Source organism: Crinia signifera, chromosome 9, assembly GCF_055691185.1.
Source record: "Crinia signifera chromosome 9, ASM5569118v1, whole genome shotgun sequence".
NCBI classification, from domain to species: Eukaryota; Metazoa; Chordata; class Amphibia; order Anura; family Myobatrachidae; genus Crinia; species Crinia signifera.
Window position 1 is genome coordinate 42,020,424 of NC_139225.1, and position 144,179 is coordinate 42,164,602.

The window sequence follows — 144,179 nt, forward strand, 5'->3', positions numbered from 1 at the left end:
TATGCCATGCTTGCCTCTGACTCTGACACAGCCAGTGATGCAAGCGGGGAATTTGAAGGATTTGTCTTAAGCTCCTCTTCCTCCTCTGGTGATAAGGGACCCCCTCAAAGACGCCCCCGTAGAGCAGCTGAGACCCCCCCCCCAATAATTGATCTCGTATGGACCCCACCACCAGACAATTTTGAGCCCCAGGTTTCTGAGTTTTTGGCCATGCCAGGAATCCAATTTGATTCCACAGGTCTCAGAGAAATTGACTTTTTCAAATTATTTTTCTCTGATGATTTTATAAATTTAATGGTGGACCAAACTAATTTATATGCCCAGCAGTTTATTGCTCAAAACCCCACGTCATCATTTGCTAGGTGGACCCCTGTAGATGCAGTAGAGATGATGACGTTTTGGGGTCTGGTGTTTCATATGGGCATAGTAAAAAAGCCAGAAATTAGGCAATATTGGAGTACAGATGTTCTGTACAGCACCCCATTTTACCGTATGGCCATGACCCGGGCTCGATTTGAGACGATCCTTAAATTTTTGCATTACAACGATAATGCACAGTGCCCACCCAGAGATGATCCCACCTTTGACCGGCTATTCAAAGTCAGGCCGGTCATTGATCATTTCAGTGCCAAATTTGCAGAGATGTACATCCCTGAAAAATGTATTTGTATTGACGAGTCCCTTATACATTTTAAAGGAAGGGTTAAATTCCGCCAGTACCTTCCCAGTAAGAGGGCAAGGTATGGCATAAAAATGTATAAGCTGTGTGAAAGCACCTCAGGGTACACCCACATGTTTAGGGTATATGAAGGGAAGGATTCAAGAATTGAACCGCCAGAATGCCCCCCCTCCCTCGTAGGTGTTAGTGGAAAAATTGTCTGGGATTTAGTGCACCCCTTCCTGGATAAAGGTTATCACCTCTATGTGGATAACTTTTACACTAGCATCCCCCTGTTTAAGGCCCTTGGTACAGCAGCTTGCGGTACTGTGCGCAAGAACCAAAGAGGCCTCCCAAAAACGCACATTGCCCAAGTAATGAGAAGGGGTGAAAGCAGGGGAATATGCACCGAAAATATGTTGTTGGTCAAATATAAGGACAAGAGGGATGTCCTTATACTGACAACAATTCACGGAGACAGTACCACCTCCGTCCCTGTACGAGGTACCAGTACCCACACCTCAAAACCTAATTGTATCCTGGATTACAATAGGTACATGGGCGGAGTGGATCTTTCAGATCAGGTACTGAAGCCGTACAGTGCCCTGCGGAAAACAAAAATCTGGTACAAGAAGCTGGCCGTGTATATCATCCAGATGGCACTGTATAACGCTTACGTGCTATTCCGTTCTACCGGCCAGAGGGGGACATTTATGCACTTTCAAGAGGAAGTCATAAAGGGCCTAATATTTGGGAACCAGCAGGCAGAGGGCCCCAGTACTTCTAGTACTGGCCCCCGTATTGTACCAGGGCAGCATTTTCCTGATGAAATCCCCTCCACTGGAAAAAAGGGCAGGACACAAAAAAGGTGCAAAGTTTGCTATAAAAAGGGAATAAGAAAGCAAACTATTTTCCAGTGTGACACTTGCCCCGACAAACCCGGCCTATGTATAAAGGAGTGTTTTAAAATATACCACACATCTATGGATTATTAGGTTCATAATTTCACCGTGCTTCGGGGGTCTTGCTAATGCCACATAGCACCCACCATTCATTCCACCAGAATCTGAGCCGCAAAATCCAAAAATCACTCCTTCCCTTCTGAGTCCTGCCATGCACCCAACTGGTATTTTTCGGTCACACGTGAGGCATTGCCGTACTCGGGAGAAATTGGGGCACAGATTTTGGGGTGCTTTTTCTCCTTCATACCTTCTGAAAATGAAAAATTTTGAGCCAGAACTGCATTTTTGTGTAAAAAAATGTAATTTTTCATTTTCACTGCCCAGTTGTATCAAAATTGGTGAAACCCCTGGGGGTTTGAAATGTACACTATACCCCTAGATGAATTCCCTGAGGGGTGTAGTTTGCAAAATGGGGTCACTTGTGGGGGGGTTCCACTGTATTGGTGCTTTGGGGGTCTTGCTAATGCGACATAGCACCCACCAACATTCCACCAGAATTTGTGCTGCAAAATCCAAATATCACTCCTTCCCTTCTGAGTCCTGCCACTTTTTGGTCACACATGAGGCATTGCCGTACTCGGGAGAAATTGGGGCACAGATTTTGGGGTGCTTTTTCTCCTTCATACCTTCTGAAAATGAAAAATTTTGAGCCAGAACTGCATTTTTGAGTAAAAAAATGTAATTTTTCATTTTCACTGCCCAGTTGTATCAAAATTGGTGAAACCCCTGGGGGTTTGAAATGTACACTATACCCCTAGATGAATTCCCTGAGGGGTGTAGTTTGCAAAATGGGGTCACTTGTGGGGGGGTTCCACTGTATTGGTGCTTGGGGGGTCTTGCTAATGCGACATAGCACCCACCAACATTCCACCAGAATCTGAGCCGCAAAATCCAAAAATCACTCCTTCCCTTCTGAGTCCTGCCATGCACCCAAATGGTATTTTTTGGTCACATGTGAGGCATTGCCGTACTGGGGAGAAATTGGGGCACAGATTTTGGGGTGCTTTGTCTCCTTCATTCCTTGTGAAAATGAAAATTTTTGAGCCAGAACTGCATTTTTGTGTAAAAAATTGTAATTTTTCATTTTCACTGCCCAGTTGTATCAAAATTGGTGAAACCCCTGGGGGTTTGAAATGTACACTATACCCCTAGATGAATTCCCTGAGGGGTGTAGTTTGCAAAATGGGGTCACTTGTGGGGGGGTTCCACTGTATTGGTGCTTGGGGGGTCTTGCTAATGCGACATAGCACCCACCAACATTCCACCAGAATCTGAGCTGCAAAATCCAAAAATCACTCCTTCCCTTCTGAGTCCTGCCATGCACCCAAATGGTATTTTTTGGTCACATGTGAGGCATTGCCGTACTGGGGAGAAATTGGGGCACAGATTTTGGGGTGCTTTGTCTCCTTCATTCCTTGTGAAAATGAAAATTTTTGAGCCAGAACTGCATTTTTGTGTAAAAAAATGTCATTTTTCATTTTCACTGCCCAGTTGTATCAAAATTGGTGAAACCCCTGGGGGTTTGAAATGTACACTATACCCCTAGATGAATTCCCTGAGGGGTGTAGTTTGCAAAATGGGGTCACTTGTGGGGGGGTTCCACTGTATTGGTGCTTGGGGGGTCTTGCTAATGCGACATAGCACCCACCAACATTCCACCAGAATCTGAGCTGCAAAATCCAAAAATCACTCCTTCCCTTCTGAGTCCTGCCATGCACCCAAATGGTATTTTTTGGTCACATGTGAGGCATTGCCGTACTCGGGAGAAATTGGGGCACAGATTTTGGGGTGCTTTTTCTCCTTCATACCTTCTGAAAATGAAAAATTTTGAGCCAGAACTGCATTTTTGTGTAAAAAAATGTAATTTTTCATTTTCACTGCCCAGTTGTATCAAAATTGGTGAAACCCCTGGGGGTTTGAAATGTACACTATACCCCTAGATGAATTCCCTGAGGGGTGTAGTTTGCAAAATGGGGTCACTTGTGGGGGGGGTCCACTGTATTGGTGCTTGGGGGGTCTTGCTAATGCGACATAGCACCCACCAACATTCCACCAGAATCTGAGCTGCAAAATCCAAAAATCACTCCTTCCTTTCTGAGTCCTGCCATGCACCCAAATGGTATTTTTTGGTCACATGTGAGGCATTGCCGTACTCGGGAGAAATTGGGGCACAGATTTTGGGGTGCTTTTTCTCCTTCATACCTTCTGAAAATGAAAAATTTTGAGCCAGAACTGCATTTTTGTGTAAAAAATTTAATTTTTAATTTTCACAGCCCAGTTGTACCAAAATTGGTGAAACCCCTGGGGGTTTGAAATGTACACTATACCCCTAGATGAATTCCCTGAGGGGTGTAGTTTGCAAAATGGGGTCACTTGTGGGGGGGTTCCTAACTTTTAGCATCTTATGGTGCCTAGAAACCTACATGGTGCCTAAAAAGTAATCTCATAAAAAGGAGGCTCCAAAATCAAGTAGGTGCTCCTTCTATTATGAAGCCTGTGGTTTGGTCAACGTGCACACTAGGGCCACATATAGGATATTTATGAAAACAAAAGAATTGGGGGAATCAATTTTTAGTCACATTTCTCTAGTAAAATCTACTGTGTTTCTTAGAAAAATGTATTAAAATTGCAAATCTGCAAAATAAATGAAATTTTGAAATTTCACCTACACTTTGTTTTAATTCCTGTGAAACATCTAAAGGGTTAACAAACTTCCAAAATGCTGTTTTGAATACTGTGAGGGGTGCAATTTTTGAAATGGCATCATTTATGGGGGTGTCTCACATACAAGTCCCTCAAAGTCACATCAGAACTGAACTGGTCCCTAAAAAAATCAGTGTTTGAAATTTTCTTGAAAATTTGAGAATTTGCTATTCATATTGTAAGCCTCCTAGTGTCCAAAAAAATTAAAAGGAAGTTGAAATAATGATGGAAACATAAAGTAGACATATGGTCTATGTTAGTTATTAACTATTTTGAGTGGTATGATTATTTGTCTCACAAGCAGAAAATTTAACATTTTGCAAATTGCTAAATTTTCCATTTTTTTACGACATTTTGGTATTTTTCACAAAAAAACACAGACTGTATCGACCCAAATTTACCACTAATTTGAAGTACAATGTGTCACGAAAAAACAATCTCAAAATCACTGGGATAAGTAAAAGCAAAAAAAAGTTATCCCCACTTAAGTGATACATGTCAGATTTGAAAAAAAGGGCTCTGTCAGGAAGGCAAAAACTGGCTCTGTCAGGAAGGGGTTAATACTCAACTCAAGCTACAATTTCAGGTATCTAAAGACTGGGTGTTCTGGAATATATATCAAATAGAGGACAAATTGGTATTATCCAAAGCTACGTCTTCTGTTTAACAAGCATAGCAGCAGCAGGGACAGAAAACCATTCTTTCTCAATGGGTTGACAAGACCCCGATTCCTTTCTCGTTGATACACCCTAGAATCCAATACTTATTCCAAATGGACGGAGGCTGTAACAAACAAAGAAAAATGAGTTGGTAAATTTGCAGATGTGTGGCTGCCTTATATTAACACTCTGGCCCATTCCACCAAAGATGTGCTAAGGAACAGCTTCAAACCGACATCTTGGTATGACTTAGAAACCATAGCAAATGGCGTTCCCCCTTTTTGAGGATCTGTCATATACCTGCAAAGTTCTAATCCTGCTATAAATCTTAGATACAGGTTGAGTATCCCGTATCCGCAAATCCGTTATCCGAATTATTCCAAAACCTGTGGTTTTTTTTTTTAATAGTTAATTTTTTTTTGTCCCCCCTCTCCCATACCCTTTTTTATACTTACCTAGTCCCTGGCATCCACGGCAGGCCTTCAGCTTCATCTCCGGCGTCTCCAGCGGTCCCAGGAGTTCATTGTGTGAGTTCCCAGGCAGGCCGGTGACATCACTCCTGGGACCACTGGAGATGCCGGAGATGAAGCTGAAGGACTACCATGGACGCCAAGGGACCATCGAGGACCCACCAGGGAACAGGTAAGTATGTAAAAAATATATATATTCCAAAAACCGTAAAAATCCCTTATTCGAAATGCTCGTGGTCCCGAGCATTTCGGATAAGGGATACTCAACCTGTATTAATGCCTTATATGTATTGACCCACAGATGACAGTCCTGGATTGATGTTGATTGACTGCCCTGTTCACATATATCATGTCCTCCTTATGCGATACTGACAAAACTGTAATATGTTTATATTCTACTGTACGTTATGTGTTGCAACCAATAAAATAAAAAATAAAAAAATGCGGAGATAGCTCAGATCAACCAGCGATCAGCTATTGCGGGCAATCGGATTTTGGCCCTAATAACCTAATAAAGAAATGTCCTATTGTATTCAAGTTTAAGGCATTGACATGTTGAACTCTTCAAAGGATGGAAGCTAGCTACTTATTTGTTGATCGATAAAGGTGTCATTTTGCATGGACAAACCAACTACATGCAGAATATGGCAAATATTTTGTAAACCAAAATTGTCCTCTCCTGTCAATAACCCAGATTTAGGCATTGCTGGTGCTTTTATACTTATAGAAAACGTTTTTCTTTTTAATATATTTGCTCCACATAATGCAGGAAGCTGAATTATTACTATGCTCTCCAGATGACTTGTAGGGGTTTATTTACTAAGATTGGGGTTCTAATGAAGATGGGGTGTTGCTATGGGCAACCAATCAGATTGTATCTATTATATTCTAGAAGGTGCTAAATAAATAAGAAGTAGAAAAGCTTTTCTGTACTTTATTTTTCCTGTACTGTATTACATTTATTCTATCTGTTAAAAACCCTAACAGAGAAAGAGAACTATATAAATACAATGATTTTTATTATGATTGGTTGACTATAGCAACACCCAATCTTCATTTGAACTCCCATCTTAGTAAATAAACCCATTAGAACTAGGCATGTGCGGATTTACCAGGATCTCAAAATGGTATCTTATTGGCTATCAGCTGTCACATGTTTTGGATCCAAAACATGTGACAGACAGATAGCCAATAAGATACTGTTTTGAAATCCAGGTAAATCCAGAACTGCACATCCCTATTTAGAATTCACCCCACCTTCACCTCAAAAGTTAATGCGACAGAGAAGAAACTGTGCGCTCGGCGAAATAGGGGGCGTGGTTTTTTAAAAGGGGTGTGGCTTAATATAAGGGCGTGGTCTAGCAGGAAAACAATTACCTTACATCTCACCTTTGCAACCTGCATGTCCGCAGGAATTGTTATTGTACTCCCGCACTTTAGGCTACTACTTAAATCATTAAACACTATTTATCCGTGATGACAATTACACATTACGCCGCACACCGTGATGACAATTACACATTATGTCGCACACCATGATGACAATTACACATTATGTCGCACACCGTGATGACAATTACACATTATGTCGCACACCGTGATGACAATTACACATTATGTCGCACACCATGATGACAATTACACATTACGCCGCACACTGTGATGACAATTACACATTACGCCGCACACTGTGATGACCATTACACATTACGCCGCACACCGTGATGACAATTACACATTGTCGCACACCGTGATGACAATTACACATTACGCTGCACACCGTGATGACAATTACACATTACGCCGCACACTGTGATGCCAATGACACATTACGCCGCACACTGTGATGCCAATGACACATTACGCCGCACACTGTGATGCCAATGACACATTACACTGCACACTGTGATGACAATTACACATTACGCTGCACAATGTGATGAGCCCACCAATGTTCGATGCCCACCAATGTATATATTTTTATATGCCCACTGCCCAGCAATGTATATATTTGTATATGCCCACTGCCCAGCAATGTATATTTTTATATGCCCACTGATGTATATATTTTTATGCCCACCAATATTTATATGCCCACTGTCACCAATGTATATTTATTTAAACACCACTGCCCACCAATGTTTATTAATAATAGGCAGTAACATATATATTGCTGGCCTGCGCCATTAATTTATACGTTACCACCTATTGTTAATAAACATTGGCGGGAAGTGGTGTTTAAATATACATTGGTAGCAGTGGGCATATAAACATATATACATCAGTGGGCATATAAAAATATCCACATTGGTGGGCAGTGGATATATAAAAATATACACAATAGTGGGCATATAAAAATATATACATTGGTGGGCAGTAGGCATATTAAAATATGTACATTGGTGGGCAGTGGGCATATTAATATATATACATTGGTGGGCAGTGGATGTATAAATGTATACACATTGGTGGGCAGTGGGCATATTAAAATATATACATTGGTGGGCAGTGGGCATATTAAAATATATACATTGGTGGGCAGTGGATGTATAAATATATACATTGGTGGGCAGTGGGCACACTTCCCACCCCCCCCATTCCCTCCCCTTACCTTAAGCAGTCAGGGTGGCTGTCAGGCAGCTCCTCTCTCCATGGCATGCAGCAAGTCTTGCTGCGCTGGCGCTGCTCCTTGTTTATCGAGCGCGACATGACGTCATTATGTCACGCCGCACACATTTAGACTGCAGCAGAGTCCCGGTGGCCAGCTTGTTGCTGGAGCCAGGACTCCATTGCGCAGTCGCAATATCCCGCCGCGGCCGACGGACCCGTGATCGTGATGATCTCGGAGTCGGGCGGTGGGCGCAAGGGATAGGAAGGGGCGAGGTGGCGGCGGCAGCGCTGGAGAAGCTGCCGGGCGCCCCAGCTAATTATCAGAGGCGGACAAGCCGTGCGGCGCCCCGGGCTGCTGCACGGCTTGTCCGCCTCTAAAAACGGCCCTGATTTCATGACCTAAATTTAAAAGTCTATTATGCTAAATCATGCCCACAACTACAGTGTGTGTGAGTTTTGCTGTCGTACAGGACCTCGAGGGAGCATCAGTGTCGAAACTTATGAGTGGTTGGCCCAGGTGCAAAACTAAATTTTTGTGCCCTCCTCTTCAACTCCAACCAAAGTTCACAATATGCCACACAGCAGTGGGCAGCAGCAGTGGCCCCCTTAGTCCTCAGGGGCCCTGGTGCAATGCACCTTCTGCACCAATGGTAGTTCCGCCACTGGGGAGCATCATCTCTGTCCAATGACACCTGCATGTAATTTCCAGGGTACCTGGCACAGCAAGTAGCATCCAAGTGTCCTGTGGCCTATATAGTGGCATGGAGCATCCCTGTACTTCCTGGTTCTGTCAGCCCTGTCCCCTTAGTGTGATGTCATGCACTCAGGGTGGAGCTGGCACAGGAAGCGCTACCACCCTGTTACGTGTCTAAGCCTAAGTACATTAATATGTTCGGTACTTGTGGATTATCACGGCTCCCATCACATGCCATATATAGTGGCATGCGATTGGATGCGATTTTTGCCGTTTTTACAGTTTTTTTTACAAAATCGCATGCGTTTTTTAACAGAAAAGCATCCAAATGCATTGAAATTAGTATGAAACATGTTCAATGGCCCCCAAATGTCATTTTTGAGGCTGTACCACCCCCACTATCAACGCGAACCTGAAGCGTGGCGAGTGCAGTGAGCCCGCGAGGGGCGGCGGTACGCGTCCTACGACCTTTTCATACTCCCACTATCCACGTCGGCGTGGAGTTGAGAATAGAAAGTGTAGCGAGCGCAGCGAGTCACCGAGCCCGAAGCGTGGCGAGCGGACGCGGACACCTGTGAAGCCCACGAGGGGACGCGTATAGCTGTGAAGGTATCCGTGTCCCCTCGCGGGGCTCGCTGCACTCGCCACGCTTCGGGCTCAGTGGCTTGCTGTGCTCGCCACACTTTCTATTCTCAACTCCACGCCGACGTGGATAGTGGGGGTATGAAAAGGTCGTAGGACTTAAGCGTGGCGAGCCCCGCGATGGGACGCGGACACCTGTGAAGGTATCCGTGTCCCCTCGCGGGGCTCGCCACGCTGTGCTCGCCACACTTTCTATTCTCAACTCTACGCCGACGTGGATAGTGGGGGTATAAAAAGGTTGTAGTACGCATACCGCATCCGCTCGCCACGCTTCGGGTTCGCGTTGATAGTGGGGGTGGTACAGCCTCAAAAATGACATTTGGGGGCCATTGAACATGTTTCATACTAATTTCAATGCATTTGGATGCTTTTCTGTTAAAAATCGCATGCAATGCGATGCGATTTTTTCCCCGTGCGATGGCCATCGTGGGAGCCGTGATACTCCACAAGTACCATATGTTCTTATGAAAGCAAGAGCTTTTACTAGTGGGGACAGTATTGTAGGAAGACATTGATGAATTGGTCTGCAGGTCTCCAGGAAAATGGCCACTGCTATTGTGAATGTTCAAAACGATGGCCGCAATGTAACTTTCCTAGAAACATGCGCCTCGCCTACTGCTCAGAGTCATTGTACATGTGGGCAGGCACTACACCCACGGTAGAAAACCCCCTGTACAGAGAGGCAGTTTTGACTGAAATGCATAATGCAGTAATGCATTATAAAATTATTAAATAATACATGGAGGATGCTATGCAGATGCATAAATTTGGTCCAATTTATTGGGTGCCGTGGGTTTGGAACAAAACTGGTTGCGTAGTCAGAGACTTAGGGCCTGATTCTGACCTGATTACAGAAGCACATTTTTTTCTCAAATGGACAAAACTATGCTGCACTGCAAGTGGGGCAGATGACCTAGATTTGGGTGGGGTGTGTTCAAACTGAATCTAAATTGCAATGTAAAAATAATGTAGCCAGTATTTACCCTGCACAGAAACAAAATAACTCACTGAAATCTAACTCTCTCTACACACGTTACATCTGCCCTACCTGCAGTGCAGCATGGTTTTGTACATATAAGAAGATTTTGCATTTGCAATCAACTCTGAATAATGCCCGTAATCGTTCACATTTAAGGCATTATTCTTTCCTGCGCAAACCCCAGGAGTGAAATCCACACTCGCTGAGCCGTTTGCTCCAGGAGGGGCAGAATGGGGGCGTGCAGGAGGCGGCAGCGGCAGGGGAAAGCTCATCATTTTATGGTGAACATACGCAGCCTAGCAAACAGGTCAGAATCAGGCCATTAATGTAGAGAAGTACATAACAAATATTTTTCATTTCATGTAAATTAAGTGTTTAAAACCAATTCTGTCATCATATTTCTTAGCACAAATTCTCTGCGGGATAGAGCCTGATTCAGATGTATTTCCAGTCACAGATGTCCCCAGTAGTTCCAGTCACAGATGTCCCCAGTAGTGCCGGTTACATTATACAGGGCCGTCTTTTCGTATGGGCTTAATGGGCACTTGCCCAGGGGCCCCAGATGTCTAAGAGCCCTATACTGATAGCTGAGGATCCCCTTTTTCCAGGGATACCAGAATTTTGAAATTCCTGGGGAACTGGAGATATCCAACTTCAAAGCAGCAGTCCACCTCTGACCTGTTAATTGCAATTCCCAGTCATATTTCTTAGGTTCTCTCTGACTTAGTTTTTCTGAGAGTATATTCCAAAAGCCGGGACTCTCCCCTTTCTGTTGACACTAGCGGCTTGTCTCTATCATGTCCAGAACCAGAGATATCAGCCTTCCAGCAGCCAGACCCTGCTCTGGCTCCAAACGTCTGGTGTACAGTTTTATATTTTTGTCAATGGATTGCTCTGGCTCCTGATCTCTGATCCCCAAGTTTCCAGCACTTCCTGAAAGTTGGGACTCTAGGCTTTTATACTATTGAAGGCTAAGAAATCTATTTCCATGTAATGGCGATATCTGCAGTCAAACAAGCTGCCCTTCCACCGGAAAATTACGAATATTAAGCCCACTCCATTATCCAACCCTCCCCTGCGTATAAAACACCCCCTACCTCCCTGGAAGCCATTTACAAGGGACCCTTCATTCAGCTCAGTGCCCCCTTCCACACGTTAGTGTTCTCCCTCCCACGGCCATGGGGACCAGATTCGCATTAAGTTATGCCAACTTCTACATGGGGGAGGTTGAGGACCAACTAATTTGGGGGTCCTCCTTTGGTGCGAATCTGGTCCTCTATGGCCGTTCCATAGATGATTTATTTTTTATTTGGGATGGGGACATCACTTCCATCACGTCCTTCGTTTCTCACTTAAATTCCAATTCTTTTAATTTAAAGTTCACTCATGATTGTCACCCCCACACTATTAATTTTCTTGATCTAACTTTGGCCCTTATTCAGATCTGTGCGGCCGGAGCCGCACACGGTGCTCCGGCCGCACAAACCAATCCCCGCCCACGATACGGATCGCCACGGCCGTCCGTACACGGACGGCTGGCGATCCGCAAGAAAATGGTGGGGCGTACGCCTCCACCATGGTGGGAGCTGCCCCCTGCATTCGATGGTCGGCGACCATCGAAGGCAGGGCCGCACGCCCCACCAGGTCCCGCAAGCTGAGACCACACGGACAATCGTCCGTGTGATAGCTTGTATGGGGGCTGAGAGCTGACATCCGGCGACGTCAGCTTTCCGCCCCCATCACTGGCGTCATACCCTCATTAGCATGCATACGCCCCGCGTTTGCATGGGAACGCCCATGAAACGCGGGGCGTATGCATAGGGAAATGAGGGTATGAAGCCCCTCACGCCCCTATACGCCCCCTTTGCGGCGGACGAACTACGTCTGCGGCGAATTGGGCTGCACATGCGCAGATTGACCTCTGCGCATGTGCAGACTGAAAACATCGGCGGTACGGCCGCACGCGGGCCGTACCGCACGATTCAGAATAAGGGCCTTTGAGAAGTGTCGATGGTTCCATTCAAACTAGTAACTATCAAAAACCGGTGAATACAAACTCATATTTAAACTTAAAGAGTGCTCATTACCCTCCTTGTGTGAAAAATATCCCCAAGGGACAGATGTTGCGTCTCAGACGCAACTGTTCCAAACTGGAAACTTTTGATCATCAAGCTAATGATCTCATTACTGCATTTCAGAACTGTGGGTATCCTCCCAATTGGTTCAGGAAGCTTACAAATCCAGTAGAGAGAGAGATAGAAATACTCTTCTATGTGACAAACGTCCCATAGACCCTATCTCTACCAGAGAGAACCGTATCTCTTTTATTTCTACTTTCAATAGGGATTATCAAAACATACAAAGAATTTTAGGAAAAAATCATTCAATATTAAATCAGGATCCTCTGTTGAGAGAGATACTACCATCCCAGCCTTCTTTCATATTTAGAAAAAAAAACAAATCATTAAAAAATCTGCTAGCTCTAAGTTGTTTGAAATGTCCAAAAATACCATCCCAAACATCGGCTCCATCACTGGACTGGTTTCCAGCCAAACCATTGGGTTGTTACAAATGTGGCGGTAACCAATACATCACTTGTAACTTCATTACCAACAAACTAACATTGATAAATACGCCCACTGAGAAAATCAAGATCAAGGGGTACATTAATTGTAATACATCTTTTATTATCTACCTTCTTACCTGTACTTGTGACTTAAAATATGTGGGTAGGACCACACGGTCTTTGAGGACTAGGTTCCTCGAACACCGTCGTAATATCATTAAGGGTTCCCTACTCCATAGTGTTTCACGTCATTTTGCCGAACACCATGAGAGCAATCCCAAATACCTAAAACTCACAGGACTGGAGCATGTGCCACCCACGAAAAGGGGTGGGGACAGGTTCCGTACTCTGTGCAGACAAGAAATTTTTTGGACTTTCAAAATGGATTGTCTCTTCCCTAGGGGCCTCAATGAGGCGATGGAACTTAATATTGTCCTTTGACCTTTGCATTTGAGAATTTTTTCATAACATGTTCAATATTTAGCCAAGACCGCCCAGCTATAATATGATATGAGAGTCTCCCAATTACATAACAGGATTTGAAGGACTCATGTTCCCTCTATTCGGATAACTACACATATATTAATAATGTACATTCTTTGGTGTATGAATATATAGGAATAAATGTATCTAAATAAAATAATATTAAATAACACCAGCATTAATATATGGCTATTTATACACCTTCGAATAAGAATGTGGGATCTATTAAGTAATATATATATATATATATTGTTAATGGTGATTAAACTATGACCAGAGATACAATATGTGAAAAGCGCAGGTTACGTTATGTGTCCGCAACTGGCTTACCCTTTATACCTAACTACGTGCGAACAAAACGTAGCGCAGCGTAGCGTACCTATTAATTGTATGTTATACAGTTAAGAACCAATACCTTGATAAGAGATCTCTTCGCAGGACTTTGTCTCTAATTCTGCGAATATACTTTAAAAGACAGAGTCCGCAATATACCGTATCGCTATTATGCGAATAACCAGACACGACCACTGAATAGAAGTAAGGAGGTTAGAACTCCATAAAAAGGTTGTATTAAAGTCCCTAATGGACAAAAGGGGGTTACAGAAATAAGAAATAAACAGGTATAACAAGTGATACAATATACTAACAATGAATACTAACAAACTCTGCTAAGGGGAAAGAATACAATAATACAAGACACAATCAGCCAACAATACTACAAGGATAAATACCGTGAAAAATGCAACCGTTACCCGTCTCACTCTAGTATGCGAAGCGCAGTCCGGTCAGAGCTCACTATCGTTCAGGAATGAGCGATAGTCCGGTAGGAAGGTCCAGGGAAGGTAGTTGTGCCGAAGTGACCGAGACTGCTCCGGGTCGCCTATCTTATAGGGTCAGAAAGGGGAGGTCAAAGGCCATTCTCATTGGTCAGAGATCATATGTCCGGTCCACTGTGATTGGAGGTTAGACGCTGTACCTGGTCTGACCAGGTGCAGGGGAGTGAACTTTAAGAGTCCTTTGTTCGGTGGTTTCGGCGTCAGCAAGGATAAGAACCGGTTTTATCTAGTTTCCTTTGTTAACTACTTACAACAGAAACTGTCTCTGGAATATGGATTTAATCCATAACTATCGGACAGTGTACATTGCGAAATATTCGCAATGACCGGAATACTCCGCATAATGAGCTGAACGGAACGGTACTAAACACGATATAGACAGGTGTGTGCAGGGCTAACTAAGCTATGTGTGGCGTTCTAAACCTTTTAACTATATTTCATTTCGTGTAAGTGTGTTATTATGAATTTATATGTGATAGTATGTCTACCCTTCTGGTCCACATTGTCACACATACTCGGGTATGGAAACTTTATTTGCGCAACTCTGCGAACCAAAATGGCGGCCATACTATCACAAAATGGCGTGTGTGTACCTAGACTTCCACAGTCCACCCTTTAACAGTAAATATAAAACTGTTACATTACAAAACATTTCACACGACAATACAGAAATTCATAATCCAAACAGAGAAATTGGGATACATGAAATAAACATATAAGGGGAGTAAACCATCTGCTCTTGGCCGATCCAGGATCATGGATAAACGATGGGCCGCATTTATCGAACAATCTACTCAGGGTCACGAAGGATAATGTACAATTTTGGGATAAAAATAAAAACAGGGGCGGTTACAACATATACACGTTCACAAATATGGTTTCTTTAAAGGGAGGTGGTTTCGATTTTAGGGTCATATACCAAACCCTGGTCTTCCTCTGTATCTCTCGTTCTTACACTCATGATTTCGGTACGTTTTGCCTTTCCCCGGGTCACCACCTTTAAACATTTGAACAATAGCACAAAGACTATGATGGCACCACCGATACAGAGAAGGAGTTTTCCTATGCTAGCTATGATCCCCTGCGCCCATTCTCCTAGACCAGAGAACCAGTGCATTGGATTCAACCAGGAGGTCCATTCGCTAACTTTGTTACCTATTTCTGCCAGGCTGATATTATGTTCCCTTCTAAATTCCCATTTAAGCTGAAGAATCTCATCCATCCGGTGATCGATGATTTCTTCTGGGTCTTCAGTATTGTTGGTGATATATGTACAACATTTCACCCCAAACTGTGTAGAGAGGGTGACACAATATCCTCCTGTCATAGCTGTCAGATAGTTCAACACCATTCGATGTTGAACTAGCTCTCTTTTATACGCTTGTAACTCCTTCCCAGTGTATCTAAAGGTGTCATCATAAATCTCAGTGATGTTATCTACCAAGCTTGCTAATGCTTGTATATACTTAAAATTGATAACTCCTCTGGCGGTATGGGTGATATCTAATGCAATGAGGAATTGGATACCGAACGACTCGTGTATCATTTCAGAAGCTAGGGGTTCTTTTCTTATTGTTAAATCCCTTTTATGGATTTGGTCATAATGGGTATGAGTGTAAGGAGGAGAAATACCTCTGTGTACGTTCATCATCTCATCGTGTGTGAGGGTCATCACTTCCGGTAACACTCTGCCTAGATAACAAATGCCAACGTAGTTCATGGAGAGCCATTTGTACGCCCTTCTACCACAAATATAATAAACATCGTCAGGGAGAAAATAAGGGACAGAGTATTTCATTATCTTGTCACACATTATCCATAAGAACATCCCCGTCCCCTGCTCCCTGACTCGTTCCTCACATGTTTCTGGCTGTAGGGTCATATTACAGTAGCCGGCTGATACTCTGCCGGCCATCATTTTACTTTTCTTCACCGTGTAAACATATTTATAGTGTCTTCCACTGGTTCGGATTTTTAATAATAATTCTTTATCTATGGGCTCTCCATCTGGACGCTGGGAGTAAGTTATTGTCTGGTTTTGCCATGTCACTTCCCAAGTACCAATTGTTCTGGAACTTGAGAAGTTCATACATACCAGGGATTTATCCACTTGGTATGGGTGTAATCTAAGACTAGGGGACCTGGTATACAGGTATCTCTTATCCAATGGCCTCCCCTTATTTAATACGCTTATCTCTGAAATATTAAGCGGGTATGGGACTAGGCCTACACTACTCCTTTTATGTAATACTTGAGAACACACCCAGCATTCTGTTTGGTTTAAAACCTTACCCACTAATGAGTGGTAATCACTCAAAGGATGTTGGCCGGTAGTTGCCTTACTGGTCGACTGACATCGCTGGATGCATCCTTCTTCCATTTTAGGTTGACAATACCTACAGACACAGTACTCACCAGACAATAAATCATCACATAGCCCTTGAACTACGTTTTCCTCATACCTTTTACCTTCTCCTGTCATGGGCAAAGTGTCAAGCTGGTTTAGGGATTCTACCTCACCCATATCTGGGTCCATTATTACACTGTCAGGACTCCGCTCCGATCGCTCTAGAATGTGGCAGCCACCAAGTATTTTTGGATGAAAGAAAGAACACAGAAAGAAAACAAAGACATATATGCATAACTGTGAACCTTTTGCTTGGAGTCCTTCCATCATCTCTACCCAGGAGACTTTTATTTTGCTCTGCTCTTAGACCTTTGTTCGCTCAGGTTGCTCGACCTTGGCTGCTTCTCAGTGTTCCCGAAACAATGCTTCTAGCGACACTTCTTCTCTCTCGCTCTCTGCACACTGGGATTCTGGGTTACTGGCTTTCTTGCAGTGGGACGAATGTATCCAAGTCTCTCTCTCTGCGACTTTAATCGATGTAGTGCTGGTCAACAAAACTTGGTACGGTCCTTCCCAACGGTCTATCAAACAACCTGAGCGTAAGAAATTTCGGATCATAACAAAGTCTCCTGGTTTAAGATTATGACAATTCTCGGTAGGCATATCAGGGTTCAGAAAATTCAGCTGCTTTTGTTGCTCCCTTAGCTGTTTGTTTAGCTTTAGGATATACTGTACAGTTAGCTCATTATTACATTTTAGGTCATCCTGTGGGTCTATCATGATGTGTGGCTGCCGACCAAACAGTATCTCGAAGGGGGACAGGTTGAGCGGAGTCCTGGGAGTGGTCCTAATGCTATACAACACAATAGGCAGTGCCTCTGGCCATAACAACCCTGTTTCAGCCATAACTTTACCCAATTTGTTCTTAATAGTACCATTCATTCTCTCAACTTTGGCGCTCGCCTGGGGACGATATGGAGTATGAAGTTTACTATTAATCCCCAGGAGTTTACACATGATTTGGAAGACCTCTCCTGTGAAATGAGTGCCTCTGTCACTCTCAATGACCTTTGGGATACCATATCTACAGACAAACTCCTGACATATTTTCTTTGCTGTAAAGGTAGCGGTGTTGGAGGCAGCGGGGAAAGCCTCCACCCAGCTGGAAAACATGTCAACACAAACCAATACATATTTCAAATTTCTACAGGGTGGTAACTGTATGAAGTCGATTTGTATTACCTGGAAAGGGCCTTCTGTAGGAGGGATGTGGGATGGCTCTGTTGGGATGGCTTTTCCAACGTTCTTCCTCAAACAGGTGAGGCATGACATTGCCACTCTACCTGCTTGAGAAGCGAACCCTGGTGCACACCAGTAGGCCTTTACCAGCTTGCACATACCTTCCTTCCCAAGATGTGTCAGCCCATGGGCCGCCTCGGCTAGACTAGGAAGGTATGCTCTGGGGGCCACTGGTTTCCCGTGTCCATCTCTCCAAAGTCCGGTGGACTCTTGGCCACATCCCTTCGACTTCCATACTGCTCTTTCCTGTGGGGAACACAAATTCTGCATGTCTATCAGTTTGGATGTGGATACCATGTTCAGTGTACAAAGGTTGGTGGGATGGGTAAAAATATTTACAGGGCATGCGGCCCTTTTCGCTGCCTCATCAGCGCGGCTGTTACCAAGTGACACCGGGTCTTTCTCTGATGTGTGAGCTTTGCACTTGATAACAGCCACTCTGTCTGGAAGCTGGATAGCTCCCAGAAGTCTCCTAATGTACGTCGCATGCGCCACTGGTGTGCCAGCCGCCGTCATGAAATTTCGGAGGCGCCATAGGGCTCCAAAATCATGGACTACTCCGAAAGCATATCTGGAGTCGGTATATATGTTCACTGATTTCCCTTTAGCCAGTTCACATGCTCTGGTCAGTGCCACCAGTTCCGCTACTTGCGCTGAGTGAGGTGGTCCTAAGGGTTCAGCTTCCACAATACCTTCTCCATCTACTACCGCGTAGCCTGTGCAAAGCTCTCCCGTCTCCGTCTGTCTATGACAGCTACCATCTGTGAATAAGGTTATGTCTACCTCACTTAATGGGCTGTCGCTTATGTCAGGACGTGCTGTGAAGGTCTGATTCAGGTAGGTCATGCAATCATGTTTGTCCTCACTCTCACTAAACTCTGCTTTACCATATTCAGCAACATTTCCATCACCCTCCACCCTTTGTGCCTTGGAGGGCACATGAGGAAGAAATGTGGCTGGGTTTAATGTGTTGCATCTTTTGATGGTAATATTTACTGGGGCCATCAGCGCCAGTTCCCACTTAGTGAACCGTGCTGAGGACACATGACGTGTTTGGGCAGAATTTAGGAGAGCAGAGACAGCATGGGGAGCATGAACAGTTAAATCGTGTCCCAGCACTACGTCCTCACTCTTACTTACTAGTTGTGCTATTGCAGCCACACTTCGTAAGCAAGTTGGGAGTGAGCGTGCTACTGTGTCCAGCTGGCCACTGTAGTACGCTATTGGTCGGTTGGCATCACCATGTTTTTGTACAAGTACTCCTGCCGCACACCCACCTGATTCAGTTCCGTACAGTTCAAAGGGTTTCCCATAATCTGGCATTCCCAGTGCTGGGGCCTTTGTTAGGCTCACCTTTAGTTCCTCGAAAGCCAGCTCAGATTCCTCAGTATGAGAGACCCGCTCAGGCTTAGTTGAGGAAACCATCTCTTGCAGTGGTAATGCCAGAATAGAGAATCCTGGGATCCAATTGCGACAGTATCCACACATGCCTAAGAACGTACGGATCTGATGTTGGGTCTGTGGCAGTACCATGTTCTGAATCGCTTGGATTCTGTCGTCGGTGAGGTGTCTCAGCCCTTGGGTAAGGCAGTGACCCAGATACTTAACCCTGGTCTGGCATAATTGCAGCTTATCCTTTGATACTTTATGTCCTGTCTCTGAGAGATGCATCAGTAGCTGTCTAGTGTCATCCACTGATGACTCCAGTGACTCAGAACACAACAATAAGTCGTCGACATATTGTATCAGTATCGAACCGCTCATGGGTTGAAAGGACTGCAGACAATCATGCAAGGCCTGGGAGAAGATGCTGGGGCTGTCTATGAACCCTTGGGGGAGTCGTGTCCAGGTATACTGTACTCCTCTGTAAGTAAAGGCGAACAGATACTGGCTGTCAGGATGCAAAGGGACGGAGAAAAATGCTGAACACAAGTCAATGACTGTGAAATGGGTACAGTGAGGTGGGATTTGCATGAGGATGACAGCTGGGTTTGGCACTACGGGGAATTGGCTCTCAACTACCTTGTTTACCCCTCTCAAATCCTGCACTAGTCTGTAGCCCCTCCCCCCGCTCTTTTTCACAGGAAAAATGGGACTATTGGCCGTGCTGGAAGTTCTAACTAGGATTTCCTGCTGGAGCAATCGTTGGATCACTGGAAATATTCCCAGCTCAACTTCAGGTTTTAAAGGGTATTGCGGTATTTTTGGGGCTATCCTGCCTTCTTTTAAGCGGATTTCTACTGGAGCTACATTTGCCATCAGCCCAGCATCCTGTCCATCTTTAGTCCAAAGGGAACTCGGTATTTGTGCTGTAATTTCAGCTACCCTAGATGGATTTGATTCTACAACAGTGGAACACAACATTAGCCTCTGAGGACTATCCAGCATGTCTTGCACTTCTTGTGTAAGATTTCTAGGAGTGTCCAGAAATACCCCATCGGGGGTGCAATAGATGACACATCCCATTTTGCAAAGTAAATCTCTACCCAGGAGGTTAGTCGGGGCCGCTGCAGCCAACAGAAAAGAGTGTTTGGTATGCAGAGGCCCAATTGTAACCTCCGCTGGTTTCGTCAGTGGGTAATGTTGTATTTTTCCTGTTACCCCAATTGCTGCTACTGATTGGTTAGTGAAACCCAAGTGAAGAGGAGTGTTGAGAACAGATCTGGCCGCCCCTGTATCAACCAAAAAGGTTTGCCTTACTCCAGCTATATCAACCTTCACCTGAGGTTCCTCTCCGAGGTGTTGAGTTAGTCTAACTGGCTGTAGGATACAGGTATGACCTGTTTCCTATGGTCTGACCTGGGTTGCCCTTAGCACAGTGTCAGCCATCAGATGGGGAGGAGGCATGTTGCGTGACCTGTCTGTCTCCTCCCATTGTCTAGGGGCTGGGTATCTCCGTGTCTCACCTTTGTGAGATTCCCATTCTCGCTTATGTGTCTGATAACTCCTGGGGTTTCCTGACCTACAATGAGCTGAGTAATGACCTTCCCTATTGCAGTTGTAACAGATAATTGGCTTTCTACCTGTTTCCCTGGTGTTTCGTTGTTGGTATGCAGCTTTGTTTGGGGCATTAGTAAGGGCTTGGATGCTAACCATCATCAGTTTGTCAGTTTGCAGTTCCCTGTGCCTCTTAATGTTGCGGTCGTGGTCCACAGCAGATTCCCGTAGGGCATCCACTGTCATTCCACGCCAATTTGGGAAAGAGGTTTGGACTCTGGCTCTCAGGTTTTCCCTAAGCCCTTCCACCAGCACAGAGACAATCATCTCCCTCAGGTGGGGGTCGTCCTTAGGCTCGGAGACACCAGTGTACTTTGATACCTCCAGTAAGGCTTTTGTAAAATAATCAGCAGCAGTTTCGCCATCTTTCTGTTTGATGGTGAAAATCTTGCTATATTCTACTGCCGCAGGAAAATATACTCCCAACTGTAAGTTAATCAGGCGTATATTCTCCTGGTTGATCTCATCATTTATCTCCTTGTCCACTTTCAATCCACTATCCTGAATGAATTTCGGGATGTCAATGTGAGTGGGGAGACAGGCCCTCAACATGATTCTCCAATCCTTGTTGGTGGGCTCATCAGAGTTTCCCAGATCCCTTACAAATTTCCGGCATATTGCCAGATCTTTCCTAGGATCAGGGAAGTCTGTAATGATGGACCGCAGCTCTAACCGTGTCCATGGGTTTAGCATGGTCATCTTCCTGGTAGGTATCACACCCTCTCTGTCTGCCTTACCATAGGGAACCTCCAGTGTGCGTACAGGGTATGTTTGTACCACATTCGCATTACTGGGACCTGCTTGGGAGTCATTTGTGTCTGTGCTGTGTGGTGCATCATTACCTGAGTCCAATACTATGCTGTTGGCATCAGCCGTCTCCTCCTCCTGTGCTGGGGCCTCAACAGCGGGTTGAGCTTTTCCCTCAATCATATTAATTGCATGAGAGACGGCCAGTGCCAACAGCTGCTCGTTTTCCTCTCGGGTTTCCTTGTAAGGGGATAAAACAGGGTACAAGTTAGTAACAGGTACATGATTACTTAGGTCTTTCTTATGAGACATTAACCCCTTCGGCACATATGGGGGTGGGGGAGCTGATTCTAGTGTGGCAGCGGTTGCATTTGCATTTTTATTGTGGCTGATTGCATCAGGTATTGCCAGACCTCTGGTTCCCCATTGTTCCTGTCCTTCCTTCTGCCACAATTTAAGAATATTTATATGCTTCACTCTCTCCTTACGACTGGAGAGTAGGCATATTTCATCTTTTACTGCCGATAAGATTTCTGGATCGAAGCTACCAACACTGGGAAATTCTAACTTGCTGCCTTGTGTCATTTTTCTCCATTTATTTTGGTAAACAACTGCGAGTTCACCGTGCTTCCTGCACATAATAAAAGCAGCCGATCCTCTTGGCCGGCTTGCTTCCTCCCTATCTTGCACGTTATCACAGCGTGACCCGTTATTACCCATAGTTACAGGAATAAACGTTCACAGCTTAATAGATATCGGTGGGTTATTAATTATCTGAGAGCTCCCCAAACACTCACTTCTACAGCTTCCTAGAACATCCCACAGTCAAGCAGGTGCGAAGGATACGAGGTATGATACTCAATCACCAAGTCTTTCAACTAGCAGCGAACTTCTAGCCAACTTGCTTGATGCGGCACAATTTTTCCAGGGTATAACAAACTTGCTTTCCTATACCCCCAAAAATCGGATTTCTAAAGTAGCTAATCGGAAACAAGTGCGTTCCGATATATCTTCTTGTACCCTCCTAGCGGAATTAATTCCACTGAAGGGGCAGTTCCTATGGGCACGTCGTCACGTGAACCCGGGTCCTAACTGGACTGTCCTACACTGGACTACACTGCGCTGAGTCGTGCCGTCACACACCCGTTCGCCTCAGTTATTTTTCACACTGGGCGCTAGTTACACCTTGGTCTTATGCTAATTTGTGAAATATTTCTGTACAGAAAATTTTCCCAGGCTGGTAGCTTTTCACTAGATTCTTATGCAGGTATAAATCCCTTATAATAAACTATAGGAATCTATTAAAATAATGCTTGAGTTGCTTGCTTATGAGAAAATGAACAAAAAGAAAACCTTATTTTCTTTTCTTAATCACCGCTTCATTCGCAGTATATTACTATACTGTTTAAATAAAGCTAGTGGTTTAAATACTGTTCACTTCTTCCTATGTGTGCTGCGTGTGCAGTACCAATGAACAGCCACGTGTGTACGTGCGCTTGTTCATAGGCCGCCGATGAATCGGCTACCCACGTGTTCTATAGTGTATTTGCAAGGTTGCGCTCGGGTTTCGATATACGCAGTAATTGCGCCTAAATGTGGAATAAATCCCTTAACTCTGTCCGAGAGTTACGTATCAAGATGCGAAATAAATCCCGCACTTAATCCGTAAACCACGTACAAAGATGCGAAACTTTCCCGATGTGGGCACGTGCGCGCGCACCTTGCGTAATACACAATAGACGCTTTACGTTACTGCAAAAAAAGGCCCAGGACTTGTCGCCACGTGGCGGAGTCCCTGTTTTTGCGGTAGCTAACAATAAACAATTATAGTTTTTGCACAGAGGGGATCCTCTATGTACTATAATAAACACAGATTCCACGTGTGCGAACCTTATCGCACGTGGTACATATACTGTAATAAACAAGCAACCCAAGACACTATACCCCGTTAAACTACTTGTGGCAGGCAGAAGTACAGTTTACTAAACACTTAGGTATGATATACTTTAAAACACGTGGCTTTCACCTATTGTACTCCGGGTTCAGCGCTAGCACTTCCCGAACCCCGCACCGCCGCGGACCTGGCCTATCCAGCAATGGATAATACTTCCACCCTTTTGCTGGTATAGGTCGGGTCGCACGCCTGGTACTGAGTTCTGGAATGTGGAGCGGACGGACGTGCCCCCAATTGTTAATGGTGATTAAACTATGACCAGAGATACAATATGTGAAAAGCGCAGGTTACGTTATGTGTCCGCAACTGGCTTACCCTTTATACCTAACTACGTGCGAACAAAACGTAGCGCAGCGTAGCGTACCTATTAATTGTATGTTATACAGTTAAGAACCAATACCTTGATAAGAGATCTCTTCGCAGGACTTTGTCTCTAATTCTGCGAATATACTTTAAAAGACAGAGTCCGCAATATACCGTATCGCTATTATGCGAATAACCAGACACGACCACTGAATAGAAGTAAGGAGGTTAGAACTCCATAAAAAGGTTGTATTAAAGTCCCTAATGGACAAAAGGGGGTTACAGAAATAAGAAATAAACAGGTATAACAAGTGATACAATATACTAACAATGAATACTAACAAACTCTGCTAAGGGGAAAGAATACAATAATACAAGACACAATCAGCCAACAATACTACAAGGATAAATACCGTGAAAAATGCAACCGTTACCCGTCTCACTCTAGTATGCGAAGCGCAGTCCGGTCAGAGCTCACTATCGTTCAGGAATGAGCGATAGTCCGGTAGGAAGGTCCAGGGAAGGTAGTTGTGCCGAAGTGACCGAGACTGCTCCGGGTCGCCTATCTTATAGGGTCAGAAAGGGGAGGTCAAAGGCCATTCTCATTGGTCAGAGATCATATGTCCGGTCCACTGTGATTGGAGGTTAGACGCTGTACCTGGTCTGACCAGGTGCAGGGGAGTGAACTTTAAGAGTCCTTTGTTCGGTGGTTTCGGCGTCAGCAAGGATAAGAACCGGTTTTATCTAGTTTCCTTTGTTAACTACTTACAACAGAAACTGTCTCTGGAATATGGATTTAATCCATAACTATCGGACAGTGTACATTGCGAAATATTCGCAATGACCGGAATACTCCGCATAATGAGCTGAACGGAACGGTACTAAACACGATATAGACAGGTGTGTGCAGGGCTAACTAAGCTATGTGTGGCGTTCTAAACCTTTTAACTATATTTCATTTCGTGTAAGTGTGTTATTATGAATTTATATGTGATAGTATGTCTACCCTTCTGGTCCACATTGTCACACATACTCGGGTATGGAAACTTTATTTGCGCAACTCTGCGAACCAAAATGGCGGCCATACTATCACAAAATGGCGTGTGTGTACCTAGACTTCCACAATATATATATATATATATATATATATATATATATATATATACATACAGAATGGAACATGGAAAAATGTGATTATTAAGTGGTTGTTTTTTGCCTTATATTGATATGAATTACCATTCAATTTGTTCTTGACATACCCCCATTAATTATACAATGTTACCATATGGGTTGTTATTCATGAGTTGTATGTAAAACAATAATAATTTTTTCTACACGGATAATAACAATCTATTTGTAGATATATCCGTTTTTAATATGTAATATAATCTGTTATACATTGTTGTTAAAATGTGTCACCTTAAAGAAAAATATTTATTAATATACACGCTAACTAACACTAACTATTGCTCAGTCTTATATTTGTCCAAAAGTTGTATATATCCTAATATAAGCAAAGCTGATTTAACAGAAAGTTCCAATCATGTGACTACATCCTGAAGCGCATATGCGTTCCAGACAACTATAATGGCGGTCATGTGACACGCATGTGATTAGTTGCGTCACTCTATGACGTAGGGTCACATGATAAACAGGTGACCGACCATCTTGAATGCTCTGATTGGTCTGTCAGTCTCTCTCCCTTCTCTCTATACAGCGTTGCCGCCTAATGCCCCTTTTACTTCCGGGTTATGAGCGGAAGCGATTCTGTTGGTCTCATATGGACCTCATTTGCGTTCCATTTACGTACTTGACACTTCTTCTATATACACTATATATTTTGTTTATAAATTCGAGCCACTCCTTATCCAGCAACACTTATTATTTAAAATATAATATGACCATAAAGAAGCTGAATAGATGTATATTAATTTATACATCACTCCCCTTAGTGCGATCACGTGATCAATCCCGATCACGTGATCAGAGCTGTATTTCTGAATAAAGAGTTTATATATGAATTTTTATCATGAATTAAATTGTCTATATTAATTATAATTGTATATGTCTGCCTCCTTACTCCTGTATTGATTTTCTATATGGTTTATGAAATTGCATTGGTGATTGAACCCTACAGGTGTATTGATTCTCTCATTAAGTAGGGTATATATACCTGAGCCAGGTACACAGTCTGAACACCTTTAAAATAAAGCTGCAGGACGCAGTGAAACGCGTTAGGTGATTTATCCCAGCCTCTGGATACCACTGTGAATTGCCCCCTTTTTGTGGACATCATTTCACTTTTCATTCCATCCTTTGGACACCTTCATTGGCGGACACCGTGCACAGCAACTCCAGGTGAACAACATCTACACCAGTGAGATCTGGATGTGGGACCATTTGTCTACAGCAAGAAGATAGACAGCCATTAGGTCGACACCATTAGTTAGACAACTCAATAGGTCGACATGCTTTTAGGTCGACATACAATTAGGTCGACATACCATTAGGTCGACATGTCATTAGGTCGACACTGCCATTAGGTCGACACTGCCATTAGGTCGACAGTGTTTAGGTCGACAGTCAAAAGGTCGACATGTTTTTTTTCACTGTTTTTTTAACCAAATGTCGACACAGTCGACATGGACACAGTTTGGATTGAACCGCAGCCCCTCGCATCGCTCGCTTTGCTCGCAATGCTTCGGGCACGGTGCTTTGCTGCGCTCGGCACACTATTATAATCTAACTCCACGCCCTAGTGGATGGTAGGGCATGAAATACCGCCTGTCGGCACATGTCGGCTCAAAAAACAGTGAAAAAAACCATGTCGACCTTTTGACTGTCGACCTAATGACTGTGTCGACCTAATGGCATGTCGACCTAATGACATGTCGACCTAATGGTATGTCAACCTAAAAGCATGTCGACCTATTGAGTTGTCGAACTAATGGTGTCGACCTAATGGCTGTCTATCTTCTTGTTGTAGACAAATAGTCCGGCTACCGTGAGAACCACCACTGTGCACGGAAGCCACATTCCACACCTGTGCTGAAACATCTACCGGGTACACCGCTCCAGAGACTCCTCCGGTGATTTGAGTCAAACATCATTCTCTCACCCCAAAAAGAGGACCGAAAAACACCAAGTGAGCAACATTTCCTCCAGCGGCAAACATATACAACCGCAGACATCGTGAGGACCCCCGGTTTTGTTAAAGGATCCTAATCCACCAATTGGTAACGTGCACTTACCTGTCCCCCAAAAAGTGATCACTTATAATATATTCCAGACGTATCCATTGAGGCGTGGCTATCATATTCATTTTTATTCATTCCAATTTACTTTTACTTCCCCACACTACCTGTTATATTATTGTTTTTATGCATTATTGTAATTTCATGTGAATTTTTTATAGTAAAATTTGTTATACTTTTCCAAATATTTGGTATTGTCAATCATTACAAGCGCTGCTCGACTCGCCTAGTGCGTGTCTCTTTTCGTCTTCTCCCTCCCACCACCTGTGCAGTAAAGGAGTAATTAGCAGAAGTTACTGCTCCAGGTCCTACATGTTGAATGGAAGATAGAGCACTCCCTGCCACCCATGGGACATCAAAGCTGCTGCTGATAGCACCCCCCACCCCTAGGAGGGGAGAATGGGTAAGGGACCCAGTGCATTGCTTTGCCCAGGGGCCCACACTGCTGTTAAGATAGCCCTGGTTACATATCATGTCCCCAGTAGTGCCGGTCACAGATGTCCCCAGTAGTGCCAGTTTCATATAATGTCCCCAGTAGTGCCAGTCACAGATGTCCCCAGTAGTGCCAGTTACATATAATGTCCCCAGTAGTGCCAGTCACAGATGTCCCCAGTAGTGCCTGTTACATATCATGTCGCCAGAAGTACCAGTTACAAATTACCTCAGTAGTGCCAGTTACATATAATGTCCCAAATAGTGCCAATTACAGATGTCCCCAATAGTGCCAGTCACAGATTTCCCCAGTAGTGCTTTTAGCAACAAAAAAAAAAAAGTACATTCCGGAAACTTTGGTTTTTGGAATAATTTCGATAACAGATATCCGAATAAGGGATACTCAACCTGTAATGGAAAAAGTTACCTTTTGTACCATTGTAGCTACAAATGCTAACCCCATTCGGTTTCTGTATGGATAGGAACTAATTACACTTGGAGGAATTATCAGCAGGTGCAGATGAGCAGGGTAATGGGAGCACAAAGCCATTTAACAACACTGTAAGGCACCTACTTCTACACTCATAATGCTATTGTATCATGGGATCAGCAAGTCTGTTCTGATGCAAAATGCAAGTCCTTCTAAAGCATTCCTCTCATTCCCATCAGCAATCACCTAGTTCCCAGTTATTTTCTATTCTTTTTATTTAAGTGCTGAAACTGAGAGAATTGTCTTGACCCCTATGGCCTTTGCTTCCCTTTTATCTACTTTTCTTCCAACTATTTCCTTTTGATTAGCTGGCCTTCCACAGCTTCAAAATAGTTGATCCATGTATTATTATGTGGGAAATATTACTGATTACTCTCTTACTTCAGTCATTTCAGGGTTCCAGTTCTTTGTCGAAAATTATGTATGGCATTCCTGAGTCACTTTTATGGGGCCTACACACGGGCAGGGTCGGTGTAAGGCTTCTCAGCACCCTAGGCAAAACTTCAACCTACTGCCCCCCCCCCCCCCCATACTGCCACCAATAACCATTAACCAATCCTTTAATGCATACTTGACTAACATTTTGGAATGGCAGGGAGCCTCCCAAAATTGAGTGGTCCTCCCAGCCCCTCAGGTAGGTGGGCAAGACCCCTGCTTTCTCTGGAGACCCCCCTGCACCCTCCCCTTTGCTACCCACAACAGAGTACAGGAAGAGAGGGCAGCAAAATAGGGAAGTATGCCTCAAGAGAAAGTATGGAGGTGAGGTCGTAGAGGTTCCACAGCAACCACCTGCATTAAGTACAACAAGGATCCTCACAGACATTCTTGATTTTTTGATAGGCAGACTTGGTGGCGCCCCCCTAGATCCCGGCGCCCTAGGCAACTGCCTAAAGCTGCCTAGTGGTAGAGCTGGCCCTGCACACGGGGCAATTTCAGGGCATTTTCGAAGCGATCTGACTAGATCACTTAGAAAATGCCCTTACATTGTGCTGTGTGTAGGGGCATAGTGATTGCAATGCAAGGCCCCTGTACATCGCTATTGTATCACAATTAATATCCAGCATGCTGGATAAATCTAGTTATATCACCAGGCAGGGCCAGTGTTTTTTATAAACTTCTACAATATGGTTTCCTGGACCCTTATTTCAAAATGCTCTATAGCAGCGGTTCTCAAACTGTGGGTCCGACCTACTCAGCATGGGGTCACGACTCCATGTTGCTGACCATCAGGTGATGACTTTTCTAATCTCAGTCAGTGATTCAAGGAGTCTGAAAAATCTGTTGAATTGTCTGTTATTTTAGGCTCCTCCCATCATTTTGTGCCTCCACAATACAGGTTGAGTATCCCTTATCCGAAATTTGGGGAGAGCTTCGTGCCCCCGAGGACGACCCCGAGCCGCAAGGCGGAGGGAAGTCTACTGAGGGTCTCTCCAAACCTTCGGGTGCGGAGGACCCACCGTCCTAACCCTTCCGGGGGTTGAGGAATGAGGGTCTCTCTAAGCTTCGGCGAAGAGGACCCACCGTTCCCTATTTTCCCCTCTTCGGCCTTATGGTTGAGAGGGGTTAGGGGAAAAACGGGGCCCTGTCTCCTTCGGGAGACGGACCCACTTCGATCGCACGGCCCCCTTTGCACGTGTTTAGGCACAGCACTGGTGGTAGGGAGCACACCTCGGGCTCCTGAGTTTTTTCAAACTCATCCCTTATCCGAAATGCTCGGGACCACGAGCATTCCGGATAAGGGAATATTCCGGTTTTTGGAATATTTTTTTTTTAGCAATACTTACCTGCCCCTGGTGGGTCCCCGATGGTCCCTCGGCGTCCATGGAGTCCTCCGGCGTCCACGGCAGGCCACCAGCAGCGTCTCCGGCGTCTCCAGCGGTCCCAGGAGTGCTTTGCGCAAGTTCCCAGGCGCGCCGGTGACGTCACCGGCGCGCACTCGCGCAAAGCACTCCTGGGACCGCTGGAGACGCCGGAGAGGATGCTGAAGGCCTGCCGTGGACCCTGGAGGACTTGGTAAGTATTAAAAGAGGGTTAGGGGGGGGGAAATAAATTTGAATTATTCCAAAAAAACACGGTTTTTGGAATAATTCGGATACGGGATGCCCGGATACGGGATACCCGACCTGTACCGCTATGTATGTGCTGTCTGGTGACCACACATGTGATGTGATGACCTTCTGCAGGACCTTGCTGGGGTCCTGTAATTCATTTTTATTGTCTGATGGGATCCCAGAGCAAAATACTTTGAGGACCCCTGCTCTATAGAATGTACAACACTGTGATCAGAGTTAGACTGGGGTACAGGGAAAACTCCTGGTGGGGCCCACTGCCTGGGAGCCCACCCCCTTCTCTAGGGATCAGAGAGCCTGATTCAGACCTGATCACAGGGTTGCTACTTTTTTGCAGCCCAGCAATCAGAAAGTCGACTCCCCACCAGAGTGAAATCCCACCCTTGGGCATGGCTGTGAATGGCATTGCAGCCATGCGAATAGGGGTAATCCATTCACCATCCAGTGGCACACACAGGGGGGATTTCTGGGTACCAGAAACCCCCCCCCCCACTCCCGCCCCCCTGTCAGACATTAAAAAATGTTTTAAACCAACTGCCGTGCCCCGTGGTTAAACCCTGCCCCCGGTAATTAGCCCCTTCCCCTTTTCAAACACCCGCAAATAGCAGGTTGTGAAGAAAACAGATAACCTGGCAAAAAAAAACACAGCTGCTGCGATTCCTGCATGGCTCTGTCCTTTTCTCCACTCCAAGTACTTGACACTGCTGCTGCCTACTGCCTAGTTAATGTATGTATGTATGTAAATACAGTGTATATGTATGTGCATAGAGATGGAGCCAGCCACAGCCAGCCCGCCAGTGCAACATATCCATATCGCTGGCGGAGGCTGGTGGGGGGCGTGACAGATGGATGGGGACATGCCAGCGGCTCACTTGCTCACACGTCCCATCAGCAAAGTGGCAGGGAGCGGGGACTGGGTGCTTCAATGCCAATCTCTGCTTCAGGGAGACAGGCAGTTAGCGGGCAGCAAGCGGGGACGGGCAGCAGCAGGAGACAGCTGCAGGAGCTTCTGTCAGAATGGGCGTGCGAGTGTCTCATGCACACGCACCCCATTCTGACGGACAGGCAGGGGATGGCAATAGAATCTAATAAGAGCGTCTCCATCTGTATATTTATTTTGTATATATAATATATATATTTATAAGTGCTGGGCAGAATAGTGCGCTATTATCATGTCAATGCCGCAGCACTAATTTTCTAACGCATTAATGAGCTGGGGGGGTAGCGGCGCCACAGAGGTGCATTTTCTCTGACAGAGAAGACACGCTTTAGCATCTGTCACACTGACAGACGCTAGAGGTGTAGGAGGACCTCTAGCGGCTGTCTCCTTTGCGGAGATGGCCATTTTTGGAGGGGCGTAGGGTCTCTAATGCTCCTCCCCCTGGGCAATGGGCATTTACATCCCTTTGGGCAACGAGCATTTTCATCCCCTTGGGCAATGAGCATTTAACTCCCACTGGGCAATGAGCATGTAAACTCTCCCTGGGAAATTAACATGTAATCCCCTTGGCAACAAGCATGTAATCCCCCTGGCAATGAGCATGGAACCCCTTGCAATGAGCATGTGGGCAAGCGGCATCAACAATACAATTAATCACAGAAATATCATGTGATTAATCATGTTTAAATTTGAATTCGTTGCCCAGCACTATGTATATAATATTTGTATCTAGTTACACTTGTTTAATGGACCAGGTATATACCAATTCACCTCAGTCTCAACCCGTGCATCTCTCCACCCCTCTCTGGAACCCCCCTACCCCCCTTTCAAATAGTGTGTTTGTCCCTGCCATTGAATGGATTCCCCCCTCTTCCCACCGTGCTTCTACCAGAGTAAAGATAGCACGTGTAGGCAAGTATGTGTAATTACATGTTGTAGGTGGGCACTACAGGAAATTTATACCTCGCAACTGTCCAGAATACAGCGGGACAATCCTGCTATTTGAAGACTGTCCTGCTGTCTCTCCCGCGGGTGGCAATTCTCGCTGGTGGGAGGGGGGGCAGTTGGGGGGAGCCGAAGATCACCGTTGCTCTGCTCTGAAAAGCGTCCAGTGAACGCTAAAGGGATCTCTTCAGTGAATAGAGGGAGCCGGGGGCTTCCCATTCGCTAGAGGAGTGCTGGGCATGCCCTTGAAAATAAAAAATAAAAAAGCGGGGGTCATTGCACTAGGTCACCCAGGACCAGCGCCACCACTAGGCAGCTTTAGGCATTTGCCTGGGGGCGCCAGCCACTGGAGGGCGGCACTTGGGAGCAGGCCCCCCCCTGGATTAAGGTGGCGATCGGGGGCCTTGCACCTGCCCTGAGGCCACCGCTTCTCTACCCGAGACCACGCCCACCCATCCGTTAGCTTCGCCCCCCATTTCAGGTCCTGATTTTACAATTGCAAAAGTTGGTAGGCATGGGAAATCTGGAACCAGGCTGCAAACGTGTGCTAACAGAGTGGAAGCATGGTTAGACGTGCTTGTAAACATGTTTAAATTGTTGAAGGTTCTCACACACCTTAATCCAGCTCTGATTCCAAGTATTACTATTATGATAAAGGGATGGTAGTGTAGCAGCAGGACAGGAGCACATTACAAGAGGGATACTATGGCCAGTGGTCCAAAAGTTGCTCATAATTGCCAGCTGTCCCACATTACAGGAACTGTCTCATATTCTTTACAAATTGTCCAATCGCTAACAACAATTTTACATTCCAGCCATGCCAGGTAGAATGCCCAAAACACTCGCTAATATGTTCTCTCATAGTATTTCCTGACAGAAGTGGTAATAAAACAGTTTCAAAAAGCCTGTTGACCGCTTCAGGTCTAGAGAGTGAGTGCAGAGACCTGTCATCTGTCATTTCATGCAGACGCCCCTTCACTAATGATGCAAGTGACAAACCAAACTTTGCTTAATTAACCACAGCAGTGTATGCCTCTACAAACTTTGCCGGTATTCTTTAATTGTAGCTAATGAGGCAAACTTAATTACTTTCTTAATTGGTACTACAATCCCTGTACATAATAAAAGGGTCATTTGTTTAAATGCTCTTAATACAGCTCTAGTAACTACCTCTGAATTGAACTGAACATGGTAGGCCACAATGAGTTGAATTTTTTTTTTTTTTATAAAAATAACAATGAGAAAATAAATAAATGTGTGTGTGGTAGTAATAGAGAGCGCTAGTATATGCCACCACTTTCAAGTTTTCACCATAAGTTTTCAGGGTGAAAGATAGTTATTACAACATTTAATAATAATAATAATAATAATAATAATAATTTTATTTATATAGCGCTCTTTCTCCAATAGGACTCAAGGCGCTTAACAGATAGAATGCATGTAATACAGTACAGAAAAGCTTTTCATAAACAATACTTAAGGGACTGAAGGAAACGCTTGAGTAAATAGGAAGGTCTTGAGTCTGTTTTTGAAGCATTCTAGAGTGGGGGTCTCTCGAACTGTGCGGGGAAGTGAGTTCCATAAAGTCTGAGCTGAATGGCTAAATGCTCAATGCCCAGATGAATTACGGGAGATCCTAGGTACTGCTAAAAGTCCTTCATCTACAGACCGCAGTAATCGGGTGGGACAGTATGGAATCAGAAGCTGCTTCAGGTACCTTGGGCCTTGGTCATGTAGGGCTTTGAAACTCAGTAGATTGATCTAGAAAATTATTCACAATTTTATTGGCAGCCAGTGAAGGGAGTAGAGAATGGGAGTAATGTGGCTAGAGCGGGGCTGTTTAGTTAACAGCCTGGCAGCTGTGTTTTGTACCAGCTGTAATCGGTGCAGTTCTTTTGTTGGTAGACCAAGGTAAAGGGCATTGCAGTAATCCAAACGAGATGATACAAATGCATGTATGTCTTTTGGCAGGTCTTCAGATGGGATTAAGTGTTTGATTCTGGCTATGTTCCTCAGATGAAAGAATGAGGATTTGATTGTGGCTGATATCTGATGTTTAAGTGTCAATCCACCATCTAGTACCATGCCAAGATTCTGCACATAATCAGAGTTTTGTAATTCTGTACCCCCAAGTGTCAGTCCAGTTGGGTGGCTGTGCTGCAGTCTTGTCCTTTGATGTTGAGGTCCAATCATAAGGACCTCTGTTTTATCAGGATTCAGTCTAAGCCAACTGGCACTCATCCATTCCTGGAGCTCAGCTAGACAGCCATTTAGGGTTGCTATTGGGTTTACAGTGCCAGTAACAAGTTTGTTTGTTTTTTATTAAAAACAACATATATTTTTTTTCACAGCATCTGTTCCTTTGCTCAATACAGTCGGAGTGGACACTTGAAGAGTTTGTTACCCTACGCGTTTCATCTTAAAAGACTTCATCAGGGGTCAACTGTAGGTGGTGATAGAATACCATTTGGAAACTAAATTAGCCAAATGAATGACGTGCTTGGTGTACAAGTGTACAGACATTGGCAGGTATTCAATGCGGCTGGCGAGGGGGTTAAACAGCGAGGATTGCAGAAAACCAGCGATCCTCGCTGTTTAAACACCCCCCCCCCCCCCGCTGGCCGCTCGCTCTATTCAATGTTCTGGCGAAATCCTCGCGTCACAGGACGGCGAGAATTCCCCAAAACAGCGAGACCCGCGGCTAATGCAAAAAACTCACTGTATTTAGCCGTGAGTCTCGCTGGTTCAGGAGCCGTATACGCCAATTCCCCCTCGCTCAAAAAAATGGAGCGAGGGGGAGTTGGCGTATGCAGGGGGCTGTGTTGAATACTGACAGGGTGAGTGGTGACAGCAAGCAGGAAGCTCTGCTCGCTGTCACCGCTCGCCCACAGCATTGAATACCCCCCACTGTGTTGGAGAATATTCTGCATCGCTTTACAGAGAGTATTTGAACATTCACATCAGTCCCTGCCCCAGTGAAGCTTACAATCCATATTCCCTACCACATGTACACGCACACAGACATTCTAGGGTTAATTTTGTCGGAAACCAATTGACCTACCCGTATATTTTCGGACGAAACAGGAGTACAGGAGTACCCGAAGTAAACCCACGCAAGCATATATACACACGCCGCACAGCTAGGGCCATGGTGGGAATCAAACCCACGACCTCAGCGCTGTGAGGCAGTAATGCTAACCATTACACCATCCGTGCTCTACTAAATGATGATAGCAATAGGTCCCTTTTGTACCGGGCTCATTAATACGCCGTATCTCTAATAGAATCTGTAAAATTACGTTAAGTAAATCCCATAAAAATGAGGGATGAAGATGAGCAGGAAAGGATGGATATAAAATTAGTACATACCAAAAGATGGTGTGTGCTTCATATACTATCTGTTTTAGGAGGAATGCTTCAGAAAAGGATTCATAACAAGATAAATACGTTTTTAAAGTTATATAACTTCTCAGTATAGTATACATTCTGTAAAAAAAAAACTTTATTTACAGAAGATTATGTCAACAGAGGTTGCTGCACTATATATTAGAAGAAACTTAATAAATAAAGTAGAAACGTGCAGTATGTATGCCAATTTCTTATTGCGGCAATCTGGGTTGAATGAATAAACTAATGAGTTTAAAACCAAGTTTTGTATATCGGATGATTGTAACAAAAATTAGTTGTCCTGCAAAATAATCGATGCAGTGATTGTCCCTATTTTTCAATTGAGAATATAGGTTAAAAGACCTTCCTGATACCACACTAACACAGTCAGCAATGGCTGTCATATTCTGCAGGACAGGGAAGGAACCCCTCAAATACATAAATTCCATATTTGTAAGGTTCTGCTGCTATTGAAATGATTAAGGAACCTTTTGTAACAGTTTCCCATCACCATGACAACTAGAAGGCTGCACAGTGCATTTCCGGTATCGCTGATGCTCATTCCCGGTGAGGGCAGCAAAATGGCGGCGCCCATTTGTTTGCAGTTGGAATTTGGGTGAGTTGTTCATCAATCGGTGAATCCATTATGTGACAGGGTACTGACCAGGTGTCGGTACGGTGCTGAGAATCGGGGCTCAGGCTGTCTAATGCTGTTACGTTCTGTGTGTTATTATTAATATAACCAAAGTGTAAGGGCGTCGATGCACAGATGATGTACAGCAGCACGACAGCTCTCCCATGTACAGGGAGCATTCCAGCCTGGCCCTTCTCCTTTATATACAGCCTTAGTGGCCCCAATGACGCTGTGAATGCAAGGTTAGCTGAACAAATCCGAAGTTTTCTGCCTTGAAATCAGTCACATCATGTGGCAGAAATCTATCTGATATCATGCAGAAGGTGGGCACTAATCTCCAAAGTATTATTTACACAGTCCATATGTCAGAAGAAACCACGAAAGGCTGTGTATCCCAGTTTAATGTATGATCACTCCATGAGCAGGTATTGAGGCAGTAAGAGCTGTTACAGGTTAAAAACAGAAGCAGAACAGTTGGATAGTATTGCTGAATAGTGGCCTATTTATTATGCCTTTATTCAGCAATAGTATCCAGAATGTTGTATGTATATAGTGTTCAGTCTAGCGCCGCCAACTTTGAAAACCCATGCAGTTCCTCTTCCCTGCCTGGGGTGTCGCTGTCAACTGTAGTGCTTCTAGCACAGTGTGGTCTGTATATCAGCACTGATATGCAAATCAGACCTGTGCTAGAAATACCGCAGCAGACCGCGACACCCCAGACAGGGAAGTGGAACTGCATGGGTTTTCAAAGTTGGGTGCTAGAATGAATACACACACATATAAAGCTATTAACCATACTGCACCAGCATATATCTCTGTACTTCTCACACAATATCTCCCATCTCGACCACTCCGCTCTGCACAAGATCTGCGTCTCTCATCTGAGCGGATCACTAGCTCCCATTCACTATTACAGGACTTTCATCGGGCTGCTCCCATCCTATGGAATGCCCTTCCATGCACAATTAGACTCTCCGCTAGCCTCCAAACTTTCAAGCGTTCCCTGAAAACTCACCTCTTCAGGCAAAGCCTATCATATTTAAGTTCTACACGCATAACCCTCTGAGGCACTTATGTATTATATAGCTTCCCTTCTGGACTTGTAACTTGTTGGGACTGCTATGCTATTACTGATGCCTGTCCTTGTGTTTCCCTCCTATATACCTAATAGATTGTAAGCTTGCAGCAGGGCCCTCTAACCACCAAGTCTGTCTGTTACCCAGTTTGTTTTATCACTGTCTACTATTGTAAAGCGCAACGGAATCTGCTGCGCTATATAAGAAACTGCAAATAAATAAATAAATAAACATATATATATTTTGCACTCTGGATAAACAAAAACAGTTCAATACACAACATGTATTTTGCAACCAAGCAAAAAGAATAGTTGGTATATGTGTATATATATATATATATATATATATATATATATATATATATATATATATATATATATATATATATATATATATATATATATTTTTTTTTTCTTAGCACAGAACCCAAATGAACATACCCCTGGAGGTCCAAAATATATATTGCAGTTAGTGGAACTTAGAGGAATACATAAAGAACACGTTCCTATTAAAATACGCTATATTAGTAGGAGCATGTGCTTAATTTTTTCTTCCTCCGAGTGCCGCCAACTGACCTTATAGAACATCAATTTTTAGAAGCCTCTGAGTGCCGGCTACTGTTCTTTGGATTGTTTGTTCATATTACCTTGACAAAGGGTCAGTTGAGCCCCAAAACACTAGACTAGCCAGGGAAGGAGGGGAGTTCATTTTTGGCTTAGTGGGGGAACTTAGGGGTAGCTTAGGCAGTGGAGGGGGGGGGGGGGGGGGTTAGGTTTAAGTGACAGAGGTGAAGCACTAGCAAGGCTAGGCTTTGAGCTACATAATTTTGAAGGGTCCAAATTTGGGCCATACCGATGTTGGGTCTGCGCATGAGCATGTTTGCACATGTGCAGACCCGGGAGGGAAGGGCTTTGGCGAGTATCACACTCACCGAGCTGTTGGATCCATAGAGGGCAGACAGGGGGAGCACCCAGCATTTTATGGGCGTCCCCATGAAAACGCTTGCCATTCCCCTGGGAACATGGGCTGGACGATGCCTGCCTTTTATTTCTGAAGGACAGAGAAATCAACAAATACTTAATTATGGGGCAGATGTATAAATCCCAAAAAAGAGATAAACACAAGGGTGTAAAGGTGCCCATACACAGTGCGATTATCGCAAGCGTTTTGTACTTTTAAAGTACAAAATGCATCGCATGTGCACCTGTGGGGATGCGATACGCGTCCCCGCAGGTACAATATTGTAAAGCACAAAAAAGTATCTGCAGGCAGTACTTTTTGTGCTTCATTGCATCAGTACAGGAGTACATGCGATGCAATGCGATGTCCATTAGTACCTATTAACTTAAGTGGCTCAAATCGCATCTCATCGCACCCGCAAAGTACAGTACATCGCATCACTTCCCCCTACAAGTGCCAAAATTGCAAGGCAAAAATAAAGTACAAAACGCACAGCACACATATTGGTGCGTGTATGGGCACCTATAGAGTGATAAACATCCAGCTAATCAGCTCCTAACTGATCTTTTTCAAACACAATACTCACAAGTGAAAACGGTCGGCCGTAAGAAACAGGCAATCCTTAAGAGATTTCTTGTGGGAGGCACATTTTTTTTCAATAGATGGTAATGAATGAACTTTTAATTCCAAGTCTTATATAAAATATAGTGGCTGAGAAGCTCAAAGTACCGGTAATACAAAATAATTAATTTGCTAATGATCATAGGGATTTAAAAATGCCCAGAATTATCCTCCCTGCATTGTACAGGATCACAATGCAGAATGGGATCATATTGGTTGTATGTATTGCCCAGCACAGGCAGGGGCTCAGAAAGTAGCCCACATCCTTGTGATACGCCAAGTGTTGTGCTGGGGCTACTGCACATGTGTGGTAGGGTGACCGCCATGTATGGCAACATTTCTGGCAAAGGGAAACCTGACAGATCTACATCCTGCAAAGTGTAGCCAAAAGGCTACAAAGGGCTACCGCGATGAAAAGACTGTGGTAGCCGATATCGGGAATGGGAATATTAGTAAATCTGGCAGCATCGCATTGGTTTCTATGGGGATGTGATAAAGGAGGGATACAAAATATTTGCAGCTAACCCCCGTAAGTTTACATATCAGTAAATATTGGTCTGATTCAGACCTGTTCGCTAGGCTGTGTATGTTTGCAGCCTAGCGAACAGGTAAACACCGCCCGGCCGAAAGTCCTCCCCCCTCCCGGTGCCCTAATCATGTTGCTAGAATCCCTCAAATTTGGCCGAACGAGACAGAAATCATTTGATGGTCACGCCATTCAATGATTTCTCTCCCCATTGGTAATTAAAGTCTAAACTGACTTTTATTCTGGCAGAATATCGCCAAAAAGGTGGCAGGCCCTGAGCAGGCATCACTACACCTGTGTGTGCAGGGGAGTGCCCACCGTTTTTATGGGGACGCACATAATGCTGAGTGTTCCCCTGCTGTCAAATCTGTTGGCCCCATATAAAAAAACAATCACACTGGTCCCCACAGGTAACAAAAATACATTGGCCCTTTACATGAAAAGAAGAGACCAGTAAATAACAGTTGAACTGGAGGTGGCTGTAAACTGGTTTGGGCATCTCTAGATCTGGGCACACTTGAGGGCACAGTGTTTTTCAACTGTAGACATTTGTTTTCCTGCATCCTCTCAGTTGGGGATGCAGAACCCACATATATATTTTTCAGGAAATAAAGATTTGTTATCTTGATTGCAGGGATTTCCATGTTTTATCAAATCTATTCTCGGATAAACTTCAACTCTAATGGCAGAATTTATACTAAAGGCCCATACACACTGGGTGTCTTTGAGCTGAAAGTCACTCAAACAGCAGGTTTGAGCAACTTTCAGCTCAAAGCTGCCCAGTGTGTATGCACTGGCGAGGATCTGTGAGCACTGCTGCACGCTCCCGCTTCATCGCCAGGAAAGACGCTCATCTGCTGGTTATACCAGCAGATGAGCGGCTTTGAGATCAGATCTACATAGCACTGCGCTATGCAAAGCCGTCCTCCTCCCTCCATAGGCGCCGGGCAGGGGGAAAGCCGCTCAGTGTGTATGCACTGAGCGGCTTTTCCCCTATCGATGAACGTGATCATCACTGTACATACACAGTGTGTATGGACCTTAACACATGTTGAACTGTTAAATTAACTACATTCAAGCAGAAGCCGCCAATATTAAATTAGGAACACAAGTAGTGACCCTTTTGAGGCACTTTTGTGAATTTATAGTGAACGTACAGTATGTCAGACATATGCAGGCCCAGTGATAACCATAAGCCGCCTACCAGATTCTCTCTCTGGTGCGACGATTACTGAGAGGGCAGAGCTTCTGCAGCCTAGTGAATTGGCAGGAAAGGGAAGAACATTCTTAATTCCCACCCAGGGTGGGGCCTAATGGTGTGCAGGATCCATGCAGTTGCAGTCAGCATCTACTGTCCTGGCTTCTCCTGGGGAGAAGCTATTTAATGTACACAATTATGTCTCAAATCCACAGAGACTTGCAGAGCAGACTTGTCATGTGCAGGAGCTCCGTTCTGCCTTTTAAACTGTATTTTTGGGTAACTGGAACTCCCCTCCCTCCTTGCCCCCTGTATATCTATGGCCAGGTAGGCAATGTAACAAAGCAATAAAGAAGACAAGTCAGATACTTGGTTGCATAGGGAGAGGTATCAGCAGTAGAAAGAAAGACTTAATAATGCCACTGTATAGGTCATTGGTACGACCTCACCTAGAGTATTGTGTTCAGTTCTGGAGGCCAAATCTCCTGAAGGATATAAATACATTAGAGACTGTACAAAGAAGAGCAACTAAAATGGTGCATGGCCTACAAACAGGGGGGTACCAAGTGGGGGTCGATCCTTAACACCAGCGCTTATAATGAGAAAAGGAAAACAAATACACTTCCCTCAGGAATGAGTAGCGTTCCTCTTCTCCACAAGTAAATAGCCTGGGTTTAAATAACCAGCATCCCGTTCATCACTGCATGCGTCAAATCCCATACACAGTATCCAGTTTCCCTCATGAGAAGAAACAGAAATATATGGTGCAGAACAGACTTTTTATTGGGACACAAAATGACATGAAATATAAAACATCCAGGAGTTATAAAAAGGGTGGAATTTACCGCAGGGGGTGGAGAACCTGATCGAACTGGTTCTCAAATGGGCATGAGTGCGGCGATCAGAACCCGGGTAGGTCACAGCAAACAGTCCCACAGGCAGGCAAAAGTTCCCTTCTTTGATATCCCCTGGTCCGGATGGCAACACAGCTACTCCAACGCGTTTCGGACACTACCAGTGTCCTTTTTCACACTCCTTGAAAAAGGACACTGGTAGTGTCCGAAACGCGTATATATTTCTGTTTCTTCTCATGAGGGAAACTGGATACTGTGTATGGGATTTGACGCATGCAGTGATGAACGGGATGCTGGTTATTTAAACCCAGGCTATTTACTTGTGGAGAAGAGGAACGCTACTCATTCCTGAGGGAAGTGTATTTGTTTTTCTTTTCTCATTATAAGCGCTGGTGTTAAGGATCGACCCCCACTTGGTACCCCTGGTACCCACCTGTTTGTTACTACTAAGTCGCCACTGGGAAGAGACGAAAAGGGGGGGTGTGTACTTGACACTAGCAGCTGTTCAATTTATCCGAACCTATACCATCTGCGCAGGACTTGCGAGTCTAGGTTGAGATCATCTTGTCCATTTGGTGCATGGCCTACATCACAAAACGTACCAGAAAAGACTAAAATATCTTAATATGTATACTTTTAGAGCAGAGAAGGGAAAGGGGGGACATGATAGAAACTTTCGGTACTTATGTAATATCTGGGCTCCCGTTTTTCTTATGAGACTGCGTCCCCTCACGGGGCTCGCTGCGCTCGCCATGCTTCGGGCACAATGGCTCGCTGCGCTCGCCACACTATATAAAATCAACTCTATGCGTAGTTGGATAGTAGGGGTATGAAAAAATGGGGTGCATTTAACATGGGAGCCCAGATAATACATAAGTACCAAACTTTCAAATATATCAAGGGTTTTAACAAGGTACAGGTGGGAGACATTCTTCACAGGAAGAGGAGCAACAGAACACGAGGACATGCACTGAAATTAGAGGGAGGAAGATTCAGGGGAAATTTGAGGAAGAATTACTTCACAGAAAGAGTAGTAGATAAGTGGAATAGCCTCCCATCAGAGGTGGTGGAGCCAAATACAGTAGTACAATTTAAACATGCTTGAGATAGGCATATTGTTATACTTACAAAAAAATAAGGATCAAATATGGTTTGAGGTAACATGTTTAAAAAAGGGGCGGACTAGATGGGCCAAGTGGTTCTTATCTGCCGTCAAATTCTATTTTTCTATGTCAGGCATGTTAGTACATCTAGTAAGGTAATGAGTTACTCAAGCAAAAATATATTTTTTTTTATTGTTATGCTATCTCCTGAGTTTATCTAATAGAGGGTACACACGGTGAGATTTCCGCTATTATTCTTTAGAAGCAAAATCAAATCAAAATTGAATGGGCAACTAATGGTTTTTCCACATTCAATGCAGATTTAATCACAATGCATTTAGTCGAAATTGAAAATAAAAAAATAGTCTTGCCAGGAAAGACTATATAGTAGAAATCAAAATCTAATTGAATTGCACATCTATACCGTGTGTACCCACTATTATTATTATTATCCTTTATTTATATGGCGCCACAAGGGTTACTATAACCCTGCATATTATTATTTGTTATTTTTTTTGTTATACTTACCTTATTAGTAGACCCTGATCAAAAATGGTATTTATTCGAGTGAAGCTGTTTGTAATCCTCATATCCTAAGGCAACAAAACAAAAGAAAGTTGCTGCCTCATGATATGAATACAAGGGCATATATAATTGTCAGAGTTCGCAGGAGATGCAGACTTTTTCTGCAAGTGGCAATGATTTATAAGGCATGGTTTTGTCTAGTAAATTATTGCTTTTCCACTAAAAAAAAAAAAAAAAAAGTCCTAGTTCAGCCGCCATCTTGCACCTCTGGTGAACTTGGGCACTATTAGCCCCCACGGCCGAAACCATTGCATTTAGTAAAAGCTGCAGGAGGGTGTCTACAATCTAACTAACTGATAATCCACTAATCATGCAATTTACGCACATATTTATCTTTGCTAGTATTTGGTTTCACTGGCTCACATTACTTTTGAAAATTAGACGAACTGCCGAAATGTGTTAAGGTCGCTACCGTTTCCCTACAGATGGCACTTGTTTTACTCCTCGTTCGTACCCTAGAGAGCATGACATAGAAATGCTAATATGGGACCCGTGTCCTGCAGGAGCCTGTGGGGAATCCTTTGTCTGCTTCAGGCTCTGATGTGGCACTTTTCTGTGTGTGTGTGTGTGTGTGAAAGACACCCCCTCTTCTGTTGAAGGCATGTCACCATATCTCATGTTTTTATTATCTTATTTCAGAGGTGGCGCAGAGCTGCTGTTCCAGGGGATCAAGAAACATCATGTGACTTTGCCCGTTCGATCAATCCCTTGTGAGTAACCTTTACAGTGGCGCTGTAGGAATACCCCTTGTGATAATCGTAAGCATTGTAGATGAATTAAAACAACCTATGCACAAACCAGCCTATTTTCCCAGTTGTGGCCATTGACTGTCCTTCTATCTGAACAGTGTCGAATGTTATATTGTTAAATGTTATATATATTTTGTGCATGGAAAATCAGACCGACGACGTAGATATGCGCCCAAGAAGAGGAGACGGGCACAAGCGTGTGCACTGGGCCATGTGACAAGTGATGTAATTAAGTTTGCAGTGTGATGTCAGACTCCCCCTGTAAAGGTTTAATTGGAACCTATGATGATGGAGGTTGTTTAGAGGACAATATAGGAAGACCTGCCCTGCACGGTTTTCGTCCCTCGAGTTCCCTGGCTGTCTCTGTGGAATTTATTGTTGTATACTGTGTATAGTAGGGGGTGGACGCTGGTATGAGCCATTTAAACTGATTAGAATGCAGTTCACATGTAAGACGGTGCCAGCTGTTCCCGTGGCCCCCCTCCTGCTAACTGACCGGCACTGTTTGCTCATGGCTGAGCCCCCTGTGCGAAATTGCTTTTCAAAAGAACCACTTTCTGGTTAATTAAACAAAGAGTCAACACATCTGTGAAGTTTTCCTGCATCCCTATTCTCTTCATATTGATCCCTCTCAATCCCACCCACTGATCTGGGTTCTCACTGACGGAGTGTGGGCTCTGTCGGGCTTGCTGTGGGCTGAGTGAGGCAGCTTAGGAAATATATAGCAGTAATGTGTGAACCCCTTGCCAGACATTTTATTTTCTGCTGAGTGTTAGAAATTGGTAAGTTTGGAAGTGATACAATTTAAAATGGACTTAACAACCTGAATGACCACACTTTGAGTTGTAGAATTGCTATAGGTTAAGTAACCTCTGTATTGGGCACTTGTCTCATTGAGATTTCGTCCCATACATGAATGACGGTATAGAATCTGCAAAGTCTCCCATCATTGTTGCTTATTAGTTGATGGAGGGTTCCCTCTTTGGTTAGATCGCACTGAGAGGTGAGGACTGGGGAGGACACTGTGCGGTCATGCTCTGGGATATATACCAAGTCTTTCCTGCTAATTTGCCGGAGGGTGTACTGCTGCCATGAAGCAATGCGGTTGATCTGCAGCAACGTTTAGATCTATTTCCTGGCATTGTAACACATGTGATCCTTTCTTCTACGTTGTGCTTGGTGTCATGAGATGTTTTAGGTGGGATCAAAGGGACACTAAGAGCTATTATGCAAAAAGTTGTGTTTGCACAGTGACTCGCTCACCATCCTGGGCAGAAGAGTAAATAGCATGAGTGTACGCTTAAAGGAACTCTCCGATTTCTGCACCGGAGAATTATAACACCTCCATTGAAGGTGGGGTCTCACTGCACGGGGGGCTGTACTGTAGTACAACATTTTAATAGGACTTCGGTTACTCATTAGACATGAGGAATGGCCCCTTCCCAGACTTGGAACAATGGGTGAAGTGCAGTGATGCCGGGCTCTCCATGGTAACTCCCTTGTACAATAGCTTCCCTGGACCGAGAATGTGGGCGTGTGGGAACCAGGCAGAGCTCCCTGACCCTCATGAGTCAGGCTGATGAACGAGCCTTCGGATCCCTGCGCCTGACCCTGCAGTGACCAGCGACACTCTCCATCACACGTAGCAGAGCTCACTACCCTCCCCACAGCGGGGGCGTCATCTCCAGTGCACCATGTTGCGGTGACACAGCCGTGCTGCATGTGCAGTCATCCATTACTTATGCGAGTGCGAAAGAGTGCTGGTATTGCTACAATACCCACTGAGAAGGCCATTGCCGACATTGGCCGCTGCTTGGAATTTTGTTTATGTAAAGTTGTGCATGTGTATGTTTATATAATATATACGCACACACGCACAAATTTAATAAGACATCTAGTAAAATAAATTTATTGGCTAGAGACAGTAGCGTTTGGAGATGACCTCATCTAAAGCGCTCACTGAATGCCTGGAATACCTGGGTCAATGGAAGAATCGGGTCCGTTGTGAAAGGAAAAGGGATGGCCCTCGACGCTATTACATAGTAACATGGTAATTAAGGCTGAAAAAGACGTTAGTCTATCGAGTTTAACCATTTTCCATCATGATAGTGCAAATGACCATCGATGGTAGCATACTATGTGATGTATGATTAACTATTGATGGCCATCCCTTTCATTTGACTGACTGGCCTGTGGGTGGGGCTAAATGGGTCATGGGGCGGACATTGTTAGAGGGAAACCATCTGGTTCTCCCCCATCAATGGCAAAACTATTCTACATTGGCTGTAAACCATCGATGATTTTGAAGCATTGATGGTCATCCCTAGAAAGGGGTTTCCCCTGCTAGATCTGTGTCCCAGGCCCCAGCAGGGTTGAAGCCCTTGTATATAACAAAAAGGGCTTGATTCGAAATTGTACGAGTCCACTCTGCAGATGGATCTTGCAGTTTTTAGAATGGTGAATAGTTTTCAGCTTAGCACCCTGATCGGTGAGTTTAGCACCCTGCGTCTGAGCGGTGAGTTTAGCACCCTGCGTCTGATCGGTGAGTTTAGCACCCTGCGTCTGATCGGTGAGTTTAGCACCCTGTGTCTGATCGCTGAGTTTAGAGCCCTGCGTCTGATCTGTGAGTTTAGCACCCTGCGCCTGATCGGCGAGTTTAGAGCCCTGCGCCTGGTCTGTGAGCTACTGCAGCTATTCTGAACCATCACATCTAAAATGTTGCCCCCCTCACTGATGGGGCATGTTGTGGGAGTACATGGAAATTTGGGCAATTCAGATGTGTTTGTGTGTAGAGATCTGGCTAATTTGGGGTGGTTCTCACACAGCAAGGGTAGGGCTGATGCCGTTAGGAAAAACTGCAGCCTACTGTGAATACAGTCAAATATTTGCATTTATTAGAGAGCTCATATTACAGCCAACTGCGTTCAGCACCGAAATCAGGCCCAAAGTGCTATATCTAGCCACTGTGGTTCATCCAACATGGCTGCCTCACCTGGTACTTGTATGGTGTAGAACAGGGATGGGGAACCTCTGGCCCTCCAGCTGTTGTTGAACTGCACATCCCAGCATGCACTGCTACAGTTTTGCTATTTGGCCATGCTTAAACTGTAGCAAAGCATTCTGGGATGTGTAGTTCAACAACAGCTGGAGGGCCGAAGGTTCCCTATCTCTGGTGTACAATGAAGACCTGTATGGTTCAAATGTTTTTGCAAGGAACTCTTCTAGTATTTTGTATCTCCACCATTTTCTATCATCAATTCCAACAATTGCCTGTTCTGCCTTATGTAGCCCTGTGTAGTGATCCTAAAATGTCTGCCTTCACCTGTTACCTTTTGAGGGTCAAATGAATGATCCTTGGCAACTGATGACCCCAAAATGGCTGCAGCCCCTTTGTATCATCTCCATGGTCTCTGTATTTCAAACAAATATAAACCTCTGCATTATGTTCATACAAGCTGTTTTTTAATTTATTTAATTTTTTTCATTATTTATGCATAATTAATCAAAAGCTAGTCATATCAAGTCTTCATTCATGGGGCAAAATTCCTGGCGCATAAACCTGTTTCTATTCCTGTCAGGGGACATCAGGCAGTTGCTGGTTTGGATCAAAGAGAATTTACTGAAAGAGCGACCTGAGCTGTTTATTCAAGGTGACACAGTGTAAGTATCACAGACCTCATATACGATGTGTGAAGTGTAAAGTCTCTACATATAAGTGTTGATTGTAAAATAGTGTTATTGGATACCCAGATGATGTACTAATTAACATCTTTTATTAATGTCCTAAATATATATTAATCAGTGCTTATCTACATATTATTTGTATACAATTGGCATGTAGGTTCCTCCTGCCTCTATTGCAGTGTTTGACATGACACCTCTATATTGCAATCATTTGTAAGTATTATGTTGCGAAGACAATAAAATTATTACATCTGTATCATGCACAGTAAAAAGAGTATTTTCGTAGGCTTTAAAGAGGACCATTTTCTATACTTAGTAGAGGAAGCCATTTTGTCAGCTGAACCAATATTCAACCTATCCAATCACTATGAACTAGTGATGTCACTGGGGCATGAGGCAGTTTAATACGAAGTGGTGTATATAGATTATAGCCTCAATCACACTAACAGTTGAGCTTTTAATGATAACCGTGCTTGAACATAGGTGGTTAAATCAATATTACTGCGGCACTATTTAATTCACTTGTGCTCAAGAGTGGCTAATATTAAATCCTGGACTGTTAGTCTGCCTGGAGGATGTTTGTTAGGAACGCTTGGACGACAGTGTCAGAAACCTGTCTTAGGCCCCAAAATGGCTGCCTCCATGGTATGTAGGTGACTGGTACACCATTTGATATTTGCATATTCTTTCCTTCTTTGTTAATGTGCATCTTCCTATGCGGTATGTGTTACAGAAACCATCTATGAGGTAAGCGGATGTTGCACTGGGTATGATTCTTGGATACACACCAACTAGGTCGACAAGCATTAAGTTGACATGACTGAAGGTCGACATGCGGTTAGATCAAGAGGGTCATTAGAGCGACACAAGCAATAGTTTGACATGGGGAAGGTCGAAAGTCAAAAGGTAGTTTTTCTATTTTTTTGACACGATTGTCGACAGTCAACATGGACACTGAAAAACCCCATGTCAACCTTTTGACTGTCGACCTAACTCTTGTGTTGACCTAAAGACCCTGTCGACCTAACCGATGTCGAACTTCAGTCTTGCCTATCTTCATGAATGTCGACCTAGTGGTGTCGACCTAATGCTTGTCGACCTAGTGACCATATCCCGTTGAACCGTATTATGCTGGTTACAAATAATTTGCATCTCCAGCTTCATCATCTTTGTTTTTCCTGCATCAGATGTTGGGCCTCCATTTTGTATTGTCCAATTGAGATAAACGGTGTTCATATTTCTCCTCTGCAGGCGGCCGGGTATATTGGTGCTCGTTAATGATGCAGACTGGGAACTGATGGTAAATATGCAACAAAGTGTTAACTTAGAATGAAGTAAAGGCTCCTAGATAAAGCATTGCTACATCTATAGAACATTGTCTTTTCATTTGGGCCAGAAACATATTTTAATTCCTTTATACCAATGAATAGAGAGTAAGTAACCTTGGTAATGCACATTTGCAGCAAGGGGCTCAGTATGAGCTCTCTGGATATGTTACTTAGGGGCCGATTCTGGATCACTTGCAGCCCCTGCCCTGATGGGCGGAGTTTGCACATGTGCAAACCCCAACTGCGCACGGCCCTTGTTACTCACTCGCGGGGCCGTTCGCAGGGGGGAGGGAGGGGTGGTGATGGATGCTGTGCCATGGGAATACCCAGCGTTTAATGGGCGTTCCCATGAAAATGCTCGGTATTCCCATGGGTGCGCGGGCAGTAAAAAAAAAAACATGTCGACCTAGAACCATGTTGACCTATCCCCATGTCGACCCAATGCTTGTCAACCAACTTGCTGTAGACCCAATGACCGTATCCCCTCACTCAAATGAAAACAGTCCACATTAACCAAAATGGTGGAGGACCTGTTCAATGTGTTGGTTTTGCTTACGTTGTTCTACTTTAAAAGAAAGTAACACAACTTTTTAAAGAGTCAGTCATTTATAAGGCAAAACAAGGTTTTTTTGCTTTGTAAAAGATTGCTGCTTTAAAAATCCAACCGTTCTTGGTCAAACTCGCACCTCTGGCTTCTTGCGTCATATTACACTTACACCAATATAATAATTTGACAAGAAACAAAATTTTGTGGAATGGGAAAGTGTCCAGTTTTGTACTGGAAATGTCAGCCTTTTTTACTGCCGTGATGCGAATGATTTATATGCTGTTACCCACGGCAACCAGATATTAATTTACAATAATCCAATTGAAAGTAGAAAAATTAAATATACATATTTGAATTTGGTTGCTATGGTTTCCAGCCGCTGTTATCGTGACCTCTGTGTCAGTTTTCCTAAATGACCCCTACATGCATGTGTTTTCCTGTCCTATCATCAGGGTGAGCTGGATTACGAGTTAAAAGACCAAGACAACATTGTATTCATCTCAACATTACACGGTGGATAGAGAATCCTGATGATCTGGATTACACCATGCATTACATACATCGGGATTCCATGTGCGAAGATCTATCTTTGTAAAGGAACTTTATTTCTGTGCCGGACATGTGTATATGTTGCTCAATGACAGTAAAATCATGGGATTCCAAGAATGATGCTTTCTGCAAGCATTATCTGCCAAGGTTCCTGTTATCTTCCGGCTCCAAACCAATAGGTCAAACTCATCTGATTTGTGACACTGGGGGCTTTATAAAACACGACAGTTACATCAGGAGAATCCTAATTAAACTAAAATTTATTTACCAGCACCATGAGCCATCTGTATGGGGTCACTGTGTCCTCAAGTGTCAACTTTCACTGAAGCCTTGAAAGACTAGTTGTCCATTTTATCTTTAGAGTTACTTGGCGATTGCAAGCTGACGTATACATCCTAGCGTGTGTGGAAATGATCTGTTTCAGCTTTTATAAATGCTTCTGTTGGCTAAACACATTGGAGTCAGCCATTTTGCCTTCTGTTTCTTTAACAGGTTAAACACTTGGCATCACTGGTGCGAACCAATAAAATCGGTGTGGTCAGAGCCCACAAGTCTTATCCACCCCCCTCCCCCCCAATTAATTTGGCTAGCTAACAAATGCTGCTTTACTAAGTTTGCCACATAACGCCTTTAATGAAGTTGAGAAAAATGACCTGTCCAACGCTCTGTGCTTCATTATAGCAGCCCCTGTGGGAGAATATCCTTGCGACGCATTTCACTTAATACATCATTCATCCTCTGACTACAGGCTAGGCCAGCTGTGCGTTGCAGTGCAGACGTTTTGGTCAGCAGATTCATTAAATGTGAGGTAATATCTTGATTTACTGAACTGGTGAGAAAATAATCTTGGAAGCTGAGTATAATTGCAGCTCCTCGCTTTTTTGCTTCACAGCCATCAAGGGCTATGCTGTTCAGCCGTGCCAGCCGAGCACCGTACTCCTTAACAGGAAGGGAATTCGCTCAATGCCTTGACACAGAAAGTATGCTGACTCTATCTCTCCCCCCTCTTCCTCCCTGCACGGTTGTCCCTCCCCTCCTCCTGCCTGCTGCAGTGTTTGCTGTAACAGGGTAATAAAAAGCGCTCTTGAATCTCTTATCAATTCATTGGGATATAAGGTCGCTGATGCCTGACGTCTCTCTGGCACCAAGTGTCGTACAGAATCACTAAATCCTAAAGGCCTAGATGGATGCAGTCCCTTTCCAGCACATTGGCTAATGGGCCAGTGTTGCAGATGTCCAGAGGGTTCATTTATCTTTTGAACAGCAGTATTTAGCCCTTAATATGTATGGTATCATGAATGCTCAACATACTTCTAAGCAACCAGTCTCTAGACTTCTCGTCTATGGGATTTCCTGGTACTAATAGACTCCATATAGACTGTACTTAACACAAGTATCAAATATGGCTGCTTTTTATTTTTCACATGCCTTTTCTATTGTCATATTTAAAAATGAGACGAAAGGGTCGTTTGCACCCTATGTAATGTGCTATTTAAATTTCAGTTATTACCAGAAAAAAACAGTTAAAGATAAAATGATCACATGAAAGCATGCGTGACCCTTCCACATTTACCGTAATCAGATACGGTAATACAATGGCGGATAGTGAGACTGCAGCCTATTTATCACATGCAGTGCGTACAGCCATGTACGCATGAAATGGTTCCCTCAGTGATGTATCTCATATCCTAGTACACAGCTCAATGTAAAATTCAGCTCCTTACATGTTTAGTGTTCTTTTCTTTCCATCTTTCTATCCCCTCTTTCCCTACTGAATAAAAGAAAAACCCTTGGTGCTTTTTTGCCGTTGAATTACCGCTTACAGAGGCGTTTTTAAAGCTGAAGGTCATTTATCAATGTCTCACCAGTCTGAATTGTGGTGATCTTGATAAATTTGTTTCAGTTGTATTAAATTCTCCTGAAACCGCTAGCAGCGAGGGGAATTCGGCGCCCTGTTATCTGCCAGGAGCCGCTGTTCCTAATGTGTGGTATTATGGGCCTGCCGTTATCATATAGCGGTGGTTGTGGTGACACGAAGCAGTTTATAGAGCGATTTCCTGGCTGAACAGGGTGTCACTTAGCTAGCAATGTTATTTCACAATGAAAGAAAACCTTAAACTTTAATCGTCCTCCATTTTGTTTACACACAAACACACAGGTTTCATTATTACTGCACTGGAACATACAGATCTTGCTGCACTCTGTTTTTCATTGTTTTACCAGAAAATTCCAGAATCCGTTCCCTCGTGATTATAATGTACATAAAATGTAGCCATTGTTCACTAATACGGAAGGTGTACTGATTTATACACAGCTGTCAATGTCTAAAGTCAACCGATGAGTTAAATAATTTTATTTTTCTCCGCCAATGCAGTTAGAATAAAGTGTAAACATTACATTTACCTTGGATGGTTTTTCTTTAATAAATGGGAACCCGCTGATTGTTGCAGCACATGAATCATGGACACATTTTATCCTAATATAACTCATTTTTTTCACGCTCTAATTCTATTTCATGTTTAGTGCTAGACTGTTTTTTCACAGAATAATTACGATAAATTAGATCATAAAGGCTTATTAAATTATATGATATTACATTGTAAATGTATAACAATGTTTTCTTTTTTTTTTTTTTTTTAAATATTAAAAATGAGAGGGCTGTAGTATTTCTCGGGTGTAGTATTTCTCAGGTCTCGGGTGTAGTATTTCTCAGGTCTTTTTTTTTTTCATTAGCAACTATGCACGATCACTGCCTAGGTGGCTTTACAAAGTGCCTATATTATATTTTAATTAAAAAGTTTTTTTTTTTTTTTTATCAATTATTCGTCTGTATGAAGTGATAACAGAAGATGACATTTATGAAGTGACACAATAAATATAGTTGAAACACATTTATATAAGCCGTTGATTGGTCTCTTCAGCCAGAAGTTTAGCTGTGGCCTCAATCCATTTCTTTTTTTAAAGTATCTTTAGTGAAAGCTTTATTAGTGCATAAAACATACACAAAAACAATATACATAAGAGAACTGCAAGTGAAGGCCCCCAAACACTGGGGCAACTTCTGCAAGTGGAAAAGTCACCTGCAATCCCCCCCTTGAGCCGTCCGGGAAAGTTGAAACAATCTATAGCATGCAATCCCAGCCAAGCCTGTCCAGCTTAGATGCAATCCAACAGATCACTGCAGCCGGTGTTATGCGCAGGGGACCGCGCATCGTAGTGGACTTGCTGTCAATTGCATGTGATTTGGGTGCTTTTCATGCAATTGATCACCTCATTTGCATGAAAAGAGCCCAAATCACATGTACATCTTCTAGTGTGGGGCCAGCTATAGGTATAACAATCAAATCAGTATTATATTCCTTTACAATGTAAGCTCTCACGAGCAGGGCCCTTTCCCTCATGTGCTTTTCCTTCTCTTACTTAAACTATCTTCTACTTCTTACAATGGCACATGACCCTTGTTTTTTGACACACCTGATCCTTATTTAAATTTCATATCTACCAATGCAGCAATGTCTCTATACCATTTACTGGGTGATATAATGAGCTATTTTGCTCATTGTAGCCCTTCTGATCGATATAGCTCATTATATCGCCCAGTGTGTATGCCTCCACCAACAGCCGATGCACACTTCCAGGGATCATTAACTCTCCCCTACGTCATCTGTGCATGTACAGAGGAGGGAGCTTCTGTTCATGCACAGATGTCGCTCTTCGTCTTCCAGCATCAGCAAGTGTGTATGCACTTGCCGATGCCAGGTCGCTGATATCGGCGGCGGATGCTGAAATTGTACAGTGTGTACAGACCATTAGTCACTGTTTTCTTGTTTTACTTACTTTGTTGGGCTCTGTGGGACCCTTGTGGCACCATATAAATAAAGAATACTACTATGGGTTGTCAATTTACCAGTATTGTAGGTAATGCACTTAGGAAGTAAAATAATTACGATAGGGTGAGATAGAATGATATCTGGGAACCAATCAGACCACATTGTCAGTAAATAAGGACAAGACGAGGATAAAGTTATCAGAATCAGCTTTATTGGCCAGGTATACTTGCTTATACTAGGAATTTGTTTTCAGTTTGCTGTGCAGCAGCCAGGTGGGTAACAAGTAAACAGCATACAGTATGAACATTAAACATATTGATGATAAAGAAGGTTCAGCTGCAAGAAAGGTTTATCCACATTCAAAGTTTACGAAGCAAGCAGGAGTGTTATGTAATACTGAGGTAATGCTTTCCAAACTCCATGATTTTGAATGCTTGTCTATGCAGGTTTGTGTTACTTAACTGATGGTAGGTATCACCTTATGGTACAGCCTATGGCTACACCCATCATGGAAGCTTTTAGTGTTGGTGCTAGAACATTCTCTGTAGAATCATGTTACTTTCCCGTTGCTCACCAACAGAAAGTGCAAAAGCGTTTGTTCCCTCAGAAAAGACACCATCTTGCCGTACAAACCTGTGTGCTTACCTGTATACACATACACTGTTGTACATGTTGGGGGTGCACTGTCCCATGTCTGTATACAGTGTAATATATGTATTATGGTCATGTCCAGTGGTTAAGTTATGTTGGGGGTGCCATGTCCTATGTCTGTATACAGTGTAATAGAATTGTATTGGAAGTTTTGTGTGTTGACTGTGAAATTGCCTTCTGGTGTTGAATGCAATACACACTTTAATGTCAGTGAGGATTTCAATGTGTGTGTGTGGAATTGTTTGTGTTGGTGGCTACCACCACTGACCACTAGAGGCCACTCGATGGACAATATAACCCCTTTGTGTGCTAAAAGATGTCATAACAGAAAGTGAAAGCTATTTTTGCAGGGACAATTATGTATTTCAAACTTGATGGAGAGAAGAAGCTTTGATGACAAAGATTGGAGGTAGCAGATAGGGACTGGTGGTGGGGTGGAGAGTTTGTGGGCTAAAAACTGTCACAGCTCAAAGTGGAGGAAAAACAGTCACAGCTCCAAGTGAAAGTACATCGCAGAAGCCGTCATTTTGACAGGCTTTTAACTAGTACAGTATAAATGTATTGTTACCATGAGCTAAACAACAAACTGGGATGAAGTTGCCAAAAGGACAGAATATAAGGTGCGGATTAGATGGGCCATCACGTTCTGTTTCAATGATGGCCGTTTATGGTATTTTTTAGTATGGTAGACACTATGGGGTATATGTATGAAGATCTGCATTAAACACGTAATTGTTGCCAACTGGCACCTTAGGACAATTTGTTTCTCTGCAATGTGCTGTGGAATGCTTCAGGACTGGTTGCGTGAATGCACACCTCCTCACTGTGATGAACAATTATATGGGCAGCTGATAACGAGACTTGCATTGACTCCCTTGGTTATCACTGTATAGCGATTATGTAATATTACAGTTACTATGTGGGGTGTTAAGTATAGTGGTTATAGACTATTACAATTACATTACTGTGTGCTATGTTGCATTGTATAGTTGCTATGGAATTTCAGTTACTACATGCAGCGTTATCACTGTATAGTGTATATGGAATATAACTGTTACAGTTCAAGGTATTATCAATGTGTACTGGTTATGTAATATTACATTTACTATGTGCTTTATTACAGTTACTATGTGTGGCATTATCATTGTATAGTGTGTATGGGATATTACAGTTACTGTGTTCTGTGTTACATTGTATAGTGTGTATGGGATATTACAGTTACTGTGTGTTATCACTGTATAGTGTGTATGGGATATTACAATTACTGTGTTCTGTGTTACATTGTATAGTGTATATGGAATATTACAGTTACTGTGTGTTATCACTGTATAGTGTGTATGGGATATTACAATTACTGTGTTCTGTGTTACATTGTATAGTGTGTATGGGATATTACAGTTACTGTGTGTTATCACTGTATAGTGTGTATGGGATATTACAATTACTGTGTTCTGTGTTACATTGTATAGTGTGTACTAGGTGATTCATCGCGCCCTCCGGGCGCTCTTCACACCGTTGTGAGGGGCTTCGCCCCATCAGAAGTAGAAATAAATGTGAGTGTGAGATATAGTGTAATTTGGTGAATAATGTTGTGAAAGTGAATTTGAGTGACAGCCTAAATGTTTAGAAATGAAAGTGCATATAATTGCAAAGGGGGGCTGGAAGTCAGCTGTGAGCGTCAGGCAGCGTGTCCCCTGGGCGGCAGGTATCGGTGTCTGGGTGGGATCCTTCTGGGAGCGTCAGGCAGCGGGTCCCTTGGGCGGCAGGTAGCGGTGTCTGGGTGGGAGGCAGGTGGGAGCGTCAGGCAGCGGGTCCCATGGCCGGCAGGTAGTGTTGTCTGGGTGTGAGTCAGCTTGGAGCGTCAGGCCGCGGGTCCCCTGGGCGTCAGGTAGTGTTGTCTGGCTGGGAGCCAACTGTGATCCTTAGGCAGCGTGTCCCCTGGGTGGCAGGTAGGGGTGTCTGGCTAGAAGGATGAGTCTGCGTCTCAGCTGGGCGACAGGCAGCTTCTGTTAGGCAGGCAGCGTGGCTGTAGATCCGTGCAGGAGTGTGACCTGAGTGGGATAATGGTGGGAAGGGGAGGTGACGTTGGGGGATGTGGGTGGGGCACTGTGCGCATCCCCCTTGGTGGTGGGCAGGCGCTAGGCTAATTTTTTTGCAGGGGGGGTGTGGCGGACTATACTACTGTCCTCCCCCCTCCTTACAGCAACAGCCTGTAGCGTTCCATGCGCTAGGCTGTTTTTTTTGCAGGGGGGGTCTGGCAGACTATACTGTTGTCCTCCCCCCTCCTTACAGCAACAGCCTGTAGCGCCGGCTCCGTCACCAACATGACCCCGCCCCCCTTCTGACCCGACACGCAGATCTGTGTTTGGTGACAGCGTGTCGGGGGGCGGGGTTAGCCGTGGACCGCAGATCAGCGTGTCGGGGTGCGGGGTTAAGCGGTGACCGCTGTAGTAGAAGGGGGGATGTGTGAGGCAGCAGGGCTGCGTGTGAAATGTCCGGCGGGGCGGGGGTGCCGCAGGCGTGGTCCAGCCGTCGCCCGACCCAGATGAGCGTGTCGGGGGGCGGGCTTAGCCGTGTACCGCTGTGGTAGAAGGGGGGGGCGTGGTAATGTTGAAGGGTGGCGGTGGGAGCGTGTCGGGTGGCGGGGTTAAGCGGTGACCGGTGTAGCCTAAGGGGGGATGTGTGAGGCAGCAGGAGTGCGTGCTAAATGTCCGGCGGGGCGGGGGTGCCGCAGGCGTGGTCCAGCCGTCGCCCGACCCAGATCAGCGTGTCGGGGGGCGGGGTTAGCCGTGGACCGCTGTGGTAGAAGGGGGGTGGGCGTGGTAATGTTGAAGGGGGGGGCGGGTGGCGGTGGGACGGCGCGCGTATATGAGGGGGGGCTGGGCGCGCGGTGTGTAGGGGCGGGCAGGGGATGAGTGTGTTAGAGGAGGGGTTGTGGGTGGTGAGCAGGCGTGGATGTAGTTAGTGGGCAGGCATGGGGAGTGGTGTGCGAGGAGGGGTGTGTGCTTGTGGAGAACAGTAGGACAGAGGTGCGTTGCTTTTGCAGTGTGGCTGACGGTGGATGGGTCTGTCAATCACCCGTGAAACCCCGCCCACCGTTTGCCACACTGCTTGACTGACAGATCTGGCTAAATATATAAGAGATGGGATATTACAGTTACTGTGTGTTATCACTGTATAGTGTGTATGGGATATTACAATTACTGTGTGTGCCGTATTACTGTATAGTGTGTATTGGATATAACACAGGGTTGCCGACCCTCCCGGAATTTCCGGGAGTCTCCCGAAAATCGGGTACCCCCTCCCGGCCCCCCGGAAGGGTGGGCAACCCTCCCGGATTCAGGGGGGACCCCCGCCAACCCCCGGATCGCGGCATTAAAATGCCGCAATCCTCGGGTCTCAGAGGAGGGGGCGGAGCTAAAATGGCACAATCGCGTCATTTTAGCCCCGCCCCCTCCACGGAGATATGTGAATTTGATGCTTTAACAGCATGGGGGTGGGGCTTGGTGATGTCACTCGTAAGCCCCGCCCCCTGAGCGGCTTCTGAAACTCTCCTCTCCAGGCTTCTCCCGGAGAGGAGAATCTTAAAGTCGGCAACCCTGATATAACAATTGCTGTGTGTGCCGTATCACTGTATAGTGTGTATGGAATATTACAGTTACTGTGTGTTATCACTGTATTGTGGTTATGAAATATTACAATTACTGTGTGTTATCACTGCATAGTGTGTATTAGATATTACAATTATTGTGTGTGCCGTATCACTGTATAGTGTGTATGAAATATTACTGTTACTGTGTGTTATCACTGTATAGTGTGTATTGGATATTACAATTACTGGGTGTGCCGTATCACTGTATAGTGTGTATGGAATATTACAGTTACTGTGTGTTATCACTGTATAGTGTGTATTAGATATTACAATTACTGTGTGTGCCGTATCACTGTATAGTGTGTATGGAATATTACAGTTACTGTGTGTTATCACTGTATAGTGTGTATTAGATATTACAATTACTGGGTGTGCCGTATCACTGTATAGTGTGTATTGGATATTACAATTACTGTGTGTGCCGTATTACTGTATAGTGTGTATGGAATATTACAGTTACTGTGTGTTATCACTGTATAGTGGTTATGGAATATTACAATTACTGTGTGTTATCACTGTATAGTGTGTATTAGATATTACAATTACTGGGTGTGCCGTATCACTGTATAGTGTGTATGGAATATTACAATTACTGTGATTACGGCGTTATCAATAGTGGTTATGGAATATTAAAGTTAATACTGTATAGTGGTTCTATAATATTACATTTACTATGTGGGGCATTATCAATGTATAGTGTTTATGGAATATTACAGTTACTGTTTAGTGGGTATATAATATTACATTCACTATGTGTGGCATCATCACTGTACTGTGTATGGAATATTACAGTTACTGTGTGCAAGGTGTTAATGCTGTATAGTAGATATGGAATATTACCGTTACCTTGTGACATTATTAATATAGAGTGATTATAAAATATTTATAGTTACTTTTGTACCTTTTACCCCAATACATATTTAGATACACCAATGTTACCCACTTGATTTGAAAGTAAGGAAATTATATAATTGTAATACACTGTATCCCCAGAAATTAATGATATATCCTGCTAGTACAGTACGGTACGGCAGCAATTGATGAGACCATGTATGGCTGCGTTTGGTACAAAATGTGTACCACACACAGCCATACATAATAATAATCATCATCAATAATGGCTGCCATACTGTGTGTGGTATAGCCATTGATAATGTGGCGTCCAGGCTACTATTAGTGTCAGCATTTAAAGATGATATACTGTAGTGACAGTCTGTGCAATTTTTTCCCCTAGACTAGAGATGGGTATACCGTGACAGGAGCCTATAACCAGGCAAAGAAACCTGGTGCTTCTGCAGCAGTTCAGGCACAGCAACTAGTCAACTCTTCTGAAGAAGCGGGGGAACTTGGAGGCGGGGCCATGGGTATCACGCAGGGAAGAGTGTTCTACACAAGGGTCTAGAACACTTCGCTGCGTAAGGAACACTACAGTACTGTAACACAGCCGGGCATGCATATAGAATCTATATCTCTTCTATATTTAGCCAGATCCGTCACTCAAAAGCAGTGTAGCTAATGGTGGGTGGGGTTCCACGGGTGATTGACAGGCCCGTCCACCGTTATCCACACTGCAAAACCTGCAATACCACATTCTACACAGCCTAAGTCCTACACACCAAGCTCCCGCCCCCTCCTCAACATGTCCGCCCAAGCACCCCCCCCCCCCGCCACCCCAGGCAGTCAAGCACAGAAGGAGACTGTGCACTGCAGTGCTGCCGCCCCCCCCCCCCCCCTGCTGCTCCTGATTGTTTGACTGCTGACTTAATCGATGGTTTATGGCCGATTGGAATATTAGTTACTGTGTGGTATTACACAGTATAGTACATGTGTGGTATTATACTGTATCGAAGTTATGGAATATTAGTTACTGTGTGGTATTACACAGTATAGTAGTTATACAATATTAGTTACTGTGTGGTATTATACTGTATAGTAGTTATGGAATATTAGTTACTGTGTGGTATTACACAGTATAGTACTTATACAATATTAGTTACTGTGTGGTATTATACTGTATCGAAGTTATGGAATATTAGTTACTGTGTGGTATTACACAGTATAGTAGTTATACAATATTAGTTACCGTGTGGTATTATACTGTATCGAAGTTATGGAATATTAGTTACTGTGTGGTATTACACAGTATAGTAGTTATGGAATATTAGTTACGGTGTGGTATTATACTGTATAGTAGTTATGGAATATTAGTTACTGTGTGGTATTACACAGTATAGTAGTTATACAATATTAGTTACTGTGTGGTATTATACTGTATAGTAGTAATGGAATATTAGTTACTGTGTGGTATTACACAGTATAGTAGTTATACAATATTAGTTACTGTGTGGTATTATACTGTATCGAAGTTATGGAATATTAGTTACTGTGTGGTATTACACAGTATAGTAGTTATGGAATATTAGTTACCGTGTGGTATTATACTGTATAGTAGTTATGGAATATTAGTTACTTTGTGGTATTACACAGTATAGTAGTTATACAATATTAGTTACTGTGTGGTATTATACTGTATATAAGTTATGCTATATTAGTTACTGTATGACTATGGAATTTTAGTTACTGTGTGGTATTATACTGTATAGAAGTTATGCTATATTAGTTACTGTGTGGTATTATACTGTATAGAAGTTATGCTATATTAGTTACTGTATGACTATGGAATATTAGTTACTGTGTGGTATTATACTGTATAGTAGTTATACAATATTAGTTACTGTGTGGTATTATACTGTATAGAAGTTATGCTATATTAGTTACTGTATGACTATGGAATATTACTGTGTGGTATTATACTGTATAGTAGTTATGGAATATTAGTTACTGTGTGGTATTACACAGTATAGTAGTTATACAATATTAGTTACCGTGTGGTATTATACTGTATAGTAGTTATGGAATATTAGTTATTGTGTGGTATTACACAGTATAGTAGTTATACAATATTAGTTACCGTGTGGTATTATACTGTATAGTAGTTATGGAATATTAGTTATTGTGTGGTATTATACTGTATAGTAGTTATGGAATGTTAGTTACCATGTGGTATTATACTGTATAGTAGTTATACAATATTAGTTACTGTGTGGTATTATACTGTATAGAAGTTATGCTATATTAGTTACTGTGTGGTATTGTACTCTATAGAAATTATGCTATATTAGTTACTGTATGACTATGGAATATTAGTTACTGTGTGGTATTATACTGTATAGTAGTTATGGAATATTAGTTACTGTGTGGTATTATACTGTATAGTAGTTATGGAATATTAGTTACTGTGTGGTATTGTACTCTATAGAAATTATGCTATATTAGTTACTATATCTGACTATGGAATATTATAGTTACTGTAGTAACTAGTGCTCATTCTAGCACCCTGCATCTTCCTAAACCTGTGCAGTTCCACTCCCCTGCCTAGGGCGTCGCTCTCTGCTGTGGTATTGCCAGCACGTCTGGTCTGCATATCAGTGTTGAAATACAGACCACACTGTGCTAGAAGCACTGCAGCAGAGAGCGACACCCCAGGCAGGGAAGAGGAACTGTACGAGTTTTGGAGGATGCAGGGTGCCAGAATGAACAGAAGAAACCATGTGTGTTTATGGTGTTGCTGCTGTGTGTGAGGTTCTCACTGAACTGAATGTATGGGAGATTACAATTACTGTGTGTATATTTTCCCCACTGTTCTTTCTTTATGAAGGGAAACCAGTCATATCTCTTTGACACCAAATTTATAATCTGGGGCAACCCAGATCCAGGTTTGGCTTGAAATTTTATTCGGGTTGTGTTACCTTGATAGCTACCATGCAGCAAGTGCTGCCGGAGGCTATATCTTCCAACAGATCCTACGTGCAGCACTTGCACTCTAGGGGCTCCGATCCAATGTGCATGAACCATGCACCGGATCAAAAACATATGCGATTTGTCTGATTCCACATGATTTCTCAGCCCAATGTTTCAGAATTGGGTGAAATTGGGCAAAATCGCCATAGTGTATGGCCACCTTAAAAGTATAAATAAAGCCAGATAACCGAGGTTTGGAAAGGATGTTATCTTCAGGCACTGGCTAAAGAAGGCTGGTCCCGGCTTGAAACCTTGTTCCATAATCCAGAATCGTGTGTAGTGTTGCCATTTCGTATTTATGGAAGACTACAGTTACTGTGTGTGTGCGTGTGAGAGAGATGTTACCACTGTTCTGTATTTATTGAGGATTACATTTACTATGTGTGTGGTGTTACTGCTGTTCTGCATTTATTGAGGATTACAGTTACTGTGTGTATATTAATGGATAACTACAGAAAATATGTGCTGTATTATCACTGTATAGTATTTAAGGAAGATTACAGATATTGTGAGTCAGGTGTTCTCTCTGTATAGTATTTAAGGAGGATTACAAATGCTGTGAGTCAGGTGTTCCCTCCGTATAGTATTTAAGGAGGAATATAGAATCTGTGAGTCAGCTGTTCTCTCTGTATAGTATTTAGGGAGGATTGCAGATGCTGTGAGACAGGTTGTATCTCTGTATAGTATTTAAGGAGGATTACAGATACTGTGAGTCAGGTGTTCTCTCTGTATAGTATTTAAGGAGGACTACAGAATCTGAGAGTTAGGTGTTCCCTCTGTATAGTATTTTAGGAGGATTACAGATGCTGTGAGACAGGTGTTCTCTCTGTATAGTATTTAAGGAGGTTTGCAGATGCTGTGAGACAGGTGTTCTCTCTGTATATTATTTAAGGAAGATTACAGATGCTGTGAGACAGGTTTTATCTCTGGATTGTATTTAAGGAGGATTACATATGCTGTGAGACATGTGTTCCCTCTGGATAGTGTTTAAAGAAGATTACAGATGCTGTGAGACAGGTTTTATCTCTGTATAGTATTTATAGAGGATTACAGCTACTGTGAGTCAGGTGTTCTCTCTGTATAGTATTTAAGGAGGAATACAGAATCTGTGAGTCAGGTGTTCCCTCTGTATAGTATTTAAGGAGGATTACAGATGCTGTGAGACAGGTGTTCCCTCCGGATAGTGTTTAAGGAAGATTACAGATGCTGTGAGACAGGTTTTATCTCTGTATAGTATTTAAGGAGGATTACAGATGCTGAGTCTGGTGTTGCCTCTAAATAGTATTTATGGATTATTACAGTTACTGTGTGTAATGATATCACTGTGCAGCATTTATTGAGGATTACATTTAATATTTGTGGTGGTAATGTATAACAATTATGAAGGATTACATTTCTGTGGGTAATTATATAGGTTTCTTGTTATAACTGTATATTACATGTGCCCTATGTTTGTGTGTGTGTGTGTGTGTATATATATATATATATATATATATATATTTTACAAGCCCCACAAATCAAAACAATATTTAATAAGTCCCACAGCAGTTGTTATAATAAATTTGTGAGTCAAAGAGATACATTGTACAGTGTAGAATAATTTACCTGTACTGTAAACTAATTTTCCTTTTAGAAGTTTTATTATTATTATTATTCAATAATTTTGTAATTTGTATTATTTGTATCACTGGCCAGTGCATTTTAGTGTTATAAATAGAGACAGGATTATATGCATTTGCATATTTGCATATGCATTTGCATATTTATCCCATTCTCACTGGTTATTGCATATTTTACCTAAAATCTAGTGATGGTACATATTTTAGGCCCTGCCCCCTTTCCACCCACGAGTCACAGCACTGCTTTGCCCTGCTGCTGGCCAGGTAGTGGTAGAGTGTGCAGGCTGGGGCAATATGTGCGCATTGTGGGGAACCTTGGATGTACAATATGTCTGACACTGCTCTAGGCGGCCAATCCATGTTGATAAAAGTCAGTCTGGGCGGATGACATTACGAAGCTCCTGAACCTTTGCCTGCCCCTGGCCTGGGACTTAACACCAAGAGGCAAACTTCTGCAGCAGAGGAGGTGGGCAGAAGGGATGTGACATCACGCGGCACGGAGGAAATGCCGTGTCGCCGCCCTCACACGCTATGCATACATTTGATCCATCGGCGCTGGAGATGAGGGTCTGTGTAGTTGATGCAAGAAGAGCTTTGGACGCTGCAGTCTGCTGTAGCAGCCAGGAAGAAAAAAAATCCTGTGTATAGCGCTAGACATCTGCAAATGCTGTGGGACTATTTTTGAGGTTTATTTGCAACTAATTTTATGATGATTTTTAAATAAATAAGTTAAAAATTACTTTTTTTATTGTTTAATGTAGCATATTTTAACACTTTTCATGCATATTTTAAGTATTTTTCATGCATATTTGCATGCATATTTCAAGCTTTTTATGTTGCATATAATCCTGTCTCTAGTTATAAATATCTTATAAAGTAGAATACACATCTTAATAAATTCCCCCCTACATGTACTATGTGTGGCGTTATCACTGTATAGTGTATATGGAATTTTACATGTACTATGTGTGGCGTTATCACTGTATAGTGTATATGAAATTTTACAGGTACTATGGGCCTTATTCTAGTTCACTCTTTCTGACAAAATCCTTCTTAGATGGACAAAACCATGTGCACTGCAGGTGGGGCAGATGTTACTTGTGCAGAGAGAATTAGATGTGGGTGGGGTTTTACTTCAAAGTGAGATCTATATTGCAGTGTAAAAATAAAGCAGCCAGTATTTACCCTGCACAGAAACAAAATAACTCACCCAAATCTAATTCTCTCTGCACATTTTACATCTGCCCCCCTGCAGTGCAAATGGTTTTGTCCATCTAAGAAGGATTTTGTCCGAAAGAGTAAACTAGAATAAGGCCCTATGTGTGGCGTTATCACTGTATAGAGTGTATGGAATATTACAGGTACTATGTGTGGCTTTATCACTGTATTGTATAGTGTATATGGAATATTACAGGTACTGTGTGTGGCGTTATCCCTGTATAGTGTATATGGAATATTACAGGTACTATGTGTAGCGTTATCCCTGTATAGTGTATATGGAATATTACAGGTACTGTGTGTGTGGCTTTATCACTGTAAAGTGTATATGGAATATTACAGGTACTATGTGTAGCGTTATCCCTGTATAGTGTATATGGAAAATTACAGGTACTATGTGTAGCGTTATCACTGTATAGTGTATATGGAATATTACAGGTACTATGTGTAGCGTTATCACTGTATAGTGTATATGGAATATTACAGGTACAGTACTACGTGTGGCGTTATCACTGTATAGTGTATATGGAATATTACAGGTACTACGTGTGGCGTTATCACTGTATAGTGTATATGGAATATTACAGGTACTACGTGTGGTGTTAGTAACTGTAATATTCCATATACACTATACAGTGATAACGCCACACGTAGTACTGTACCTATAATATTCCATATACACTATACAGTGATAACGCTACACATAGTACCTGTAATATTCCATATACACTATACAGGGATAACGCTACACATAGTACCTGTAATATTCCATATACACTATACAGGGATAACGCTACACATAGTACCTGTAATATTCCATATACACTATACAGGGATAACGCTACACATAGTACCTGTAATATTCCATATACACTATACAGTGATAAAGCCACACACATAGTACCTGTAATATTCCATATACACTATACAGGGATAACGCTACACATAGTACCTGTAATATTCCATATACACTATACAGTGATAAAGCCACACACATAGTACCTGTAATATTCCATATACACTATACAGGGATAACGCTACACATAGTACCTGTAATATTCCATATACCCTATATGACCACACATGGCAAAGGTCGACATGAGTTGGGGGGGGGGATATTTTTCTTAATATTTTACCATCTACTTGGGCTCCAATTGGAAATGGTAATGTTGCTCTAAATCATGTGCTGAAATCTCCATATTAACTCCAAAATTACATTTAAAAAAAAAATAGAATTTGTACGTTTTCCATGTTGACCTAGACAAGGGATGGGGAACCTTTGGCCTTCCAGCTGTTGTGAAACTACACATCCCAGCATGCCTTGTTACAGTTTTGCAATGTGGCCATGCTACAACTGTTGCAGGGCATTCTGGGATGTGTAGTACAACAACAGCTGGAGGGGTGAAGGTTCCCCATCCCTGCCATAGACACTGTCTACCTATTGACTGTTGACCCTTTATACAATAACTTATGGCCAGTGCGTAGCAAATGGCAGCACACATTGCTCTATTGATCAGTGCTGCAGGTAGAATGGTCATGGAGTGTGTGGCGTATATGTGATGGTTGCATTATCATACAGTACTATAAAACATCATGTGACTGTTTCCTGAAACGCATTTGGTGGAATCCTCTATAACGTTGTTAGGCATAATGCTTCTGTGATTTATAGTGTTGACTACACTGGGGCATTTAGTGCATATCAGAACACTAATCGTGTGTTCTGTGCACTGTCTGTATGTGGGATAGTGTTTTCTCCTGAGGAGTAAATGTGTAATGTGTGGTGCAGTGCAGTGCTGTCTGTAGCTGTCAGTTATTGCTGACCTCTATCAGTGAGTGTCATTACACATTGGTCAGTGTGTGGTAATTCTACCATCATCTATAGCATCTATAATAACATACTGTAGGTCCGTAATTGCCTATGGCATAATGCAAATACTGTCCTGCCCGTGTGTAAGTGATGGTGACATTTTGCAGTGCTGTGATTATGTAACAGTGATAATGGCGTGCTGTATATACATCCATTTGTTACAGGGAAAGAAGGAAGAGACTATACATTCTATATCAGTAATGGATTGGGGGAGGGGCTGGGAACTGCGCTGGTAACAATGGTGAGATGTTACAGAAATGTCATTGCACGCCAGTGATAGTGAATTGGGGCTGTCCTACAAGCTTGTGTAGGTCAGTTTACTCTAATACAGTAAAATCAGCCTCTGATGGTGAAATAATGCACTATTAACAGACGTGTGTCAGTGGTAACGACTTGGTAAGGTAATATCAACCGCATTCCCTGCCACTGCGCCAAGATATAGCAGTGATGGTGAAAAGAAGCAATGGTTAGGTGTGCGGCATTGTCACTGTATAGGATTAAATGAGCAATAAGGGGTAGGATAATGTGAGGGAGATAACGTACCAGCCAATCCACTCCTAATTGACATGTTAGAAAAATGACAGATAGGAGCTGATTGGTATTGTCTCATGCTCCACTTTATCAAGGCTTTAGCACATCTGCCCCAATGTGTGTAGCACACACACCGTGCCTTCTTTGGAATTGTATAGGCATGGGTCAGTGGTTTTGGCTTAGCAACGTAATAGAATTCTGTCAGTGGTGGTGGAATGGTGCAGTGTGGTAGTGTTTTATGTGGTAAATTCGTTTTTATACATTGCGTGGTGTCCATATACTATCATTGTGCAGTTTATGTTGTCGCAGTGTACTGTCAGTGCGCGTTTAGACTTTAGTATTAAAAAAAGGGCGCAATAAGAATACAAGTTAAAAGACCAAAGCAAATTACAAAAAAAAAAAATGTTCAATAAAAAAAGTGTGTGTGTGTGTGTGTGTGTATATATATATATATATATATATATATATATATATATATATATATATATATATAATAATATGAGACATATCTGTTCAAGTTAACAAAAGACGTGTTGCGAATATATTGATGTGCAATTATCTGTATAGATGTTCATGAACAAAGAGCTAAATGATTGTCCAGGTAGAATATTTATGGTGATAGTTAGAAGAAATGAGAACAGATTTACTCAGGCCTGTTTCTCTACAACCACATCTGCAATCCTTGTTTAGTCTTATTTGTCGTTGAAGCCACCACTGTCCCCTGTACACACGTTGCAAATAGCGCCAGGTACTAGCTGTATTGGCATCACCGTTATAGCAAGCGATGAGTATGTATATATTTATTTATTATTCTTTTTCTTTATATAGCGCCAACATTAATAAATGTTCTCCCCTTCACTGCATTATGTTAAATCTCCCTGCATCCAGTTTCTGCTGGATCTATACAGCTCTGTAACATTGTTACATTGATGGATATGCAGAGCTCTTAGTTCCCTAGGCCAGCTTCTACTGCACATGCTCAACTTACTATCAAGAGGATATTAACCCTTTGAGTGCCAACGTTGCTGTGAGAGCTCCTCAAAATATCTGCTGAAAATGCCAACATTGCTCACAGCGACTGTTCTTTTAGTATAAATAAATACAGATACAGTCAAGTCAATTCATTGATGTTCACTTAAATATTGCACCAAAAAAAAGAACAGTTGCTGTGAGCGACGCTGGCATTTTTAGCGGATATTTTGAGGATCTCCCACAGCAACATTGGCACACAATTAAATGCAAGGTGCATATAGAGGTATTTACACACACACACACACACACACACACACACACACACACACGCACGCGCGTGTGTATATATATGTTTGTGTGTGTGTGTATAATATATATACATATATACACACAGTATGTATGTAGGTATTTACTTTTGTGTATGTATATATTCTATATATGTATGTGCATGCTTTCTTGTGTGTGTGTGTGTGTGTGTGTGTGTGTGTGTGTGCACATATATATATATATATATATATATATATGTATCTATCAAAACTACATTTATGCATATGTACAATCTTTGTCATGTTTAAACTTAATCTGTGTTGGATACTTTTGTGTCACACACCACTACCTCTCGCATTCTAAACACAGCCCCCTCTTAATCCTCTCCCTGCAGATCATCAGAATCCTCATTTCCCATCAGCCATTACTATAAAACGGATTAAAGCAGAATGATTGGTTTTGGGTTATGGCGGGATGTGGAACTTCAAAATGACCATTTAAGAATTTTTTTTTCTTTCTCATTAATCTCTTTAGAAATCCACCTCCTCGTACCTCTTTTTGTGCAAAGATAGTATTATATTTAGTGTGATCAAAATTTGCAATGAAATATATATATAATAACATTAATATCATACATTCTGTTTTTTTTTTATAGAGTGGGTGGCACAGTATATTAGTTTGTGTGTGTGTGTATATATATATATATATATATATATATATATGTATATACAAATATACACATATATATATATATATATGCATGCATGCATAGAGAGAGAGATATCTATCTATCTCTATATATATATATATATATATATATCTATCTATCTATATATATATAGATAGATAGATAGATAGATAGATATATATATATAGATATCTATATATATATATATATGTATATATGCATAAACACATGTGCAATTTAAACATTGTCTACTTTTTTGGCAGAAATTTTAAAGATAAACAATATATATATCAATATCTATATATACAGTTAAAACAACTAAATACCAACTTTTGTTGATGTTTGCACAAATCTGGAAAGAAAACACTAAAATGTCTAGCAGAATGTAAATCTTTATTATTATTTTTAATTATGAAGTTTCCTAAAAATTTACAGAATAATAATTTCCACTTGCACTTTTTTGTTAGTTTTGACAAAACATATATTTCTCTGTGCAGCCTGCCTATGGATTTAGAACTGATATCAATACAATCCTCCTTTTTCCATATATAAAACCATTCCGATTTGTAGAATATTTTCACATGCAATTAACAGTGATTGACTCAACATATGCATTTTTTTTGCTGCACAAATCTCGATTTATTGCCCTGAGCAGATCTATAACACTTTAAATGTATATAATTGTAATAGCAAAGGTTCCATCCATACAGTGCTGGTGCTGAAGCTCTAGACCTCCAGCCACAGATGTCCAGGCACAATTCTTGGCTGGGAATCTCTAGTGGAACAAGAATTGCGTTTGGACAATCATTAGCGAGGGCCCTGTGAGTCCAGTTGTGTCCGCAGCTCCTTGAGATTCACCCATCCCCCTCCTCAGGGGTTCCCCAGTTTGCATGATCACCCCTTCTGTGCGCCTTCCATCATAACACAGCTCAGCCAATGTACACAAACAGCATGATCCCCCTATACTTGCTAATTATAGCTTACAGACAGCTCTTTTAACCCTTGTGGTACTAGATCAAACCAGCAAGGAAATGCAGCTCAATTATAAGGTCAATGCCTATTCAGTATGCAATAATATGGCATCTGCAACACTGCCTGCACACAGAATAGTCTATTCGTAATTATTTGTACTACACATCCGATCTTTAGCAATTTTACAATTCTACAATAAAAAAAAAAAAAAAAAAAATAGATATGTGCATATTTGATTACTTGTTCCATGCTTTTATGACTAATATTTGTTCTACTGTTATAGTTGTTGAGATCTTTTGCAGAAGTAATTTTAATTAGCTGCTTTGCCTGATAAGGAGATGTTGGGAACTGTGGTCCCCCTCTGCTGCACCTCCCCCAGATGCCCAGATCTTGATTGCAAATTGAAATATGAATGCAGCAAGAATGGACTGAGACCTGCAGAAAACACAGCACATCCCACCTGCCCCCTCCAGGGGCACTTCCTGGGACACCCAGCTGTCCAAAAATCTTACCCCACCTTCCTATTTCGTGTGAATTTGAAATGCAGGAAAACATTTCCATTAAAAGAAAAATGTTACATTTTTTCCCCCTTTTCCTGCAAAACCAAAGACCCATAATTTCGAATTCAAAATGACACCGTGAGGAGGCAACAGTATAAAATACACACTCAACACATTATAGATGCATCTGCCCATCTGCAAAACTGTCCTTAGCACAAACCCACACAAATATTTTAGATGAAAACTGGAGAGAAAAAAAAGCAAGTTTTAAAATGTAAAAAAACAAATGCATGCATATATCTAACTAAATGAACTGAAGAGATGTAATGTATTTCCTTCACCAAAACTCCATTTTCCCTAATGATGACCCTCGTTACATGAATCACAGCTAAATAAGTCATTAGGAATATGGAGAAAGAAATGATGAAAATGATCTGCTTGTCCAGGGTGAATAGATGGACGAACGTATGGACATATGGTACAGATGTTTGGATTTGCACCTGTTACCCTTTAATAATAAGAGGAGTCGGGTTTTCGAAAAATTGCAGATCCAATCTGAGTACCTGGAAGCACATATGGATAGGGCAATGTCTCCTACGGAGGTCCACCCAAGGAGTCCTCTGCTGGGTATCAGCTGGTGGCTTGTAATCTTCATTTCGCATGTTGTGACTGTCCACCCAATCAAAAACATAAATAAGGAAGATACAGAAGTCCGCTGTCGGCTAATGTCACTGCTCTGTCCATCAGATCGAGAGACCTTGTCTTGAGCTTTGCTGGGTACCTCTGATGCTCTGTTGGGTCCTTGAAGGCTTTTTTACTTCAGTCACACAACAATGAGTGTGTTGCAGAGGAGGGATAGAGAAGAATGGGGCAGGCCTTCAGTTGGTACTGAATTTGAATAACACCACAGGATGATAAATGGGCATTGTGTTTTTGGAGTAATGAATCTCTACTGTCTCCATAGCACAGAAGCAGCAGCTGCAATCTGGGGACTGCCACCTCTTCAAGACAGCTCTCCCACCCCCAAAAATAGTAGAAAACCTTAACACAAGAACCTGCAACACCACCCCCCCCCCCCCCCATTCTTTTCATCATCTCCTCAAACCCTCCCATGCTCCTTACACGTAAGCCTTGAACCTAAGCTGTGCATTTCTCTATTGGAATTGAGAATTGGAAAACTAGTAGAGGAATTTACTAGTGATGAGATGGTTAAGTGGCTGGAAATGGCTAGTTCGTTTCTAAAGGGACTTGCATTGCACAAATCTCCCGTTTTCTGTTTTTTTTTTCCGCAGGTGTTGGCATCTCGTTGCGAGGAACCCATATCTAGTACGGTGGCGATAAATAAGTGGTTGTCCGGTACTGTGCAGTGTGGAGAGGTGGTTTGTAGAGTGACCATTATTGGTGAATTTAAAACCGGATAAAGGAGGCGGGGAGATCATTTATAACGAATGCTGTCTCTGCATGAAAGCCCACACCACTCACAAAAACTGTAAAAAAATATATTGAAATAGTTGATATGAAAATCAATTTAAAATATGAAGATATGAAAATTTAATTTTGACAGTGCAATATTATCAATTTAAAAATAAACATATACCTTGTATCGCTTGACATTTACAAAATAAAATGAAAACCAAACAAAGCCTAAATTTACAGCAAGGAGTCACTGCTATTCAATGTTCTTTAAATTACCCTTTTTTTCCCCCCTCCTAGAATTATTTCTGCTTTCTGGAGCTAAAGGCTGTGTGAAGGGGGGGAGACATTTTCTCTCTGGCTTCTCATTATTTGGGAAATTGATGGATTGTCTTTCTTGTGTTGCAAATTTCCCTCTGTTTCCTCTTCCAGGCCTTGCTCTACCTCTGTCATCAAGCTAAACCCTTTCACTTCCGGAAGGGTTTTGAAATGCGTTACAGGCCTTACTGCAAGTTTAACCTGATCGCATTGTAAAATAGATTTTCCCATGTGCCTCAATATAACGAACTGTGATGGTTTCTGAGTACCTAGGCAGCAAATGACTGATGCTCTCCATCTTTAAACACACGGCCATTTTGACTGATCGTTTGTGCAAGGACGAATGCTTTAACCTTCTTGGGAGAACCAGTGGTCAGTAATGATGACCAGCAAGTGACATATCAGTGAGCTCCTTATTTCATACAATAGGTACTTCTATGGTTGTTTCCCAGAGGGGTAATTACTTATAAGGCACAGAACATAGTCTGGTGTAATTTACGATAATTGTCTCGCTAATCGAGCTCCATTATGTCCGTACGGATTTACAAGACTGGAGCTGTGGTGCACTGTTTTCCAGTGTAATCATTTACACATTTGATGTTACATATATTTTAGTATTGGGAAATTATTTTCTATAAAGGATGAATATTTCCAACAAGTATAATCCTGCACGGCAGCCAGTATGAAAATAATTTATTGAGATCCTTTTCTTTTGAGAAATTTGCCTGGACCCACCCACTAGTGTCAGTATAAGAGGGGGCGGGGGCGGACTGTGTACAGTCTCCATGCTGGCCCCTCCTTTTTCCGGCGTTGTAGAACAGTCTACTGCTCATGTACAAGACTCCAGGAAAATGGTGTACGGTCCATGTTCCCAGAGATTTTTCTGCGGAGCTTCTGCAAATATGGCAAAAGTGTAGGACTGTACACATGGATAATTTGCCCCTAGGAACAAATCAGGTTCTACCTAGCATTAATAAAGTACTTTCTATAAAATGATAAGTAGAAGATGATTAGTTGCTACGGGCAACATACCTGCTCTTAAGAAGATTTGATACATATACCCCTTACTTCCTCTTTCTACCTGGAAAAGTAAGCCATCCATACAGTTAAACTACAGTTCACTTTATATATCTTTGAATATATCTAATAGAAGCCAAGTATCATCAGCGCAATATGGTTTGCTATCATCCTTTTATGCTTCGAAAGCATACCCTCCAACATGACCCATTCTATTAGGTACACAATGCTCTGTTCCTGGACTTCTATCTTAATGTATGATTGCCAACTAGTTCAACATAGGTGATGGCAATCATACAATGGGGGGATTTAATAATGGCCGGGACTCACTTGCAACAGGTTTGGAGGCAAATCTGTATTGTCAGAAATGGCCACTGGATTGCCGAATCCGTGACACCCATGTTCTCTGATGCCGGGAGCCCACAGCGAATGACATTGGAACTAATAATGTCTAAAATGGTTGCTATTTCCGCCCAGTGAAAATAGCGGCCAGGATTGAATCCCTACCTAAGAAGGAAGTCCAGGACTAGATGATTTTGTACCTAATGGAGTCATGTTAGAGGGTGTGAGAGAGATGGAATGAGCGGTGCTGAAGAATGCAGATAGAAGTGAAGGCACCTATCTTGTACATTCCGGAGGGCTGGGTTTAGCTATACGCAATCATAATGAATACAAATACAGCTATTGGTCTGCTTCTGATTGGCTGGTTGTGTGCTAACCCCTTCAGCAGATAATACTGGTGCTGCTTTCACATCCCCACAGTGAGCCGGCAATATTGCCGGTTCACTGACGTCATCAAGGGTGTGGCGGGGAGTCGGTTTATAATCTGGGGTGGGGGAGGAGGCAGCGCTTACAGCTGGCGCTGCTCCAATCGCTGCCTCCTCCATAGTGTGAATGGGAAATGGGTCGGTTGACGCGTTTAAACTGTCCACACCGCATCATGGCAACGACCCGGTAATGACTGCTTTTTTTTACCGGTTTGTTTTGCAGTGTTGCTACCCATTTTAGGGACACGGTAACCCCTTTCACATTGCACTAATTACAGGGTCAAAACGGCTTGTACCCAGTAATTAGTTGCAATGTGAAAGGGGTATTAGACAAGTGGCTCCCAATCTTTTTTTGAATCGCGGTGCCCCTGAGTACCAAAATTATTTTCATAGCACCCCTAGGCAGAAAGAAATATTAAATTGATAAATTATGTTTATATAGTATCTCTTCTTTAGGGGTCAGTTATGTGGCGAGGCACAGGATTCACTTCTATTTGTCCATAATTTGCCTATTACATTGATCATAATTAATTTGCAGTGGTCATCCTATTAAAAATATAATATACTGAAGAGGCGATGGAGAATCTCAGCGAGGATAGTGTCAGGGAACAGGCATTAGGCCTAAATATTCGTATATTGCACTGTATTTTGTAATTTCATTCTAAAAGCACAAACATTAATTTACTGTCCTTTATCACTTGGTAACTATTGGATTTTGATACGCCCACACCCCAATCGTACGAGCAGACACTTATACAGAGCACTGTATAGTAGGACATAGAAAAAATGATTGCATGTACTAGAACACAGCTGTGCGTGACTGGACATTGAGAACGCACTGCCTCACACGGCTAACCATGGTGCATTGGCTTTCCACACACAGACACTGTGGCCTTTTCATGGGGGGGAGTAACCCTTACAAACAGATAAATAATCCGCATTGTTTTCAAGCAATGAATATTATTGACTTTTTAGCACGACAGCTGCAAAAGGCACCAGCTTATAGAGATTGGGTGAGGGGAGGGAAAGGACTGCTAGGTAATGAAAAGCAGCCAGAAAGTGGAGTAGCCCAGGATATATATATAGATATATACATATCATAGGGAAAGGAATCTTACGTTGGACATACATTAGAACTATTTCAGGGCCGACTGCTCGATTTTGACAGCTCGGACAATGCATTGTGTGTTTTTGTGCACACCGTGAGGCGTTTTGGTAGGATTATGATCCGATGCGTGGGTTGTGAGGTGGATCCTATTATCTTACCTGCTGCACGGAAGATCTGAAGATGCTAACGACCAATATGCTGGGAATTTCAGATCTTACAGTATGTAAAATTACACACATAAGATCTCTCATGTGTCTGGGAAGCTGCCAGGGAGTTCAGGGAAAATTTTGTGTGAAATATTAAAGATTCCAAATTGTTCTATGTATGGCTGGCTTAAGAATGCAGCAAACAACAAAGACTCTAACAATAATGTAATCAGAAAATGCTACAGTGGTATACAATAAAGTGAATACAAGATTGCATTTAGTATGCTAGTTATATTTTTATAGCAGTATCAACCATTGTAAGTTCCAGTGGCGGCTCCAGGCAAGGGCGTAACTACCATAGGTGCAAGGGGTGCAGCTGCTATGGGGCCCAGAGCTGAAGAGGGCCCATCTTTGCTGTCTAAGTATACGTTTTACATACATTTATCACAATTAGTTGCTATAAAGGGGGCCCTTACAAACTTTTGCTATGGGGCCCACGATTATCTAGGTATGCCTCTGGTGGGTCTGCATCACAGTCCATAATTCAAATAGAGGAGAAACACCAACTGCCACTGAGTCAATTGGAATGGCAGTTGGCGTACCTCCCCTATTTGAATTTTTAACTCCTCCATCCCCACCCTGGAGCCTCCCCTGGCTGTGACTATGCCACAACTTGGTACAACATATATTTTAGCTACAAACTGCTGAACGTAAGGCCGGTAATACACTACAACTATGTGTCCCTTGGCTGACGGGACGATGAGATGTTGGTCGTCCAAGCACACTGAACGCTATAGCGTGCAATATATTGTTTGTGGCTGCCATTGGGCCCGTGGGTCTCCCCATTGGCCTTGCAGAACAGCAGATTGGATGACCCTAATGTCGGCAGGCGGGAGTGTGCAGAGGTGCGTACACATTAGACGATGTGAACGATATGTCGGTCTGAACTGCATTGAATGACATCGTATAATGTGCCTTAAGCCCCATACATAGTACAGGATATTGTGAGCAGTATCGCTCAGAAAGGGGCTTCTGAGCGATATTGTTCACAATATTATCTAGTGTGCACACTCAATATCATTAATGATGCGCGCTTCTGCCCATCGTTAACGACGACGTCACTGAACAATATCAGTGGAGGATATCGTCAAGTGTGTACACGCAATATTGGGACCCGTAGCCAATATTGTTAATTATATAGGCCATGGCCCCCATTGTTTAGTGTGGGTGGGGCTTAAGTATGATTTATGTAAGTGGAGGTAATCCTTAGTGAATACAGCTCCAGCCGCCTTCTGTTTGGGTCTGCTATCTATGCAGTCAGTGGGCATCATGCGTCACTGCCTGACTATAGGGTCCCGTTCTGGACATGGAATAAGTTGATTCCGGCAGTAATGTGCAGGCAGGACCTAATGACGAAGGCCTTGCCAGGGAATGAGAGTAGGTTACAGACAAGGCTGTATTTACAATTTGTGCTGACTAGACACTGCGAGTGACTGTAGCGTAAATTAGTAATTATACATTCTCCAAGCCATCCATCACTCCTTATATTTACTTGGAAAAATAAGTGTGTGGTACAGGCCCAGCAGCAATAAAAAGAAAAATCTAGTAACTGCTGTCTGCAATGGTACATACAGTGCATCTGTAGGGATGATCTAATGATCGACAGTTGAAGAAATAAATAGAAATGATGCACCTAATATAGGCTAACCCAGGGATAGCCAACTCCAGTCCTCGAGAGCTACCAACAGTTAATGTTTTGCAGATATCCTCACAGAATCACAAGTGAAGTAATTAGCTCCACCTGTGGTTCTTTTAAAATGTGTTAGTGAGTAATGAGTGCACCTGTGCAGCAGCTAGGTTGTCTGGAAAATGTGAACTGTTGGTAGCTCTCGAGGACTGGAGTTGGCTACCACTGGGCTCACCTAAGTTGCAGGAGTCAATGTACAGTATATAGCTCCAGAGAACAGCTGCCACCTGCTGACCAAAATCAGAACAGCAGTGGATGTGATCTTATTACAGAGAATAATTCCAAACACCAAAATTGACTTTGGTTATGCCACGTGCCTTTAACTTAAGCCAGTCTGCATAAATGTAATTTGGTGCAAGAAGCTGGCGATGCGGAATATGGGCCAGATGCACTAAGCTTCAAAAGTGATAAAATGGAGAGTGATAAACAGCCAGCCAATCAGCTCCTACCTGCTATGTTACAGACTCTGTTTGAAAAATGTCAGGCAGGAGTTGATTGGTTGTTTATCACTCTCCATTTTATCACATTTGAAACTTAGAGCTTTTGGCCCTGTGTGTGAGAATGGCCATTTAAAAAAAAGGCAATTTATTGCACACCAAACCTTACCAAAATTGCCAGAATAATAGACCAGGTTCAGGGTGGCGAGTTTGACAGAAGCATGCACAGCATATTTGCCTACCCTCCCGGAAATGCTAGGAGGCTCCCCTGAAAATTGGGTCCTTCTCCCGGCCCTGTGGAAGGGTCGGCAATCATACCTGACAACTTTTGCAAACTCCTCTCCGGGAGAAGTCTGGAGAAGAGTGAAAGGGGGGCGGGAAGAGGCTTTGTTTTAGGGGTGGGGCGAGGCTGATGTCAGCAAGCCCCACCCCCATGACAGAAAGTCGCATCTATTTTTGGGTCCTTGGAGGGGGGGGGGGACGGACACTGAAAACTCATATATGTTACAATATGTAAACATGTTTGTTCACAAGCAATTTTATCATGTTTGGTTGACACACATATTTAACATACCTGTACCAAGACCTGACTGTTTTTTTAGGGAGGACACATATGCATTCCTACACAAATGTCCCTTTTGCCCCTTGTTTGCCTACCTCACCCACTCCATGAGGAAATCATTGTTCTGGACCTGGTTTTACCTACTGATGTAGGAGTTCCCTCACCTGCACAGAAACTGCTTTCTCACCTATTAAGTTGGTCTGCACATGTGCAGACACAAACAAATTAGCTGGGAGAAGTTGGATATGAACATGTGAATGGCCATGGAGAGGGTTATACATGGCAAACTTCTACAACACTTCAATAAATGCACAAAAATACCCTGGTCAGTAAGTTCACATAAATGTATTATTTGTTTGACACAAGAAATTACACATACAACAATTGTTTTGTAATGGTGAAATAAAATGTATTTGCTGTTCAGCATCACAGCTTATTAGAAACTTTAATTTCATAAATAAAATTAAAATATGAAATATTTACATAAATAACAAACAGCCAGAACAAGAGGTTGCATATCTCCAAACATGTGTTACCCAGCAACTGCAATGGTGAAAGAAATGTGGACACCAGAATACGACCTGCAACAACCAGGGAGAATACTAAGCACGATACACACCAGCAAAAATAAAACCTGCATTTCAAGAGGTCCAAATAAGCAGTTTACTGCCCTTCGCACGAAAATTGATAGATGGCCTACTCAGGAAGTGGATCCACAGTGCAAATAAAAAATTTGGCGTCCAATCACAGAGGAAGTGACCCAGGTGTCATTATTTTGGCCCTTTTTCCCCCTTTTTTTGATGGGGCCTTGGGGACAGGGGCCTTGGGGACTGAAGGCTTGCGCCGTCTTGGACCAGTGGACAGAGGAGGGTCAGCAGAGGTGGAAGCTTGTGAAGCAGCTTGGGGTGGGGCAGCAGATGGGGGGTTGTCCCTTTGGAACCTGGCGGTGGTGAGCAGCTCCGCCAGAATGTCATTCTGGCGGCTGAGTTGTTGGGCAATGCTTTGCATGCCAGCCGCCAGAACGTCATTCTGGCATTGGAAGGCCTCAAACTGCTGCGTGTTGGTCTCCTTCCAAATCCCCATGAACTCCACAAACTGCTGCTGACGGTCTGCAGCCTGCACCCCATGCTGCTCGATCCTGTCCAGCATCTCCAACAACCTGCCATCATATGAGGCCAGTGGATGGGTGTGGCGTATTGGTGGAGGCTGGACCACTTGCTCCACTTGTGGCTCTGAAGAGGAAGATGCTGCCAGTTCATCAGGTGCTTCTGCTTCTTCTAGGGTCAAAATTGGAACCAATGTCACCATCACATACACAAACAATCTCTCTTACCACAAACAAAGCATTACTGTGACTTACCATCAAAAGCACCAGCAAAGACCTCCACCGGGAGCTCACTATCCATATTGGATACCCCCCTGACCTCGACCACATCAATGACATCCAACGCATCCTGCTCCAGGGGGGTATATTCCAAACTGGATGGGATAGGCCCCCTCCCGGTGGACATGCTGTGGTTGTACTGGTCAGTCATCTTCCTCTTCAGTACAGTTTTGAAGTCTGACCACCTACAAATTTATTCAAAAATAAATCAACATGAGATACAGTATGTGCACCACTGTGCTAGTGAACATCATTACTACTTAACATTTCCTAGTGTGGGTGATAGTATTGTTTTTATGCATACATTTGACACACACACATTAATTTCTCCATTATGAGGCATTTCAGTGTCTCATCTCATTCATTGGGCTGCTAAATGCACATACATATCTCACTATGCAGAAATGACAGCAGCCATGGCCAAATTATCCACCTCCACCTGTTGTGAAAATACACATCCCACCATAGCTTGACAGTGTTGATATTATGGATTAATTTAACTATGGGAAGGCATGCTGGGATGTGTAGTTTCTCAACCGCTACATGTGCACAGTTTGGACATCCTTGTTTCAGTAGCATCATATGGAACATATTACTACAACTCTTTTTCAACAACACACTTTCTGTTGTCCCATCACATACTTCACATGAGCAGAACTGTGCCCATAACCTCACATCACACCAATGGTGCATGTTTCATATATTAATGTGGGTTATTAGACATGGTTGTGTTCACATGTGTCATTGAAGTGTAGCACTATCAACAAACACACCTTTCTATTTTCCACAAAACATACATGTAATATATGTACACACATATGACATTATCAGGAGGAGAAACACACTTGCCTTTTCTTAACTGGTGTCAAATCCCTTCCCACTGTTGACACCTGGTTCACTTCTGTGATTTGCTCCCAAAGCTTTCTCCTTGCACTGCCAACCGGCTTCTGGTAGGCAATTCAATCCATTCTCGTGCTCTGGGCACTAAAATTCTCATTTCTGCCTCTTGAAATGCAGGGTTTCGCTTTTTGGTGGTGGTATCCTGCTCAGTACTCGGCCTAGATGGTGCAGGTCGTTTTCTGGTGGCCCCAGTTCTCTCACCATGCAGCTGCTTGGTCACACATGTTTGGAGAGATGCAACCTCTTGTTCTGGCTGGTTGCTTGGCCCTTGTGTAGCTGGTGGCGTTGTAGTAGTGCCTGTTAGTGAGGGGCCCCCTTGCTCTTGGGCCCTCCTTATCTTCTCCTGCTCCCTCTGCCTCAACCTTTCAAGCAGGGATTCTGCTCTTGCTCTCTGTAGAGCGTCCTCAGCTGCGGAATCATCTAAGCTAGACATGTTTGCAGCAATTATGGCCTGTATCTGACTGGATATTTATATGGTAAACTCCCGCCTTGAACAAGGGGGCGTATATTTTTCCCCGCAATGTAGTAGCTAATTTCCGCCGATATTTTCCGCCGATATTTCCTGACGATAATTCCCGCTTAAATTACGCAGGTCTCAACGCACCTGAGCATTCACCTGTACATGCACATACACAGGTTGTTGACATTGTGTGCTACGTGGTTAAATGTGTGCACATGTCACTCCACTGATGAGTGCTTTCAGGTGGTCTCTGTTGTAGTACGTGTATGCTTTCTTAAACAAATTTAAAAACATACCAACGTTACAATGCTTTCCTTACATTTGTTATGAGTAATAATTTGTCATACACCAACATGTTGTATGTGCGTTGTTATCAGCGTATGTATTAGTAGATGGTTGCGTGTATAATTTTTCGCACACTGTATATACAGTACGTCTCTCTACATTGAAAGCATAATGTATGTTATGGTGTGCATATCGGAACGGGCCGCAAAAGTTTTTATTCGCATACATATTGTTAATGTAAGATGGATTAATAAAGTTAAATATAAAAAAACTAGGTTTTAGACCAATCGGCAACCACCAAAAGTTATATATGTACCTGCAATTAATAACTGCGCCATTGCCAATATCTCTTCTGCAAGGGCTAACCCCTTTTCAAATGAGGAGCTGCTGGCGTTGGTCCAAGTCATGGACCAGCGCCTGGGCCCAGGGGCCCATATGTATCGAACAATGAGAAGCGGCGGGCGTATAACGCTTCCCGCCGCTTAATCTACGCCCGGACCGGCGTCCACAGAAGCCTGGGGCAGGTGGAGCGGCGCTGGTCTGACCTGCGGCGATGGCAGCCAGGGCTGCTAAGCACAATTCGGCGCCATATTGGGCGATGTAAGTATATATTTACAAATATGTCTGCGTTTGTTAGCAATGAATTCTGTAGTTTATAAAAAATATGTGCATGAGTATGTGGGTGTATATGGGGGGTATATGGGGTGTATATGGGGGGTATATGTATACGGTCTGATTTTGTGTGTAGCATATCTATTGGTTAGCATGATAAATGTATTAAATATATCTTAAATGTTCATTTATAATGTTATGAACATGACTAATGTGAATTTTTCTTTCCCCCATTTTCATGAAACCCAACCTTCAATTTCTGTACCCTCAACATGAACATTTCAGCACGCGCCAGGGCACGCATGGCAGCCCATGAGGAGGCAGCTCGGCAGGAGGCAGCCCAGGAGGAGGCCGATATGCAGCAGGAAGAGGAGGAGGAGGAGACATTGGGGCCTGCTGGTGCCCACCCCATATCCGTCTCACCTTCCACCAGCCACTCCCCTACCCCCACCCACTCCCCTACCCCCACCCACTCCACTACCCCCACCCCCACCCCTACCCCCACCCCTACCCCCACCCCTACCCCCACCCACACCCCTACCCCCATCCCCTCCCCACCCCATTTCCAACCCCCCTACAACTCCCCACCTCCCACCCCCAAGCCTTACCAATCCCCACTCCAACCCACTACCTCTATCCCAACTCCCATCCCATCCTTCTTGCTCCTGACCCCCCCATCCAGAAACACAGGACACCCATCCAGCAGAGACCAGGATGGCACAACGAGCCATAAGTAAATAATGTGCCTAATGTTTACATACACATTTCTACACATAAACAATCACAACACCCACATATGTGTATCCAACATCATCATTAGTTGCAACATATCACTGCAGGTCGACCCTGAGGTGTGGCGTGTCCTCCTCCAGGAACAAGGGTCCCCTTGGTGTATTTTTTGAGTGTGGGCACGCCTCACCCTTTGAGTAATTGACATAACAGTACATCCAATGACATATCCTACAGTAGTGGTGTTGAAGTTATGTGGGCCCTGCTGTTGTGTAACTACACTTCCCAGCAAGCATGATGTGAAACATTAATTTATAGATTGGTTTGTTAATAGTGTGTGAGGCCATGCGGATGCATGCTATTCTAAATTAGATGTAGGCCTATAATTTGTACAGCAATGGACAACATTTTACTAAGTAAGGAGTGGTTATGCCACAACAATGTCAGTACCCTTAACTAGCACAGGTTAATTGTGAGGTTAGAGGTGATTCCCCCACCACAAACCTCCCAATTGTGATAGAGCATACATTCATCCAATAAGGAGGAATTTATTTCATTTCATGTAATATGTACAGTATGTGTGTGAAAACATAATACTAATTAGTACCGTGTTCACAGCATACCCATCTTCAATGTAGTTGAAAAATGTATGTGGCCTTCACACTTAACTCACAAATTCATATTACAGTGTGTTACAATGCAACAAACAATTAATATGGTATATTAAATATAATGTTTTTTTCCCCTTCACTACAGACACAGAACAGCACCAGGATGAGGTTGGCCACATTCTTCGGGAAATCTTCCTGACCCTTTTTTATTTAAACCTGCTGTTTGGGCGACTGGAGGCCCTCCTTTAATTTTTTTTTTCCCCTTAATATGTTTTGTTAAATTAAAAGTTTTTGTAAAGTTAGAAGTTGCCTGTGTTTTTATTCATAAATATGTGAGAGGGTTTGTAAGGGCAGGTACATACAGATGTGTAATGTCAGTTAGATTTGTAATTTGAGGTGAGGGGTAACGATTGATGTATGAATGTGTGTGTTTTGGGGTGAAATAACACATAGTGAAAAGGCATGATTTTTTATTGTTGTTAGATTAAAACATCACACATAACATCAGGGTAGGTATACATGTTACAAAATCGGATCAAACTAATTATTGACATAATTTAGTACATACACAGAAACACCACCATGACTTTATTTAAAAGTAAAAGCAATGTAGGGACACATAGATAGTGAATAAAATGCAACATTAGAACATAAAAAATATACATGTAAGGAGGGTTAAAATGTATTTTTATTAAGGTGTTCATTAAGGTAGATAATTGAGGTAACATAAAACAATAATTGAATAACAATTAGAATAAATCATTTAATTGTCTTAATCATAGTTGAAAGGCTAGATTAGCAGGGCCATATATGTGAAGGGTATGCCAGCGTGCACGGACGTACGCTCACTCTCATGATCGGTGACATACGCTGAGTTTTCCATTGAAAACAGGGGAGACCCGTCCGTGCACAGTGGCGTACGCTCAGATTGGCGCAAGATGTCGGTGGGAAAACGGACGAAAGACGTCCGTAAACGGTGGCGTACGCTCTGTTGTACGACAGTTGTCGGTGTATAAGCAGTGATCCGTCCGTGTACGGTGGCGTACGCTCAAGTGTACGCCCTCCGTATGCAGATGTTTTGTGGGTGGACTTTCGCTCACCGTCCGCGTACGGGAAACGTATGCTGATACGGAACGTACGTACGTTTGGCCGCCTCAACCAGAATAAGGTCCATAGTGAGGGAGGGGAAGGAGAAACGTGCGATGAGTTCCCCTCCCCTCCCCTGGGAAATCAGCCTCTGCTTGTGTTGTGTGTGGGTGGACGGGGAGAGCGGAGGAGGAGGAAGGGAGGAGGCGGCGGCGGCATTGGGGGAGACTGCCGGGCGCCCCGGCTGTTTAACAGAGGCGGACAAGCCGTGTGGCCCCCCGGGCTGCTGCACAGCTTGTCCGCCTCTAGAAACGGCCCTGGTCACTTGCATTGGTACTTGTGTAGTTTCACAGCGCCGCTACCTGCCGATTGCAACACACGCTCACCACGCTTCGGGCACGCTTTACTGCAGTGACACCAGAGGGAGAGATTCCTATTCATGTGTGGATGACATTATGGTATCCGGTTCCAGGGTCGACCACTAATGGTCGACAGTGACTAAGGCGTCACCTATAAATGGTCGATATACTCTAGGTCAACATTGACAGAAGGTCGATACATGCAAAAGGTCGACGCTGAAAAGGTTGATGCAAGTTTTTCATATTTTTTTGTTTGGACCGATTTGGTTCATACTTTATCATCTAAGTGGGCATAGAGTAAGTTTTATAATAGTGTGCCCGAAGTATGGTGATGGGGGACGAACGGATGACATGGACACCAAAAAAACTTGTGAAAAACTTGTGTCAACCTTTTCAGCGTCCACCATGTCGACCTAGGGTATGAAGACCATTTATAGATGTAGACCTAGTCACTGTCGATCATTAGTTGTCGACTCACTATACAATAAGGCAAATTATGACCATTCAGCAATTACAATTTGTCCTGTTTCTTGGTTGTTAATGGGTTGTTGGCCGATAAAAGTTCCCGTGTCTGAACATCATTGAAGTTTTATCATCTAACTGTAAAATAGCACATGGAACCGCCAGCTATTCCCAGATCTAAGTGGGGTTTATTGTTCCAATATCCTCAGCTAAACTCTGCAGATATTTGATCTCCCGGATATGCAGCCAGGCTGTAACTCCTGGAATTGCGAGAAATTCCAGATCTAAATGAGAGTTCCGTCTGTATTGCCTAATACAGAGAACAGAAGTATGCATACAATGTCATGTAGTTTGACATTAAACGAAATATTTATCTGTTTAAGATGTATAAATATGTAATGTGGCTCACCCATGTCATACTATTTCTGGTGATTGGTAGAGGTGCCCATACCCTAGGACGATCACCTGGGATATATCCTATGTGAAGGACCGCTTACTATATATCTCATGCAATCCTGCCACCCGGGAAGGCCCCAGGCGGCTCATGGTGGGATTGCGGGCATCCTCTCTGCTCACAATAGTCGTCCTAGTGTATGGGGACCTTTAGGAACATAGCGGTCTGCACACGATACTCATACTAGGCCCAGAATGGGTATGGGTCATTGTGTCGAAATGCATTGGCTCAACCACTGAAAGTCAACAGACTTTAGGTCGACACCTGAAATAGGTTGACATGACTCGAAAGGGTGTAAGGTCGACAGTCAAAAGGTCAACATGGGTTTTTCACATTTTTTTTGTCCTGAAAGTCGAAATGAAAACCAGCTAAGTGTACCGCGACCCTCGCATGGCTCTCTGCATTTCCATACGGTGCTTAGCTGCGCTCGGCACACCATTTTATTCTCATGCCGTAGTGGATGGTAGGGCATGAAATACCACCTGTCGGATCATGACCTTTTGACTGTCGACCTTCCCAATGTCGACCATACTGCTTGTGTCGACCTTCCAACCCTGTTGACCTTAGCCATGTCGACCTATTTCAGGTGCTGACCTAAGCCCTGTCGACCCAATGAATGTCGACCGAAATTGGGTCAAACTAATGACCATATCCCGCCCGAAATCAGAGCAAATCCTGGAAGACTATACTTAACCATACGTGAATACCCTCCCGGAATTGCCAGGAGGCTCCCACAAATCGGGTCCACCTCCCTCCCCCCCCCCGGTATCGTCCGTATCGTTCTCCCGGTATCGTCCGTATCGCCCCCGCTTCCCTCTTCCCCGCTGAATCAAATTCTGTGGGGAGGGGCTGAAATGACAAATCATGCTATTTTGTATCATTTTACCCCTTACCCCAATCTGCAGACCTGCGAATTGCTGCGGTTGACTATCATTGGGGCGGGGCTTGGGGACATCGCCTTATCCTGCCCCCTGACATGTAGCTTCATCCCGCTCCCCTTTCACTCCTATACGGGTTTCTCTCGGAGAGGAGTGAATAAGTAGGCAGGTATGCACTGAACCCGGAAAGTCTTTTGCTGAAAATTGGGGATCATACTGCCAGTGCCACCTATAAATGACCTAAGCAGTACAGTCATAAATAGTGATAAGCTAAACAAATGTTTCCCCTGTTTACTAAATACAGAATAGACGTCTTTCATACCCCTTTCACATCGCACTTTTAAAACGGTAAATTGACGTTTTTTTTCCCTTTTTAAAACGTTTAAGTCTGCACTGTGAATGCACCACAGCCGATTTACCGTTTAAAGTTAACTGGCATTTCGAACCGTGTAATGCTGCTTTCAGACCGCATAACTGGCTTTGACCCTGTATTTGGAAACGTTTCCAAAAACGTTTTCCAAAAACGGGTCTGCCAGATAAAACCCCTTTCACACCGCAGCACACCCCCCCCCCCCCTGTCGACTTACCCCGTGCCGGTATCTCCGTTGTGGTTCCCGGCACTGCAGCTCAGTATGCTCGGAAAGCACTTATGAAAAAAGTGTCTTCCAGAAAATGGCTGCCCCATAGGAAAACCTGTTTAAAAAAACTGTCTTTCGTATGGGGGCAGCCATTTTCTGAAAGACACTTTTTTCATAAGTGCTTTCCGAGCATACTGAGCTGCAGTGCCGGGAACCACAACGGAGATACCGGCACGGGGTAAGTCGGCGCGGGGGGGGGGGGGGGACGGGGGCGTGGACACACGCGGGGGGCGTCGACACGCGCGGGGGGGGCTCCAGTGCTGTGAATACTTAATGAGCGCTCATTAAGTATTCACTGTGCTGAATTTAGGACCCAGCTCATTGGCTGGGTCCTAAATACCGTTTCAGAACCGATTTTGAGCCTAAAATACCGGTTCTGAAACGGGTAGGACCCTGCATTTTAACCGGTTAGAAAAAACGTTTTTTTCTAACCGGTTAAGTGGTCCTGCACCTTTCAGACCGCACACATTACCGTTTTAAAACGGTAAAAAAACGGCAATATACCGTTTTTAAAGTGCGGTCTGAAAGGGGCATAAAAAGCAGAGTCCTACACGGTTCCTTGCCGTTTTTTGTGCAATGTGAATGTGTACAATGCTATGCATTCACAGTGCAGGCTTAAACGTTTTAAAAAGGGAAAAAAAAAACGTCAATTTACCGTATTAAAAGTGCGATGTGAAAGGGGTATAAACCGGTATTTAAAACGGTAATCTGCGGCAATGTTAAGGCTCTGACCCGTTTTAATTACCGTTTTAAATACCGGTTTTTAAAACGTGTCGGCGATGTGAAAGTGGTATTACATCACACTTTTAAAACGGTATATTGCCGTTTTTTTGCCTTTTAAAACGTTTAAGGCTGCAGTGTGAAAGTGTCATAGTTAAAATACCATTTAAAGTTAACTGGTATTTCAACACGTTTAAAAAGCAGAGTCCTACCCGTTTTAAAGCCAATTCAGAGCCGTTTTTTGTGCTGTCTGAATGGCACCGAAATGGTATTTAGTAAAAAATAAAGGTTAGAGCACTGTGATAGGCTGTCCCTTGTCTTGTGTCCCTTCCCTGAACCAGGAAATAAGCTGTGGGTAGAAACGTGTTCAGAGGTTAAACGGCTTGACTGGTGATGTGAATGGTACTTAAACGGTATTTTTAAATGGTAATCTGCTGCAATATGAACACTAGACCCGTTTAAAATACCATTTAAAATTACAGTTTTTCAAAACGTTTCAAAATGTTTTATGTGATATGAAAGCTACATTTGAGTCTGAGGCCTAGGAACATATTTTCTGAAAGCAAAATCCCTTATTATTCTGGGTACAAGACTAGTTAACTTGATGGCGGGCCCACTGCATACTTGCCTACTTTTGAAAACTAGTTTCAGGGGGATTATAGTTGGTAGAATTCTGCAAAGCGCCCCTATTGAGGGGGCGTGTCATGCTCCACCCAAAGGGAGTGTCTAGTTCCATGTATGGAGAGATTGTGAAAATATATTGTTAAAGTGGCACCTAGAAGCGAGGGTGTGTACTGCTACATCTGAGAGGAATCTTTTAAAATGACTTATATCCAAATGTAGATGAGCCCCAAAGTAGTTAGCAGTGGCGCACGCAGGGGGGGAGGGGCACCCAGAACCCCCCCCCCCCAGGAGTTTAAGGGACCTAGACTGAAAGCTGAGGGTCCCCTATTTCCATGGGTTCCCTGGGGAACAGGAGATATCTGACTTCAAAGCATTGGTCCCCATCCAAGCCTGTTATTTGCTCTTCCCAGTCAGATATTTCAGGTTCTGTCTGACTTACAGTTTTTATGAGGGTATATTCCAATGGGACTCTACCCCTTTGATGGACACTAGGAGCTTGTCTCTACTGTGCCCTGAACAGCGGTGTAGCTAGGCGCCATGGTGCCCGGAGCAATGGCATATTTCGCGCCCCCCCCCCGGTAATGAATTGGGGGCATGGCTAACATGTGTTGGCATGTCACATTTGAAAAGAAAAAACTTAAAAAACGCAGTAACGGAATCTGCTGCGCTATATAAAACACTGTAACGGAATCTGCTGCGCTATATAATACGCTGTAACGGAATCTGCTGCGCTATATAATACGCTGTAACGGAATCTGCTGCGCTATATAAGACGCTGTGACGGAATCTGCTGCACTATATAAGACGCTGTGACGGAATCTGCTGCGCTATATAAGACGCTGTAACGGAATCTGCTGCGCTATATAAGACACTGTAACGGAATCTGCTGCGCTATATAAGACACTGTGACGGAATCTGCTGCGCTATATAAGACACTGTGACGGAATCTGCTGCGCTATATAAGACACTGTGACGGAATCTGCTGCGCTATATAAGACACTGTGACGGAATCTGCTGCGCTATATAAGACACTGTAACGGAATCTGCTGCGCTATATAAGACACTGTGACGGAATCTGCTGCGCTATATAAGACACTGTGACGGAATCTGCTGCGCTATATAAGACACTGTGACGGAATCTGCTGCGCTATATAAGACACTGTGACGGAATCTGCTGCACTATATAAGACGCTGTAACGGAATCTGCTGCGCTATATAAGACACTGTAACGGAATCTGCTGCGCTATATAAGACACTGTAACGGAATCTGCTGCGCTATATAAGACGCTGTAACGGAATCTGCTGCGCTATATAAGACACTGTAACGGAATCTGCTACGCTATATAAGACACTGTAACGGAATCTGCTGCGCTATATAAGACACTGTAACGGAATCTGCTGCGCTATATAAGACACTGTAACGGAATCTGCTGCGCTATATAAGACACTGTAACGGAATCTGCTGCGCTATATAAGACGCTGTAACGGAATCTGCTGCGCTATATAAGACACTGTAACGGAATCTGCTACGCTATATAAGACACTGTAACGGAATCTGCTGCGCTATATAAGACACTGTAACGGAATCTGCTGCGCTATATATGACACTGTAACGGAATCTGCTGCGCTATATAACATGCTGACAGCTGTAAATAAATATACATATAAAGATATATACAGCACAGTAGGCCAGGGCAGCAACAGAAGCCAGAGAGATTCACTCTCCCCCAGCCCCTACAAACAACCCCCCCCCCAAGCCCCTACAAACAACCCAACCCCCCCCCCCCCCCAGCCCCTACAAACAAATCAACCACCCCACCCCACCGCACCGCACCCCACCGCAAAAAAAGTTACCTTGAATAATGGGATGTTTGTTAAAGAGGCACGGGCGGGCGGGCGGCAGCAACACACCTTCTTCTAATCCTCCAGGCTACAGCCAGCGCTTGGGAAGGATGGCTGATGGCGCTGCTGTAGCCTGGGAGGAGGGAGGCAGTCAGAGACAGGTGACTCGGGCAGTGGGAGGAGTCTGTAGTGTGCAGCTGCGCTGCTCGGAAGCCGGACCGAGCAGCAGCAGCAATTCAGACAGAGAGGTCGGAGTGTCACTGTCAGCCCGCCCCTGGCCCTACCGCCTGTGACGCTTGGCGGCAGGGACCGGGCGAGCAAAAAACTTAAAAAACGCAGTAACGGAATCTGCTGCGCTATATAAAACACTGTAACGGAATCTGCTGCGCTATATAATACGCTGTAACGGAATCTGCTGCGCTATATAATACGCTGTAACGGAATCTGCTGCGCTATATAAGACGCTGTGACGGAATCTGCTGCACTATATAAGACGCTGTGACGGAATCTGCTGCGCTATATAAGACGCTGTAACGGAATCTGCTGCGCTATATAAGACACTGTAACGGAATCTGCTGCGCTATATAAGACACTGTGACGGAATCTGCTGCGCTATATAAGACACTGTGACGGAATCTGCTGCGCTATATAAGACACTGTGACGGAATCTGCTGCGCTATATAAGACACTGTGACGGAATCTGCTGCGCTATATAAGACACTGTAACGGAATCTGCTGCGCTATATAAGACACTGTGACGGAATCTGCTGCGCTATATAAGACACTGTGACGGAATCTGCTGCGCTATATAAGACACTGTGACGGAATCTGCTGCGCTATATAAGACACTGTGACGGAATCTGCTGCACTATATAAGACGCTGTAACGGAATCTGCTGCGCTATATAAGACACTGTAACGGAATCTGCTGCGCTATATAAGACACTGTAACGGAATCTGCTGCGCTATATAAGACGCTGTAACGGAATCTGCTGCGCTATATAAGACACTGTAACGGAATCTGCTACGCTATATAAGACACTGTAACGGAATCTGCTGCGCTATATAAGACACTGTAACGGAATCTGCTGCGCTATATAAGACACTGTAACGGAATCTGCTGCGCTATATAAGACACTGTAACGGAATCTGCTGCGCTATATAAGACGCTGTAACGGAATCTGCTGCGCTATATAAGACACTGTAACGGAATCTGCTACGCTATATAAGACACTGTAACGGAATCTGCTGCGCTATATAAGACACTGTAACGGAATCTGCTGCGCTATATATGACACTGTAACGGAATCTGCTGCGCTATATAACATGCTGACAGCTGTAAATAAATATACATATAAAGATATATACAGCACAGTAGGCCAGGGCAGCAACAGAAGCCAGAGAGATTCACTCTCCCCCAGCCCCTACAAACAACCCCCCCCCCAAGCCCCTACAAACAACCCAACCCCCCCCCCCCCCCAGCCCCTACAAACAAATCAACCACCCCACCCCACCGCACCGCACCCCACCGCAAAAAAAGTTACCTTGAATAATGGGATGTTTGTTAAAGAGGCACGGGCGGGCGGGCGGCAGCAACACACCTTCTTCTAATCCTCCAGGCTACAGCCAGCGCTTGGGAAGGATGGCTGATGGCGCTGCTGTAGCCTGGGAGGAGGGAGGCAGTCAGAGACAGGTGACTCGGGCAGTGGGAGGAGTCTGTAGTGTGCAGCTGCGCTGCTCGGAAGCCGGACCGAGCAGCAGCAGCAATTCAGACAGAGAGGTCGGAGTGTCACTGTCAGCCCGCCCCTGGCCCTACCGCCTGTGACGCTTGGCGGCAGGGACCGGGCGAGCAGGGCAGAGCAGGAGCCGGGCAGGGCAGCAGCCGGCGCTGCGCACACTGCCCGGCGGCGTGACACTTCTAGTGCAGGCATCATTTGCGGAGGGGGGGCGGGCCGGCGGCGCCATTCAGCCAATCTGCGCCCGGAGCATGAGCTCCGGTGGCTCCGCCCTCCCTACGCCTCAGGCCCTGAACCAAAGATATCAGCCTTCCAGCAGCTGGGTACTGCTCCAGCTCCACACACCTGGTATGTAGTTTTATATACTCATTGGCGAATTGCTTTGCCTCCTGAACTCTGATCCCCTAGTCCCCTAATTCCATTAAAAGCTAAGAAATCTTTAGTTCCTAGAACTGGAGATATCTGCAGTCAAGCAAGCTGTCCTCCCACCAGAAAATTATGAATAATAAGCCCACTCCACTATACACCCATCCTCTGCTTATTAAACATCCTCTACCACCCTGGAAGTTATGTATCAGGACCCCTTTATTCAGCCCAATGCCCCCTTCTCCCACCTCATCTCCCAGCATCTGTGCAGTAAAGGGGTAATTAGTGGAATTACTGATCCAGGCTCTACATGCTGAGAGGTTGATATAATACCTCCTACCACCCACAGGACATCAAAGCTTCCGCTCATAGCACCCCCCACCCCTACCGCTGGAGGATTGGTAGGGGCCCCAATACATTGCTATGCCCAGGGGTCTACACTGTTGTTATGTATGTGTATATATATATATATATATATATACATATATATATATAGTACACAATGGGTGAAATGTAATAGGATGAGAGATTCAGAAAGTGAGAGATTTGGTAAGAAATCTCCAGTTTTTTTTAAAGTGGCAATCATTGACACAGCAAAATCACACTGGTTTTGCTGTGTAAATGATTGCCACTTTAAAAAAACTGGAGATTTCTTACCAAATCTCACACTTTCTGAATCTCTCATCCTATTACATTTCACCCAATATCTCTAGAGTTTGCGCTAAGCAGAGTCGGTCGCTTGATAACACTTGATCTCCTACTAGAGAGATCCACAACCAATAGCCAAACCAATAGTGTTATGTAGCGCCCTATACAATTGATCAAGATACTTCCAGTCTTTCCTTTATAATACAATTACCATCAACATTTTTCAATATAAAACATTTATTAAAACATTTAAAACAAATTGCAAATGCAAGTCTTGAGACCAATTTTCTAATACAGACGTATTCTTTAGATTTATAGATCGTGATGGTTTTCAAAGGTTACCCAACGCGTTTCGCCTCTTTATGAGACTTCATCAGGGGTGAACAATTTAATATCAGATCTACAAAGTAGAATATAATTTTAAAATTTCAAAACGATAAACATAGGAAAGACAAATATAAGCATATTTACAACTATAATTCAGAGCGAATTTATAGAAGGAAGGAGGAGAACAGAAGAGGACAATAAGTGCATATGTACACATATCATTTAGCAAACCATATTGATTTATATATTGGAATACGGTGAGGGAACAAGAAGGACTCTGCATCCAAAATTGGTATTACATGTTCATATCACCACCTATTTTTAAGTGATTATATAGGGTAACAAGAGTAGGATGTTACTGTACCTTAATAGGTCTTTTATCGGAAAAAAGTCTTGCTATTTTGCAGTAGTACAAGGTCCGTTTAAAGGCTCAAGTTTTTTACTAAAAATAAATATAAATATAGACATAATAGCATAAGGGTAAATATATAGGTGTACGTGTAGCTCCAAAATAAATGATAGATAGTTACCTCTAATGGGTAACTATCTTTCATTTATTTTGGAGCTACACGTACACCGATATATTTACCCTTATGCTATTATGTCTATATTTATATTTATTTTTAGTAAAAAACTTGAGCCTTTAAACGGACCTTGTACTACTGCAAAATAGCAAGACTTTTTTCCGATAAAAGACCTATTAAGGTACAGTAACATCCTACTCTTGTTACCCTATATAATCACTTAAAAATAGGTGGTGATATGAACATGTAATACCAATTTTGGATGCAGAGTCCTTCTTGTTCCCTCACCGTATTCCAATATATAAATCAATATGGTTTGCTAAATGATATGTGTACATATGCACTTATTGTCCTCTTCTGTTCTCCTCCTTCCTTCTATAAATTCGCTCTGAATTATAGTTGTAAATATGCTTATATTTGTCTTTCCTATGTTTATCGTTTTGAAATTTTAAAATTATATTCTACTTTGTAGATCTGATATTAAATTGTTCACCCCTGATGAAGTCTCATAAAGAGGCGAAACGCGTTGGGTAACCTTTGAAAACCATCACGATCTATAAATCTAAAGAATACGTCTGTATTAGAAAATTGGTCTCAAGACTTGCATTTGCAATTTGTTTTAAATGTTTTAATAAATGTTTTATATTGAAAAATGTTGATGGTAATTGTATTATAAAGGAAAGACTGGAAGTATCTTGATCAATTGTATAGGGCGCTACATAACACTATTGGTTTGGATACATATATATATATATATATATATATATATAAACATAATTATTATTATTATTTATATACATTTGGTCTATCTATAATACTTTAACTGGCCCGGCATATACTGGGTCGCCTAAGTGTCCATCTCCGTGCTTTGCTCTGCCCCTCTCTGGAAACCGCCTTCTGAAAATCCTGCGTTTGCCCCTGAAGAGCTACTATACTTGGTAAAGTGCTGGGAAATGGCGCTGATGATTCAATGTAAATGGATCTGTCTCTCATTCCTTTTTTTCCCAAAAATGTAACAGTATAATATGGGCTAGGAGAAATGAGGGAGTTTGCTAGACTCATGAGGGAGAGAGGGAGATTGCTGCTATTTCAGGGAATCTCCTGCAGAATGCAGGAGGGTAGGCAACTATGGTCCACTGTTGAACCGACAGAAGAGATGTTTCAGGTAAGCATTTACACCAGTGGCGTAACTATACATTTTGCCCCCCCACCGTAATGACCTTTACATTATACCTCGCACACTTTAATGCCCCTTACACTATACGCTACACACCGTAATGCCCCATATACCATACACCACACACTGTGATGCCCCTTACACTTTACCTCGCACACCCTAATGCCCCTTACACTATACGCTACACACCGTAATGCCCCTTACACTATACGCCACACACCATAATGCCCCTTACACTATACGCCACACACCATAATGCCCCTTACACTATACACCACACACCGTAATGCCCCTTACAGTATACGCTACACACCGTAATGCCCCTTACACTATACAACACACCGTAATGCCCCTTACACTATATGCCACACACTGTAATGCCCCTTACACTATACGCCACACACCGTAATGCCCCTTACACTATACTCCCCACACCATAATGCCCCTTACACTATACGCCACACACCGTAAAGCACTATACATTACACCTTGCACACCGTAATGCCCCTTACACTATACGCCACACACCATAATGCCCCTTACACTATACGCCACACACCATAATGCCCCTTACACTATATGCCACACACCGTAATGCCTCTTCCCCGATGTTTGGGGTTTGCGTACTGTATGTGCTTTTATATACATGTGTAAACCCTTATCACAGCTGGACACTACCCCATAGTTCCTCACCTTTCCTCCTTGTAGATCTCTAGCCTCTCTGTCTCCGTGAAAAGATGCTGTGCACACAGCATCCATTCATTGCAACCCCAACTGCCCCCGCACCACAGGACATTGCCTGCACCAAGTGGAACGAGGGACAGTCCCAAAAAAGGACTGTCCTGCGAAAATCGTGACTGTTATTTATTAAAAGTTTCTTAAATAGCACACACATATTCCCTATAACATGTACACACACAGACATTCTAGGGTTAATTTTTTGGGAGTCAATTAGCCTACAAGTATATGTTTGGATTGTGGGTGGAAACCAGAGTACCCGGGGGAAACCCACGCAAGCACAGGGAGAATATACAAACTCTGCACAGTTAGGGCCACGGTAGGAATCAAACCCATGACCTCAGTGCTGGGAAGCAGTAATGCTTCCCTTCTGCTCCAAGGGAGGTTTCTGTCCTCCCTGAGCTCGCCTTAGGACACTTGCGTTACGGTTTGACAGGTGTACCGCCCCGGTCAAACTCCCCACCTGCAACTGTCATTACTCAATGTCATTACTCCATCTGTACTGTTAGGAGGTATGCATACTTTCTGATCGGAGCCGATGCAAGCCAGCGCTGCTTGCATATTCTGTAGAGGGCCCAGGTATTCTTTGGTCACATACCACTTGTATCACAGACTGACGGATCTCTGTGCGGTTCTGCTCTGACATGCTGACACTTGCCTCAGAGAAGAAGAAAGAGCCAATATAGACATGGGGATTCTGCACTGCTCATGTCTAGAGATGATAAAGTAGGGTTCATTTTGACCTGAGGATAAACATATTTGAAAAGGATCAGTTATGTCAGTCATTGGTTTTGAGTTTGACAAGTCTTCTATGGTCCGTGTCATTGCTCCATATTATGGGCCTAAGGCAATGTTTGACACCTGAGGTGACCCAGGTGTCTTCATGCAATGGAAGTTTTTTGTATCATTATACTGTATTCTGTATGCAGATATGTTGTAGTTTGATCTACGCCTGTTCGGCTTTGTTCAACATATATTGTTTGGTACTTGTGTAGTTTCATGGCGCCGTTCGTCTGTGTCCAGCTGCGGGGCTGTAAACTCCATGCCAATGTGGATAGTTCATACCCCCACTATCCACGTTGGCATGGAGTTGATTTTAGATAACGTAGCGAGCCACCGTGCCTGTAGCGTGGCCGAGCGCAGCGAGCCCCGCCAGGGGACACAGATGTACGGTGCCATGCTGGCGCCATGAAAGTACACAAGTACCAGTTGTTCTTCTGTTCCAGGTGTTCTGAGTGTGCCCAGATTAGATTTACCAGTAAAAATCATATTAAAATATCTTAAACATTCCGGCACAGCTTAATGACTCTTGTATGATCGCGCCATGACCTTTTCTGAAGCAAGAAAATCAGGACTGTTTCCTTTTAGTTTCTGCCAGTACTGTCACTGCTATGCTGTCTGTACACTTTTCCGGAGATGGCATTATTTTTTGGTACTACCAGAAGCGATAGGGATCACAGGTGCAGATGAATTAAGCTTTAACAAGAGATAAATCCAAGGGTTATAAGGAGAGATAAACGTCCAGCCAATCACCTGCCAACTGCCATGTTACAGCCTGTGTTTGAAAAAAGTCAGTAAGGAGCTGATTGGCTGGACGTTTATCTCTCCTTATCACCCTTGCATTTATCTCTTGTTAAGGCTCAAAGGCCCCCATACACTATGCGATTTTGGGCCGATTCCATGCGATTTCGGCACTTGGGCCGATAAATCGCGTGAAATCGTCCCAAAATCGCATGTGTTTGACATTTGATCCGATCCGATGCGCGATCCCGTGCGCATCGGACCGGATCAGGAGGTCGGACCTTCAGCAGGTACGATCACGTCCGACCTTTTCTTCAGTGGGCTGGGGGGGGGGGGGGAATGAGTGCCCAGCGGGGGATGCCGGTGACAGTGGGGTGGGCCGCGGTGATAATCACCGTGCTCTCACTGTGCAGCTTGCTGGCAGCAGCGTCTCTGGGTTTAATCTCAATATCCCTGGATCCAATTAATCCATATGGATCCAGCCTGGTATCAGATAGAAGGCCCAGCGATTTGGGTTCGACTGAGATCAACCTCGAGCTTCAGTGATGCCGAAGGGGGAACTGGCAGCCTTTGAACTGGGTGGGGGTCGGAATTAGCGGGTCCCATGTTATCCTATAGGGAATACATGCCAGTTTTGCCTGGCAGTATCTCTGGTTCCCTGGGGGCTAGAGACTCGGGGCTGGGCTCGTTGGAAAGCCCCATCCCTCAGCTACAAAATGGGCTAATGGGTGGTCCTGTGCACCCCCAGACCACCCCCTAGATTCGCCTATGGGGGCAGATGTATCTTGTGCAGATATAATTATATTTTGGTGGGGTTTTACTTCACAGTGAGTTCTATATTGTAGTGTAGATTGTAAGCTTGCGAGCAGGGCCCTCCTACATGTTGACTTTCTGTAAATACCCTGTTTGTTGTATCACTGTCTCCATGTAAAGCACAACGGAATATGCTGCACTATATAAGAAACTGTTAATAAAAATTAAAGCAGTCAGTATTTTCCCTGCACAGAAACAAAATAACTCACCCAAATCTAAATGTCTCTGCACATGTTACATTTGCCCTCCCTGTTGTGCACATGTTTTTTTCCATTTGAGAAGGAATTTGCGAGTGAACCAAAATAAGGGCCCATATGTGCAGTACATAAGATCATAAGATCCACCTCGTGGGCACGCGCATCGGATTGTAATTTTACCAAAACACCTCGGAATATGCACAAAAACACAGACAATGCATCGTACGAGCCATCAAAATTGTGCATTTGGCCCTGAAATGTAATTTATGGCCAACTTTAGAGGAACATTTGCTGAAGCTTCTAAAAATGAAATACTGTAATAAGATTCTATCATTTTCTAGGATGCAATAGAGAACTGATATACAAAATCTAACTGGTTGCTATGGGTAATCAGCTCTTCTCATTTTTAGGCTAAATGGATTTTTAAGGAAACACTGAGCTAATTGTCCCAGTATATCATAGGCTAAATTCACAGGCACCAGACAAGCATTAATTATATCATATATACATTTATTTGTGACCTTATCTTCTTTGCACTTCCACCTGTCCTTTTACTCCGCTAATGCATGCCACCTCTTCTGCCTACTGATTACTTCCTCCCACTAGTAGTGCCAAGAGTTTTCACATTCTGCTCCCTTCCTCTGGAATTCTCTCCCTCAGATTCTCACATCTACAAAACTTCAAATGGGCTTTCATGGCCCACTTCTTCACCAAACCCAGCCAGATCTCATCCTAACCCTCTGTTCCATACTCACTGTCTACCCAATCTGTGTCAACCCTGTCTTTCTGCCCCTCCCCTTCAGAATGTAAGCTCACATAAGCAGGGACCTTTTTCCGTCGGGTGCCGGACAGTTTCCCGACAGTCATTACCCCGACGTCGGGATCCCGACAGGCAAAACCCCGACACTCGGGGTCCCGACAGCCACCGGCTATTCTCCCTTGTGGGGGTCCACAACCCCCATAGAGGGAGAATGGAATAGGTGGAGAGCGTAGTTAGCCAGCGTGCCCACAGCGTGGCGAGCACAGCGAGCCGCAAGGGGTTTTGTTGCGCTCGCAATGCTGTCTGAGTTCGGCCAGTCGGGATCCCGACGTCGGGCTAATGACTGTCTGATCCCGACTGTCGGGACCATATACCAAACCTTTTCCCTCATATGATTTTCCTCCTCTTACTTAATCCATCATCAATGGCACCAAATCCTGCAGTTTTCTGCCACCCTGATACTTAATTTAGTGTCATCTGCTGTCACAACTATGCTAATGTGCTCTGTACTTGTCTTCTATTGTATTAAACTGTAAGTTACTGTTTCTTGTTTTGCTTTTTCATATATGTATTCTGTAATTGGGGGCTGCAGATCCCTTGTGGCACCATATACAATCCTGGCTTCTGCAATGTACTTTCACGTTGAGCTGTGACCGTTTTTCCATTCACTTTGAGCTGTCACAGTTTTTTGCCCACAAACTTTTAACCCCCCCCAGTCCTTAGCTGCTTCTACCTCCAATAGTTGTCTTCACAGCTCCCTCTCCCTATATCCAGCAAGTTTGAAGCAGAAAATCAGTGTCTCTGCAAAAATTGCTTTCAGGTTTAGACTGAACATCATTCTGCCTCAGACAGTGCATGGTCTGTCTAAAAGATTCCCCAACATCTCTTAACATCAGAAGTCCCACTATTGCTTTAACTTTCTTAAATACAGTACTTCACTTGCTATCTCTCACTAGGGTCTCACTTGTTTGGGTTGGCTTAGGGGTGTCCCACTCCCTAGACTTGAGCCCTTAGAGCAGTGCTTCCCAACCCTGGTCCTCAAGTACCCACAACACTGCACATTTTCCAGGTCTCCTCACTATGGGGGCGATTCTGGTTGACACGCAGCACTGCATGTATTTTTTAGCCCGCTCGCCCGCCACTCTTCATGCCGCCACCCCCCTTCGCAGGACAAATTCACCCACCCGGCTGCGAATGGATGTTTTGCATAAACATTCATTTGCAGCCTATGGGGTGACACACATCATTCGATGGTCGCCGGTGTCTTAGTATTATGTGTGTCCTGACCGAGGACAGAGCAGGCAGCTGCCCGCCCCGGCACTCATGTCATGTCACTGAGTCATAAACATGGGAATGCCCCTAGGTGCGAGAACCCGGTGAACACTCTGTACGCCTTGGCTGCTCGCATTCAGTGCATTCACATACATGCAGAAATGTGCACGTGCTGTAAGAAAACCGCGCACCGTTGCGAATTTGCTATGGTGCACATGGACCAGAATAAGGTCCAATATCACAAGTGAAAAAATGAGCTCCACCTGTGGATCTTTTACAATGTGTCTGAATAATGAGAACACCTGTGTGCCTGCTGGTTGACCTGGAAAATGTGACCTGTTGGGGATACTTGAGGACCAGGTTTGGCAACCACTGCCTTAGAATATTAGGGACTAACCCAATGGTGATGTTACCTGGACGTGGTGGATAAGCCAATAACCTTGGCCAAGATTATAAAAACAAAATGTGCCTCTATTTAATTGCAAAAAATAACAGGGTTGGGGGGGGGGGGGGGTGGAGGACACGGTATTAGTGTAATTTTCTGACACTGTAAACACTAGAGGCTGGATCATCATTAAGCTATAACCCCAGGTATAACCATAAGTGTCAACATTGCATTGCTGCCAGTAAGGAGTATACCAGCTGGGGTGGCAGTGCGTGTGAAGGGGGTCAGTATTGTTGGTAGGGGCCCCCAGAACTTTGTTACCCTCGGGTCCCACAATCCTTATCCCATCCACATTTTCTATAAACTCCTTTGATCATGTCAGTGACCAGTGCAATCTCTACATTTTGGGCTTAATTCAGCATGGCTCGAGTGAACTGGGCATGCAGTTTTTGCCGGGCCCAAATAGCGAAAAAATCCATAGGCAATTGTGACTGGAGCCCCTGAAACTGTGGACCGAACGATGACGTACCTGGGTCGGGTGACGGCAATGGACTCTGGATTTCTTCACGGCCCAACTTACTATCGACTGATTTCTCCTGTGTTTGCAGCAGTAAAGTAGCCCAGGACTTACTTTTCTGCTGCACATTCTTCTGCAAATTGAGAGTGGGCACTGATGTCATGTAGCGCCATCCACCCGACCCTAGAAGGCAAAGGAGCACCTGGATTCACAGGGGCCCGCCCAATGTTTGTATGGGTACGCCCACTGTTTTTTTGAGGGCACCCCCTTGAAATGCCAGGTGCCCACTCCAGAACTGTCCGTCAATCAGGCAGCGAGCGCCTCGTCGAATAAAATTTTTGTCGAAGGCGCTCACTGTGGGGGTCTGCACATGTGCAGTCCCCCACCATAAGGGATGGGGCCGAAATCACTGCTCAACTAGCAGGTCTGCCTCAGACCCTAGGGGTGACATTCTATGGAATGAGAGTTGTGTTTTTTGGCGAATTTTACTCCAAAAAACGGCTAATTCGCATTTTTCCGTGAAATCGCATATTTAAACTGATGCGAAAAGGTCCCTAAATCGCATATATTTTGCAATAAGTCATGCGTACTGAAAGTGCGGTAAAAATTCGCACTTTTATCGCATCCAGATGTTTCCCAATAGAAAAGTATACAATTTGTTTATTTAATGGAATGGGATTTCGCAAATCGCACTTTTAAGGTGTCTAATAATCGCCATTTTTTCAGACCAGGTTCTGATATGCAAGTTGGCCAGAACCCTGCACAGATCATTGAGATCTGTGCATGGTTCTGCCGTAAAAAATGTGTTTTTTTTAGAAAAAAATTGCGTGGGGTCCCCCTCCTGAGCATAACCAGCCCCGGGCTCATTGAGCCGGACCTGGTTCCAAAAATACGGGGGACAAAAAGTGTAGGGGTCCCCCGTATTTCTGAAACCAGCCCCGGGCTCTTGGACCGGTCCTGGTTCCAAAAATACGGGGGACAAAAAAATCTGGGGGTCCCCCGTATTTTGAAACCAGCACCGGGCTCCAACAGCCCGCAGTGTCATGCCACAGCCGGGGGACACTTTTTACATAAGGTCCCCCGGCCGTACCATGAGCACCGTGGCTGGTCAGCCTTGGACGGGGTACCTGGAGGAGTGGGGACCCCCCCAATAAAGGGGTCCCCCCCCAAGGCTTCACCCGTCCAGGGCTGAAGCCCGGGGCTGTCACCGGCGTCCCTGGCCAGTGGACGCCGGCCTGATGGTGTAAAATCTTTCAAACCTAACATTGCTTTATACAGGAGAACTACAAGTCCCAGCAGACCTCCCCTGCAGGCTGGGACTTGGAGAACCACAAGTCCCAGAATGCGGGGCATTAATGGGCCTGCTGGGACTTGTAGTCCACCTGTAAAAAGAATGTTAAAAGAAAACACACACACACACACATAGGCGTGCGCACGGGGGGTGCCGGGGGTGCACAGGCACCTCCTAATGATCCCCTCACCCTTGCACGCAGTGCCATTTTAAAATGCAGAGTAGCGTGCTTGAAGTCAGCGACGGCTCTGCTCATGCTTCATAGCTGAGCCGTCTGCACTCAGTAGTATTGGCCGGAGCGGGTTTTGGCTGCGGCGCTATCCCCCCATACGCGGTCCCTCCGAATCCCCGGTCCGCCGAGACACCCACTTCCTGTGCGGTACTGCGGCACACAGTCTATTTCTCTCTCCCGGCAGCATCCATGCGTAGCGGCTGCAGCAGGCTTCACATCAGACAGATTCCCGGCAGCAGCAGCACGTACTGATAGAGACACCAGGAGGCTGGAGCCGGAGGTTTAGGAAGGTGCCTATGCTTTGTGGGGGTTAGTTTATCAAAGCATGGAGGAGGGGGGGGGTCATATGATTAAATATATATATATATATATATATATATATAAGGTGAGGGGTGGGAAAAGTGAATTATTATAGGGTGCGTGGTGTGAGGAAGGGACATTAAATATTTAAGGATTGTATGATCATATGTAAGATATGGCAGATTTCTGGCCCCCATACACTATGCGGTTTAGGCCTGATTTCATGAGAAATCAGCCCAAATAACAAGTGTTTGCCGTCTGATCCATTCCACATCGGATCAGACCCGGAGATCATACGTGCTGCACAGTTGATCTCCAGGTTGGACACCCTCTCAGCAGCAGGGAACAGGGATCGCATTTGATACATATCATGCAGAAGGGCCGCATGTGATGTATCAAGGGGAATTGGGCGGGTTGTCCACCAGTCTCTGTCCGACCGCTGTCCCTGCTCTCCGCCTGGAACTTATGTGGCATAATATGCAATAGGCATCACAGCACGTGGTATAATATGTATTGAGCATTATGGTGTTTGGTATAATGTGTAATATGTATTACAGGGTGTGGCCTAATGTGTAATGGGCATTACGGTGTGTGACTTAATGTGTAATGGGCATTACGGAGTGTGACTTAATGTGTAATGGGCATTATGGAGTGTGGTATAACGTGTAATGGGCATTATGGTGTCATTTTTTGCTGCTCCCGATCTCTACTGTGTGTGTATATAGGGGGGCGATGACGGCGGCGGCGTGAGATTCATTCGGAAGCCCATATACATAAATAAGTAACCATCTGTTTCATTTCTATTGATGCTCAGTTGGCAGTGATAGACACTTCCATCCAGTGGTGCACCCCCTAATAAAATGGGCTGCGCACGCCTATGCACACACAGAAAAGTAAAACTTTATTACACACACACATCCACACACCTCACTTTTACAACCACATACTCACCGATCCAGGATCCAGCGCTGGTCTCCCTTCTGCTGCAGAGCCGGCTACCCCGGCACTGACAGCGGGGACAACCGGCTGTCTCCGATGCAGCTAACAGCTTCTGTCGCGTTGTCCCAGCACAACAGAGGCTGAGAGCGTCTTCGGCTTATGCGTCTCCATGGAGACGCATAGCTCAGCCAATCAGGGCTGAGCTATGCGTCTCCATGGAGACGCATCGCCCAATCACGCTCTCAGCCTGTGTCGCGCTGGGACAACGCGACAGAAGCTGTTAGCTGCATCGGAGACAGCCGGTTGTCCCCGCTGTCAGTGCCGGGGTAGCCGTCTCTGCAGAAGGAAGACCAGTGCTGGATCCTGGATCGGTGAGTATGTGGTTGTAAAAGTGAGGTGTGTGGATGTGTATGTATGTAATAAAGTTTTACTTTTCTGTGTGTGTGTGTTTTCTTTTAACAAACATTCGCCCATTATCGCACTCAATCGCACTTTTTAGCCTCTAATGCGCATCCCATTAAATATGCGAATTATGACAAAAAAATGCGATTTCTGAAAGTGCGAAGAGCGGCGATGTGGAGGGCGAAAAATATATGCGCTTTTTCTCAGCCCATAGAATGTCACCCTAGTCCAAGTCATCACAGAAGTACTTTTTATTCTATTGCTGTGTGAGGGGATACTTTGCATTTTATGGAGGCAGTGGCAGATTCAGGGGGGGGGGGGCACCCGGGCACGTGCCCCCCTGTTATTCATTTTGTAGATGAGGACCAGAGCTTTCCAACGAGCCCAGTCCCATGTCTCTAGCCCCCCGGGAACCGGAGATATCGCCTGTTAATATTGTAACCTTTTTTCCCCATAGGATAATATGGGACCCGTCATTTCCGACCCCCACCCGGTTCCGACGGCTGCCAGTTCCCCCCCTGGCATCACAGGAGCTTGGGCCTTCAATATGATACCAGGATGGTCCATATCGGTCAATCGGTTCCAGAGATATAGAGTGTAAATCGATTTTTTTTTAAAATGTAATTTCATGGCTGTTCATGTTCTTTGAGGGCAGATTACTCTGGAACCAAACGTCCCAGTTTCACTGGACCAAAATCATTCAAAGTCCACTCAAAAGTTCTTTAATATGATACTTGTCTCATGTAAATGGGTCAGTTAGTTCCGAAGATATAGCCGGTTAAATGAGATAACTGGTTAAAGGGGGCAGGGCCAGATTAACAATGGGCCTGATGGAGCTACAGCTCCAGGCCCACTCTCCAAATAGGCCCATTTTGTAGCTGAGGGCCAGGGCTTTCCAGCGAGCCCAGCCCCGGGTCTCTAGCCCCCCGGGAACCGGAGATACCGCCAGGCAAAGCTGGAACGTTTTCCCTATAGGATAACATGGGACACGCTAATTCTGACCTCCACCCGGTTCCAACGGCTGCCAGTTCCCCCTCCGTCATCACAGAAGCTCGAGGTTGATCTCAGTCGAACTCAAATCGCTGGGCCTTCAGTCTGATACCTGTTCTATATGGGTACATTGGTTCTAGAGATATTGCGGGTAAACCAATTTTTTTTTAAATTTCTGAAATGTAATTTCATGGCTGTTCATGTTGTTTTAGGACAGATTTCTCTGGAACCAAACGGCCCAGTTTCACGGGACGGAAATCATTCGAAGCCTACATGTCAATGGGTCAGTTGGTTCCGAAGATATAGCTGGTTGTTTAAAGGGGGACAGGGGTGGTTTTCTCTCCCCCTCACACCAGAAAATGCAGGTACTAGGCTGGTATAAAAGGGGCCAGTCCGGGAATCTCCCTGCATGATCCTGGGACCATTTTCCCAGGTAAGTTCCTGCATTTTCTGGTGTGAAAGGGGTATTATTTCAAACAGTCGGGACATGCAGTGCACTGAATACAGCCGGGCAGCCCCCTGCTCTCTGCCCGGCTGTCATTTCTGCCCGGCAGCGGCTGTCCCCCAGTTACCGTAAACATGTATTCCCCCTTGGCAATGAGCATGTAATCCCACATGGCAACGAGCATGGAACCCCTGGCAATAAACATGGAACCCCTGGCAATGAACATGTAGGTAAGCAACACTTATGTAGCATACATTTTAATAGGCATTATGGTGTTTGGCATAATACGTAATGGAGATTATGGTGTGTGGCTTAACATGTAATGGGCATTATGGTGTAAATTTTTAATGCGCTCCTTTAGCCCTATTTATGAAGCATATTATGCATTATTGCTCAATCTGTTTGGTATAGTGCAGGCATGTCCAAACTATGGCCCTCCAGCTGTTGTGAAACTACAAGTACCATCATGCATTGCCACAGTTTTGCTATTAGGGAATGCTAAAACTATGTCAAGGCATGCTGGGATGTGTAGTTTCACAACAGCTGGAGGACCACTGTTTGGACATGCCTGGTGTAGTGTGTATTATGGCTCAATCCATGTGGCAAAATGTGAATTTTGCCTTAATCTGTGTGGCATAACGTGAATTTTGACTCAATCGGTGTGAATTTTGGTTCATTCCATGTGGCATAATGTGTAAGAGGCAAGTACAGTATAAGGGGGTTACTATTGTGTTACATAATTTGTATAAGGGGTATATACTGTAGTGTGGTAAACTTAGGTGACCAAATAAAAGGCGCTGAAATGTTGTCTACCCATTTACCACGAGCATGTATTCCCCATTGGCAATGAGCATGTAATCCCACATGGCAACGAGCATGGAACCTCTGGCAATGAGCATGGAACCCTTGGCAATGAGCATGTAGATAAGCAGCACTTACATTATGTAGCATAATTTTTAATAGGCATTAGGGTGTTTGGCATAATACATAATGGACATCATGCTGTGTAACTTAACGTGCAATGGACATTATGGTGTAAATGTTTAATGCGCGCCTTTGGTGGACAATGTCCCTGTTTTATCATAAATACCAATCTAAGGTGGATGCCAGTCACTGCGCCCAGGAAGAAGAGCACCCTGATGCTCGAAACGCGTCGGAAGTGACTGGTATCCACGATTATCCATCAGGACCAACCCAGTGCTAAGGTATTTGGAGCCCAGAGCAGGGTGCACATTCCGGACTGCATCCTGCCCCTTCTTTCCATCCTTGCTGGCTCCAAATACCCTTAGGGGTAAGAAGAATTTCACACGATCTTGTGTTTTATGTGTTCATACACTGCATTGTATTTTATATGTTTTTTAACATTCTGTACCAATAAACCCTGTTATATTTTAACTTTGGCGCCCAGTACGATTACCACACCCACTCCACTAGTATTCCAAAACCCAAGGTCTGAGGGTGACCTTAGTGGTAATCATTAGGCAGCCGAAGGAGGCGCGCAGGACCGAGTACCCCCAACAAACCCCAACCATAAATCCATGTGGCATTATGTGAATTTTGGCTCAATCCATATGGCATTTTATGAATTTGGCTCAATCCGTGTGGCATTATGTGAATTTTGACACAATCCATGTGGCATTATGTGAATTTTGGCTCAATCCATTTGGCATTATGTGAATTTTGGCTCAATCCATTTGGCATTATGTGAATTTTGGCTCAATCCGTGTGTTATTATGTAAATTTTGGCTACACTCAAGGACATGCCCCCTGTTGAGTGGCCACATCCCCTTTTCCAGAGCGCGCCTTCGGCGCGCGCACAACTACATCCTTCACTTTTGTTGCCATGGTGGGCCTGCGTACTTTAAATGCCAGGGCCTATTTTTAATCCCATTGCCACCCTCTCTCTGCCGCTCTCTTAGCATGTACACTGGCACCACTAACACTGGCCCTCCCCCACCTAAACCCTCTTTTATCATGGTGCCCCCCCTGTCATTTTATCCTGGATCCGCCCCTGTATGGAGGGCAGATATGTTTCATATTTGGGAATTGCTTCTCTTCCCTTACTTTAACAATACCCAACAACACACACTTTCTTTTATACCATATCATGCCATAAAATTTATGGCCATAAGGTCCTGATTGTAATAAAAATCCTTTCCATGTGCAAACTGTATAAAACTGGATTATCCTTATTAAAAAATGCCACTTGTATAAACTTGTCTCCAGGCTTCTTCTATTTTCGTCCTCACGTATTGAGTTTAACTCTATTGCTACAAGGTAGATCTTACAGTATATAATTGGAACAGTGACGCCCGAAAATTGGGGCCCCCTCCCGCCCCACCGGGAAGGTGGGCACGTCTCCTGCATAATCCCATTCCCCGTTGCAACAAATACCAGATTTTGAGGGGTGGGGCTAAAGTGACGCGAATAGCATAATTTAGGGTAATTTTAGCCACTCCCCAATCTGCAGACCCACAAATTGCTGGTATGGGGAGGGGCTTAGTGACGTCAGCCTCATCCCCCATGCCCACAACAGATTACAAGTAGGTGGTATGCAGGGGCACCTCACTATACAGCACCTGCTTTTCACTATACAGCGCCTGCTATGACACATTGGTGAAGATATACCCTCAGACAGCCCACCTTGCTGCCGGCCACACCCTCTATGCGCCTACCATGATGCACTCTCTTCAGGAGGAGATGCAATGTCAACATCCATAAAATGTCGACAGGTTAAATTTTGACATTCACAGAATTCCAAATGTATGTGTTCCCCTTGAAATGTGATCATCCTGCAGCATAATGCGGTAGGACCTGGTGCTGTGGCTCCGCCGATAATGTGTGGGCGGCCACATTGTAGCCTGTGTGCAGGCTCCTTGCGGCACAGCGTGCCCCACTGCTATGTGTGGCTCCAGCCTGGGTACACACCAGGACGACTAGGGCCCGATCCCCTCAATCTAGATCCAATTCCGACCAATTGGATGTAGATTGTGTGGTGATTGGGCCCTTTTCTGTCCTGGTGTGGACCGATACCGATCCGATGCGCGGTCCCGCGGGTCGGGCGGTCGTTATTGAGATCCTACCTGCTGCAGGTAGGATCTCAATGACGACCATACAGCCGGGTGCGGGTCGCCATCGGATCGGACCCGCTCACGGTGCACATCGTGAGCGGGTCGTGCCCCCCCGCGTCACTGTGAGCTAGTCGGACGAGACACTGACGACCCGCTCACGATGTGCATCATGAGCGGGTCGTCCTGGTGTGTACCCTACACAAGAGGGCATATAGAGAGCTGAGCTGTGGGAAGAGGTTAGGGTTAGGCTTTGGGGCAGTGGGGGGGACTGTTTGTGTGTGTGTATGTGTGGGTGGAGGGGGTAGGCAACGGCTGAATATACTCACTTCTCCATCAGATGTTTGTGCCAGAGGTGATGGTCACATGACTGCTGGGGCCTGAGAGCTGCATTTCAGCCACTTCAGCCATCAGGACCAGGTAAGTGACCTCCGGACCATCAGGGATACTATGCTGATATGAAATCATATCTCTGCCTGTCGGTAATGCACCGTGCAGCCTATTCTGGATATTGATAAATTGCGCAGAGCGATTACAGCAGGTATCGGTCCCTCCTTCATACATATGGTTCGAATTGTTAGATCAACAATGTCTAAGTCGAAAGTCAATAGGTCGACCCCTATTGGTCAACATGCAATATGAAAAGGTCAACATTGACAACAAAATAAAAAGGTTGACATGAGGGTTGTTGTTTTTTTTTTTTACCGACTTGTTCTTAAGGTGCACATCAACTAGGGCGACTTTGGCATTTTTTCATCTGATTCTGATTGGGACAAGAAATCGGATGAAAAGTGTAAAAATCTGATGTATTTGACATCAGGTCCAATCTGATGTGCGGTCCAGTGAGCATTGGTTCGGAGCATGAAGATCGGAATCGCTGCACTATAGATATGTTGGATATCCAAGCCTTGGGCAGGCTTGGCAGAGGTCGCATATGATACATTGTAATATGCATTGCAAACTGGGTGTAATACAGTGTATCATATGCAGTCCGGCCACCCAGGCAGTTCAGGACTGCAGCCCACCCAGGAAAAATTCATCACTGTGCTCAGTGTTAGTGATTTCAGATGCCGGTCGTGAGACTGCACTGGTCTCACTGTGACTGGCAGTGACTTCCTATTGGAAATCCAACCTTCCAGACACCGAAGGCAGTCCCATTGGGTAGTCTTCCGTCCCTCCGGGATGCCTGCACCCCACTGCAGCCCATAGAAGCTGGGGGTATGCGCATGCACAGTCCCAAGGTCGATCCTGCACATGCACTGATCCCGGTGCCTGTCATCTGTAGTGTACAGGCAGCAGGGACCAGTGGAGGGGGGAACGTCATCATGGCCAGCAGCAGCCCCCCTCCTACAATGAGGTAGGAGCTGCCGCTGATGTTGACATATGTTGACATAAACACCAAAAGCAATAAAAATATGCATGTCAACCTTTTCATGTGTTGACTTTTTCCATGTCGATATTTTGGCAACATTGACCTATTGCATGTCGAACTTTTGACCTGTCGATCTTTTGCTTGTGAACCAATAGTGGTCGACCTATTGACTGTCATCCTAAACCATGTCGATACACACCCCATACACGCAGTGGGTACTTGAAATGTGGGTATTTGAAAATGGGTATCTCAGGGATATGGGGATTATTCTGGTTCACTCCTTCTGGCAAATTCCTTCTCAAATGGACAAAACCATGTGCACTGCAGGTGCAGATGTTACTTGTGCAGAGAGAGTTAGATTTGGGTGGGGTTTTACTTCAGTGAGATCTATATTGCAGTGTAAAAATAAAGGAGTCAGTATTTTCCCTGCACAGAAACAAAAAACTCACCTAATTCTCTCTGCACATTTTACATCTGCCCCTCCCCCCCTGCAGTGTAAATGGTTTTGTCCATCTAAGAAGGAATTTGCCAGAAGGAGTGAACCAGAAAAACCACCATAGTCCAAATATGTGATAATAAAAAGGCCCCTTATTGTATTACATTTTTTTTTTTAAATCAGAGGGTCTCTATCATAATTGACTAGAGAATTCTTAATACAAATTTATTGGAATTAAGATGATTATTTTTTGTTTAATGAAGTGTTAAAATTATTTAGTCTGGAAGCATTTTGCGTTTGAGATTTCTCTGTATTTCAGGTGGGATCTAGATGTGGCCAGTCTCCCCCTCCTCTCCCAATCCCCACGCTCGGCCAGTAATGAAGTTATATGCTTCCATAAATTGTGTTAGTTTCAGCTCCATTCTCTCGCTCCTTTCTCTGCCGTCGAAGCTGGAATATCTGCCCTGCTTTAGCTGGTCTCCTGGCAACCACCTCTGAGAAACAAAGGATAAGACAAAAAAAGTGGACAAAATGTTACCAATCCGCTGATAAAGACAGAGATTTCGGTGATTTGACCTCCCCGTTTGAGACACAGCAGCCGTGAAGTGGCCCCAGTGCCCTGCAGTGACCTGCTCACTCTTGATGTGGGAGGGAGCGCCCAGTTTAAGGTCCACTCACCCCCGTAATTGGGGACAGTGAAGGGTCTTGAGCCCACTAAGGCTTCCATCTGCTCACACAGCAAATACCAAAAGTTTGCTGGAGCAAAGAAATTAGTGTCACATCACAGAGGGACAAGGATGGGGCCACGGTGGACGCCAGTTTGTGTGAGAAAGACCAGCCCTTTGCCTGCCCAGTGAGTGTGTCTTAGTGAAAGCTACCCATCTGGGACTAAGATACCAGGGCAAACTAGATGTAGTATCAGGACAGAAAATGCAGACGCATAGGTCCTGTCTGGGAATAGGACACTGACACCCCCTGACACTTACTGACACACCTTTCACATCGCAACTAATTACTGGGTTCATGCCGGGTTCTTGCTGGTTCGACCCGGTAATTGGTGTGATGTGAAAGGGGTTACCGGATCCCGCAAACCAATAGCAATGAACCTGTAAAAAGGAAGGGTTCTTACCGGTTAATTGCAGTGTTGCTTTGCGTTGTGAACGTTTTAATCGGGTCGATGATGCTCCGCTGCTCTGCCACACCCCCAGAGGACTTCAGTGAACCAGCAATATTGCCGGTTCGCTGAGGGGATGTGCACAGACCAAAATGCAGGATCGCACCGGGACTGAACCGTTTCACATTTTTTCGCAAGCCTCTCGCATTTTGACTGACAGGAAGCTGCCATTTGTGTGTGGTAAAAGGACATTTTCTGGGAGTGTCTGAAAAAAGTAGGCATGCCCAGGCGTTTTCAGGGAGGGTCTGTGATGTCAGCTCTGCCCTTGCTCAGCCTGTCTCTATCACAGGGTTGTGGAAGGTTCAGCGTTACAGTACGTAAGGATTGTCTACACACCCAGAATGGCCGGGAGGGTCCCTGAAATCGCCTAGTTCCCGCGACCCCACCCTTAATGGGTGGGGGTTCGTGAGTCAAATGACACAATTCGCATCATTTTAGCCCCACCCACCGCAGTGCAATGCCTCAAATACCAGCACTGCAAGGCGGGGGACGTGGCTAAAAGGACGTGATCACTCTGGCCACATCCCCAAGCAAGTCCTCCCTCATGTGGCTCTGCCCTGTCCCACCCCTTTTTGCTTCTGGCAATGGTCCTGCCCCCCTGCCTCACTAAGCAGGAAGTAGGTAAGTATGAGTTACGTATAATTGCAGAGACTGAAAAAATCATTCCATGGTGCGTACAGGGCCGGATTAACAATGGGCCTGATGGAGCTCCAGCTCCAGGCCCACTCTCCAAATAAGCCCATTTTGTAGCTGAGGGCTAGGGCTTTTCAACGAGCCCGGCCCCACATCGCTAGCCCCCCCCCCCCGAGATCCGGAGATACCGCCAGGCAAAGCTTAAACATTTTACCCATAATATAACATGGGACCCACTAAATCCGACTCCCCCACCCGGTTCCAATGGCTGCCAGTTCCCCCTTCGGCATTACAGAAGCTCAAGGTTCGAACCCAAATTGCTGGGCCTTCAATCTGATACCAGGCTGATCCATATGGGTTCATTGGTTCTAGAGATTTCCTGGTGTGAAAGGGGTATAATTTCAATTAGCTGGGACCTGCAGTGCTCTGAATACAGCCGGACAGCCCCCTGCTCTCTGCCAGGCTGTCAATTGCTGTCAATTCTGCCCGGCGACGGCTGTCCCCCCAGTTACCGTGAGTATGTATTCCCCATTGGCAATGAGCATGTAATCCCACATGGCAACAAGCATGGAACCCCTGGCAATGAGCATGTAGGTAAGCAGCACTTATGTAGCATAATTTACACAAATAGAGACACACCCATGAGCAGACCACCCAAACAGAACACTGGTCACGCCTCCCACATTATTAGGTGCTGGTCACAACAACCCCTATTATTGCGCATGATAGGCCCTTGATAATTTTCAGCTCCAGGCTCATTTAGACCTTAATCTGGCACTGGGTGAGTGAAATACCTATGGATTTGCAGCTAGCCAACAGTCATTTGGCAAGTCATTCCCAGACTTGCACCGGGTGAGATTTCACTTTGATTGGGCAGCAGCTACCTGATCGCAAGGCTCTGCAATTTCGCACCACAGTGATCAGCAGATCACAATGTATTATAAACATTGTGTACTGCACCATCAGACAGCATTTCATAGAACAGGCCTGAGACAATGTCATCAGATGGTTTCATCCTACCAATATCTGTTTATTGGTTAAGCGTCTTCTTTTAATTAATCTGGACTTCATTAGTAATGATTCTCCAATTGTAATGTAAAAATCAAACAATGGAGGCAGACAGCTTGTGAGCTCATCCAGTATTCATGAGGAATTGGCTATTTGTTTACTATGAACTAATGATGTCACGGAGGCATAAGGTATGCCTCATGCCTCAGTGATGTCACTAGTGAAATCATGTGCTACACAGTGAAGAATTATTATTTTAGGAAGTAAAATGGCTGCCAATAATCTTGATCTGCAGAAGAGTCTCTGGGTATCTGCGGTAGGATCTGGGCTTCTCCTGTTGGAGAAAGTGTGTAATATAAATAAAACGTACTATTACGAAGAGAAGCTTGTTCCAGATGATAGGGGGATGGGGGAGGGTTGCCTACCCTCCCGGAATGGCCGAGAGGGTCTTGGAAATTGGGTCCTCCTCCCGGCCCAGCGGAAAAAGGGGTAACCCTCGTGGAATTAGACACGTGACACCCCCTCGGCAGGGGGGTCCGTGGGTCAAATGACGCAAAAGCACCATTTTAGCCCCACCCACCGCAGTGAAATGCTTTAAAAACAGAATTTCAAGTCAGGTCGGGGGGGGGGGGGGGGGTGGCTAAAGCGGCGCAATGACTCTGGCCATGCTACAAACAAGTAGACACTCGTGTGGCTCCATCCCCATCCCACTCCTTTCCACTCCCGACGGTCGACCATATGACTGTTTATAATGAGTATGTCTGTGATTTATTACAGTAACCGCTTGCATAACATGGATCAGTCACCTAGAAGTGCAAAAATGACACCGGAGTGGAGAGGGCATTTTTATAACACAGCCAGGGCCAGCTCTACCATTAGGCAGCTTTGGGCAGCTGCCTAGGGTGCCAGGCTTCGTGGGGGTGCCACCAGGTCTTGCCTAGGGTGCTGTGAAGCCTTACATCGGCCCTGAACACAGCAGCAAAGTAAATGTAGTAGTAACCCCGCTAAACGGGTCCCCTTCTTGCCCCCCCCCCCCCCCCCCCGTGGAAGGTGGGCTAGTCTCCCGCATTGTAGCCACAGCCCCTGCTCCTCCCTTCCCCGCGGTATAAATTTCCGAATTTTGCAGGTCCATGGGGAGGGGGCAGGGCTAAATGAAGCAAATCGCATCATTTTGCGTCATTTAGCCCCTCCCCCATCCACGGATCTGCAAATGAATGCGGCTGCCGGTCTTGGGGGCGGGGCTTAGTGACATCAGCCTCGCACCGCCCCCAAAACGGAGCCTCGTCCAGCCGCCCTTTCACTCCTCTCCGGCTTCTCCCAGAGAGGAGTTTTCAAAAGTAGGCAGGTATGAGTAACCCCTGCAGAACTCAAGTATTAACTGCACTGATTTAGTAAACAACGGTGACCCAGTTACCTGTCTGCAAAGAGTCAGATACATACACAATACTCGGTACTTGTGTATTATCACGGCGCCCCCGATATTAAGTCGCACGATTTTTCATCGCATCGCATGCCATATACCCGATGCACAGCGATGCGATTTAAGCCCCCTATACGATTTTAAATTGTATAAGCACCCTAATGGGTGCTTTTAATGTTAAATGCACCCCCACGCCACCCCCATTATCAACGCCAGCCCTAAGCGTGGCGAGCACAGCGGTACGCGTCCTCCAACCTTTTTCATACCCCCACTATCCACGTAAGCGTGGAGTTGATTTTATATAGTGTGGCGAGCGCAGCGAGCCATCGAGCCCGAAGCATGGCGAGCGCAACGAGCCCCGCGAGGACACGCGTAATACTTGTGAAGTAATGCGCGGTGGCTCGCTGCGCACGCCACACTATATAGAATCAACTCCACGCCGACGTGGATAGTGGGGGTATGAAAAGGTCGGAGGACGCATACCGCTGCGCTCGCCATGCTTCGGGTTCACGTTCATAGTGGGGGTGGCTTGGGGGTCCATTTAACATTGTAAGCCCCCATTAGGGTGCTTATACATTTTATAATCGCATCGCATCGCATTGTATGGCATTGTATTGCCATACAATTTTAACATTGTATGACATCGGGGGACATCGCGGAACATCACATTGCATACCATCGCATGCCTTATGGTCTGCGATGCGATGGGCGCCGTGATAATACACAAGTACCCAATACTCTTTACAGTAATCAGAAGCCCACAAATTGTCTAAGCGTAATGCTAGTGTTCGTAGCAATGTACTGGGAGGGAAATCATCCTAAAATGTCCTTCACATATTGGGGCAGATGTATTAAGCCGGGTGAAGTGATAAAGTGGAAGGTGATAACACATCAGCCAGGCAGCTTCTAACTGATATGTATCAAACAAAGTTGTTTGGCTGGTGCATTTTTTTTTAAAGTAAAATCGGCTAGATCATGTTTCCTATAAATGTGTGAAATGTGATCTGGTTACTTAAAAAATGCAAATTAATGGTATTAGAGCAGTTTTTCACAAAACTGCTTCAAAAGACCTTTAACGCATTCAGGTGATACTAAAATAATGTAAAAAAAAAAAAAAGGAAAACACCCTTTTCACATTATTTCAGTGAAATAATGTTACTAAATCAGCCCCTTAGACTTTTCGGTAGGATGTAATTATGGACCTTATTCTAGTTCACTCTTTCTGACAAAATCCTTATTAGATAGACAAAACCATGTGCACTGCAGGGGGGGGGGGGGAGATGTAAAATGTGCAGAGATAATTAGATTTGGGTGAGTTATTTTGTTTCTGTGCAGGGTAAATACTGTCTGCTTTATTTTTACACTGCAATATAGATCTCACTTTGAAGTAAAACCCCACCCAACTCTAATTCTCTCTGCACAAGTAACATCTGCCCCCTGCAGTGCACATGGTTTTGTCCATCTAAGAAGGATTTTGTCAGAAAGAGTGAACGAGAATAAGGCCCTATGTGCTGTGCTCTAATAATTACTTTGGGCATATTAAATTTTGGCCGAGATCTTCACCCGGTGAAAAAAAACAGCAAAGGTTCACCTTTCAATATTTAATCATGGGCATTTTTGCCTGTTTTTGAGTACCTTTTTGCAAATTTTTGCACAGGGACGAATTGGAATGGCAAAAACGGCTGCAAAAAACACGTGAATTTGTAGCATATTTGCCATTATACACGGTTTTCGCTGATGCTGGATTTTTCACCCAGGTGAAAAATCAGCACTGGGATTGAATAGGTGAATCGAAATCACCCATATTTAGGGGGGTATTCAATGTCAGGGTCACGGCAGTCGAGCTTGCTCGACCGCAGTAACCCAGTCCCGTTCTCGATCAGCTCGACCGAGAACACGCAGGCGGGATTCAATGTCCCGCCTGCCGGGGAGCGAAAAGGGGGCGTGGCAGCTCGTCACTTCCCGGCTGTTCTCGGCAGAACGAGCCTGACAGCTAGTGATGTCGGGCTCGTTCTGCCGAGATACCCTGCTCAATGCTGTCGGGGAAGACAGCATTGAATAGGGCCCGGCGGGCATCTCCCCGATGGGAGGTGCTCGCCGGAGATTGAATATCCCCCTTAGTCCGAGATGGAATATGGGCCTTAGGGACCGATTCAGACCATTTGTTATGGGCTGATTTCATCCTCGTCCCCAATGTTTGGGGTTTGCGCCTGCACAAACCCCGGGAGTGAACTGCTTTGAACCGTTCGTTCTGGGTAGGGGTGGTGGGTGTAGGGGTACACCCAGTGTTTCATAGGCCTGCCCACAAAAACAGTGGGTGCGCCCATGACAACACTGGGCACTGTGAATGCAGGTGTTTCAATGGCTACTTGGGGTGGGTGGCTGGCGTTCCCAATTCGGCGGATAGTGGCCGGAATAACAGTAAGTCTAGACTGACTTTTATTACCGAAGGGGAGAAAAATCATTTAATTTTGAGTGACCATCGAATGATTTCTCTCCCGTTTGGCCGCATGCGAGAAGATGGGTATGCGAACACATTCACTTGCATGCTAGGGATTGTATGCAGTTAGCGCAGGGGGCGTTTGGAAGGGCACTGTTTACCTGGTTGCTAGACTGCGATTGTATGCAGCCTAGCGATTAGGACTGAATCAGGCCCTTTGTACCTATCACTACCTACTAGTGGATTGAACGGCTACTTTAAGCACATGCAATGGCTGCCCCTTTGTGAACAGGCAAACGGTGAACTTTTATCAATATATATGTCTAGTGTCCGTTTGTGTGTCTCTGCAACACTGCCATCTGTTGGCAGCGAGAGAAACTACATCTCTTTCTCTCTCACACATGCACAAACACAGGGGCTGTCCCAAGGTAGCAGCGTTTGCTCCAAGCGGGTTTACTAGTAAATAAATATTTGCCACAAAATACTTTTTTCATCCATAACGGCTTCATTTGTATATCACACTTACACTCTCTCACTTACAGAGGCAAACAAATCAATAAGTATGTGAGACACATCTGCGTTCACTCCTCTGTATCACACACCGTGTCTCTGCTGTCTCAGGCATTAAAGTATAACGTGTTATAACTCTTTTTATGGTGCCAGGAAAAAAAAAGGCAATAAAGTCAGTAAGAGACTGAGGACTCCAGTCCCTCCCAAATACAGCAAAATATTTCATCTATAAGCCTGGAGATATCCCAGCAAGCTGCAGAACTGCCACCAACCACACCGAGGAACGCAGCTGGGACTACCTACCAGGGTAAGACATGTGATGTAATGTAATGAAATGTGCAGGAGATAAGTGTGCGCGGCGATTAGAAATACTGTATATACTCTTTATAGAACTATAGTTACCATGGGTAGGAGGCATGATGGTGTAACAGGTGTTATCTGATGTCATTGTGAGCATGTACTAACTGGATAATAATAGGATAACAGACTGGATAATAGTGACATTATCTGGTTACTGCCAGCATAACCCAGTTACTCTTTTATAAATATCTTGTTTTATTATCTTGTGTTTATACGAGTTGAGAAATAGTTTAGTGCTACAGATAAGAGTGGTAAATGGTTACAGTCATCACTCTATAGATTGTAATAGGTTCATACGAGCAGGAGCCTCATCTATATATAATATATATGAATTTAAATACCATCTCTATTATTCTGCATATTTCTTGTTGTAAGTTTTATTGCATTCTATGGAGACATGGAACCCTTGTGGAACCTTATAAATAATAATAATAATTACAGAGCCGGCCCTAGCCTAAATGATGCCCTAGGCAAGATTTTGGCTGGTGCCCCTCCTAGCACCGCGACTAGTTCTGCCTCTGACCCTGCTCCCCTTTCCCAGCACCATCAACCCTCATCATAGCAGTCATCATTTTGGTGCTCCTACCCGCAATATTTTAAATAGAAACAGCTCACACATTCGGTGCGCAGCCCAAACAGGGGTGTGTTCTTGCTGGGAAGGGGCATGGCCACACAATAGTACCCCCAATTCAAATTATGCCACACAGTAGTGCAACTTTATTCACATTATATCTTGCGATGGTGTCCCTTATTCACGTTACATCACACAGTAGTACCACTTTACCTTATGTACATTACTCCTCACATTATTCACATTATACCCTTAGAAAAAAATCCTGAGAAAATATTGTATTTTAAGCACCTCCATGGCCACACTGCAACCCAGCACAAAGCAGTGTGTGCTGGGCAGAGGAGAAGAGCTGCAGCTGCTGCTGTCACTTAAGGGGAGGGGGCCCAGGGCCCCCACTGGGCGCTTCCATCAGACTTTGGCCTGGGTAATTTGTACCCCCTACCCCTTTCTCTCAGCTTCCCTGATAATACCACACAGTAGAGCCCCTTACACATGACACACATTATTAATATCCTTATAACCATAATGCCCATTACACATTATGCCAACCTTTATTAATGCCCTTCATACACATAATGACACACATAATGCCCCTTACACATATTTTGCACATTATTAATGCCTTTATACACATGACACCCATAATGCCCATTACACATATGTTGCACATTATTAATGCCCTTATACACATGACACACATAATGCCTGTTACACATATGTCGCACATTATTAATGCATTTATACATGACACACATAATGCCCCTTACACATGTGCCGAACACTATTGCACAAGCAACCCATCCGCAGACAGCACTCGCACAGCCGTTAACACTGTGACCTCTGCCTCGGCTTGGATACAGATGTTTCCTCATACATCTTGACTCAATAAGCCATGCAGCTCCTGGCCAGTTCTGCTAACATTGGGTGCCTTTTTTGCTGAAAATTAATCTTATTATTTGCATTGTTATGACCAGCACACACAAGGAGCTTCCAATGATTAAAATGATATGCGGCATGCCTATATTCTGTGTGCGACTGTGGCTGTACCTGCATACGGAATGCTATGTTACAGTAATTTCCATGAATACACTATTTCATATGCAGATTCAGCCTCACTCACACACAGAATATAGGCATGCTGCATATCATTTTAATCAGCAGAAGCTGCTGATGCCCCTAGGCATTCCAAATGCCCTAGGCAATTGCCTAGTTTGCCTATGCCTAAGGCCGGCTCTGAATAATTATAATAAAAGATCCATCTTCCACTGCATTCCTATGATACTCATCTAAAAACAAACCTGGAAAAAATGTAATTAGAATGTCATGTGTTACAATACTAACCCGCAAATTGCCGGCGTTTAACCATGTGAGAGATGTAAAAATATCTGTAAAAAATACCAGCATCGCTCACATTTGTTAAATAAATTCAAATAAAAAATGTGTAAAAAAAGATTATATTTCCTTCATAAGGTAAACATTACAGGTCATTATGATGAATATAAATGTCTGCTTGCCAATTTTCACACCTATGTTGACAAAGTCACTTGACACTCAAAGGGTTAATGTTAGTGTCCGTTGCAATGTACTGGGCAGGAAATAACCTTAAAATGTCCTTCACATATTAGGTCAGATGTTTTAAGCCTGGTGAAGTGATAAAGTAGAAGGTGATAACGCACCAGCCAATCATCTCCTAACTGTCATTTAGCTGATTGGCTGGTGCATTATAACCTTTCACTTTATCACCACTTTAAGGCCCCCATTTATCATTGATCGCATTTACAATGCGATCTGGGCGGAATATTACCGCACAGGATCGCATGTAAAATGCGATCATTTCGGCCGAATGTATAACCTGCTGTGCGCAGGGACAGGGTTCCGAAAGGAGCCTGTCCCTGCGATGCCTGTAGCCAGAAGCCGGGGGGTCTGCGCATGCGCGGTTATGCGCTGACCCCCCCCCCCGCGACCCTGCTGACCGCACTGCCACTCGGACAGTGCGATATGTAGCCATAGGCTACAATGGGCTATCGCCATATCAGAATGGCGATAGCCCAGGGGTGCGATGCCGGGCTGCCCGATGTTGATACATCGGGCAGCTTCGCATCCCCCATAGAAACCTATGGGGGATGCGGCCGGCGGCGCTGCAGGGGGGGATCGCAGCAGGGATCGGAGATTCCTGCTGCGGTCCCCCTTAATACATCTCAGTGCTACTTAATATTTGCGGTTAACATCCGTTTTCGGGGATTTAACCGCAAATATGACTTGATAAATGGGCCCCTAAAACTTCACCTAACTTAATACATCTGCCCTATTATATCTTATCTGGCATGATTCCTTAGCCAGGCTACACTAATGCTGGGTACACACCAGGACAACTAGGGCCCGATCCCCACAATCTAGATCCAATTCCGATCAATTGGATGTAGATTGTGTGCTGATTGGGCCCTTTTCTGACCTGGTGTGGACCGATACCGATCCGATGCGCGGTCCCGCGGGTCGGTCGGTCGTTATTGAGATCCTACCTGCTGCAGGTAGGATCTCAATGACGACCATACAGCCGGTGCGGGTCGCCATCGGACCGGACCCGCTCACGGTGCACATCGTGAGCGGGTCGTGCCCCCCCGCGTCACCGTGAGCGGGTCGGACGAGACACTGACGACCCGCTCACGATGTGCATCGTGAGCGGGTCGTCCTGGTGTGTACCCTACATAAGTTTATCCATCAAATGTTGACCTGGACCACACTTCTTTATGCAGTAAGTTCCTATTGCTATTGCTGTGCTGTTAAGAGTACATTACAAAGACATTGGCCTCTTTTTTAATTGGTTAATGTATGCACTGGTATTGAAACGGTTAAAAAAATGGAGTGCTTCTCCCAATGTAATGCCACGTAAACCTCTTAATTTTCCCTGGAATGTGCTTGTTACGCTTTGCTTAAACGCTAACCTATGAGACCAGAGGAATTAAAGACTAAAAGGAGGCAGCATACAGGCGTTGTTACACTCTGTCTCCAGATGAGGTTGGCAGAGCATAATGGGAGTTGTAGTTCAGCCAGCAAAAACTGCTGAGCCTTCCAGCAAGAGTCAAATAGCAGCAATATTTAGCACTCAAGATGTTAATACAAAATGTATCTTCTATACCAATTCCCAGGGACTATTTGATGTGTCACTGACACTTTTGTCTTCTCAATGGAGAAGAACAATCCCTCCCAGGTCATGAATCTCATAGCTTTCTATAGGAATGGACAGGTTTGGGTGTGTGTGGGAGGTGAAGGGTCAGAGGTCATTGAAGCTTCCCAGGTCAGCTGGAAAGAAAACCTTTAGAAACTGCCCCTCTTCATTACCAACCACAAAGCTCTCTACCAGCAGGAGACTGGCACGGCCCTTCAGTCCCTACTGGGCCCGGGTACTGTCCAGCATCTGGAAAGCAGGGACAGAAGCCTATTGTGTGCAGGGGACAGTCCTTTGTCATTCCCACAGCTGTGTGGAATACACAGGACAATGAGGGGTGGAGAAGCTTTAAATATAAAAAAAAAATCAGGGTCAATGAACCTGTAACCGATCACAGAGGATCAGCAACCCCATGAGATCCAAGCACTTGTTCCTTTCGTCTACTGATAATGATACATAGAGAGAAACATCAGCATTGAGTGAATATATATATATATATATATATATAAAATTATTTATTTCCGGCCCAAACAGTTCTTTCTCATCAGTGTTAAGCTTGTATCTGTACTAGTGTATATATGTGTGTGTGTGTGTGTGTGTGTGTGTGTGTGTATATATATATATATATATATATATATATATATATATATATATACACACATATATACACACTGGTACACAGATATCTATCTATCTATCTATCTATCTATCTATCTATCTATCTATCTATCTATCTATCTATATATATTGTGCCGGGGACATCATACTTCCACATGAAGGTGATGTGGAGGATCCAGTCCTGGTTTTAGAGCAGGAAAATTAATGTGATCGGGGGTGGGCTGATTAGCAGCACCTGGGCTTTCCTGATGTAAGTGTTTCCAGGGCAGAGGGTCAGGGTTCCTAATGGTGGAATAGGGACCACTGGAGCTTTCTGAAAGGTGTGACGCCTGCAGAGCCGGTCTTAGGCATAGGCAAACTAGGCAAATGCCTAGGGCGTTTGGAATGCCTAGGGGTACTAGCAGCTTCTGCTGGTTAAAATGATATGCAGCATGCCTATATTCTGTGTGTGAGTGAGGCTGTATCTGCATATGAAATAGTGTATTCATGGAAATCACTGTAACATAGCATTCTGTAGGCAGGTACAGCCACAGTCACACACAGACTATAGACATGCCGCATATCATCGGAAGCCCCTTGTGTGTCCTGGTCACATAACAATGCAAATAAGACAAATTTTCAGCAAAAAAGGCACCCAACGTTAGCAGAACTGGCCAGGAGCTGCATGGCCTATTAAGGCAAGATGTATGAGGAAACGTCTGTATCCAAGCAGAGGCAGCGGTCACAGTGTTAGTGGCTGTGCGAGTGCTGTCTGCGGGTGGGTTGGTTGTGCAATAGTGTTTGGCATATGTGTAAGGGGCATTATGTAAAAATGCATTAGTAATGTGCGACATATGTGTAACAAGCATTATGTGTAACATGCGTATAAGGGCATTAATAATGTGCAACATACAGATGGAGCCAGCCTCCCTCTTGCAGGCGTATCGCCAGATTGTCTCCGCTGGCGATCCGCCAGCGGCGAGGCGCTCCATCTGACTGAGATGCGCGTGCTTCTCACACACACGCGCGTCTCAGTTTCCGAGCAGCGGGGCAACGGGAACCCTGTTCGTCTCCACTTCAGGGAGACGGACAGGGTTAGGTGGGAGAGCGGGGAGGCGGTGGGGACCTCGTGCGCGCGCGTCCCCTTTCGCAGATCAGATGGCGGCTGGCGGGGGATGGCGGCTGGCGGGGGATGGCGGCTGGCGATTCTTCCGCCATCCCCTGCACAGCTGGGACTGGCTCCATCTGTATGTGTAATGGGCATTATGTGTGTCAATATATGTATGAAGGGCATTAATAAAGGTTGGCATAATGTGTAAGGGGCATTATGTTTATAAGGACATTAATAATGTGTTTCATATGTAAGGGGCATTACTGTGTGGTATTATCAGGGGTGCCAAGAGAAAGGGGTATGGGGTACAAATTACCCAGACCAAAGTCTGATGGAAGGGCCCCCTCCCCTTAAGTGACAGCAGCAGCTCTTCTCCTCTGCCCAGCACACACTGCTTAGCGCTGGGTTGCAGTGTGGCCATGGAGGTGCTTAATACAATATTTTCTCAGGATTATTTTCTAAGGATATAGGAGGTTATTCTGATCGGTGCGGCCAAACGTGCGTACGTTCACTATTAACGTACGCTAGCCGTACGCGGCCGTTGGGGTTAAGTCCACCCACAAATCAGCCGCATACGTACGGGCAGAAACAACGTAGAAGGGGAGTGGCGTACAAATGAGCATACGGCAACGTACGCGGACGGGCCAGCCCTTACACTCCGACAACTGGCGTACAACTGAGCGTACGGCGCCGTTTACGGACGTCTTTCGTCCGTCTTCCCACCGACTTCTTGCGGAGATCTGAGCGTACGCCAGCTTGCACGGACGGGTCCCTATTGTTTTCAATGGAAAACTCAGCTTATGTCACCGCTCGTGAGAGTGAGCGTACGTCCGTGTACGCTGGCATACCCTTCACATATATGGACCTGCAAATCTTGCCTTTCAACTACAATTCTGACAATTGATTAATTAATCTATTTGTTATTCAATTATTGTTTTCTATTAACTCAATTGTCTACCTTAATAAAGACCTAATAAAACAACATTTTAACCCTCATTACATGTATATTTGTTATGTTCTAATGTGGCATTTTAATCACTATCTATGTGTCCCCATATTGCTGTTACTTTTAAATCAAGTTATGTTGGTGTTTCTGTATATGTACTAAATTATGTCCATAATTACTTTGTCCACAATGTGTAACATGTATACCTACCCTGATGTTATGTGTGATATTTTAATCGAACAAAAACATTCATGCATTTTCACTATGTGTTATTTTACTCAAAAACACACACATTCACACATCAATCATTACCCCTCACCTCAAATTACAAATATAACTTACATTACACATCTGTATGTACCTACCCTTACAAGCCCTCTAACATATTTATTATTAAAAACACAGGCAATTAATAAGACAATAGAAACGTTTATTTAGAACAAAAATAATAAGGGGGGGGGGATAAAAATAAATTAAATGCGGGCCTCCAGAAGGCCAAAAAGAATTTGTAAATACAGGAGGGTCAGGACGATCTCCCGCATGAGGGCTGCCACCTCCTCCTGCTGCTGTTCAGTGTCTGTAGTGAAGGGATAAAAAAAAAAAATAATATATAACATACACAAATGTTTGTTGTATTTGTACATAATAAAAAGTTCAGAGTTATGTGTGAAGGCCACATACATTTTTAAACTACATTGAAGATGGGTCTGCTGTAAACACAGTACTAAAAAATAATATGTTAACACACACATACTGTACATAGTAAATAACATTAATTCAATTACTCCTTCTTGGATGAATGTATGCTGTATCCCAATTGGTAGTTTGGTTTTGGGGGACTGTCCTCTAACCTCACAATTAGGCTGTGCTATTTAAGGGTTATGACATTGTTGTGGCTTAAGCACTCCTTACTATTTTAAATTTAGGACATTGCTGTACAAATTATAGGCCTACAGCTATGTTTGTAAAGCATGCATCCGCATGGCCTCACACACTATTAACAAAACAATCTCTACATTTATGTTGCACATCATGCTGGGAACTGGAGTTACCCAACACCTGGAGCCACATAACTACCACAGCACTAATGTCGGATATCTCATTGGATGTACTGTTATGTCAATTATTCAAGGGGTGAGGCATGGCCACACTCAAAAAAACCACCAAGGGGACCCTTGTTCCTGGAGAAGGACAGGACACACCTCATGGTCGCCCTGCAGTGATATGTTGCAACTAATGTTGATGTTGGATACATATATGTGGTTGTTGTGATTGTTTATGTGTAGAAATTTGTAGGTAAACATTAGACACATTATTTACTTACGGCTTCTTGAGCCATCCTGGTCGCCGCTGGTTGGCTGTGCGGTGGTTGGGGGGGTCAGGAGCAAGGGGGATGGGATGGGAATTTGGATAGAGGTAGTGGGTGTGAGTGGGGATTGGAGAGGTTTGGGGGTGGGTGGTAGAGAGGTGTAGGGGGGTTGGAAATGGGGTGGGGAGGGGGTGGGGGTAGGGGTGGGGGTGGGGGTAGGGGTGTGGGTGGGGGTGGGGGTGTGGGTGGGGGTAGGGGAGGGGGTTGGGGAGGGGGTGGGGGTGGGGGTTGGGGAGGGGGTGGGGGAAGGGGATGGGGAAATTGTGTGGGCCCCAGCTTGACCCATTGTCTCGGCCTCCTCTTCCTCCTCCTCTTCTTCCTCCTCCTCTTCTTCCTCCTCTTCCTCCTCCTCTTCTTCCTCCTCCTCTTCCTCCTCCTCTTCCTCCTCCTCTTCTTCCTCCTCCTCTTCCTCCTCCTCTTCTTCCTCCTCCTCTTCCGGCTGCTCCTGGGCTGCCTGGTCCCGGGCTGCCTGCTCCTGGGCTTCTATGCGGGCTCTTGCCCGTGCTGAAATGTTCATGTTGATGGCATAGAAATCGAAGATTGGGTTTCATAAAAAAGGGGGAAAGAAAAATTCACATTAGTCATGCTCATAACCTTCCAAATTATCATTGCTGTTATATTTCAGACATTTATCATGCAAACTAATTGATATGCTACACCCAAAAACTGAGCAACTACTTAAACCCCCCCTATACACCCATATACACCCCCTATACACCCCCTATACACCCCCTATACACCCCTATACACCCCATATACACCCCCTATACACCCCCTATACACCCCATATACACCCCATATACACCCCCTATACACCCATATACACCCCATATACACCCCATATACACCCCCTATACACCCCCCATACTCAGGAACATATTTATAAAAAGTACAGAAAACATTGCAAAAAAACGCAGGCATACTAGTAAATAAAAACTTACATCGGGCAATATGGCGGCGAAGTGATGATAGCAACACTGGCTGCCGCCGGCGCAGGTCAGACCAGCGCCGCTCAACTTGGCCCAGGCTCCTGTGAACGCCGGTCCGGGCGAAGATTAGCTGGCGGGCAGCATTATATGCCCGCCGCTTGTCATTATTTGACACATAAGGGCCCCTGGGCCCCAGGCGCCGGTCCATGACCTCAACCAAGGCCAATAGCTCCTGGGTAGAAAACGCCCTAGCCCTGGTTGAAGTCATAGTGGCAATGGCGCAGTTATTAATTGCAGGTACATATATCACTTTTGGTGCTTGCTGATTGGCGTAAAAAATTGTTTGTTTGGTATTAACTTTATTAATCCTTCTTACATGAACAAACTGGATGCAAATAGAAACTTACGCGGACCGTTCCGATATACACAGACCAAAACCAACAGCAAGCATTCAATGTATAGAGAGGAACTTATAAATATGCTGCTTAAAGGGGGCACAATACACCGATTTCCATGGAGAGCCGTACTGTATATACAGTGTGCGGAAAATAATACACGCAACCGTCTACTTATAAATACGCTGCTTAAAGGGGGCACAATACACCGATTTCCATGGAGAGCCGTACTGTATATACAGTGTGCGGAAAATAATACACGCAACCGTCTACTTATAAATACGCTGCTTAAAGGGGCACAATGCAACATGTTGGTGTATGACAATTTCATACTCATTACATATGTAAGGAAAGCATTATAACGTGATGTTTTGAAATGTGACTCACAAAGCATACACGAACTCCAACAGATACCAGCTGACAACACTCATCATTGGAATGACAGGTGCACACATTTCACGCTGCAGAACACAATGCTCCACAACCTGTGTATGTGCATATACAGGTGATTGATCAGGTGCGTTGAGACCTGCGTAATTTAAGCGGCAATTATCGGCGGGAAATATCGGCGTAAATGAGCAAATACATTGCGGGGAAAAATATACGCCCCCTTGTTCATGGCGGGAGATTAACATATAAATATTCAGTCAGATGCAGGCCACAATTGCTGCAAACATGTCTAGTTCAGACGATTCCGCAGCTGAGGACGCTCTCCAGAGAGCAAGAGCAGAATCCTTGCTTGAAAGGTTGAGGCAGAGGGAGCAGGAGAGGACAAGGAGGACCCAAGACCAAGCGGGCCCCTCAGTAACAGGCCCTGTTCAACCTCCACCAGCTCCACAAGGGCCAAGCAACCAGCCAGAACAAGAGGTTGCATCTCTCCAAACAGGTGTGACCCAGCAGGTGCATGGTGAGAGAACTGGGGCCACCAGAAAACAAGCTGCAACATCGAGGGTGAGGACTGAGCAGGATACCACCACCAGAAAGAGAAACCCTGCATTTGTAGAGGCCGAATTAAGAATTTTAGTGCCCAGAGCACGCGAATGGATAGAATTGCCAATCAGGAAGCCGGGTGCCAGTGCAAGGAGAAACCTTTGGGACAAGATAACAGAGGAAGTGAACCAGGTGTCACCAGTGGTCAGAGATTGGCTATCGGTGAAGAAAAGGCAAGTGTGTTTGTCCCCCTGATAATGTCATATGTGTGTACATATGTTGCATGTATGTTTTGAGAATAATAGAAAGGTGTGTTTGTAGATAGTGCTACACTTCAATGTCACATGTGAACACAACCATGTCTAATAACCCACATTGATATATGAAACATGCACCATTGGTGTGATGTGAGGTTATGGGCACAGTTCTGCTCATGTGAAGTATGTGAAGTATGTGATGGGACAAGAGAAAGTGTGTTTTGGAAAGAGTTGTTGTAAAGGTGCCCATACACGTTACAATTATTGTATACAATATTGTATACAATAATTGTAACGTGTATGGCCACCTTTACATGTTCCATATGATGCAACTGAAACAAGAATGAGCAAACTGTGCACATGTAGCTGGTGAGAAACTACACATCCCAGTATGCCATCCCATAGTTAAATGACTCCATAATAACCACACTGTCAAGCTATGGTGGAATGTGTAGTTTCACAACAGGTGGAGGTGCCTAATTTGGCCAGGGATGATGTCATTTCTGCATAGTGATCTATGTATGTGCATTTAGTGGCCTAATGAATGAGATGAGACACTGAAATGCCTCCTAATGGAGACATTAATGTGTGTGTGGGACACATATGGATAAAAAACATAAGATCACCCACACTAGGAAATGTAACGTAGTCATGATGTTCACTAGCACAGTGGTGCACATATCTCATGGTGATATTTGTATTTTTAAACTTGTAGGTGGACCGACTTCAAAAGTACACTGAAGAGGAAGATGACTGACCGGTACAACCACAGCATGTCCACCGGGAGAGGTCCTATGCCCGATACTTTGGAGTATACCCCCCTGGAGCAGGACGCCTTGGACGTCATTGATGTGGGCGAGGTCAGGGGGATCTCCAATATGGACAGTGAGCTCCCGGCGGAGGTCTTTGATGCTGCTTTTGATGGTAAGTCACAGTAATGCATTGTATTTTGAAAGAGATTTTTTAGTGCGTATGTGATGGTGACATTGTTTTCAATTATTATCCTAGCAGAAGCAGAAAGCCAGGATGTACCGGCAGCATCTTCCTCTGCAGAGCCACAGGTGGAGCAAGTGGTCCAGCCTCCACCAAGACGTCGCCCCCAGCCCCAGCCACAGGAGACATGGGATGAGAGCGTGTTGGTGATGCTGGAGAGGATCGAGCAGCAAGGGGTGGATGCTGCGATCCGTCAACAGCAGGTGGCGGAATTTCTGGCGGAGTGGAAGGCCACAAACAGGCTGCAGTGTGAGGCCTTGAACCGCATTAATGACACTCTGGCGGCTGGCATGCTAAGCATTGGCCAACACCTCAGCCGCCAGAATGAACTTCTTGCGGAGCAGCTGACCACCGCCAGGTCCCTAAGGGACAATCCCCCATCTGCTGGCCCACCCCAAGCTCCCCAACCTTCCACCTCTGCTGACCCTCCTGTGTCCACTAGGGGAAGACGCCGCAAGCCAGCTGAGCCAAAGGCCCCTGTCCCCAAGGCCCCATCTAAAAGGGGGAAAAAAGGGCCCAAATAATGAGACCTTGTTCACTTCCTCTGTGGTTGGACCCCAAATGTTTAAATTGCACTGGACATCCACTTCCTGAGTTGGCCATCTATCCATTTGCGTGCCATGGGCATTAAAGTTCTTATTTTGACCTCTAGAAATGCAGGATAAATTTTTGGTGGTGGTTATCTTGCTTAGTATTCACCCTGGTTGCAGTACGTATTCTGGTGTCCCCATTTCTTTCACCATTGCATTTGCAGGGTAACACATGTTTGGAGATATGCAACCTCTTGTTCTGGCTGTTTTTTTATTTTTGTGTCTATTTTATTTGTTTATTTGATTTCTGACATTAAAGTGTGAAATAAGCTGTGATGCTGAACAGCAAATAAATTTATTTTACCAATTAAATCAAAATTGTTGTATGTGTAATTTCTTGTGTGAAACAAATACTAGATTTATGTGTACTTACTGACATGGGTATTTTTGAACATTTGTTGAAGTGTTGTCGAAGTTTCCCATGTGTAACCCTCTCCATGGCCATTCCCATGTTCCTATCCAACTTTTCCCTGCTAATTAGTTTGTGTCAGCACATGTGCAGAGCAACTTAATAGGTGAGAAAGCAGTTTGTGTGCAGGTGAGGTAGCTCCTACAGTAGTAGGTAAAAGCAGGTCCAGAACAATGCTTTCCTCATGGAGTGGGTGAGGCAGACAAACAAGGGTGAAAAGGTAAATTTGTGTAGGAATGCATATGTGTCCTCCCTAAAAAAAGATGTGTGAATGGGCCAAACATGATAAAATTGCTTGTGAACAAACATGTATAAGTTTTTAAATATATATGATTTTACAGTATCATAAGCAGATGTAGGAATCCTTTGTTAGAGAGATGTGAGTGCAATAATGTTATTGGTGGCATCTTACATCCAGAGTGTAGTCAAATCCAATTCATAGCAGATGAGATAGTGGTACAGTTCTGTATTTTGGGTACTATACAAAGATTGTGTGCAAAATAGTGGTCATGGGCTTAAAACATTGCTGAAACATCCTTTGTAGGTGTTAGATGTGGTTTATGTTATTGTATCCTAAATACAAAACCTATGTTTGTATTAGAGTGAACACGTTGACACATGTCGACTTGTGTAGATTGAGTGTGCTACTGTGTAAAGTCTATGAAAGCACGTAGTGAATGTGTCTAACTGTTTAGCAAATAGCTACCTTAGCATATATAAGCAGGTCTTCAAAAGATTCTTACCTTAAATTAAACAAACCTTTAAATGTCGAGAAGTATAGAAAGATAAGCTTCCAATGTGTTTGAGTGCTGTGTGTGGCTTGCAGGTAGTGAAATCATGGTTTGGACTTAATAGACTGCAGCATTGCTTATTACATTCAGGTGTATGTGTTTGAGTAGGAATCAGCGTTAATTAGCAAACTCAGGCGCACGCTGGCATGCGGTATCTGTAGGGGTGGTTTGAGATGGCGGTTGGCGGCCGCCTGTTTTGTGTCCGAAATGAACGGTGCCTTAGTCGATCGTGCGGTAGTAGCACCGCTCATTTTTGGTGCACACCCCCCATATTTACGCCCATTTTCCCTCATTATTTCGGCCGCTCCCCTCTTCACGCCCCTATGCCGCCCCCAATACCCGTACACTCGCGTACAGGTTTTTTCGCACGTAGAGACCCATCCGTAAGCGTTGGTGAGTGGTCGCGCCTGCGCATTAGCGCATGTACGCATGCGCAGATCATAAAAAATCCCGGGACGTACGCGTACGGCCCGGCCGCTCCAACCAGAATAAGGCCCATAATGTGAATAATGTGAGGAGTAATGTATATAAGGTAAAGTGGGACTACTGTGTGATGTAACGTGAATAAGGGACACCGTCACATGATATAATGTGAATAAAGTTGCACTACTGTGTGGCATAATTTGAATTGGGGGTACTATTGTGTGGCCATGCCCCTTCCCAGCAAGAACACACCCCTGTTTGGGCTGCGCACCAAATGTGTGCACTGTTTCGATGTAAAATATTGCGTGTAGGAGCACCAAAATGATGACTGCTATGATGGGGGTTGATGGTGCTGGGAAAGGGGAGCAGGGTCAGAGGCGGAACTAGTAGCGGTGCTAGGGGGCACCAGACAAAATCTTGCCTAGGGTGTCATTTAGGCTAGGGCTGGCTCTGGACACCTGCATACCTCCCAACTTTTCATTGGAAGAAATAGGGACACTCGCGCGGCGAAGCCGCGCGAGCGTCCGAAAAGGGGGCGTGGCGTATGCAAATGAGGGCGCGGCTTATGCTAATTAGCCGCGACCTCATTTTCATACGAGAATAGACGCTGTGCGCATGTGCACAGCGTCTATTCTACTACATTGGGGGGTCTCCCAACTGCCACCCCCCCGCAGCCGGACAATGCCTGCCGCGGGTGGGACGTCGGGACAGGACCCGAAAATCGGGACTGTCCCGACGGAATCGTGACAGTTGGGAGGTATGCACCTGTATGTTGCAATGCTGTAACCATTCTATTTTATGCTGTTTACCTGCTACAAGTAAAGGCTATGGGGGAAATGTAATAGGATGAGAGAATCAGAAAGTGACAGATTTGGTAAGAAATTTCCAGCTTTTTGAAAGTGGCAATCATGTACAGTGCAAAACCAATTTGATTTTGTAGTGTAAATGATTGCCGCTTAAAAAAAAAAACCTGGAGATTTCTTACCAAATCTCTCACTTTCTGAATCTCTCATCCTATTACATTTCACCCTAATGGTGTGTACACACAGTAATACGGCCTACACACATGCCGATATTAAGGCATTTTCTAAGCGATTTTGCTTAGTTTGGCAAAGTCGCTTAGAAAATGCCCTCACCTCGGTGTGTGTGTGTGGGGACTATATCGGCAGCAATGCGTGTCCCCGTGCGTCTTTATCGCTGGCCGAGATTGATGGACAGTGTCCATCAATCTCGGCATCGGCAGGGTTCTCCCACCGGAGAACACTGGTGCTGTCTGCTCACTTAGCACACAGAGCTGACAGCTCGCTCTGTGTGTGTGGGCTGTCAGCTCTGTGTGCTATGCGATAGCGGCGCAGCACAGCCCGACCTAGCATAGCTAGGTTGCCCTACACACATCGCTATGTGCTGTCACAGGAGCGCGTATTGGGATCGCAAGGTAAAAAACCTGTGCGATCTGCATGCGATCTGCTTACGATCAGCATACGATCTGCATGCGATTTTGACTATATAGTCAAAATCGAATGTCAATTCTCATCGTGTGTACACAGCATAAGACTTATCTTATCCAGTGCATGTGATTCCTATCTATCTATCTATCTATCTATCTATCTATCTATCTATCCATATATGGATATATGGATATATATATATATATATATATATATATATATTTTTTTTTTCCTAATGCATCAATACATTAATATTCATTCTAGCCATTGTATTAGTTAGGTGTTGTCTCTCTGTATAGTGGGGTGTGGGGTGTACATAATACATTTCATGTGGACACACAGGGGTAAATTTACTATTATGTGCCATGCTGCGTGACCATTAGCCAATGGCTCCATCGTCTTTCATCCTGTGCCCATGCTGCATGACCATTAACCAATGGCTCTGTCGTCTTTCGTCCTGTTACCATAAGCCAATGGCTCCGTCGTCTTTCATCCTGTGCCCATGCTGCTTGACCATTAGCCAGTGGCTCCGTCATCTTTCTTCCTGTGCCATGCTGCATGACCATTGGGCAATGGCTAGGGTTACCACCCTTCTGGGATTACTCCGGACAGTCTGGTAAACTGGACCAGCGGCCACGATCCTTATCAGAGGGATACTGCTTACAGCCAGCAGCTCCAGTCCATCCCTGCCTCTGCACGGCTTTCAGCAGCGGGAGCTGTGTCCAACCCCGTCCGGCCGCAGGAGCTGTTTCCCCATTCGGCCACAGAAGCTTCATTCCCCGGCCAGCCCCAGGATTTTTGTGTGTGTGTGTCCCGCCCGGCCGCAGGAGCTGCGGGAGCTGCTCCCCCCCTCCACCCAGCTGCGGGAGCTGCTCCCCCCCTCCGCCCAGCTGTGGGAGCTCCGTGACTGCCCCCTCCTCCTGCGGGAGCTCTGTTCCCCCTCCGCACGGCCGCTGGAGCTTGGTGACTGCCCATCCTCAGCCAGGCTGCGGGTGTTCTTTCCCCACATTGCCTAGCGCTACAGTAGCATTATGGATGGGCCATTTTGGATGTGGCATTTTGGATCTACCATGGGGCATTATGTATTTGGCACTAAGGAGGTGTTGTGTGAGTGGCATTATGGGGAAGCATTACGTGTGTGGTACTACAGGGGGGCGTTATGTGTGTGGCACTACCGGGGGAGGGGGGGCGTTGTGAGTATGACACTACATGATGCATTATGTGTGTGGCACTATGGGGGGCATTATGTGTGTGGCACTATGGGGAGGTCGTTTTGTGTGTGGCACTATGGGGGCATTATGGAATTGGCACTATGGGCAGGGCCATCTTAACAGCAGTGTGGGCCCCTGGGCAAAGCAATGCACTGGGGCCCTTACCCATTCTCCCCTCCTAGGGGTGGGGGTGCTATCAGCAGCAGCTTTGATGTCCCACAGGTGGCAGGGGGTGCTCTATCTTCCACTCAACATGTAGGACCTGGAGCAGTAACTTCTGCTATTTACTCCTTTACTGCACAGGAGGTGGGAGGGTGAACACTAATGCTTTGTACACACGGGGTAATATGATTGCTGGGGATATATTGCTAGCAAAATATCCCCAGCAATCATATTGCCCAGTGTCTCCTTTTCATCAGCGATGAAAAGGAGACACTGCTACGGGGCGGAGGGGGAGCGCAGCAGCAGCAGACGCTGCTGCTGTCACTTTGATGGGAGGAGGGAGGGAGCAGCGGCACGGGGCTGGGGAGATCAATGCTGATCTCCCCGGCGCTGACCTCCCGGCACAGCGATCGCCGGGGAAAGCCGCTGGTCGCAGTAGCATGATCCTGCGACCAGTGACCATTAGGCAGTGCACACGGGAGTGCGCAGCTGGCGATTTATCACCAGCTGCGCTCCAAATCACTGGCAATATGGTCGCTCAGCGACCATATTCCCAGCGATTTTACATAAAATTGCACCCGTGTGTACTCACCTTAACATGTGGAAGGGGGCACTGAGCTGAATGAAGGGTCCCTTGTAAATGACTTCCAGGGAGGTAAGGGGTGTTTTATACGCAGGGGAGGGTTGGATAATGGAGTGGGCTTAATATTCGTCATTTTCCGGTGGAAGGGCAGCATGTTTGACTGCAGATATCACCATTATCTGGAAATAGATTTCTTAGCCTTCAATAGTATAAAAACCTAGAGTCCCAACTTTCAGGAGGTGCTGGGAACTTGGGGATCAGAGATCAGGAGCCAGAGCAATCCATTGACAAAAATATAAAACTGTACATAAGACGTTTGGAGCTGGAGCAGGGACCGGCGCTGGAAGGCTGATATCTCTGGTTCTGGGCATGATAGAGACAAGCTGCTATTGTCGACAGAAAGGGGAGAGTCCCAGCTTTTGGAATATACTCTCTGAAAAACTCTAAGGGTCACATTTATCAACCAATATTTGCTGCTAAATTCCCGAAAACACCCGTTATCGGGGGTTTTACCGCAAATATTAAATATCCCCCTAATGTATCACAGGGGACCATAGCAGAAATCTCCGATCCCTGCTGCGATCCCCCCCCTGCAGCGCCGCCGGCCGCGCTGCCCGATGTTGATACATCGAGCAGCTTTGCATCCCCCATAGAAACCTATGGGGGATGCGAAGCTGCTCGATGTATCAACATCGGGCAGCCCGGCTTCGCACCCCTGGGCTATCGCCATTCTGATATGGTGATAGCCCATTGTAGCCTATGGCTACACATCCGGTCAGCAGGGTCGCGGGGGGGGGGGGGGGGGGTGTCAGCGCGTAACCGCGCATGCGCAGACCCCCGGAGCTCTGTCCCTGCGCCTAGCAGGTAATACATTGGGGCGAAATGATCGCATTGGGTGGTAATATTCCACCCAGATCGCATTGTAAATGCAATCAATGGTAAATGGGGGCCCTAGTCAGAGAGAACCTGAGAAATATGACTGTGAATTGCAATTCACAGGTTAGATGCTGCTTCGAAGTTGGATATCTCCAGTTCCGCAGGGCCGATTTTCAAAATCCTGGTATCCCTGGAAAAAGGGGATCCTCAGCTATCAGAATAGGGCCCTTATACACTTGGGGCCCCTGGGCAAGTGCCCATTAAGCCCATACGAAAAGACGGCCCTGACTATGGGGGGTATTATGTGTGTGTCCCTACAGAGTGCATTATGGCTTTGGCACCATGGGGGGCATTATGTATTTGGCACTACAGGGGGGCATTATATGTGTGTGGCCCTATGGGGGACATTATGGATTTGGCACTATAGGGGGCATTATGGTTTTGGAACTACTGGGGGCATCATATGTGTGGCACTACTGGGGGCATTATGCATGGAAGCAGTTCTTCTACTGCAGGCATTATGTGTAAGTGGTGCTGCTATTATATGTGCACAGAGCTGGTGGAACTTGGCAAGCGTGGTGGGGTGTTACCAAGCCAGGGAGGCGCTCCCCTCTGCCAGCTAACCCCTGCGGGATCCCTGGCCACACCGTGCCTGACATTTAAATTAAACAAATGAATCAGGAGCTAGGATAAGCAGGAAGGCAGGTAGTGGTGCCCCAGGGGCTCAGAGTCTCTGTCCACATAGAGACTCGGTGCCCCTCATAAAATGGCTGCCAACATACGTTATGGGCTACATCGCATCGCACGGCATGCATGCAATGTGTGTGCGATGCGATCCGAAAGCAGTACAAAAAGTATGTGCAGCACATACTTTTTGTACTGTGTGATGCGATGCCCGCAGGAGCGCACATCGCATTGCACGCTGCTATTGCAGCATGTATGGCCACCTTTAGGCACATAACCCAGCCCATTATTTAAAAAGTGTCTAAATTAATATAAAAAAAATCTACAATTATTAAAAAATTTGCTATAAACATGTATAATAAAAGAATCACTGTTCTTTTGCTGTTTAATTCTTGTGCAGTCCCTCCTCTTCTATCTGCGTAGGCAGGACGCTGAGGACGCCATTACACCCCTCTCGTGACTGAGGGGGACAGGAGGGGAGAGAAGGAGGAGATGGAAGAAGAGGGGAGGAGATAGAGGGGGCGGAGTGTTGAGGACTGGCAGTGGCACTGGCACAGCACACTGAGAAGAGGGAAGGAAGAGGAGGCAGCGCTGCTGCCTGTTCGTCATTTGATTGACAGCTGACAGGCGCAGGGAGCAATGGGTAGGGGGCGGATCTGGACATGACATGTCATCCAGGCATTCACAGACAGCGCTACATGCCTCAGCGCAAGTGTCCGTGAGTGTGAGGAAGAGGGGGCAGGTCGCAGGAGGAGGACAGTGTGTGTGCGGTGCAGGGAGCTGCTCAGCCTCTCCATACTGCCGCCCGCTGTCAGACAGGCGCTGCAGGAGGCAGTGATAGTGAGGGCTGAGGCAGCTTTAGCAGAGCAGGGAGGGAGACAGCGCCTTTTCAGCATGGCACCTACCTGCTTTGCAGGAGCTGCTGAGTGGGTAGCGCCGGCCCTGGCTGCCAACATGAAGAAGATAGATGCTAGAGGTCTTCCTGCACTCTTTACTAGAGAGTGGATGTTATGTGAGTGTACCAGCAGTAAGCGGTGCAATTCTTTTGCTATGAGACCCATGTAGAGGGCATTGCAGTAGTCTAGTGGTTCCAAAAAGTTTTTTTTTTTTAATCAAGGCACCCTATAGTAACATCATTTTATCCATGGCACCCCTAAGCCAAAAGTTTCTTATTGAGAAATTAGGTAAAAAATATTAATTAGATACATTTTGTTCATGTGTCATCTTTAGCTTTAAATATGTATGGAGGGACAAGAATTGCTTTTGTTTGTCCACATATTTTATGATTGGCAGCCACAAGCACTGGATTTGCCCGTTATTTATTTGATTTGGTCCTGGACCACCAACTCAAAGCACCCCTACAAAGGTCCCAAGGCACCCCAGGGAGCCACGGCACACCATTTTGGAAACAAGTCTAATTGAGATGATACATGCATGTATGGCTGTAGGCAGGCTATTGTAAGAAATTTGGTAATCTTTTTTAAGTCTTATTCAATTCTTTATGGAGTAAAGCTCCTCCAATTTAGGTCATTTGAATTTGATAAAATATAGTTATCCCCTATGTTTATTAAATAGTCACTCATAACAGGGCCTTATTCTGGTTTCCTCGCACCCCTGCATGTTCGCACAGGGGGAAGAATGTTTTGCATCTACACAGGCGCATTTATGTGTATGTGCAGACACTGGGTGTGAGCGGGCACGGTGATCTGCTCGATCGCTGTTCTATTCGCACCTAGTAGTGTGGGCATGGGTGTGGGGCGACAGCGATGGGCTGTGCCCATGGGAACGTCCAGCATTTCAAATGGGGCCGTGATGTGGGTGCCGGGGGCGACCAGCTGATGTCACCGGATGTCAGCTGCCTGCACTCTTCCCATACAGGGAACACGCAAAGCTAAAACAACAGAGAGTGTCTTAGTTTTGCATGCACCTTCCAAATGGTGGGCGGCCATCAAATGATTTGACCCCTGCACCCAAGGCTGTGAATGGATGTTTATGTAAAACATTAATTCGCAGCCGTGCGTGGGACTCGTTGAGCGAGGGGGGTGGCCATGCAGCATTGCACGTGGACCAAAATATTGTCCATTATCTGTGGGATAATCAGTAGCACAAAGAGGTGGGAGAGGGGTACTAAGTACCCAGACCTTTTGGAGGGTCCCCTGATCCCGGGAAGAATAGAGAAAGGCTGGACCAAACCACCTTGCTACTGAGCTGAGGCGTAGTGAACCTCATGTTCTGGGCGGGTGCAAGGTCTGGCTGAGTATCTACACCCTGCCGTGGGGGGGAGGAAGACGCTCCCACTGGTAGAGAGGGGAGAAGCATCGGGCTGAGTAGTTGGGGCTCTTGTTCAGGGGTCTATAGCCTCTGAGGGAGAGTCACTCGAAAAGCCCGGTCTAGTACTCAATCCCAGGAAGACGGGAAAAGCTGGGACCGAGTAGATTGCTCTCTGTCTGGGGGTTGCCAATTGCCCTCAGTCAGAGAGACAGCAAAAAGCCCAGCCTGTCACGTTTTGTGAAGCACCAGTTGGAGTGTAATGGAGGCTGGGTGCTTTGATGTAGGGCTGTTGCATGAACGACAGAAGGGAGTGAAGCAATCGGATAAAATAAAACCTTATTTAATAAAGATACTGCGGTACAGGAAATTAATGATGACACAATGATAAACTGTAGATTCTGATAAATAGTAAAGTCAATAATATACAGTGCTTATTGAAGAGCTTTGGAGATGATTGATGAATTGAATAATTGAATGACTGCAAGATTGGATGATTGGGTGATTGAAAGAAGGATTGGATGATTGGTTGAAGAATAGGATGATTGGTTGAAGGCAGTGGCGTAACAATTAGGCCGCAGCCCCCGCGGTGGCGGGGAGGCGCCGGGGGGCTGCGGGCGCTGGTGGATCTCCGCCAGCTCCCCACTGCATGTGGGTGCAGCGGGAGCTGGCAGGGGGGTCTGTGCGGCGCGGAGGTACCTGTTTAAGGGAGAGCCTGGAGGTCCCTGCGCCTGCGGCGCTGAGTATGATGCTGCCGGGGTCCCTGCAGTGAAGTGGAAATAACGCGCTATCTCCGCTGGAGATAGCGCGTTATTTCCACTTCACTGCAGGGACCCCGGCAGCATCATACTCAGCGCCGCAGGCGCAGGGACCCCGGCAGCATCATACTAGGCGGCGCAGGGACCTCCAGGCTCTCCTTTTATACAGGTACCTCCGCGCCGCACGGACCCCCCTGCCAGCTCCCGGGGGGGTCCTTTAACGGGGGGGGGGGGCAGCTGCAAAATTGTCCGGGGGGGGGGGGGGCGGTGAAATTGTCCCGGCGGGGGGGCGCAAAAGTTTTAGTTACGCCACTGGTTGAAGGATTGGATGATTGGATGATTGGTTGAAGGATTGGATGAAGGATTGGATGAAGGGTAGATGAAGGATTGGATGATTGGATGAAGGATTGGAAAGATGAAGTCCAGATGAATCTGTGCTGAGTAGGATCGTAGCTGCAGGACCAGGGATGACCACAGAGAATAACCGTCAGGAATGAAGAAGATATTAGCCCTTTGGGGGGTTAACCTTGTCCTATCCGTATAGGCGGCAGCGGGTTCCGTGATGATATGGTAGCAGTAAAACGATCAGCAGGAGATTGGAGAAGACTTCACCAGAATCGCAAGGACTGTAGTGGGAACTACAGATAGCCAGGAGGGATCAATGATGTGTGCGGTTGGTTGCCCGGCAAGTCAGTATTTGAAGGGTGAGCTGCATGATGATTGGCCGTGTATATGACCTCACTGAATGAGCCGTGCAGCATAGGCTGAAGGATCCCAAAAGATGGCCGCCGCCGGATGCGGTGACAGAAACCAGCCGGCGGTGTTGTGCGCGGAGGCGCTGCAGCCGGCGTCTCCAGCCAGAGACCTGACCTGACGCAGATCCATCATGGCGGCTCATGCCTCACGCCGCCCAGACCCTGCATGGCATGAGACTGCATGCCACCACTGTCACCTGGTGGTGACAAGGTGACGGGCCCCAGACAGCCAGCATGGGAATCAGCAGTGGAGGTGAGCGCCAGGGCAGGAGTTAACCTATCAGAGGTCTGTGGGCTTGGGACAACACAGAGAGCTAGGGTAGCTGACCTGGTGGTCGTGACACAGCCTAGTACTCAATATCTGGGAGAGGGGGAAACGTTGGGACCGAGTAGGTGTTTTCTTCTCCTTCAGTTGGTTTATTCGACCACTGCGGGGGAGACTCATCGAAAGGCCATGTGGAGTATCCATTCCCATGCCAGGGGTCGGAAAGGGCCTGCTGGTGGAGCAGAGAAACACTTGGTCGGACGCTGACTCGCTGGCTGCCTGGAGTCCAAGGCTGCACTGTGCCCCCGGGGAAACTCGGGGGTGCCGAACATGCACGGGTGATCCCCAAATCACCATGCACTAGTATGGCACTACCACTGCATACTTTCCCTCTAGGTTAGGCTACACGTCCATACCTAGTCATATTGGATGGAGTACGACAATTTTTCACACCCCCACCCCGGCCTTGTGGCTGAGGTCTCTTTATTTATTTATTTTCCCTCTCACGTTTGTCACTTTTCACGTTCTTTGTTGTCTGTAGTTTGTCACGTTTCATTTTTTTGGGTTGTGTGGTTTGACCCTTATGAGCCATCCTCTCCCAATGTACCGAAGCTCTCATCCTTTTGGGGAGAGCTTCGATCCCCTCGAGAGCGACCCGGAGCCGCAAGGCGAAGGGAAGCCTAATGCGGGTCTCTCCAAACCTTCGGGTGTGGGTCTCTCTAAGCTTCGGCGAAAAGAACCACTGATCCCCTATTCGGCCTTATGGCTGAGAGGGGTAAGGGGAGTTACGGGGCCCTTCTCCTTTGGGAGACGGTCTATTCGATCGCACAACCCCCTATGCACGATTTAGGTCACGGACTGGGTGGTGGGAGCACACCTCGGGCTCCTGAGTTTCTTCAAACTCTTTTTCAAGGTTTAAAAAAGTAGGCCTGGCCACATCTCCGTGTTTAGCCCATTACTGGGGCCCCTGTAAGCTGTCAGCGTCCCTGGGCATAATGCCTCACCTTTTACAGTCAATCACAGAATAATTATTTCAGAAAAATCTTGTAAATCTGTGCAATTTTTTTCCTTTTGTAGTTTATTATGTTTTACAGAAACTTCTCCACAGGTTAGGAGGTAGCCACTATGGGAAACATAGGCTATCTGCACAAATGGCTATATAAACCTTTCCTGTATTTATGGATGTTTAAGAAAAGCATCCTTACACTGTACCCTACCTAGAAATATCAGCATAATTAGCCAAATTGCATTTATTGGGGCAGATTCAGCACTGTGTGCAGAAACATTTGGGATGCAAATATTTTGCTAATAGAATGCTATGACTGTGCGCAGTGGAGTGTGCCAAGAGACTTCCGGGATATGTGTCTTCTTGTTGCAATAAGAAATTGCTCAGATGGTGATGAATACAAAGATGCAGGGGCGTAACTCCCAGAGGCAATGGAGTCATCAGCCTCGGGGCTCCAAGTCCCGAATGGGCACCAGCATGCACAGCAGCACCTGTGTGGTTCACAGTGGTATCCAAATATGACCACTGCTCTTCCAATAGAGCTCTGCAGCGCACCCGCTGCTACAGAGTTGATTGGCTCATTCCCAGGTGCCCTGCCAACATCTTCAGTAGGGGAAAGAATGGGACTCACCTGGTACCAGTCAGCCTGCGCAAGTGACAGTGCACTCACTGCTGCTGGGCGGTGAGATGATTCTACATGTTGCAGACAGCTAAATCTCTTCAGTCTGACCCTGATCCACCATCCGTTGTCACACTGTGGAGCTGGAGCCCTGAGAGCACTATCTACATAATTCTCTATATCGTGTGTGTTTTATAGATTAATACTCACACATTCACACACACCATATTTGCTTACTTTTTATAAGCCCCACCCTAAAAAAAAAAGTAAACAAATATGGTGTGTGGGGGACCCACACCCTAGTTGCCCCGATGAAGCTTTACTTCTGGCTAAAACACTGGATTTAGGGTTATTTCTCCCTTTTATAAACACACTCCATAGTCTGCAATGAGAAGAGAAACACAGGGGAAAATTTACTAAAACTTCTAAAACTGAAAAGAGGTGATGTTTCCCAGGGCCACCAATCAGATGCTGTCTATAATTTTTCTATTGCGACCTAGAAAATGACAGACAGAATCTGATTGGTTGCTGTGTGCAATATCCTTTTTTTTTTTTTTAGAAGCTTTGTTAAACATACCCCCAATCTAAGAAGGTGACACAACAAAGGCTCATGATTTGGAGATCAGAATAGGGTGACACTGAGGAGATAGGACAATCTACGCTCCCAGGTGGAGCCAGGGGGATATCACAGAAAGATGTCTGTTTGCGGTTTGATTAATGGTTCTACTCATGGTTCACTTGAGTCTTTATGAACAACTGAATAGCTTTTTCTTGTACATTGTGTTCTCCATAACTCAGCTCTTTTCCCTATGTCCGTTCAGCACAAATGAGCTAGGACTTATGGTAATGAATTAACAAGGAAACCGCCATGGACAGTTACTGTGCTTTAAAGCACTCTACCATATTACTTTACCATTATTTGCAGGAAGGCGCAGTCACTGATGTATCATAAGGGTGTTAACGAGACATTGTTATTGGACGATGAATACGGCTAGCACTGGTCTGGCTGGCTCTCATTGGCTAGATCAAGGAATACATCTGATTGGCTATTTTTTTTTTCTCTGTGGCAGACATTTACTGCTAGCTGGAAAATTCATTATTTAAACTTCATCAGTTCCAGCGGAGCAAAAAAATATTTCAGCTGTAGCCTGGAACGGAGCAGGGGCACGCCATTCAGTATATGCAGACCTCAGGGAAAAAAACGGTCTTTGATTGAACCTTTCTCTTCTGTGTGAGGCATCATATACCCCTTTATATTACACAGTGAATCCTCTTGATGCTGCCATCTTAAACCTACATTATAGCGACAGCGGCATTTCATGGAATTAATACATTAATAACTCTTTCAGTGCCAAGAAAATTTGTTAAAAAAAATAAATAAATCTTCATAATGCCCTGTAATTTTTACCTTATATAGGAAATATAATCTTTTTTTACACAACATTTTTTATTTGAACTTATATAACAAATGTGAGTGACGGATATTTTGCACATCTCTCAAAGAGATGTCAGCACTCAACGGGATATTGTACTACATGGGGAAAAAAAATCCAAGAAAATAAATGTAACATTATAAATGTATTCATTGAGGTGTTATGAAGAGGAACGTTATTTGGTCGAAATGTGCATTGGACAAGGATTAAGGGCGGTATGCAGGAAAAATGCTGTAAAAACCCAGTTGTAGGGATTTTTACCGGATTTTGATATGCAGCAAAATCCGCACGCCAGATTTTCGCTGCGGGGGTATTGCCAGTAAAAGCTGGTGATACCACATAGAAGCCTTATTGGCTTCATACTGCATCTGCCGCCGTCCCGCATAGACCCCCGCGGCTCACCCCTCACATGTCTGGGCAGCCTCCTGCTGTGCTACCCGGACCAGTGACCTCCTCCCTAGCCCAGTACATCCCTCCCAGGGGGAGGAGGAGGCAGTACGCAGCAGCCAGGCAGGAGAAGGGGGAGAGCTGCTAGGAACCCGCTCCCCCCCGCTGGTTGCTTCGCAAAGAGCAGCTCTTATCACAAGAGCTGCCCTTTGCAAAACTA

General features: G+C 44.8%; 1 protein-coding gene across 2 annotated transcripts; it reads left to right on the top strand.

Annotated features, from left to right (window-relative positions):
• The first annotated feature begins 35,899 nt into the window (after positions 1 to 35,899).
• On the top strand, positions 35,900 to 72,022 carry URM1 (ubiquitin related modifier 1). Of its 2 annotated transcripts, none has more exons than XM_083158994.1 (5): positions 35,900 to 36,042; positions 43,623 to 43,693; positions 47,311 to 47,392; positions 48,668 to 48,716; positions 71,761 to 72,022. In XM_083158994.1, the coding sequence occupies exons 1-5, from the start codon at positions 35,939 to 35,941 to the stop codon at positions 71,887 to 71,889; spliced, it is 435 nt and encodes a 144-aa protein (XP_083015120.1). In that variant the 5' UTR covers positions 35,900 to 35,938; the 3' UTR covers positions 71,890 to 72,022. The 2 variants fall into 2 exon arrangements, with proteins under 2 accessions (XP_083015120.1, XP_083015121.1); XM_083158995.1 differs by lacking the exon at positions 71,761 to 72,022 and adding an exon at positions 49,744 to 52,236 and having other exon boundaries at positions 35,905 to 36,042.
• Positions 72,023 to 144,179: the final 72,157 nt, after the last annotated feature.

Coding starts and splice junctions, on each gene's coding strand:
- URM1 (XM_083158994.1), top strand. CDS start 35,939: ATGACAACTAGAAGGCTGCACAGTGCATTTCCGGTATCGCTGATGCTC. Junction 47,393..48,667: donor TTTATTCAAGGTGACACAGT/GTAAGTATCACA, acceptor TCTCCTCTGCAG/GCGGCCGGGTATATTGGTGC. Junction 48,717..71,760: donor ATGCAGACTGGGAACTGATG/GTAAATATGCAA, acceptor TTTTTTCCGCAG/GTGTTGGCATCTCGTTGCGA.